At 39.3% G+C, this 144,179-nt stretch overlaps 1 protein-coding gene across 1 annotated transcript; it reads left to right on the top strand.

The window, feature by feature from the left end:
• The first annotated feature begins 72,924 nt into the window (after nt 1-72,924).
• Nucleotides 72,925-134,010, top strand: QRFPR (pyroglutamylated RFamide peptide receptor). The gene is made up of 6 exons (XM_063108860.1): nt 72,925-73,264; nt 124,304-124,462; nt 127,287-127,348; nt 131,032-131,267; nt 132,783-132,880; nt 133,610-134,010. The coding sequence occupies exons 1-6, from the start codon at nt 72,925-72,927 to the stop codon at nt 134,008-134,010; spliced, it is 1,296 nt and encodes a 431-aa protein (XP_062964930.1).
• Nucleotides 134,011-144,179: the final 10,169 nt, after the last annotated feature.

The following is a 144,179-nucleotide window of genomic DNA, read 5'->3' as shown; positions in this document are numbered from 1 at the left end:
CTTTAAACATTTAAGCATGTATATTGCTTTTTATTCTTTGGCTGATAATTCCAATGTCTAAAATCTTGAGTAGGGCAATAAGATTCTAATTCTATAGGTTGTTGTTTCTGATGTTTTTTGCTCATGGTGCTTGTTCTTCTCATGCATTTGTAATTTGGGGTTACGGACACATATTTTCTTCTCTTTTATCTATGTAAGAATCTTGAAAATGTTGAGGTATGTTCCTTTAGATTGGGTATGTTTTTACTTCTACCAGTACCCTCAGGCACTACCAACCCGGGACTACACTTAAAGTTAATTTCTCATCTTAGGGGTTTTTTGACACATAGATTGTAAATTTAAAGACTGCTATTAGGTGAGAACAGAGCTCTGTTTATTACTTCTCAGGGGAGTTTTTTTTCCCTACAGTATTTAAAATATTTTTACCCTAAGTTCAGGCCCAAGCAGATACTTTTCCTGAGAAATGCCCTTTGACACAGGAAACAGCTTGAAGTAATCTTCACTGTCCAAATATGCAATAATGTGGGCATCAAAATAAATGACAATAGTAAAGGATTATAGCCCATTTAATTTAAGAATTCAAAAATCCATGCTAATATTAATTGACTACTAATTAATAAATGGGGGAAAATGGAAATCCTTTCTTTATAGTAGACACCCAATTTTTAAATATAGAAAAAATAATAGAATTAGAAAATCACCATTTGGCAGCTATAAAAATAATAATTAATTCTGACAAGTCTCACTAATGAATTTTAAAATTAGTGGGTGAAAATTTGAATAGAAAAAGAATATTTACATAGTTTCAAAGTATCTCTGCATAAAAAACATATTAATTTCAAATGAAAAAGTAGTAACTATACAATAAAAGTTAACATCACAATAATGTGAAAAATTAATATCATGTGCCTTCTGATATGATGCACTGAAGAGAACCTAACATTGCTTCTCTGTTATTCCCGACTGAAAATGCATTAACTGAATCAAATCATGAGGAAACATCAGACAAATCTAAACTGAGGAAATGCTACACTAGAGACCTGTATGTACTGTTCAAAAATGTCAATGTCATAATGTTCCAAATTTTAAAAGACTGAAGAGACAACTGTATGAAATACAAGATCTAGAATTTCTATATAGTACAATATTGGGACAAATGATTAAACATTAATGAGGTCTGTGGTTTAGAGAGGAGTATTGCAACACTATTAATTTCCTGATTTTTATATTCGTACTCTGGGTAATAAGAGAACATCCTGTCCTTGTTTACATACTAAAAGTACTTTAGAAAAAAAGGAGGATCATATCTATAACATACACATAGCATGAAAATGCACTGGAAAAAATTATACATTCACATAAACTGAAAATGCAAATGTGGTAAAATGTTAACTTTTAGGGAATCTGGATACAGAGAAAATGAGAATTTTTTGTATTATTCTTGCAACTTTTCTGTTTGAAATTATTTCAAAATATTAAAAGCTACTAGAAAAAAATGCCCATATACCAAGGGACAGACATTTTTCTAGTTGACACTTTTACTTCTCCAAGACCTTCATGGGTACTTCAAGGTCCTGGATTTATGCAGGGGCTGAATTCTAACTTCCTACCTTGTGTGGACCAAAGGCTTTATTTCTCCCTCATAGCCATTAAAACTCATGTTAGATTGATTATGAAGTGTGGTAGGCAGAATAAGACCCCCAAAGGTGTTCACATCCTAATCCCTGGAAACTGTGAATATGTTACATATATGGAAAAGAGAAATTAACATTGCAGATGGAATTTAAATTGCTAGTGAGCTCATCTTAAAGTAGGAAATCATCCTGGGTTGTCTGGGTGAGCCCAATGTGACCACAAGGGTCCTTAAAAGTGGAAGAGGGAGGCAGAAAATGGGAGAGTCAGAAAGAAATGTGACGAGAGAAAGAGGGTCAGAGGGTTTCTGGCTTTGAAGATGGAGGAAGGGAACTAAAAGACAGGGAATGCAGGCAGCCTCTAAAAGCTGGAAGAAAGAAAACAGATTTCCCACCCGAAAGACTCTAGATAGGACACAACTCTTATGATACTTTAATTTTAGCTCAGTGAGACCCATGTTTAATCTCTGATTGACAAAAATGTACAATAATAGATTAGTGTTGTTTTAAATCTGTTTATTGTAATTTATTATAGCAGCAATAGAAAACTAATGTATGAGGGTTTGCAAATGCTGAAGAGTAGCTCCCTACCTGCTATGGGTTAAATGTGTCCCGCTAAAGTTCATATTTTGGAATCTTGACACCCATTGTAACAGTATTAAAAGAGTGGGAAATACAATTATGATATTTGAAAGATGGGTCCTTTAAGGGGTGATTAGATTGTGAGGATGCACCCTCTGGAATGAATGGATACATTTGTGGAGTAATGGGCATGGTTCTGATGGCTTTATAAGGATAGCAAGTGAGAGGTTAGTGCTCTTTTGCTCAGTCCATTCTTGCCATGCGACACTCTGAGTTGCCTCAGATAAAGGCCTTCACTAGATGTGTTCCCTGGACTTTGGACTTCCCAGCCTCCAAAACTGTAAGAAATAAATTTCGTTTTTAAAAATAAATTACCCAATTTCAGGTATTCTGCTGTAAGCAACAGAAATGGACTAATACACTCCTTTTCATTTTTTTCTGTTCCTGTGGTCTTCATTTCTATCTCTTGGTGTTTGTTTTATCCAATTTAGAAATTTTTAGTGTATAGGAATTATAGTGGAAGGTCTTTTAAAATATATATCTAGTCCTTATTGCAAGAAATAGAATTTCCTCTAAGTGAACAGCTTTTAAAGTCTTTTTTCCTTTTGAGATAATTTTAGACTTACAGAAGAGTTGAAAAACTAGTAGAGAAAGTTTCTGTTTATTTTTTACCCAGTTCTTCCTGATGTTAATACTTTACATAACCACAGTACAATTGTCTACACTAAGAAATGAATATTGGTGACTCCATTTTTGATGTTTCACACTGACAACTTTCTTTTCTTTTTTTAATTTTAATTTTTTTTCATTGTACATGTTTATGGGACAGTTCGTTATTTCAATACATGTATATATTGTATAATGATCTATCAGAATGGTTAGTATATCTATCACTTAAACATTTATTATTTATTTTTGGTTATAGCATTCAAGATCCTCTTTTCTGACTATTTTGAAATGTACAATACAATATTATCAGCTATTGTTACTCTAGGGCACCAGAACTTATTCCTCCTATCTAACTGTAACTTTGTAACTTTGTACTGGTATACCAACCTTTCCCTGGTTCCCCCTCTCCCCTCCCTTTCCCTGCCTCTGGTAACCACTGTTCTACTCTCTATTTCTCTCTTTTTTTCCTCTCTTTTAAATTTATTTTTCTTAATTGACGCATAATGATTGTATACATTTATGGAGTACAATATGATATTTGGGTACATTCATACTGTGTTCAGAGACCATATCAGGGTATTTAGCTTAGTATGTCCATCACCTCAACTTTTGTCACTTCTTTGTGTTAGGAACATTCAACATCATCTTGACTAGCTGTTCAAAGATACACAGTACTTTGTTGTTAACTACAGTTTCCCCATAGTACCACAGAATAATAGATCCCATTCTTCCTATCTCTGTAATATTTTGTGTCCACTGACTCCCCGTCCCTTCCTTCCCCTTCCCCCCACCGGTCTCTAGTAACCACTATTCTACTCTCTACTTCTATGAGATCAACGTGTTTAGCTTCCACATATGAGTGAGAATATGCGGTATTTCTTTCTGTGTGTCTGGCTCATTTCACCTACCATAGTTTTCTACAAGCTCATCCATGCTGCTGCAAATGGCAGAATTTCATTTTTTTAGGGCTGAGTAGGATTCTATTGTGCATATAGACTACATTTTCTTTATCCAGTCATCCAGTAGGACATTTAAGTTGATTCCAAATTTTGGCTATTGTGAATCTGAGCCATGATAAACATGGTAGTGCAGGTATCCCTTTGACTTATTTATTTCTATTCCTTCGGATATATACCCGGTTGTGGGATTGCTGAATTATATGGTAGTTATATTTGTAGTTATTGAGAAATCTTTGTATCGTTTTCCACCACGGCTGTACTATGTGAATGTAACTTACATTACCCCAACAATGTATAGGAGTTCTCCCTTCTCTGCATTCTCACCAGCATTTGTTATTTTCTGTCTTTTTGATAAATACCATTCTAACCAGAGTGAGATGAGATCTCATCGAGATCTCATCGTGGCATTGATTTGCATTTCTCTGATGATTAGTGATGTTGAGCATTTTTTCTGATGGTTAACAGTGTTGGCCATTTGTATATCTTCTTTTGAAAAATGTCTATTCAAGTTTCTTTGCTCATTTTTAAATTGGATTTTTTGTTTTTGCTATTAAGTTGTTTGACTTCTTTGTATATCCTGGATATTAATCTCTTGTCAGATGCATAGTTTGCAAATATTTTCTCCCATTCTGCAGGTCATCTTTATCACTCTGTTGATTTTCTCCTTTTTAGTTTGATATAATCCCATTTGTTAAGTTTTGCTTTTGTTCCCTGTGCTTCTGATGTATTATTCACAAAGTCTTTGCCCAGAACTATGGCCCGAAGTATTTCCCCTATGTTTTCTTCTTTCAAGTCCATGCTTCCCTCTCTCCCTCTTGCTCAACATCTGGGAAAACCTATCAGAAAGTCTGAGTACTCCTTCCTTAGGAGGAGATGAGAAGTTTAAATTGCGTGTAAGCCCCATAAGTCCCAGCTCCTGTGAGGGAATCCTCATTCCAGTCCCATCCCTAATCACAATAAAGCCAAAGCAATTTGCCCCTTCCTTTGCTCAAGCCATTTCAGGCCAGCTTGGGAGCCTGCTCTGCTCCCCCAAGAGGGCCTCTCTCTGTGAGTAACAAACCTTTTCTTACCCTCTTGGTGTGTGTGGCATCATCAGTCTCAATATGGAGGCAGATTGTGCCCTCTATGTGTAACATACAAAACAATTGGTATGATACTATTACACAAGAGACTTTATTTGGATTTCATAAATTTTTCTCTACATAGTGTCCTTTTTCTCTTTCAAGATTTAATCCAGCATTCTCCATTACATTTAATTGTCATGTCTTAGTTTTCTCCAATCTGTGACATGTAAATCTTTCATTGTCTTTTATGACCTAGGCAGTTTTATTATGTAGAATGTCTCTCCATTTGGGTTTGATGTTTTCTACTGATTAGATTGAGGTTATGCATTATTAGGAAGACTACCATAAAGGTGAAATACCTTTCTCATTGCATTATGTCAGGCATTTGATGACTTCGACATGTCTTATTACTGATAATGCTCTCTTGCTCTCTCAGTATCTTAGTTTAATGTTGCTTATAACAGAATATCTGAAACTGGGTAATTTATAAAGAAACAATTTATTTCTTACAGTTTTAGAGGCTGGTAAGTCCAAGGGTGAGGGAGCACATCTGGTGAGGGCCTTCTACTTGGCAGGGACTCTGTGCCAAGTCCCAAGACAGCATAGTACATCACATAGCAAGAAGGCAAGAGCATGCTAATGTGCTCTCTTCTTCTTATAAAGCCACCACTCTACTCCTGTGATAACCCATTAATCCATTAACCTATTAATCCATGAATGGATTAATCCATTTTTGAGGGCGTGGCCCTCACGATCCAAGCACATCTTAAAGGCCCCACCTTTTAAAAACCATATTCGAATTAAGCTTCAACATGAACTTTGGAGGGAACAAACATTTAATCCGTATCACTTGGTTATGGTGATTTCTGCCAATTTTCTCTAGTATGAAGCTACTACTTTCCCCCTTATAATTAATATATATTTGTGCAAGAGATTCTTTGAGATTATATAAATATTTTCTATCTCCATAAATTTTAATGCACTAATTTTAGCATCCCTGAGTGGATCTTGCCTGTGGTAATTTTTTGGTGGTGTTCTAATAGTGATTATCTATTCCCTTCATTTCTTCTACATGTATTATTTGGAATTCTCTGTAAGGAAGATTTGTGTCTTTGCTCCCCTTCTGTTTATTTATTCATTCAGTTATTTGCTTATGTAAATATGACTTATGAATACTTATTTTATTTTCTAGGTTATAATCCAAATCTTTAATTTCATTGTTCAAGTTGTAAGTACACTACTCTTTAGAATGCACTTGTAAAATTTAATTTCTACTTGTTCTCTATTTCCCTGTCTTCTGGACCCCTTGGATGGGTTATAATTTTCTTTTTAGGCTCATTGGGACTTAAAGAAAAATAATTATGTATATAGTGGTTATTTTGCATTAATAATTCTGAGCTTTTACTTAATCTAAATAATTTTACTATCTTTGTACTCATTTTTATATTGGTATAGTCCCAGATTACTATTAATATTTAAAACAAAAAAATACAAGGTTAGGGACTCTGTATGGAAAGGTAAGATGTATTAAAACTAAAATAGTTACATAAATACATTTTAATGTCAGATTCTAACCAAGATGCTGAATTAGTAGAACTGCTGACTCTGTCCTATCCCCATGATCAACACAGGAGGACTATGAAGGAAAACACTAGGAAGCAGAGAAAACTACAAGCAGCTCCTGGGTGACCAGCCTGGAGATTGAACTAGTTGTGGTGGGGGATAGGAGGCAGGGAGGCAGGGCTGGAAAAGCAGAAAACAGGAAAAGAATTGTTCTGTTCTTGTATCCTGCCTTTTCTGTGGAACCAGTAGTACCTACTTTCATACCTGCAATGGATCACACTCTGGTCCAAGTGTTCTTGGAATAAAATCAGGACACAACAAAACTTTGCTTGAGAAGAGCCTAGAAATACAATTGTAGGCTAATCAACTTGGTGCTGTCACTTCCTCCCTAAACCTCCAAAACTGACAATATAAAATCTAATGAATCTCCTCCTCAAAGGGTGAAGTATTGACCTAAAGAATTGTTTTGTGGAATGAGAGGTAATTGGCTGTAGTTTTCCGGTGGCCAAGGCTTTCCACCCTACAGCTCATTCACATCACCCCATCCCCAAACATGCACATTCTGAGCTCATTAGGTTTGACAAAGACTGAGGTTTGGCTTCCCCATACACATTGCCTGACAGAGTAGCCCATTCTCCCAGGGGAAAATGAATTTAAAGGCCAAAATTATAAGACCTTTGAGAAGCAAAACAATTTCAAAACAAAAATGACATACTAGATTTCAAATTCTACCAGAAGCAGAAATATTAACACAGGTGGACCAAGAGTTTAAAATTAGACTAAAAAACATGCTAGAAGAGAGATAAAGGGACATACCAGTAATATAAAAGAAGAACAAATAAAAAATAAAAAATCAAGCACAAATATTAGGTATAAAAATACAATATTTGAAGTAAAAGACATTATAGATAGAACTAGATAACAGTAGATCATAGATAAGACTAGACAGCAGAATGGATATAGTTAAGGAACAAATTAACAAAGTGGAAGATCAGATTGAAGAAATTTCTCTAAAGGAGAGGACAAAGTAAAAGAAATTTTTAAAAAATCTAGAAATACTAATATCTGTGTAATAGGATCCTAGCAAAAGGGAGAAATAAAATTGGAGAGGAAGTACTATTTGAAGAAATAGTGGAGAAAAATTTTCTGGAATCAAAAAAAAAAAATGAAGACCCTCTCAGATTGAAGAGATAATTGACAAAAATGATAAGGGAAAAGACACACCTAGACAAATTGTACTAAAATTTGAAAACATCAAAGACAGAAAAAATTCTAAAAGCTGATAGAGAAAGAGCATATTGCTTAAAAAGGAAGAAGAATCAAATTTCTGTTAGACTTCCAACAACAACACTGGAAGCAAGAGGACAATGGTTTCTTGCCCAAGAATTAAAGGAGAAGAAATCTGAAGTAGTACGGCACATCCAGCCAAACTGTCACAGCATAATAGAAATAGTCTCAGGCATAGAAAGCATCAGAAGCTTTACCACCCCAAGGTACATTAGCGTGCTCTTGCCCTCTCACTTTGTGACATCCTGCATTACTGCTCTTCTCCTTACAGGGCCATAGTAAGGTTTCAGTCCCTCTCATTCTATGAAGTTAGTCCTGTAGCCTGTTACGACAGCCTATTGAGAATGGAAGTGACATGCATCACTTGTCGACAAAAATATTTCATTCTCTGTGTGAGACACTGCCGTTTTCTTTTTCCTGACTCAGAAAATGATAAACCATGTGTTGAAGCTTGGTCAGCCTGGGAACCTGAGTGTCTATGATGAGCAAAGGCCCTTCACCTGCCCACCACTGGCAAAACTTGATGGCAGCAAATAAATGTTACATGCAAAAATGAGGTTTGGAATTGGTTGTTACTGCATTGTAACCAAACCTCTACTGACAGGTACGAAGATGTCTGGGTCTGGAACATTTTTGCCCATTTATTTCTATTCCTAAAGGGGTGATCTGAGAAGAGTAATTGGGAGATCTTGCTAGATCCTCTGCCTAGTTTCCTTATTCGGAGACTGCCTGGTGGTGTGTTGGGCTAAATCTAGTGCAACTCTTTAGATGCCTTTCCTGGGAGTATGTGAGTTCTCCCTGAACCAAGGAGTGCCAATGGACTTCTGCCCTTAATGACTAAAGAGCAAAAGAAGTTGAGGAAACAACTAGAAACAGGAGGGCACTGGGTGCTTTGTTTATGAGCTGGGACAGGTCTTTGAACAAGTTCCTTCAAAGAGCTGTGGGGCAGTGCCCTCTAGAGGGGATGATGATAGAAAAGCAGGGAACTGGGCTCCTATTTTCAGACTGAGGAGGTACCAAACACAGTACAGGAGCATTCTTGGTTGCTGTTGGCCAGATACATGCTGGAAAGTATTATCACCAGGAGATTTTGCTGACGGTGAGATTTCTTGATGCTAAAAGCAATTGTTTGGAAGTATTACTGGAGACATCCAGTTGGAGCCTGTTTCTCAAACTTTCATGTGCAGATGAATCACCTGAGGATCTTGTTAAAACTCAGACTCATTCAGTCCATCTGGGCATGGAGCAGAGCAAGAATAAACACTTCTAACCAGCTCCCAAGTAATGCCAAGGCTGCTGGTCCTTGGACCGCATTTTGAGAGAGAGAGCGCCGAATCCTAACCACTAGACTACCAGGGAACTTTGGACCACATTTTGAATAGCAAGGAGCTAGTGTAATTGCTCTCAACAATGGCTGCACATTAGGATCAGCTGAAGAGCTTTGAGAATGTTGGTTGGTGCCTGGATGCCATTCCTACGTATCTTCATTTAAACGGGCTGAGAATGACCCAGCACCAGGGTCTTTAGGCAATTCTAATTTGCAGCCAAGGTTAAAAAACAGTGAGCTAAAGCCTGGAGCTCCTCCCAATGAGCACAGCATCAAGGACATAGCCAGACATCAGCTCCCTGCTTCGTCATCCATAGGTGAAGGTAGAGATTTCTAGCACTTTAGAAATAATAGTAAGAATTATAATTAGAGATAACATTTCCTGAGCACTTCTGTTGGGAAAATATAGGAAAATGGTCAGGGCTCCTCAGATGTTCAGAATCTTGTCCGAGCATTTGATGTAAATATGCACGTGCACCTGGGTGTTCCTTGGTTATTGTCTAATGTAATTGTGCATGTGCACCCAGGTGTCCTGGGTTATGGACTTTAGTACAAAGGACAAGTGGCTCTGCTCCCAGGATGCCACTGGGGGGCCACAAGGAGGCCACTACTGCTGCTGGAAGCTGTTATTGCCAGTGTCCCTGGGATGCTCCAAGAGGCCACCGCATCTGTAAGCTGCTGGACCTGTAAGCTGGTGCTGCCATTGCTGAGGACTGAGCTCATGTTGTCTGCCAACAGCTCCCGGGATCTTTCCCAGTTACCTAGCATGGACCTGTGTGTGAGGGGTCTAGTGACCCAGTATGTACAATAGGCTTGAGGGGCCTGTCAGCCCTAGCCCTGACAACACAAATGGAAACTTAGCATGACTAAAATAAGGAAACATTTTGGCTTTAGTTATGAACTGCTTTAACAATAGCTCTAACCAGACAATTAGCGTAACTATTAGCGTAACCCGACAATTAGGATAGTTGTGTGGCTTTCCAACTTCTATAAGCCAATAACTCTACAAATTACATTAATTCTCCCATGTAATTGTTACAAAATATTATAGAGTAGGTACCATTACTATCCTTATATGTAGATGAAGAAATTGGGGTTTAGACAGACTAAGTAATTTGCCCAAAGTCATGTAACAATTAAGTTAATAACGTGGAGATAATGACAGGCAATCTACCGTCAGAGCCCAAATACTGCTCAGTACTTTGCAGTGAAGAAAATGGATAATCATTTTCTCCAGGAACCTCCATGGAAACAAGCCTAAAAGCTCTGGATAGGAACTGAAATACTCTATAGAGAAACTAGATGCCAACCACGCCATCATGGGAAAGAATGAGAAATCTCATACACTGAGCATCTCTTAGGACCCACATGTCTCTCTTGTGGAATATGTGTGTTTAGCTTCCCTCCAGGCCCTTCCACCCCTGTCTAGCCACCTCTTTCCAGTTGGTGTTTCCAGAGTATCTGTTTCTAGTCATTTGGGGAAAAGAAGATTTGCTTTTAATAAGCACCCGAGTGAGAACAGGCTGCAGCTGCTTCTCTGGGGTCAACTTGATTCTTCCAATCTCAGGCAACTGCTCACTTTATAGCTTCTCCCTGCCTAGAACTTCTGAAGTTGTTGAAGCTGCTGTGGGTGCCAGGAGGGGACAGTATGGGTTGGGTGCACCACCCTGCTTAAACAGGCACAATGCCCACTGCCCAACACAGGGCTGGCACAGGAAACAGACTTTGCCAAATAAGTACTGAAGAATGACTAGAAGAAATTACAACAGAGGGCAAAATAACCTAACATTTGATGTTAAATATGATTGTTTCTCAGAAGCCAAGAGAAAGGAAAAGGTAAGCCCTTCTGGGATGTCCTCTCATAGGAATATCCATTTCTTGGTCTTAGTATCTTCCTCTTTTGTGTCTCTTCAGAAAGATAATCCCCTCTTCATTTGCACAGAATAAATCCTCAGCTAACTGCAGGAAAACCTTATCGTCCTACTCTAGAATACTTTTCCTAGAATGCACTTCCTCTCTTCTTACTCCTGGCCAGGAGTAAGAAGACTCAATAATCTATGGCAGCCCATTTCCCGGAGGATTCCGTTTCTATTCTGAAAACACATGGGGTAAGTGGGGTGGGCCTTCAGTGGTCAGGTGCACCCTCCTGAGGACTTTGCTGGAGGGATTTTTTTTTTTTTAAACACCACAAATTTATTATCTTCCAGCTCTGTAGGTTAGAAGTTTAACACATCTCACCCGGCTAAAATCAAGGTGTAGGCAGAATCTGCACTCCTCTCTGGTGCCCCCAGGGGGAATCTGGTTCCCTTGCCTTTTCCAACTTTTTAAGAAACCATCAGCATTCTTTGTCTTGTGGCCACCTTCCTGCATCTTCAAAGTCTGCAAAGGCAGGTTTGGGTCATTATCACACATCTCTGATTCTTTGTCATCATATCTTTTTCTGACCACAGCCACAAAGGTTCTCTGCCTTTAAGGACTTATTTGATTAGATTGGGCCCACCAGATAATCCAGGATAATTTTCCCATTTTAAGGCCTCAACTAAACCCTTAATCAGGTGTTCCAAGTCCCTTTGGCCAAGTAAGTTGGCCATATTCAGTTTCCAAGGATTGGAGCACAGGTGTCTTTGGAGGACCCATTATTCTGACTACCACAGTTTTCTTGGCAGTTGTGTTCACTGAGCAGTACATATATATTGACTTCTTTTAATCTGAAAAAAATCATATTTTAAAATTTTTAATCAAGAAACTAACAGACATTAAATGCAGAAAATCTTTTTTTTCCTTTTTATCGAAACATAGTTGATTGTACATATCTGGGGGTACAGAGCTGAATATCAATACCTGCATACAATATGTGATGCTTAAATCAGGATAATTTGTATATTCAATATTATGCAATGTAATTGTTTTTTGTGTCCCTTTACCAATTCCTCCCTTACCCCACTTCCTCTTTCCCACTTCTGATAATCTCAGTTCTGTTCTCTCCTTTTGAAAATTCAACATATTATTTTGATTGTTGTATCTTTCTTTCATTTTTTATTTGTTTTTTTTTTTTAGCTCCCATGAGTGAGCACATATGGTATTTGTGTTTCTGTGCCTAGCTTATTTCACTTAACATAATTTTCTCTAAGTTCATCCATGTTGCTGCAAATGGCACTATTTTATTCTTTTTTATGGCAGAATAGTATTCCATCATGTAAACATACCACATTTTCCTTATCCACTCATCTGACAATGGACATTTAAGTTGGTTCCAACTCTCGGCTATTGTAAATAGAGCTGCGATTAACATGGGAATGCAGGTATCTCTTCAACATGATGATTTCCATTCCTTTGGGTATATACCCAGCAGTGGGATTGCTGGATTGTATGGCAGTTCTATCTGTAGTTGTTTGAGGAAATTCCATACTGTTTTCCTTATGGATGCACAAATTTACAGTCCTATTAACAGTGTAAGAGGGTGTTCCTTTCTCCATATCCTCACCAGCATTTGTATTCTGTCTTTTTTGATAATAGCCAGTCTAACTGGGGTGAGATAATATCTCAACATTGTTTTGATTTGCATTTCCATGATGCTTAGTGATGCTGAGCATTTTTTCAGATTTCTGTTGCTCATTTGTAAATCTTCTTTTGAGAAATGCCTATTCAGCTCCTTTGCCTATTTTTTAATCTGGTTGTTTTTTTCCTGTTAAGTTGTTTGAATTCCTTGTATATTCTGGATATTAATCCTTTGTCAGATGCTAATTTGCAATTGTTTTCTCCCATTCTGTAGGCTGTCTTTTTGCCCTGTTAATTGTTTCTTTCACTGTGCAGCAGCTTTTTAGTTTGATGTGATCCCATTTGTTTATTTTTCCTTTTGTTGCCTGTGCTTTGGGGTCATATTCATAAAGTCTTTGCCCAGTCCTGCTTCATGAAGCTTCATGAAGTGTTTCCCCTATGTTTTCTTTCAGGAGTTTTATAGTTTCAGGTCTTAAATTTAAGTCTTTAATACATTTTGAGTTGATTTTAGTGTATGGCAAAAGGTATGGGTCTAGTTTCATTCTTCTACTTATAGATGTCCAGTTTTCCTTGCACCATTTATTGAAGAGACAGTCTTTTCTCCAATGTATGTTCTTGGTGCCTTTGTCAAAGATCACCTGGCTGTAAGTATGTGGGTTGATTTCTGGGTTATCTATTCTATTCCATTGGTCTGAGTGTCTCTTTTTATGCCAGTACCATGCTGTTTGGGTTACTATAGCTATGAAGTATAATTTGAAGTCAGGTAGTATTAGGCTTCCAGCTTTATTTATTTATTTATTTATTGCTCAGGATTGCTTTGGCTATTCAGAGTCTTTTATTGTTCCATGTGAATGTTAGGGTTGTTTTTCTGTTTCTGTGAAGAATGTCATTGATATTTTGATGGAGACTGCATTGAATCTGTAGATCACTTTGGGTAGTATGGTCATTTTCATGATGTTAATTCTTCCAATCAAAGAGTATGAAATGTCTTTCCATCTTTTTGTGTCTTCCTTAATTTTTTCAACAGTCATTTGTAATTTTCATTGTAGAGATCTTTCATCTTCTTGGTTAAATTGATTCCTAAGTATTTTATGTTTTTGGCAACTATTGTTAATGGGCTAGCTTTCTTGCATTCTCTATCTGCTAGGTCATTGTTGGAGTATAAAAATGCTACTGATTTTTGCATGTTGATTTTATCCTGCAACTTTACTGAAATTGTTTATCAACTGTAAGAGTTTTTCTGTAGAGTCTTTAGGCTTTTCTGTATAGAGGATCATGTCATCTTTGATGACAGGTACAGTTATACTTTGTCTTTTCTAGTCTGGATGCCCTTTATTTCTTTCTCTTGCCTGACTGCTCTGGCTAGTACTTCCAATACTAGTTGAAATAGGAGTGGTGAGAGTGGGCGTCCTTGTCTTGTTCCTGTTCTCAGGATGACATTGGTGGTGGGTTTGCCATATATGGCTTTTATTGTGCCAAGAGTAATGAAATAAGAAGTTGGTTTTTTGAAAAGATAAACAAAATAGACAAACCATTGGCTAGGCTAACTAAAAAAATAAGAGAGAAGACCAAAATAATAAAAATTAGAAATGAAAAAGGAGACATTACAACCAATACCACGGAAATACATAGAATCGTTAGAGACTATTATAAACAACTATACAGCAGCAAATTTGAAAACCTGTAGGAAATGGATAAATTTCTGGACACATACAAACTACCAAGACTGAACCAAGAAGACACAGAAAATCTGAACCAAACCAACAACAAGCAATGTGATCGAAGCAGTAATCAGCAGTCTCCCAATAAAGAAAAGCCCAGGACTATGGATGGCTTTACTGCTGAATTCTACCAAGCCTTTAAAGAAGAATTAATACTAATTCTCTAAAAACTGTTTCAAAAAATTGAAACAGAGGCCGTGCTGGAGGGATTTGACCTTGTGTTGCTGCCTTCTTCTGCAGCCTTCCAAATTCACTCCTCATCTCCTGTGGTAGCATCCTTGCACCATGTCCATCTTTCCTTTCCCCTGTCCCTCTCTTTCACACACAAGGACAAGCCCTGACCTCTCAAGGAAAAACAATACATAAGAGAGATAGTGTAAACAAAGCAAGACAAAGGAAAGCGCTTTCCTTCTGGACTCTCCTACCTGCTAATTACCTACTAGTAGTAACATAGATGTAAAGACTTCACTACCCAAATAAGGAAAGCCTTGTCCACAAAATGATGCAGAGTGGTTTCAATTCCTCCTTTTTCTCACCCTCTCCCTGCCTCCTCTTTGGGGTATGATAAGCAAGGCCTATTTCAGAACTTCACCAAGAGTCTCCTTTTCTGAGAAGATGCTGCCCTTCCTGAGAGGACCAAGCAATGCTATATGATATTTTATATTATAATGTTGCTTTTCTTTCTAGCACACTGGCTTCAAAGGTACAGCTTGGGGAAGGAAGACAGGTTCAAACTATCTCCATACTACCCTTCTTGGAATAGACTACACATTAATTTTACCATGAGCCTAAGAGGCTGCTTGATTAAAAGTAGAAGGCTTTAGTATCAGAGAGACAAGGGTTGAAGCTTCCATCCATTACTTACTAGCTCTAGGGCCTTGAATAACTTATTTAACCTTTCCATTTTCTTATCTATAAGGGTTTTTATACTATTACTTCATTAGATGTGAGGCCTAAATGAGATACACATATATCATGGCATGTACTTGACAAACATAAATAATATTGTCCTTCCTTGTCCCTGCTAATATATGGGATATTTTTAAATGTTTATTTTGGGGAGATGCATATGTAGAATTTTTTGTTTGTTTTCTTATAACCTCACTTGATTTCATATTAGGACATTGCTATACAATTTGCTGTAATTATCCTATTTAATCCTCACAACAACCCTGGAATTGTTACTATTATAATCCTCATTTCACAGATAAGAAAACCAAGGTTAAAATGACATGCCCCAAGTTATTCAGATGGTATGGGATTCTGCACATAGAACCTGGTTACAGGAATGTGAAGCACTAGGCAAGTAACAGCAAAATGGAAAGTTATAAAAGATTGTGGAAGGAAAACAATAGTCCTTTTAATCATGGGCTCTTTAAGGCTAGAAGCTGTATAATTATGATAAACCTTCCTTAATTAGGCCAAAGCAATATCTCTGTGTGTGCTCTTGAATTTTAACATCTGGGATTCATCATACACTGTCTGAGAAAAGAACAGGAAAATGTGACTTTGTAGGAAAACTTGAACACGTAGGAGCAAAGGGAAACTTTCCCTCTCCCTGAATGTTTGAGTCTGATGAAATAAACTGACAATAGATTAACACACAAAAAAGGCATATTTATTATGTGCACAGAAGAATCACAGGACAGCGATTATCCAATAATCAAATGATGTTCAGAATCTTACATGCTCTTTTCTATAAAGGAGAGGGAGATGGGGGAATGTAGGCAATTTTGAGGAGTAGTAAATGATTTTTTAGGAGAGTTGAGTGAACCCAAAGAACAGACAATAGTTTGTAAATGATTCTCTTTGGAAACTGAATGGTACCAAAGAACAGCCAGAGTCAGTGACAAAGTCTGTCTAGGTGCTAGTTGGGTGTCTCTCGCAGCCTTCTTTCCTGCAATATGAGTTTAATCTGCTCTAGTTAATGAGATTTCAGAGAGGGGATCGAAGGCAATCGTGTTCCTTCTGGAGAAGCTTCAGATAAGGGAACTTCACAAAGAGTTTCATCCTGTGCTGGGGAGAGAAACAGGAGAAGGTCAGAAACACCTTGGTTCTGAGGCTGCTTCTAAGACCTTTTAATTTCCTTTAGTTTGGAGTGCTCAGCCCTCCCATAACCAGGCACAACACCAGTACCTCACGGCCTCACCAGGGTCCTGAGGCATCAAGCTGGGGACTGGACGCCCCTCCCACCACCAGTGCCAAGGAGCATGCCAAAAACATCACCGCCATGTGGGTGACCCACCACAGCCACCACAGTAACCACAGCTGCTGCAAAAGTGGCTAGATGTCACAACCACTATGTAGATGGTCCACCAGCCACTGGAGTGCATTGACACAAGCAGAGTCACCAGCAGAGACCAAAGAAAAGAAGAGGATGTCTCTCCACAAAGCCCATTCCAGAATGACAGAAGCATCTGCTCTATGATAATATTGGGGGACCTGAACACACCTCTCAGCATTGGACAGATCATCTAGGCAACAAATCAACAGAGTAACCATTACTCTTTCAGAAGGAGAGAAGAAATCTACAGTAAATAGAGAGGGGAGGGGGAGGGCGAGGGGGATGGGGAGAGATTGGACAAGGGGCATAAAGAATAAATACAATTTGTAACAATATACATATTAGTAACATTGATTTGATCAACATATGTCAACATTGAACCTCCAAAATATGTATAATCAATTATGATTCAATAAAAATTAAAAAAAGAAAAACCCAAAGTGCTCAGCATGCCAAGATGCCATACAGTGGGGTATCATTTTCTGAACCCCAACAAATGGAACTAAAGTTACAGGATATAGAAGGGTTTTTAGATAGGGTATGAAATATTTTGTACAGATATGTGAAATATTCCCTCTTAAGCTATATTTAGCTTTTATTAATATCTGAAATTTTAATATCAGATTTTTATTTCTAAAGAAACAAAATCTGACTCGTTTTAAATTCTCTTAAGAAAATCTAGTTCATGCCAAGTACCCATCATGTCCAGGGTGGCTCCTTCCCAGACTCCTTGCAGAGCACTTGCCTGATAATGGTTTTCCATGGATGGGATGAATCTAGTCATCTGGTCAAGCAAGGCCAGAAAAACCTCCTCAAGTCATTGTAAGAGAGAGCAATTATTTTAAGTGCTGCCTCTGCTGGGTTATCCAAGACTGGCATTTCAGAACTGATTCCTCACAAATGCTATTTAAAGAGCCATAATGTACACTCGCTGAGCATTTATCTTTTCTCCATGGTCCTCTTTCTTCATGTGCCTACCTGAGAGAAATGTCTGTTTTGTAAAGAGAAAGATTTAGCTCACAGTTTAATAGTAAGCCTTTTTGTTTTCAGTGAGGTTCCCTTTAATTTCTCTCTGCAACATGAATTTAGAAATAGATATCTCTCGGCAGACACACATTAAAGGACATAAGTTATGGTGGGATCATCATCCTCTTATGGAACCATCCAGCACTTCCACACAGTTTATCTGATCTATAAGGCTGTAACACAAAAAGGTTTGCTTTCATTTGTTCCTACAATTGAGCTTTGGAAAAAATCATTAATTAAGTTATGCAGAACAGAGATATGCCTCACTAATCTTTCTGTTTTCTGTCTGTGAAATGGGGAGAGTAGATGGTGTTTGCCTAATTTCTATAGATATTACATTATTAGGGAATGTATAAATTTCCTATTGCTGCTCTAACAATTTACCACACACTTAGTGGCTTGGAACAACACAGGTTTGTTATCTTACAGTTCTGGAGGTCAGAAGTTTGAAATGAGGCTAAAATCAAGGATGTCAGCAAATCTGCACTATTCCTGGAGGATAATCTGGATGGAAATCCATTTTCTGACCTTTTCCAGCTACTAGAGGAAGGCCACATTCCCTTGGCTTGTGTCCCCTTTCCTCCATTGTCAAGGCCAGCAGAGTGCAAGGCATCCTCAAAACTGTATTTCTGACCTCTGCTTTCTGTTGTTGCATATCCTTCTCTGACTCAGACCCTCCTGCCTCCCTCTTATAAAGAAGCTGTGATTACACTGGGCCCACTGAAGTAATCCAGTATCCTCTCCTGTCTCAAGGTTCTTAATCTCGTCACCTCTGTAAAGTTTCTTTTGCCATGTAAGGTAACATTCACAACCTTCAGAGATTAGGATGTGGACATCTTTGGAGGGGCCGTTATTCTTCCTACCACAGAGAGGTACTGAATACACGTCTGCAACATTAAGTTATGCACTCACATAAATACAAGTACGTCCATGCAAATTATCCCAATTTGTGACGGGCTCGGTGGCAGCAGGGGATGCTCATAGCACAGCTATTTTATAGCCCACATCGTTCCAGTAAGGACAGATTCTAGAGACCACTTTGAGGAATGGGTTTTCTTAAAGGGTCAGTAAAGGCAACACAAGAGAGATGCCCCTGCCCAGGGCTTAGAAAATGTCACGTGGGACTTGGTGACCCACCAAGTATGTCCCAAAAGTCAAGAGACTGCATTTCATGGGTGGCACACACTGTGTTTTGTTACAGTTCAGAAGCTCCCTGATGTTTGAAGGTTTTCCCCTGCTGTCTGACTTGCCAGCAAAGTTGCTCAGTAGATGAATGATCTTTCAACTCACTGAATGCTTTCCACTCACTAAAGAGTCTGCGCCTTTTGACTTTAAGACATGGTAGAATTTTAAAGATCTTCTAATTCACCTGTGGTGTATGATAGGTGAATAAACAGACACAAAGATTAGCTAACCTGCCCAAAGTCATGCAGGTAGAATCTGAGTTCTAAACAGACACTGGCCTGACTCCTATTCCAGTGCTCTGCCTTCTAGGCCGTGTTACCTCTGGCTTTGTTTGCAGATGCTGTTGGACAAGCAAATGAAATGGCAGGTGGTTAAATTTGCAAGTAAGAGTGTTACCAAAACCCCACAGGTCCATTTGCTCCTGCTCAGTAACCAATAATTGAGAGACAAGTGTTGGTGTAAGGAAAGGCAGCCTTTAATCAGGAAGCCAGCAGCCTGGGGAAATGGTGGACTCATGTCTCAAAGACCGTCTCCGTTTATCCCAGACTTGCCAAAGGGTTTTATAGGGACAAGAGGTAGGAGGGCTGATTCATGGTGATCTAAGCAGGGACATGCAGGCATAATCATAAAATTGCAGATAAACATCAAAGAACTTCCCGGGTGGGAGCTGATTCATGGTGACCATCCTGCATGAAGTCAAGTCATGGATTCGGTTCCTGTTAACCTCAGAAAGATCTAGTTAGTAAGCTGGTGAAGAATGGCCACCTGGGTTAATCATTTCTTCTATAATTATCCTGTGTACAGTGTGAGCAAAAGTCATTATGTTCTAGCAATCATGTGACCAAGAATCATTGTATTCTAATGTCCTACTGCTAGCTATGAAGTTCAGGTTACAAGAGTAAGAAAAAAAAAACTTTTTAATTTAGAAGTTCAACAAAACAGAGTCACTTCTGTTTGGCCTGGTACAAGAGCTTTACTCTCATACTAAAAGTGCTAGTTTCTGAACTGCAGGAGTACCTCTGTTTTATTTAGAATTGGTAAAGTAATATTTTGAACTAAAAGGAACATGATATTTTCACATGTAAATTTATATTCCACAAGTCTGACAAATAAAAATTAACGTGTAAAGAAAATTATTATATCTACTGTAGTTGGTAAAATTGTCATTGTTCTCTGTTGCTTCTTTTAACCCTAATTTTTTTACTGTTTTTTTTTTTCTTTTGATAAAATTTTTTCTGCCTTTGGGTTAAATAAAATCCAACCTTTTCTGATTTGGAAGGAAAACTGGCAGTATTCTATTGTTTATCAAGAAAAATCATAAATTCTTCAATATTCCTCTCACAAAAGGGACCTGAGATTATTTTAAGTGCTTTATCTTTATATAATGAGCATGTCCCCAGGCTTCTTCAAATGGTGGTTACAAATGAGGCTTCATTAACATTCCAGACCTGAATTTCCTTGGGTCATTAGCCCACATATGCTGCCCAGACTCCCTTTCATCCTGGAGGCCACCTGTGTCTCCTCAGCCTTTTTCAAGGGTGAGTGTCGTTTGTGCTGGCACCACGTCTGAGCTGGCTCCTCCACCATACTCACCTCACTGATGCCTGCTGACCTGTTTTCCTCAAAGCAGAAGTGAGAAGACACCCCCCCCCAATTCAATTCTATCCCATATTTTATTTAGTTAGTCCCCAAAGCAGTACTTGGTTATTCTAAATGTGATTTTTATCCCCCCCCCCCAACTAGAAGTCTGTTAGCTTCTGCTGTTTCTTTAGCATGTTCCCTCTTGTGCTGTGGGGTTGAGGAATTGAAATGATCAGTGTAGGTCTTTCCTGCATGCATATAATTAATTAATATGGATAGATATGTGGGGGATGGGGTGGCGAGTGGGGAAGGGGACTCTCAGTTGGTCAGACTCAGCTGGGCCCCCTTTTCTTTACTGAGATAAGTATCACCTGCTATTTTATCATAATGAGTGATTTCTAAGTGGCAGGAATAAACTGCTTCCCCAACAGGTCCCTATTCTTATTAATTTAATTTAAAACTATTATTATTATTAACTTCACTTTTATCAGTGATTGTCAGAAGTAGAAAAATCCTGTTAATAAAAATAGGAAACATTAAATCTAGTTGCAAATACTGTTTTAATATAATGGCAATCCAAGACAAAAACTACTCAATAAATTGTAATTAAAAACACTGTTTTCATTTGCCCAGGTTACCATCAATTTCCTCTTTTAATGCCTCTGTAACATGTTATAAAACAGGAGGTAGGTTGGGGGAAGGGAGGTTGCAGATTGGTGTGAATATAGTTTAGTAATTGGGAAGGTAAGGTATATGTAAGTTGTTTTAAACACACACACAGGTCTGGGAGTCAAGGAAATCTGCTCAGTAAGAGTGACTTTTAAGTGGAAACCTGACAGTAGAATAGGAGTTAGTCTGGCAAAGCCAAAGGCTTGTTCCAAGAGGAAAAAAGAGACCTGAGGTAAGAGAGAGCAAAATGAACCCAAAATCCTGAAGAGTGCAGTTTAAGAGTGCTGTGATGGATATGGCAAACTGTCACTCAGTAGCCATCCCATATTCCATCCTGTTTTGCAGAAAATAGAAAGTTAGAAACTACATTTTCTCCTTGGAAGCTGCGGTTGGAGGTACAATTTCCCAAAGCAGATGTATTTCTGCAAGATTTGGAAGATGAAGTGGAGCCTGTGCTCCTGCACGTGCTGCTACTGAGCATATTATGGATGGTTGGGGAGTCTAGGTTTGGTGACAGTATCCTGAACATGCTGTTTCCTGATCACGGGAGCTACCCGATTATGGCAGTGGAGAAAGTTGTAAATATCAGCTACAACTTGTGAACAGTTGCAGAAATAAGGTCTTGGTAGCTGCTCAAATGTTTTATCATGTATTCATATACACTGAAGGATTTATAGAAGGCATGTATTTTGTATATGTTTTCCCTTGGTCCCCTTTGTTCCTTCCTTTTTAATACATGGTGCGTTTGTGATTGCCAAGTTTATAATTTTGTCTGTAGATACAGGATGTCAAAATAGTACTGTGACTGTTCTAGAAAAGGATTGTTACCCCAGGATAAATGCAATGACTGATGGGACTTTGGGTCTCCCCTTTGTGAGAAAAGATGAGGTTATGTCTATGCGTATGAAGCATAAGTCTAGCATTGTAGGTTGGTACATGTTGTTGTTGCTGGTGATGTTTACTTGTGGGTAGAAGGATGTGCCTGGGTGTTAAGTAGCCAAGGGGTATAGGTGTATGTCATTGTAGTTTTGTTTGTCATCCTTACTTCAGAGGCTGGAACACCAAAACTACATTTCCCAAAGTCTCGTAGCTAAGATTCAGGATATGAATTGGGTTCTACTAATCAGATGCCCCTATGTAAGATTTGGAACGTAGAAGTGAAATGAGGGCAATTCTGCTGCTGCATGTGTTTTAAGTACCGTATGAAGGTAGTATCTTTCCCTCTGGAGCAGCTTCTACATCAAATGTCATTTTTATTGTTATCTTCCTGACTGTGGCAATGGGGCTTGGTTCTGGAGTCAGCAGATGGTACCTTCACAATTTGACAAATGTCTTCCAAATTGTAAGGGACAGTATCTCTTTTATGTCTTTGAAGATATTCCTGAAAGCTCAACCTTATAGTTCTGTAATTAGGTAAGTTCTATAAATAGGTAATTTAATACTCAGCTCTAAATCTCTTCCTGCCTGTGCTAGCTAGAGAAAATTCTGTTTTCTGCAACAAATCCTGACTGACTAAAGTACCTAAGACAAACACTCAGGGGAAACTATTTGTGATGCATGGTAAGAGCAGAGAACTCCACCAAAGTGAAATGGAGTGAGTAGAAAGGTAAAAAGAAAAAAAAAATAGTGTAACGGCATGGAAGGTTTTGGGAAAGAAATTAGAAGCACCTTCAAAATAGGCTACATCATGGAAGATAAAGGAAAAAGATAAACCGTCCCTCTTATCACTGTTGTCAGAAGGAGCAAACTGAGGGCATAAAGGGTTTTGTTTTGTTTTCCCAATGCTTGAAGTATTTCTAGTGATTATATAGTGAGAAGTGGCCAGAGATCAACACCACAGAAATCTGAGTAAAGCTGTTAGTCCCCCTTTCTCTCAAGCACGGGTACACACATATATATTCACACCATTCTCTCTCCACATACACACTGCCTGTCAGCTGATTCTGAAACTGAAGTGGTTTGAATTGTGTCCCCCAAGTTATATGTATTAGAAGCTTAATTCCCTGTAACTGTTGAGAGTGGGAAATCCTATTATGGTAATTGAAAGGTGGAGCCTTGAAAATGTGATTAAATTCTGAAGACCATGACCTAATGAATGGATTAATGATGGTGGTTGTGGGCATAGTTTTGAGGGTTTTAAAAGGAGAGCACATGAGAATCAGTCTCTGTCTCTCTGCCTGCTTCTGCCTTCTTGCAATGTGATAACCCTGGGTCACTGCGACCACCAACAAGGCCTTCACCAGATGTGTTCCTTGGACTTTGGACTTACCAACCTGTGGAATATACTATAAAGCAAATGTACCTCACAGGGCCTGGTTTTCCAAAGCCTTGCAGTTTCAAATATTGACCTTGCAGAGGACTGGAAATTTTCCTCAGGCTATAAGTCTCTGGTGTATGATAAAGATTTGTGGCACAGTAGGTTGCTGGCTCAAGGACAGACTAGTTACTGATTGTTATGTAAAGATACTGAGAAATTGCTGTAAGAAGGAATGTTTGCTAAAATCAAGCTTTTGTTGATAGCCTTACTGGAATATCATCTGGCTTGTTTCAGTGACAGTTATCAGCCTATATTGTTAAACTATAACTCCACCTATGTCCCTTCCTGTAACTTTCTGGTCTGGAAAATAAATGCAGGAAAAGAACCCCAATTCGGGGTTAATTTCCCAAGGAAGGGTTGGCTCTCTCTGGAGCATTCCCAGGGAAGTTAACCACTTTGGGGCTTCTCACTGCTCAGACGAGATGGGCTTTGAGTAATCCTTTGCATCTCTGTCACCCAGGGGAAGTGGGGTAACAAATCTGTGGGGGGTGAAGCAACACAAAGCAACACTAGCCTCCAAAACTGTAAGCAATAAATTTTGTTTTCTTTATAAATTACTCCCCACAGGTATTTCTGTTACAAGCTACACAAATGGACTAACACAGAAACCCATCCAACCAACCCTATTTGGACCTCAATGCCAGCCCTGTAATTTGGTCTTTTTTATTTCTTTCAGGAAATCTAATGTCATTTTATTTCTAGAGCTTTCCTTCTAATCTACTCTACTGACTCTTGAAACTTCCTCACTCTACGACTATTGACTTCTTTACGGTTAACACTGTTTCGGTTATATGTAGTTTCTTGTCCCTATGAGCTTATCATTCTAAAATATGACACCAACATGCCTTTGTAAGACATTGTAGGAATTGCTCGGAGGACTAGGTCCTTTGCATAGGCTAAAATTTTCAGTTAGGAGCATTGTAGTACCAGCTCTTATTTGCCAGTGCTAAGAAGGGAGCAAGTCCAAGGCAGAGGGAAAAGAGCTGTGTTCTTCAGTAGCTGTCCCTGGGGTGCTGCTTTCAGTCACTTAGCCTGAACTCTGTCCTTCACCTGAATGCTTTTAAATAGTCTGAACCTAATTATAATTCCTTACCTGAAAATAGAAAATTCCCTTCTGTATGTGCCCTCTTGCCTGTGTGGCTCTCTAGGACTTTCCAAAATGCCTTCTGGTGTATTTTCTCATTTTATCCTGAGAAAAAAGGGAAAGAGGCAGGGGAGAGTTCTTAATCCTCATTTTAAACATTAGAAAGCCTCAGTTTTGAAGAACTGAATGACCTGTAGTGGGTCACATAGCTGGGTAAGGGCTCAACGTTGGCAAAATCCTGCTCTCCTCTAACTCCTGGCCTGGCCCTTTTTCATCTTCATTAGTGTTTTCCAAACTTATTTTACCATGTCTGGCTACCACCTGTAAATATTTTTGAATATTTTTAATTGACTTACTTTTTTACCCCAATTCATTTATCAAATGGGGAACTTTATATCATTATCATAGATGGAAAAATAGTACCTCTTTCCAAATGGAAGGTAACTGACTCTAAGTACTCAAAACAAAGCAATATTATGAAATTCTAGCTAAATAAGTTGTCCTTAGGTTGCCAGCCAAAGATTATGAATCCTCAGCCTACTTTATCATTGTAAAAAAGAAAATTTAGCAGATATAGAGATATTAAAAATAAGCTATCATGAACCCGAGACATTTTCTGTGATAATGTTAAACAGATTGAAAGAGAGTTAAAAAGAATAAAAGATCAAAATCACTATGTGAATAAATATTTTTAGGCTAAGCATGTCTGTGGACTCCCATATTATCCCATCTACCCCAAAAGGTAGATATTTTCCAAAAACTCTTTGGGAAATACCACTGTGTTCTATTTACTCACAAATCTCTTAAATTGTGTTTTCCTAGTGAATTTAAGTCCCAAGTGTGGACTTCGAACATTGTCTTCCTTCTTCCCCATGAGATTGTGCTACCACCGGGGACTTGGAACCCAATACTGTCTTCTGGCTCCTTGCCTGCCCTGCTTGTATCTTTTCATGTTTCTATACAACTGCAAAAATGGCTCTGATAACAGAAATTTTGACACAAGTATCTAAATAGGCATAAATCGAGATTTCTTCATGGACACTTTCTAATTATCTAGCGTATTTTTCAGCTGCTAGAGGAAACCAAGCAACACAACATGGTTAGGCATAAATAGGATATTCTTTTCAGAAGAATGGATCCTCTTTTTTAAAAAAATGCTATTTTAGAAAACAGATTTTGTAGCAATTAGCCGGTACGTTTAGTAAGGAAAAAATTAAGTCTTTGGAGTAAGCTAAAGAAACTGCTTGGATATCCTCTCAGTAGAATCCTGGAGCTTCTGGGAGATTCTCTGATTTGAGATGGGAATTTGTCCCTATCATTACCTTTGAGCTGTTTTATAATTCTCTAAGTTGTAGATAGCTAATAGCAATGCAAATAATTCTTGTCTACAGATGTTCAAACAAATTTTGTCTGGTGGAAAAAGCCACTTAGATTTATCTCAACATTCCCTTATTCCATATAAATAATTCTTTGATTTCTCCTTTGAATAGGCTGCAACATTGATCTGAGTCTCTCATTAATTAATGAGTTAAGCAAAATGTTTATTTTATATCTGTATGAGAATCGTGATTTCATTATTCTTTTTTAAAATTTCTCTTTTAACTCTCCAGTATGGCAATTTGAAATCAAAGTTTAATTTTTTAAAAGACTTACTGGTATGGGTATTTTTCCATCTTAAGCTGCAATAATTTGAAGATACATCTGCTAATATTTACTTAATACCACTGTAATTATTGCTGTGATTCACACACACACACACACACACACACACACACAAACCCGCTTTGACCTGTTAAGTAACAGAAAAGGAGAATGATTATAATTATTATAATAGTTTATCTAATTGTGGTTTTCTTGAATATAACAGATGAGGTGATTCCATGTAACTGTCTTTGGCTGTTGGTATTTTATACATAGAATGCCTACCCAGAGCAAACTATGTTCAAAGGTGTCTCATGAGATGATGATTAGTAGTGAAGAGCCCCTAAGGTGACTTGTGAAGTCATGAAGTTCAACCTTCACGCATCACGTTTTTATGCAGCATTGGCTGATTACCTCCTTCTAGCTGCAAGCAGAACCCTTTTTTTCCCCTTCTTTTGAAGCTACTTCTCCCAGGCTATCTGCCTAAGAAATGTGAAAATTAGGAAGAGTTTGGGCTTTTAAGATATGTGGGCTTGATTCAAATTCCTGCTATGTCACTGGTGATGTGACCGGTAAGCTAATGTATATCTTAACTTCCAGTCTCCTCACCTTTGACAAGGAGATAACAACCCTCAGAAGATGGTGGCATCGGGCAATGCTTAAATGGTGCTGAGCTCAACTCATGTGTGTTGCCCCCTCTTCTCTTCACCTATGTTGTTTACAGTTGTATCTTGGAGGAGCACAGAACCAAGTACAGTAGACATGGCTTTGTACATGCAAACCTCTATGGAAATTCTTGTGAACACTACAATTTGAAAATCTGACTTGCATTGGAACAACAAACAAAAGGCAAGTCTATATGTAGGTTTGTGATGTGTTGAGTCACATTGCCTGATCAGTGACCACAAAGACGATGAGTTAGAACTACATATCAAGGCCTCTCCACTCCCAATACTAGTGGAAGGGGCTGAACAGGATCTCAGTTTCTCTCAGGTCTCCAGATGCTGTCAGGTGTGAGGTGGTATCTCATTGTGATTTTCATTTGCATTTCTCTGATGTGATTCCTTATGCTGAGCATTTCTTCAAATACCTGTTGGTCCTATGTGTATCTTCTTTTGAGAAATGTCTATTCACTCCTTTGCCCTTTTTAAAATTGGGTTATTTGTTTTCTTGCTAGTGAACTCTTTGAGTTCCTCATGTACATTCCTCTTATCAGATGTATGGTTTGCAAGTATTTTCTCCCATTCCATAGGTTTTCTCTTCAATCTGTTGTTTTCTTTGCTGTGAAGCAGCTTTTAGTTTGATGTAATCCCATTTCTCTATTTGTGCTTTTGTTGCTTATGCTTTTGGAGTCATATTCAAAAATCATTGCCCACACAGATGTTGTAGAGCTGTTCCCCTATGTTTTCTTCTAACAGTATTACACTTTCAGGTCTTACATTTAAGTCTTTTATCCATTTTTTAATAAACTTTATTTTTACAGCAGTTTTAGGTTTACAGAGTAATTGTATAGAAAGTACAGATAGTTCTCATAACACTCCCCCACCCACACACACAATTTCTCCTATCGTTAACATCTTACATTAGTGTGGTACATTTGTCACAATTAGGAACCAATACTGATAATAATTCAAATTTACATTAGGTTTCCCTCTTTGTGTTGTACAGTTTTATGGGTTTTACCAAATGCATAATGTCATGTATTCGTCATTATAGTATCATATGGAAGTCTCAATACCCTAAAAATCCTCTGTGCTCCACCTACTAAACCCTCTCCCTCCCCCACACTACCTCAAACATTTGTGTGTGTGTGTGTGTGTTGAGAACATTCAAAATCTAAAAGCTATCTGAAAGTATACAATAAATTGTTGTTAATTATAGTCACCCTACAGTGCTATAAAACAATCCATTTTGAGCTGATTTTTGTATATGGTATAAGTGTCTAATTTCATTCTTATACATGTGGATATTCAGTTTGTCTAACACCATTTATTGAAGAGACTGTCCTTTCTGCATTGTGTGGTCTTGGCACCTTTGCTAGAAATCCATTGACAGTAAATGTGTGGACTTGTTTCTGGGCTCTCTATTCTGTTCCATGGATCTATCTATGTGTCTGTTTTTACACTAGTATCATGTTTTTATGTGTCTGTTTTTACACTAGTATCATGTTTTTATTACTCTTCTCAGGACTGCCTTTTATGTTAGTAAATAGTAAGACAAAACACAAGAAATAAAATGAAAAGAGGTATAGACCCCAGATGAGTAATGAGCTGCTAGTTGGACAGAAGTTTTTGTTTTGTTTTTGAGGCAAAAATATTGAAAACATTCTAAGTTTATTATTAATCTTAACACTTTCTTTATGGAACACATTCTAAACACCTTCCCAGATCAGATGGAGAGAGGAATGGAAATACATATTTATTGCTGTTCTTAGTATAAAAAATGAACTAAGCTGAGTGAAAGATTGCTCTGAAAATGTTCTTATTCTGACTTTTTTCCACATCTTTAAGGAATGCATAGCAATGAATCACACAAAAAAGTGAGTTTGACACCAAAGTGTATAAAACTGGATTAATAATGTGCCAGCTCTTCCCCTTTGGTCTTTAGTCTCAATAGAAATTAATTTTTCCTGCAGTAATTCAGGGAAAGGGAATTTTGATTGACTTCATTTTGGTATTATATTCTTGGATTCTCAAACATACTGAACTGTTAATCAGAATTTTATCAAATCTGAGTCCCCTCCATAAGAAAGTTTGAGAGTGTGGAATCACAGCAGTTACGTTCTTCCCGCTGACCAGAAGAAAGTATTTAATTTCAGATTGCTCTCTTCATATTCCCCACAGCTCCAAGAAAATTGAGACTGCAGTGGAACCCCTCACTAATAAGTCTTTAAGGGATGAGACTTATCAAAAAAAAAGTTTTTTAAAAAACAGTTCAACTCCAAATTAATACATCATTTGAAGAAAAGTTGTACAATGCACAGTCTTGAATGGTCAAGTTCCTGTGTAGGTTCTAACAGCCGCTCCCAGCTGAAGGTTCCTGAGTTTGAACAAAGTTGTAAATTTCAGATTTTATCTTCTACTTGTACATTTTCTTCTTTGTTTCATATGCAAAAAAAAAAAAAAACATTGCATTTTTTATTTTTCCTATTTTTCTGTGGTAAAATAGGGACGATTCTAATATTCATGCAAATACTGACCTTTATTTCCCTTTTATGCCCTAATTTCTAATTCTGTACAATCTCTGTTGGACATCTATAAGCAGGAAGAAAGATACTTAGTGAGGCAGGTGAGATTAACTGGATTGCATTTGTACTGTTAAATATTAATTCCCGGGAGCTAAAGGGAGTGAAGATGTCTGTTTCCTTTGGGGTTTGAAATTAGGAGCAGTCTTCTGGGAGTTCCTTTTTCTAGATCTTCTCCCGGCCTCTTTCCCACTTCACTCTGGGCAGGAAAGGCAGTGGGGTGAGGGGAAAACAGATTTGAGCCACACAGACCTGGGCTTGAGGCTACACTCTTCTACTTTATAGCGGGGTTATGAGACTTAGTTTTCTCCTCTGAAAAAAAACAAACAACACTTTCTGGCTTGGGACAGAGGGAATGTACTTAAAGCTTTTGACACATTATAGACACTCAATAAATGGCAGGTGTTATTATTGCACATAGTATAGACACTCCTCCCCATACCCATGTTCTTAACATAACTGTCTTTCCACCCCAAGATTGTCAACTCATAGTGTCTGTTTCCTAAAATGCCTGTTGTTAATTCAGTTAGTATTTAATGCAATTTTCCTGAACCCCTAGAATGTATGCTTTATATGTTGTATAATTTAGTAGTATTTCACCAACAGTAATAAAATTTCTTATCCATAAGTGTATCTTTGGGGTTATCTTTTTAATTAACAGAGGCATGAGGATACCTACCATCCTTAAACATCTGCTGATTATTTGAGTTCAGTAAACAATAAATACACTTTGTTGCCCTGAGCCAGATGATGATGAAGTTTCTTTTGAGAAGAGAAATGAGAAGAGGTTCTTCTTATCCCTTTCTAGTTTGTAGATCTGGAAGAAACATTTTAAAAACACATTTTTTTTCAAACATGGAAATGGAAGCCCAGGGATCTCAGTTGCCTTCCCTTATAAAACTAGTTAGTGGCAGATCCCTGCAGGTGAACTGACTCTTAATTTGGTCCCAGACTAGGATTTCCTCTGCGCCATATCCTTGCTTTCTGATCACAGACATGTCCTGTCCACTGCAGGTGGATCTTTTCTGTTGCTTTGCCCCCCACGGATTTGTCACCCCGCTTCCCCTGGGTGACAGAGCCACAAAGGATTACTCAAAGCCCATCTCTTCTGAGCAGTGAGAAGCCCCAAAGTGGTTAATCTCCTGGAACCCTCAAGAGTGAGGCATTCCTTCCATTTGTGAAATTAACCATGAATTGGGGTTCTCTTCCTGCATTTATTTTCCAGCCCAGGAAGTTGCAGGAAGAGACATAGGTGAGGTTATCATTTTAACAAGCTTAACAATAGAAGCCAGTAACATTCAGTAAAAACAAGTCAGACAACATTCCATTAGGTAATTAAGTGATCCACCAACAAAAGCTTGATCTTAGCAAACATTCTCTTCTTACAGCAATTTCCCAGTATCTTTACATATCAATCAGTAACCTGTCTGTCTGTGAGCCAGCAACCTTTTGTGTTACAACTCTTTATCTCACAACAGAGACTCAATAGTTTGGGGAAAATTTCCTGTTTTCTGTAAGGTCAATATTTGAAAATGCAAGGCTTTGGAAAACCAGGCCCTGTGAAGTACATTTGATTTACACATACTCTACACTTTTCCCCTGTTTAGTTGCTGGAAGAACATTCCAAAGTGTAATCTAGAGAACAAGTTGAGGGTAGGATCCAGTCCATCTTTGACCCCAATCTTTGTTATATGTGCCAAAATTCTGCAGAGGTATCCTTATGCTCTGAGAATCAGAGATTAATTTTTCTAATCTGGGAAACCAAATAACTCATCAGTGTCCTTTTGCTCCTTCACAGCTGTTTATTCTGCCTTCTTTCATCCATGACTGCCTTAATTGTCCTAACCAAATATGTGTATATGTGAGTACTTTTGAGTGTGAGAATGCTCTTCTTTTCTTCTGGTAACCATGGATGGCTTTACTTGCTTTATTTTGATTTTTATTAGTGGGCTACCAGATCTAAACTGTGCTCACTTTTTTGCCTGCAAATTCTCCAGAGAAAGCGCCACTGTTTCTTAGAGCAAATGAACCTGTGGCATGTTTTCTCTTTTTCTAGGCATAAAAGGTTATAATGCACTGTAAATTTGACATCTAGCATAAGAAATAAAATCTCTATAGTCTACAAAAATAGCAAGTGCAATGAAAGAAACATAATACTAAGTGGTGGAAGACCCAGGTTCTAATCTTATTTTTTCTGTGTAACATCTGAGTTTTAATCATAAAACAAGGTGACTGGACTTGAAAAGTTATTCTTAAATTTGTTCAGATAGTAGAGTTTCTGGAAGTCAGTGTAATTTTGTGGAAAACTGATTAACTTCATCAAACTAATGGATAATAAATTTACAAACATGAAAGACTAGGTAGGTTATATAATAATAATCAATCGCAGCCACTAAAAGTAATTTATCTATTCAGTTAGTCATAGGATAAAACTTAGTAGTAGATGAACTGACAGCATGACCAAAAGTTTACTTTAAAAAAAGATTAATGAAAGCTTAAAATTGAGAATATTTTATCCTCAGTGAATTTTTTCTTTACATTGAAGGAAATGCCAGTGTCCAACATTAGATTTAAACCTTTTTGTCCAATGTGCTGAAAACTGAGATTCAAAAGAAGCACCACTTAAGAACCTCTGGACCTCATCTCCTAGCTCTAAAATGTCTATCTCTATTGCTTCTTGTTCAAACATTACTTGTTCTGATTCTACTTGCTTTTCAGGTTGCAGATACTGGGAAGGTATTTTATAACTTTCTGTGAACACTAACTCAAAGCTTTGAATGGGATAACCATTCAAAGTGGAAATTCAGGTAGAAATTATGCTCTGAACCAGAGGATCTGGAACACAGTGATATCTCACAGTGCTGCTGAAATGTCTCCATGGAAATACCCCTTTCTACAGAGGGGCCTGGGCATTTTGAGGCCCATCACAAGTGCATGATATCTTTGAAATCTGGGTCCTATCTTTAAAATTTATTTTAAAACTTCCTATAAAAATATTAAATTACTTACCAGAAAAAAAAGCCCTACAGATGGAACTGTGTTGTAGGAGACTGTTCCGCTCCACGGGAGACAGGCTACTCTTTGGGGGTCGAGGGTGCACATGCTCAGATTTGCCTGTCTCATCCTGGCTTAGAAACTCTTTTTAGCTACATAGCATAGCATAGCAGACCCACTGTGAAAACACCACTATGAGGCCAGAGAGTCTTAATTTGAGTATAATAACTGGTAGCCTTCTTACAAACTAACTGCTGTGTGTGGGGAAAATTAAAAATAAGGCTTTGCTAAATGTCACGTTCTGTGTCCACATTAAACATCAGGCTCCTAGCTTGCATACATGTGTTGATTCAGTTCCTAAGTGACTCATTACGTAACCTTGGGATCAGATCACTGCCTTTGATGAGCATTAAAAGAAAAACTGATTTTTTTTTTTTTTTAAACAGACAGGAGTTTCTCTTTTTATAATGCCTGAATCCTGGGTGAAAAGAAACTGATAAAAGACATGAAAGGGAAGAGGTAGGCTAAAAAAAAAAAGGTTAAAAAGTGTCCTCTTTTTCAAGGTAGTATTTTTAAAGCAACTCAAGTCATTACTGAACTATATTAAGCCTCTTTAAAACATTGCTGAAATATTCAGATAATTTAAATGACAAATATGCCGCTATTTTAAATTAGATAATTACCTTAGGTTGTGTCCTTTTACTTTCAGTGTACAGATCAACACCAAATGTTGAAGACATATTGTGTTATTTACAAAAAAATAAGAGGAAATAAAGGGGAATTGCCTATTTATCTGTTTTGTTAAGTTCAAAGTTAAATTAATAGACACAAAGAAAAGTACATCCTAGATTAGTATGTCTCCATTGCCACCACCAAACCCCTTGCCTCTCTGACCTCTTATGGGAACCATTTTCCTTTATTCATTTAAGAAATATTTTAAAATTTTTTTAGCATATTCATTGTTAGAAATCATACTTTATTCTTTATGACCCTTACCCAATCTCTCTCCTTCCCCCTGCCCCTTCCCCTTTTCTTCTCTTTTCCCCTCCCCCTCTAATAACCACGGATTTGTTCTCTCCATCTGATAGATTAACTGTTCCTCTGTTGGTTTGTTGCCTAGATGATCTGTCCAGTACTGAGACAGGTGTGATCAAGTCCTCCCTATTATCACATATCAGATGTTTCTTCTATTACCTATTTCTATGGAGTGTGCTTTGTCGGGAGAGGACCTTTTTTTTTTTTTTGTCTCCACTGGTGCCTCTCCTTACGCCAATGAAGTTGAGAGTGTGGCGTGCCATCTGTACAGTGGTTGTGACTGCTGCTATAGAGACTAGTCACTTTTGCAGCAGCCATGACAACTGCAGTGACTAGAGAGGACTACCCATGTGAAAGTCATGTTTTTGGTGTGCTCTTTACCTAGTTGTGGCTGGGTTCAGCTTCTCCCAACTCCATGCCTCATTCTAAGATGTTGCTGCAGAGCAGTTGGGAGGGGGAAGGAGATGGGAAGGGGGAGGGGAAACCGGGTGGGAAGCAGGGAAGGCAGGGGGAGCATGATCAAGGCCCATGGCACCCCCATTCTGGCCGAGTAGACCAGGGGGCTTCAAGTGGTGGCTCGGTCATCGTTGAACTGGTTGTAAATGTCAAAAGGGCATGGCTGAGGCCCTCAGCCCTCCCCTGTCCCTGACTTGGGAGCCCAGGGGACTTTTAGTCCTTCTAGGTTTTATAGGTGTTGTTTGGTGGTATTAGACCTTTACTAGGTAATATCAAACTTTGTCTCTGATATGTGGGTATTTTGTTTTTTCTTTCAGTTCTGTGTTGAATTATTTGTTATTCCCACCACCTAAACTCTGGACTGGAGCTAATTTGTTGTCCTTTGCTTACTCCTAAAATGGGGGAACTAGCACTTGAGTCCTATATTTGAGCTAAGCATTAAATTGCTTCATTGCTGCTCATTCTCTGGGAAGGCTTTTTGTGCAGATCAGGTTTTAGTGGTTGACCTTATGTGTACTTCTGGGTCTTGTGAGTTCTGGTACACCTGGGTTGTGGGGAAACACTCTCTGGTCTGGGCCTGAATCTCTTCAGCAAACTGCACCCCCTGCAGTTCTATATTACTGATTAGTCTCCACTGAGGGGTCCTGCACTGATTGGAGGACAGATCAGCTGTCCTTGCTATGCCCCAGTATTCTCCAGGTAGGCCTGTCTCCCCCACCACCTGCACTCCACACACTTCCTATGTGATGGGCCATGTGCTGGTCCCTTGCAATGACTCACTGGCCCCTGAGTGGTTCCTTTTTTAGTTGTTGTGGCTCCTTGCTCCTATTTGGATCCACGGGAACCCTGGTAGTGATCTTACTGGCCTGGGGGGCAAGACCTGCTTCTCCCCCGCCACCTCCATGCAACTTCATACAAAATACACAGCTGCAGCTTTTGCCAGCTCTTTCTCTGAGTACTCAACAGCTCCAGCCTTAAAGTGACCAGGGCTCAAAATGGTGGGAGTGATCCTTTTTCTCATTGTGGCTTCTCCTGTCTTCATGAACTCAGTAGGTCTCTCCTCCTCTTCCCCTGAGCTTAGCAGCCCCAGCTTTGCAGTCATTGCTTTAATAGTTGTAAATCAGTTGATTTGTGGGAGTGATGCTGGGGACCATCTATTCCACCATCTTGACCAGAAACCATAGTATTTTTGAAATACCTATGATCCTTCCTAGACTTCTGTAGGTGCTGGGAAAACAGAAGTGAAGAGACAAAGCCCCAGCCTTCAAGAAAGAGAAATACGGGGTGTGGGAAACTGGACATAAAATGCCAGATAGTGACTAGTGCTAGACCAGTAAGCAGTATAAATCTATTGACAGTGATCAGATCCAGCTATTTAAGAAGAGTGGTCAGAGAGGGCCTCTTGAAGACATGCTATTTGAGCAGCAACCTGAAAACAGTAGGGGAGAGATCATAGTGGAGATCTGGGGGAAGAATATTCCTGGCTCCAGGGGAACACACTTGGTGTAGTCAAGGAAGAGCAATAAACCACTGTGGCTAAGGCAGAGTGACTAAGCAAGAAGGGGGTAAGAGATAAGCTCAGAGAGCTGGGCAAGGGCCAGACCATGCAGGGCCTTGGAGGCATTTTGTGAGGATTTGGATTTTAAGTATCGTGGAAAAGTATTGGAGAAATTTGAGGAGGGAAGAAATGTAATCCTGTTTACATTGTAAAAGACCACTCTGGTTGCTATGTAGAGAGAACTGATTGTGGAGAAGCAGAAGCAGGGAGACCATAAATATGTATGCAGGAGATGATGATGGCTTAAATGAAACTGGAAGCTGTGAAGATTGTGGTAAATGGTTGGACTTGGAATATATTTGAAAGTAGAGTCCACAGATGGTTTGTGCCGGGGGTTGAATGGTGGTCCCTAAAAAAGATGTCTGCATCTTTCCTCACCTCTGGAACCTGTGAATGTTGACCTTATTTGGAAAAAGGATCCTTGAAAAATATAATTAAGTTAAAGACCTCTAGATGAGATCATCCTGGATTATTCAGATGGGTCCTATATCCAGTGATGCCTCCTTATAAGAGACAGAAGAGGAAAACACACATAGGAGAGAAGGGCATGTGAAGATAGAGGCAGAGGTTGGAGTTCTGCCCAGAGTCACCAGAAGCTGGAAGAGGTGAGGAAACACGGCCTTTGGAGGGTGTGCAGCCCTGTCAGCAACTTCATTTTAGACTTCTGGCCTCCAGAACTGTGAGACAATAAGTGGCTACTGTTTTAAGCCATGAATTTTGTGCTAATTTGTTACAGCAGCCCTAGAAAACAGGCTAATAAACTGGATATGGTATAGAGAGGACTCTGTTGCTCAGAAGAGAGGCCAGGATCAGAGATGTACATTTGGTAGTTGTCTATGTATAATTACGTTTAAAGCCATGGCTCTGAATACAATCAGTAGGGAAATCAGTGTAGATAGAGGAGAGAATGGAAGAGGTGCCTATCCCTGGAGCACAATATCAAGAGGTCAAAAAAAGAAGAGGTGCTCACAAAAGTGTGGTAGAAGCAGCTTCAAGTTAGGTGGAAGGAGAACCAAGGAAAAGAGTCATGTCACTTTATGCTAAAAGAAATGCGTATCAGGGAGAGAGGATCAGCTTTATCAAATACTGCCAAAAGGGCCGACACCGTGGCGCACTTGGGAGAGTGCAGCGCTGGGAGCGTAGCGATGCTCCCGCCGCGGGTCCGGATCCTATTATAGGAATGGCCGGTGCACTCACTGGCTGAGCGCAGTGCAGATGACACCAAGCCAAAGGGTTGCAGTCCCCTTACTGGTCACAAAATAGACAAAAAAAAAAAAAAAATACTGCCAAAAGATCAAGTGAGACGAGGACTGAGACTCAACCATTGGATTTGCTGAGGTGGGGCTGTTTATAATCTTGAAGATGTTTTCAGCAGAGATTCAGAAAAGAATGTTAAGAGACTCCCCAAAGTCACTCAGCAAAGAGTTGCTGGTCTCACATGGACAGGAAACTAAATACTGTCCGATTTTGTAGGTTCCATTCTACTCATGTTATGCAGCATTAAAAGGGGTGTACTCAGGTGGAATTGGGATAAGAGCTACTTATCCGGTTTATTCATACAATAGTAATCATCATGATTATAGCTATCATTTATTGAATGTTTACTATGTGCTAGGCTCTCTGTTGAATGATATAAAAATACATGTCATCTTATCCTTCCATCAACTTTGATAAGTAGGCTTTTATTCTCATTTTACAAACGAGAAAATGAAATCATCTTTAATGCTCTATAATAGTTAAAACCTCAAACATACCAGGATCCCATATCCAAATTCTGAGGCATTTTGCATTACTTTTGGGTTAGGGAATTGTAACAACACCCCTTGTTGGAAAGATAGAGATGCATTCTTTACTTTTCTTCTATTTCTACTTGGGGTTTCCGTAACCTCACAGCAAAACTATCGAAGGCCATGGTGCGCCTGAAATATTTACTGCACTACTTGGCAGGTGATACAACTGACAAGATGCCAAAACCCACAAGGAGAAAATACTGTTATTGAGTAATTAGTATTTACCAGGCATTGTACTAAATGTTTTATGTGCATGAATTAATATAACCAATGCTCAATGGGGCTCAGAGTATTTAAGTGATTTCACAAAGGACTCATTTAATAAAAGGCAAAACTAAGTTTGACTCTACGTTGATTCTATTTGAATCTGGTTCTAGTTCTAAAACCCATCCCCCTTTATTTTAAACTACATCTTAAATATCCTACACATTGGGATGTTGTTACCATGAAACTAGGGGACTGAACTGGAGAAGACCTGTCAGGTATCTGGTCTTAACCTACTTTTCTAGCTTTTTATTTATGTTCCTTTATAAGTTCCCTGTGTTTTAGTTACATGCCTTAGGTTTTTCTGACTTAAAATTTTGCTCATCATTCCTTTTGCCTTAATTCTATCTATCCTTGAAGGACCAGTTTCAATGCTAACTCCTCCAAGTAGTCTTCCTTGACTTCTCCTAGTGCTGCTCTCCCTTAACAGTCTAATTCCCTGATAGAAATGATCCCTAGGTGCCTTGTATTGGGATTCTATGTCCATATTTCTAAAAACTTCTTGTATATTCTTTACAGGTGAAAGCTATGTGTAGTCTTACTTTAACGGACACCTCTCTTATGGGGTTAACCAGAACCCAATACCTAGGCAAGAGAAAAAAGAACATGTTATCTTTAAAATCCACTGATGAGATGTTCAGTTGCCACCTGGAGGACTTTAATAGGGAAAAAAATATTTCCAGACTGACTTAGTACTATTTAATTGAGATGTGCACTGCATTTTCATCTTTGGAATAAAAAAATTAGTTCGGTTTGAAAAATTCTTAACCTTGGATAAAGCTTGCTAATAATTTTTATGCATAAAAGGATTTGAAAATTAAAAACGTATATAGTATTTGTTAATACCTACTAAATATTATATGCTTCTCAATTTTAATCTTGGAAAAAACGAAGTTTTTAAAAGTTTACATGGGTATTAAAATGCTTTTAAGACCATGTTCTTTTTTAGGAAGCTCATCCTGGCAAATAACAGCAAATAGCAGCCTTTTCCAGGAATATGCCTAGAAGACATCTTTTCCCTGGCATTGCCATGCTAGTGACTGACCAAGACTTGGAAAGCATTTTGTGTTAAAAGATTGAGTGAGATAATACTCATATGTCAATATACTGAACAAAAACCTAGACAACTTTCAGTGAAAATCTCTCCAGCTCTTTATTTTAATTTTCTCCTATTTCCTTTAATTAAATAAATTATCTGAGAATCACACCATTGCCTTCCCTGGTTCTGAGGCTTCTGGACTTGGACTGAGCCATGCTATTGGCATCCAGTTTGCAGACAGCCTATCGTGAGACTTAGCATTCAGAACTGCATGAGCCAATTTCCCTCTCATCTGTCTACATATCCTATTTGTTCTGTCTCTCTGCAGAACTCTAATACAGACACTAAGAACACCTGCAAAATAACCAGAATAGCAGGAATAAATTTGCTATAAAAGAAATTAAGATATCTCCATTTTCCTCATATTTTCCCTGGTGAGTTCTTTTTTTTTTTTTTTTTTTATTAAAAATGAATTCAAAAGCCCGATAATTTTGTGGGCGAGTGTGTGTATTTGTGTGCATGCATGTGTCCACACAAAGGTGTTCTAAGTGTGTAAACCTGGCCATGCCTTGTCCAGACATCAAAAGACTTGGATTTTTCTACCGATGATTTGCTTTTATCTTTGAGATCATTGGCCTGAACCCAGAAAAATTCAAAGACCGACATCTTGGTGAGGGCAAAACAGAAAAAATTCTGGCTTGTCTTCTCTGGCTGAGTAAAATTGAGGGTGTTGTGGGATACAGCTTCAATCTGCTGGAACTACTTGTGTGTTTAGCAAGCTTGAAGAATGGTCAAGTTAATTTTTCAAATTAAATTTAATTGTATTCTTAAATATTTGTAATTATACGCACCAGTTTGTTATGAAAAAAATTCAGACTTTATATAAAATTATCTAGTTTAAAATGAAAGCTTTTTTTCATTGCCTCCTCCTCATTGCTGCTTCTGAGCAGCAATCACTAAGGTTTCTACCTATGTAAGGCAATTAGATTTAGAATAGAGTTTTTAAATGTAGTACATTAAAATTTAAACAAAAACATACTGCAGCCATACACTGAGAAAAGAAGTGTTTAAAAATTCCCAAATTAAGTTGGTATCTTGTAAGTACAAAAGTAACTTTAAAAGCAAATATATGGGGCCTGCCTGTGGCTCACTCGGGAGAGTGTGGTGCAGATAACACCAAGGTCATGGGTTCGGATCCCATATTGGGATGGCGGTTGGCTCAGTGGGCGAGTGTGGTGCTGACAACACCAAGTCAAGAGTTAAGATCCCCTTACCGGTCATCTTTAAAAAAAGAAGGAAAGAAAGAAAAAAAAGCAAATATATCCATTAATATAGAAAGAAACCAGCATCTGCACTGAGAATGCAAATAGTGACGGATGAAATTAAGAGTAGCACTTTAGACTTTGGATTAAGGCCCATTTTTACTAACTTCCATTATTCCATTTATTAAAAAAATGCCATTATTAGCAAGTCGCTCTCTGGATCGTAGTTTCATATTTTAAATAACGGTAGCTAGAATTTGTAGGGGCACTGTACAAAGACTTTATACGTAATAACTCTATAGCCTATGAATTAGATACTATTACAATCTCAGTTTGTAATGAGGAGAGGGACAGAGAGATAAAACAACCCACTCAAATTCCACAGCAAACAAATGATAGCTAAGATTTGAACCCAGACAATCTGACTTCATACGCTTAATGACATGCATGAAAAGGTAGAAAATGCTTGACTGCCTCCTTACAGAGTAGATATGAAGACAAGAATAAAAGTGTATATAAAAGCAATTCAAACACTATAACGTACTATAGAAGATACTGTGTTAGGCATATACAGAAGCTAGAAATGTCAATAAATGTTGAAGAGGGAGGCAATCTTTGACTACTGTGCTCCAGAATACCCTTGGAGAATCAAGACATATTTCATAAATTAAATTGATGGATGTGTATTTTGATTAAATACATTTATTTGTATAAAGCCAAGAAGCTAATAACTTCATACATTTCTGCAGTATAATTTTAAATATTTATATTTGATAACAGTAGCCACTTTGTAAAATTAAGTAAAATACAGGTATAAAATTAGGATAAAAACATGCTATAGTTCAAGTATTTTCCACTGTATTATTTTAGCCCACACAAACTATTATCTAAGGAATAGAAACTTGCTTATCAAATTTAGAAGCAAGGCAATGAGCATAATACAAAAAATGATATTTTGCACGTTCCTGTTGTACTTCCAGGGTGCAGGAGCCCAGTGATTATCACCACACACAAGAAAAACAAACAATAGATAATGATCTAAAAGGTAAATTGTGTCTGCAAAATAAAGCTAAATCATATTTTTAACTTTAACATTTACTTGTACACTTTTGTGGGGTAGACTGTGTTGTTTCAATACATGCATATACTGCACAGTGATTTACTTAGGGTAAATAGCATAGTTTTGTACCCGTTAGACCACCACTTCTCCCACACCCACCCCCTGGCCTCTGGTAACCATTATTCTATTCTCTACTTCTATGAGAATATGAGAATCACTTTTTAAAAAAAATTCCACATATAAATTACAAATGAGATCTTGTGGTATTTGTCTTTCTGTGCCCAACTTCACTTAACAGTTCGCTCCATGTTGCTGCAAATGGTAGAATATCATGTCTTTTTATAGCTGAATAGTATTCCACACATACATACATATATACACACCACAGGTTTTTATCCATTCATCTGTTGATGGGCATTTAGATTGATTTCCATCTCTTGGTTATCTCTCACTGTACACAAAAATCAATTCAAAATGGATTAAAGACCTAAATTTAAGATCCAAAACTACAAAGCTACTAGAAGAAAATGTAGGAGAAATGCTGCGCAGAATGGGAGTGGGCAGCACTATTTTGAATAAGACTGCAAAGGCAGAGGCAACTAAAGCAAAAATATGCAAATGGGACTAAATCAAACTAAGAAGCTTCTGCACAGCAAGGGACACCATCAAAGTGAACAGACAACCTACAGAATGGAGGAAAGTGTTTGCAAACTACACATTAGACAAGGGGCTAATATCCAGAATACATAAGGAACTCGAACAACTCAAAAACATAAAACAAACTCAACAGCAAAAAACCACCAAAAACAAACAAAACAATTAAAAGATGGGCAAAGAACCTGAACAGATATTTCTCAAAAGAAGACATACAAATGGCCAACAAGCACATGAAAAAAAAAAATGCTCAAAATCACTAATCATTAAGAAAGTGCAAATTAAAACCACAATAAGATATCATCTCACTTGAGTTAGAATGGCTGTTACTAAAAAGACAAAATAACAAATGCTGGCAAGGATGTGGAGAAAAGGGAACCCTCTATGTTGTTGGTGGGAATGGAAATTGGTACAGCCACTGTGGAAAACAGCATGAAAGTTCCTCAGAGAACTAAAAATAGAAAATAAATTTTAATGGGATGGGATAGGCAATCTAAGGACCACAGCCTCTAGTAGCCCTGATTTCACAAGCTTTTGGTCCACTTTTGGATAAACTCAGTAGACTGATTGGCACTGGCATCCTCAAAGCCACCCAAAGCATTTATTTACTTCTCAAACTCATCACAAAGAAATGATTAAGTTTTGATCATCACACATTGTATATGTGTATTGATATTCAACTCTGGGCCCCACTAATATGTATAATCAACGCATTTCAACAAAAACAATCTCAAATTCGAGAATTAACTTCCTGATTTTTAAAAAATAAAATAAGAAATTTCGAGCTGCTTTCTCTCATATAAGCTCCATCTTAACACAAATCTACCCTGCAAACCTACCTGGGAAGAGAAGAGCAAATTGAGAGAAAGAAGATCCAGTATGAGGCACTAGGGCTCTGGGCCAACTTCTCTGGAAAGGTCTCTAGAAATCCTAGGGATCTAAACAGGGCCCTAGAAAACTGTGACTCAGATTCTTATAACACTTCACACATTAGAAAGAATGAGAACTTTAAAACACAAGTGGGAGGCTGTTAACTGCTTATGTCACCCGGAATGCACGGTGCTATCATGAATTCCTTTCCTACTTCTCCAGGCAGCTGTAGCCAGAGGAGCTGGTTACAGTCATCCTTCTGCAATCATGAGCCTCAGCCATTTTCTAAGAGATGTTGTGAGCACTGTCTTGGCACTAAACCTATTGAGAGAGTCACTGACCCATCAAAGACAAGCCGTGTAACCAGAGCACTTTGGCTGCAGAATGTCGCTGAGTGGCACCATAAAATTTTAGACCCCAAGCCGCAGATCCAGGTGAATTTGGGATTCAGCTTCTGAGTGATAAAGAAACACTGCCCCCCTAGGACTGTATGGTCCTAGCCAGCATTTCTTCTCTTCAGGTTTTTTGTTTTTTTTGTTTTTTTTTTTTTGGGCGGTGGTGGACACTGGGTAAGACCCATAATTGAAAGAGCTATCTCTGCCCTGAACATTGTCAACCCCAGAAAACTCAGAGGCATAGGCTTCTGCGATTTCATGGCTAACCTGTGTCTCTTCCCAGAACATAAAAAAGCTAAACCTTAAACACAAAATCTGGAAAAGCAAACTAACAAACCAACCAGCTAGCCAAAGAAGTGCAAATACTGGATATAGTTTTCAGGATGAATAGATAAATCTCATGTGCTATTTGGTATTCTAGAAATCTGAGGGAGTTTAGTCTATTTCCTGATATGAGAGAGTAATAGCAAATGATGCCCTCAAGTTCTTAAACTGCATCACTGTCTTCCTGGATATTCCCTGAGTGGTTATGATAACAGTCCTCACTTAAGTAGAAATAATCCTGGCAAAATGTTCTTCTGAAGGAAGCACTGCTTATTTTTTTCTCTGCTTCTCAATGCCAGAGTTGGGACTTTAACTTTTGGATGGGGTGTCCCTGGTTCAGGTGTCTATACATAAGTCAGAAGGGAATGTCTAGCTTGAGATTTCATAAAGATTTACTTATTTAAGAAGCATTTCAGGGCGAGCCCGTGGCGCACTTGGTAGAGTGCTGCGCTGGCAGCGTGGCGACGCTCCCGCCGCGGGTTCGGATCCTATATAGGACTGACCGGTGCACTCACTGGCTGAGTGCCGGTCACGAAAAAAAACAAAACAAACAAACAAAAAAAACGACAAAAAAAAAAAAAGAATTGTAAGAAGCATTTCTATAGCAGTGTGAAAGCATTCTCCTAGATGATTTACATTTATGAACTGTTTAATCCTCATCACAGCTTTCTGAGGGAAGGCACTTTAATGGTCTCTACATTCTTTGGTTTTTGATTTTTTGGCAGCTGGCCGGTATGGGGATCCAAACCCTTGACTTTGGTGTTAGTCGTACTGTGTTCTAACCAACTGAGCTAACTGGTCAGCCCTATGGTCTCTACAGATGAAGAAACTGTGCCCAAGCCTCCCCAGTGGGTACCTGGCTGAACCAGGATTCAAACCTGGGGCGTCTGAGTCAGTCATGCTGTGTTGACTATGCTGTGCTGCCTCTCCAAGGACTTGCTGAGATTCACTGTGCATATAATCTGATTTAATCATATACATGTGTAGGGAAAGTAAAATATAAATGGTCAGGGTCCCTTGAAGGATATGGAATCTTGCCAAGCATTTGATGTAAATATGCATGTGCACCCAGGTGTTTCTTGGTTTTTGTCTAATGTAATTGCATGTGCACCCAGGTGTCTTGAGTTATTGGACTTAAGTATAATGGATGAATGGATCCGATCCACAGGGCTCTCAGGATGCTCTGGGAGGCTACTGGGGTGGCTGCTGCTAACTACCTGAGCTTGCATCTGAATAAAGCCTATTAATTTTTTACCCATGGCTCCCAGGACCTTTTCTTATTACCTAGTTCATGGACCTGCAGATGAGGGGTTTGTGACTGTCAAACTAGGGCTCACAACCCCCTCAAGCCTGTTGTACAGATTGGGTCACAAACCCTTCCCATTTAGGTCCCCGAGCTAGGTAATAGGAAAAGATCCTGAAAGCCATGGGTAAAAAATAGGCTTTATTCAGAGCTAAGAGCACTTGCCCTAATGGACTCCTGGAGCATCCCAAAAGCAGGCAGGCAGTGTGTATCAGAGCCGTTAGTCCTTTATACCTAAGTCACCTTTATACCCAGGACACCTGGGTTCCCATACGCAATTACATTAAATAACCAAGGAACACCTGGGTGCATGTGGCTATTTACATCAAATTCTCAGCAAGATTCTGAACATCCGAGGGGCCCTGACCATTTTCCTTCACTTTCCCAGCACTGGCTATCATGGTTGTTACTTTATGTATAGGACAACCAATGTATGGGGTATGGCCATCAGTGACCCAATGGATATTGATGGGGCATTTTGCAGCACTACGTCTCTCATGCTACCTGTAAAACAGTCATCGTCTGGGCCACAAGTGTTCACATTAGGAATGGACTGCAGCATCCCCAGCTCCTGAATTATTTGAACCAACTCAGCATATGTTTGCCACTTACTCACTATTTTGGGCAGTTCTCAAGCATTTGCCCACATGGTTCAGGCAGCTGCATTCACCAAGTCCATTAAGGAGTGATTCCACAGCCTTTGTGCATATCTATGGCTATTCTGTAGCTGCTTTCTCAGGGACGGGTACATGGTAATGGAGACAAATTTCTCCATCTCCTCACCAGAGCATATCACACTATCCACCCCTAGGCCCAATAACCATAGCAGCCAATAACCATCAGGCTCCCCCTGTTTCTGCTGGAATTATGTCCCCAAGTCAACTATTTCAACCTGGGTATACGGGACATAGGTAGTGAATTGGGTTACCTGTGGATTGCCCACCAGTTGTCCACCTGGTCCCATAAGCTGTTCGTACTTCATTTTCTGATGCACAATAGGTCATGCCTGGAGATGCAGTTTCCAACTCACCCCTGGGTTTGTCATCTTCCCTGGTGAGAAGAGATGACCCATCACTGCACGTCATCCTCCAGGACAAGTATCCGTGCTTCCAACAAATCTGCTTTCTGCTGCAAATCTCAATTGGCTTGCAGTATAGTGAGCAATAACCAGACTCCAGTCAGCAGGAAAGTGGTCACCAGATACCACATACTCAAGGATAGCCACATTTCCTCCCCCTCCCAAGGGGCTTTCTGTTGCAAGTCTCAAGGCCACACTGCTCCATGGAGTACCTGGTCTATGCTGGCTTGTATTATAATTAGCAGCAACCAGATCCCAGTCAACAGGAAAGTGGCCACCGGGCACTACATACTCAAGAAGAGCCACATTTCCTCCTCCTTCCAAGGGGCTATTGGCTCCCGTACCTGCTTAGAATCCTACTGCCGAGTACGCCAATTGTCAAGCTAGGGCTAGGGCTCACAGACCCCTGAAGCCCATTGTACAGACTGGGTCACAAATCCTTCACATGCAGGTCCACGAGCTAGATAATAAGAAAAGATCCTGAGAGCCGTGAGTAAAAAATTAATAGGCTTTATTCAGAGCTAAAAGCAGCCACCCTAACGGCCTCCTGGAGTGTCTTGAGAAGCAGGCAGGTGGCATGTATCAGAGCCGTTAGTCCTTTATACTTAAGTCCATAACCCAGGACACCTGGGTTCCCGTATGCAATTACATTAAATAACCAAGGAACACCTGGGTGCATGTGGCTATTTACAGCAAATGCTCGGCAAGTTTCTGAATATCTGAGGGGCCCTGACCATTTTCCTATATTTTCCCAACAGTGACCCAGTCTGTACAACAGGGTTGGTAGGGTCTGTGAGCCCTAGCCCTTGCAATACAACATGATATAGAGAAGGTTATACAGTGGTGTGAATCGCCTCTACCTCCCCGCTACAGAACTAGTGATAGCCTTTAACCAGCATGGCTAAAGGAGTCTTCCCTCTCAGTGCCTGTTGCTTGCAATGGTTACCTCTCACTTCAGAGTTCCTAATACGAATGATAAAGGTCTCTGCCTTTGCTTATTGTTCCAAATTCTGTCTTTAAAGCAACATCCAATGAATTTCTTCAGAAAAGGTTGCTTCCTTCCCAAACACCGCATAATATTCTGGCTGCCTGTCTTGCTTACTAACCTCAGGAATACCACAGCTCGCTGACTGTCTAATCAGAACACCTGTGTCTGCGTGGTATTTCGTGGCTGTGATCTCTTTGCAGTCATCACATTCTGCTGTACTAATTGGAAAAGCAGTCCACCCTCCCTTTGGCCAAAAGAACTTTTTGCTGCTCAGACTCTGAATTGAAAACATTTCCCATTCCATGACCCTGTGGCATTTTCTGGAAAATGTAGCATCAGTAACTACTTTTGTAGAAGCACCTCAAAAGTGGCCATGAAGGGGAGTTTCTGTTTTTACCAGTAATGTGTACACTACACTATCATGGAATATCCATAATTACATGTAACCCTCAGCATAAGCCAACCCAGAGGAATAATAAAGGCTTACGATCTTTGCATGACCACACACATACTGTCAAGCTACATGACTACGCCAGTTGTTGGGGCTGAGGCAATAGCTACGTTAATTGTATGGCTAGGCATTTCACAACTAAAGCCAAATGTTACATTATTTAAGTTATACTAAAGTTTCCGTTTGTATTGTTGGGGCTAGGGCTCAACCCTTTCAAACCCATTGTACAAACCATACAGACCTTAGTCACAAACCCTTCACGTGCAGGTCCATGCTAGGTAATTGGGAAGGATACCAGGAGCCATTGACAGATGACATGAGCTCAGTTCTCAGCAAAAGCAGCAGCAGCAGCAGAAGTAGCATTGGCGATGGCCTCTCAGAGCATCCTGGGGGCACTGGCAATAACAACAGCAACAGCCTCCAGCAGCAGTAGTGGCCTCCCTGTGGCGCCCTCCTCCCACCAGGGGGCATCCCGGGGGGGGGGGGGCGCTGCGGATCAGAGCCACTCATTCTTTATACTTAAGTCCATAACCCAGGACACCTGGGTGCCCACATGCTTCTACATCAGACAATAACCAAGGAAACCCTGGGTGCACGTGCATATTTACATCAAATGCTCAGCAAGATTCTAAACATCTGAGAGGCCCTGACTGTTTTCCTATATTTTCCCAACACATTCCATTCTTAGAAGAGTAGATTTTATCCTTGTGGTTCCCTTGACAAGCATCTGCTCAAGTGATCCCTCGCTCCACTGATTTTTCAGTTATTTATAGATTTGCACTATTTTATGGTCATTGTCATAGTATGAGAATCCATAAAACAAGCATTATGGATTCAACACTATCACTTCCCAAATTTGGACCACAAACCTGATTCTTTCTAGCTGATTCTATATCTGCAGTTTGATTAGCTGTCATTAGGGGATAAATTAGACTCATTTATGACTTTATTATAAAAACTATTTAATTCAAAAAGTTTTATTATAGCAAGGGAGTCATTATTAAATTAGTGGTTCTCAAACTTGACTACCCACTGGAGTTATCTGGGTAGCTTTCAATATATGATGCCTACAATGTATCCAAATTAGTTATATTAATATATTGGAGAGTGGGATAAAGATATCATACTCATTAATGCTAATATTAATTCCAATGTGGAGCTGAATCTGGGAACTACTGATTTACAGGAATATTCTTAAATTGATAATATTTAATAAGACATAATAATAGGAAACATGTTCTATTGTTCCATACTGCCTGGTACATAGCAAGAATACGAGTATAACAATTGTTTCCTATTATTCTAAGTCTTTATCTGCATTTTATAAGCATTGTATAAAGAAAAACTAATTGAATTCTGTGACCCTGTGATACTATTGTTATCTCCATGTTATAGTTGATGAAAATAAGGGACAGAAATTAAGTAACTTGTCTAAAGTTGTCCACTTTATAAGTGACAGTCATGATTTTTGCTCTGTCAGTTTGGCTCAACCTCTATATTATTCTGCCTATTAAATTTTTATATTTCTAAATCAAGTGACTGTAGCAGCAGCATCAGCAGGCATTCATAGAGTGCTTGTTATGAATGAGGCACACTTTAAAGTGCTTTACGTACAGAAATACATTGATTTATATGAAACTTCCTGAATAAATGCCAGCTCTTATCAGTAACTGCTAGACCTAATTCTGTTTATCTGCTCTCGGTGTAAACCGCCTTTCCCCTCACCTGCAGTCCCACTGTCATGGAACTGGAAATTGCTCTGTAGTAGTGCTCCTCTTCATTGGAGCATTCCTCCTTTCTGCTAACTGCCTTCCCAACATTCTTGACTTACCTCCCTCCAGCTTTCTTACCATCCAACAAAGTACTCATGGGCCCTCAAGACTCAGGAAGAACACCTACCTTCCTCTGGTGTTCAGAAGGAGGCAGAGAGGGGGCTCTCCTCGCTTTAGGCTCTGAGAAGGGGGACCTCTGATAGCCCCCTTCTACTTGGAATCTGTTTCCACTCTGCCTTGTAATGACCAGTGGGGCTCCCTGACATGAGTCCCCCTTTGGGCCCTGAGCTGGAGTCACTTAACTGCAGCTGGGGCCAACCGAGCCCAGCTGCGGGCCCTGGAACCATTCCTTCATGAGTGGCATCAGAGTCACTGAGTGTAAAGTCGATATGTCCTCATATGTAGTCATTGATCACAGTCTGACCGTTAGCCCACTCTCAAATACTCTGTGGACTTATTTCTGTGGCCACACTCTATATCTTAGTTTTAACAACCATGTCTGTTTTTCTTTTCTCCACACTTATCTTCACATTCAAGACTCTGATACAATCCCCAACCTGAGCGGATGGTCCTGTCCTACTCCCTTAAGCCCTGCTGGGATCTGTCATCCAAGCCCCTAGTTCCTGCTCGCAGCCTGGACTAGCCACCTGCCACCAGATCTCCCTGATACCCATCGCCAGGCCACACTGATTCCAACCTCTCTGGATGTTTTTCACTCTATTGCTTACTGCTGAGGCTTATCTCAGTGACCCCTACCCTGGGGCTCTGTCATGTTTCTGGTTACTGGTCATCTCTAGCCTGACCCATCCCAAGTGCTAATGGAGCCTGAGATTTGACAGCCTTCTTTCCACTGGAGCTTGGGTTTGTGATAGATTATTTATATCCACATGGAATTTTGTTTTTACTGAGTGATGTCACAGCTTTTAGCCATTCTCCCCTATGTCAGGATGACTGGCATGGACTGCTCCTTTATTAAAGGGGCCAGGTTCTTTCTAATAAAAACATTTAAAAACCACAATCAGAACAAATCTGTACACAGGTGCACAATATTTCTTACGGCATCATTGGGCATCATTCCTTGCCATGCACCTGTCGGGAAAATGAGATGGATAAATGGTCAGGGTCCCTCAGATGTTTAGAATCTTGCCAACCATTTGATGTAAATATGCACATGCACCCAGGTTTTCCTTGGTTATTGTCTAATGTAATTGCTCATGTGCACCCCGGTGTTCTTTGGTTATCTGAGCCTACCCCGGCGTTCTTGGGTTATTGGACTTAAGTATAAAGGAAGAGTGGCTCTGATCCACAGTGCTCCCCTCCCCGTGATGCCCCAGGGGGACCACAGGGAGGCCACTACTGATGCTGGAGGCTGTTGCAACAAGCTGTTACTGCCAGGGCCCAGGCACGCTCAGGAAGGCCATGGCTGCTGCTGCTGGAAGCTGCTGGAAGTTGCTGCTGCTGCTGAGGAAGCTGAGGACTAAGCTTGCTTTGGAATGAACCTGTCAACTCTGTCAACGGCTTTTGGGATCTTTTCCAATTACCTAGCTCACAACCTGCATGTGGGGGGTCTGGTGACCCAGGCTGGCAGGTGAGGGGTCTGTGACCCAGTCTGTACAGTGCATTTGAAGGGTCTGAGTCCTAGCCAGACAGCACTCCACACTGCTCACCCATTTCCACATTTGCTGGCCAGGCTCCACCCCAGCTCATCCCTCCCTTTACCCTACATGCTCCTCCTCACAGCCCTTATCTGTCAAGTTCAATAGCCCTTTGTCAAACATTCTTCAGGCTGTGGCTGCACATTAGAGGCATCTGAATCACCTTTAATTAAATCAGAATCTCTCCAGGTGGGGCCTGGTCTTTTGTGATGTAAAGAGTTCTCCAGGTGATTCTATTGTGTAACCAAGCCTGAGAATTTTTGACTTAGGCAAATTTAGGTCTTGGTCCTCTTATATGAAGGCAAAAAGGCTCCAGTCAAGATTAGGGTTATCATTTTATTCCTAACACATAACATAGCATGAGGCATATCTTGAAAACAATGTACGTTTGATAAATGAAAAAATGGATATTCTGAAATGTATTTTTGAATTTTTCCTAAGTCTGAATACTTACAACCAAAACAAAGAAACTAAAAATTTTGTAGGTACCACCCAGAAATAAACTGATCTTAATCTTTTATTGTCTCTATATTTACTATGCATACATATTCTTGCATATTAAGTTAAATCGTATTTTATTCACTTAGCAATATATTGTGTGAAATCTTAATCTTTTTAATACATAACTTAGGAAAGTCAGCTGAACAATAGAGAGGTTAAAATTTAAATATAAAAGTCCTCTAAAAGTACCCTATGATCTTTCTAACATTCAGCTATAATATCACTTTTATGCTTTATTAGTGAATCCTTAAATAATACAGTCGTTCCCCCTTATCCGTGGGGGATATGTTTCAAGACCCTCAAAGGACACCTGAAATCAGGGATAGTATGGAACCCAATGGCATCCTTTGGAACACATTTCTGCTCACGTTTTCCACCCTCAAATTTAATGCCTTTTCTATCTTAACTAAGTACCTACCCCAAACTGTAGTCGTAACATTTGCAATTTGAGATGCAATAGCAAAACTAGCACAAATTTCTTTTTCCTTCTTTACAATTTCAGAGACAGATTCATTCTTACCATATCTCTTAGCAGCCTCAGCTTATGATTTTTTTCATTCCTTATTTAGTAGAGAACTTTCACCTTTTCACTTGAAGGAAAGAGTTGCCAACTTCTCTTTGTCATATCTGAATCACCAGCATCACTCCTCTTGCACTTTGGGGCCACTATTAAGTAAATAAGGGTGACTTCAACACAAGCACTGTGACACCATGACAGTCAATCTGATAACCAAGATGCTAAGTAACTAATGGCTGTGGCAACGCTGGATAATGGGAGGATTAAAGTAGCAGGCAGGACTGAGCCAGTGAAAGAGTTCTGTTACACAACTCAGAACAACATGCAAATTAGAACTTACTGTTTTTTTCCAGAATTTTCCATTTAATATTTTCAGACTGAGGTTGATCTTGGGTAACTGAAACCTCAGAAAGCAAAACTGTGGATAGGGAGTACTACTGTTTTTGTGTTTGAAAGAATGAAACTTAGGCACTGTGAAATAAAGTTACTCTGCAGTGACTATATATGTGGCCAAAAAAAATGAAAACATTTCCTCAGGGTTTTGAGTCTTAAACTCAAGCATTCTATTCCTTTACACCTGTAATTGATTTGTGATTTTGACAGAAGAACTCAGTAGCTAATGTTTATCAACTACTTTTTGTTAGGCACTGTGCTAGGCATTTTACATAAATTATTTTGTTTACTGCTTGACACACATCCATTATGTAGATATTATAATCCCCAGTTTAGAGTCGAGCAGACAAGCTTAGAAGTTGTAAAGCTACACGACTACGCCAATCATAGGGTTGGAGGCAATAGTTAGGCTAACTAGAGGGTTAGGCATTTTATAACTAAAGCCAAAATGTTTCATGATTTTAGTTATACTAAGTTTCCATTTGCATTGTCGGGGCTAGGGCTCAGACTCTTGAAATGCACTGTGCAGACTGGGTCATAGACCCCTCACACACAGGTCTACGCTAGGTAATTGGGAAAGATCCCGGGAACAACTGGCAGACGACAGGAGGTCAGCCCTCAGCAGCAGCAGCAGTATACAGCAGCTTTCAGCAGCAGTGTCCGTGACCTCTGGGGCCTTGGCAGCAACAGCCTCCAGCAGCAGTAGCGGCCTCCCCATGACACCCCCTGTGGGCAACCTGAGGGAGTGGGGACCCTGTGGATCAGAGCCACTCATCCTTTATACTTAAGTCCATAACCCAGGACACCTGGGTACATGCGCAGTTACATTAGACAATAACCAAGGAACACCTGGGCACATGTGCATATTTCCATCAAATGCTCAGCAAGATTCTGAACACCTGAGGGGCCCTGGCCATTTTCCTTCACTTTCCCTAACAGAAGTTAAGAAAATCATTTGAGTTCTGCAGTTAATGTGACAGAGCTGGGATTAATGGGTTAACAGGTATCCCCTGGCCAGGAGCGTTCTGCTGTTAGTATAGCTATATTAAAAAAAAAAAAAAAAGCAATTTTGGCAAAACTTGTTCTTATTCAAAACCTGTGCTAATAATCTATCTCCTTTTCTTAAGTCACTCTAGAATTCTACTGGATCTGGCCTCAAAATCACAGTTTCATAGTTCCCATCTCTCTTCTTGGGGAAATGGGAAATTAACCCACATCTAATACTCACTGTTTTTCTTAGACTTCTGATTTTCAGAAGATTTTTGGTGGTGGATTTCAATCACGTTGGTTAAATTATTTTTATGCTTTACATTTAAACAATCTGTTGCTGACCTTCATGCAAAGTCAAAGGGATTCACTTGAACCGTAGAACAGCACAGCTGAACCCCTTAACTTTCTTAACAAATACACTCCCTGGTGGACACGCCCTGCCCAGAGCACACAGATCTCTTTTCAGTCAACAACAGAGACTACTTACCTCATTTATCTCAATTTATATTCACTTTCTAGACAGCTCCCATCCAAAGTCTGACAAAGACAATTAATATTCAAGGCTGGTAGTTTATGAGACATGAATGGTTATACATTGGCTAAGATTTCTCCTATTGGGTCAAATTACCAGAAGGCAGCATACCTGAGTTATATTATTCTGGCTTTCTGTAGAAGTTACTTCACAGAACTATGACTTGAATGATGCCATCAGCTTGCATTAAGTTTGCTATTAGGAATGGCTATTTGCTGAATGTCCACTGCTATCGAAGACATCATCCATTATGTATTTCACAGTTTCTTATGTAAAGATAAATGTGGTAAATTCCTTCTAGTGGTCAGTGCTAGAAAAAAGTTGGTTTCTTCTGATGTGCCAATGTGCTTCCTTTCTATCTTAGGTAATGAGGACTACAGTACTCCATATTTTTCCTTTGGCCCTGGCTCCCTGGCTGTAAGAAGCTGATGGCTAATGCCACAGGAAGCACTCTGGGTTCCTGAGCTGGGGCATTGGGGTGCCAAAGGCCTTGGCCATGCCCCCCTGACATCTGCAACCAGCCCAGCAATGACTACCGAGCTGCCACCAGAAACACTCTTGGCTCCTGAGCCAGGGCAGTTGGGGGCCAAGGGCTTTAGCCACATCCCCCTGACATCTGCAACCAGCCCAGCAATGACCGAGCTGCCATTGTGAGTCCCCTGGTCTCCCCTGCAGGAATGAGAGGGGTGCCACGGGCCTCAACTACACCCCCTCCTTCCTCCTTCTTCCACCCTATTTCCTTCCCCCTTCCTCTGTCCCCCTCCCACCCAACTGCTCTGAAATAAAGCAGAATGTAAAAAATCTTAGAATGTAAAAAAATAATGTTATAAACTAATTTTAAAAAAGAAAAAGAAGCTGATGGCTAGGTCTTCTACTCAGTTGCTGTAGCTTCCCATAATCTAGGTTTGCTGATGAAATTATCTGCTTAGATTTTCTCATGACCAACCTCTTGTTGGCTTCCCTTCCCTCTCCTTTTTAATTTTTTTTGTCCTAATAGTTTTAAACTTTCTTGGTTGGTAGTAAAGATAGTATAAGCTTAAGGGTCTGACTTCCTGGAATTTTAAAAAACAAACTCAGTTTTTAGCTGTGTGACCTTGAACAAGTTTCATAACATTCTCTATGCTTCACATTTTCACCTATCAGATGAGGGTAATAAAAACACCTACCTCATATGGTTGTTATGAAAATTAAATAAAACAATGCAGATAAAGCATGGTTCAAGAGATTATTTGTGCATTTTTTTCCTTTTTTAAAATTGTGGTAAGACACACATAATATAAATTTACCATCTCAATCACTTTTAGGTGTTAAGTACTATATACATTCACATTGTTATGCAGCCAATCTCCAGAACCCTTTATACTGCAAAACAGAAATTCTATACTCATTAAACAACACCTCTTCATTCCTCTGTCCTCCCAGCTTCTGGCAACCACCATTCTGTTTCTATGATTTTTGACTACACTAGGCACTTCACATAAGTGGAATCATACATATTTGTCTTTTTGTGGCTGGCTTATTTCACTTAGCATTATGTCCTCAAGGTTAATCCATGTTGTAGCATGTGTCACAATTTCCTTCCTTTTTAAGGCTGAATTTTTTTTTATGGTATGAATATACCACTTTTTATTTATCCATTCATCTATTAATGGACACTTGGATTGCTTCTACCTCTTGGCTGTTATGAACAGCAATAAACATGGGTGTACAAATGTCTCTTTTAGGCTCTGCTTTCAATTCTTTTGGATATATACCCAGAAGTGGAATTGCTGAATTATATGGTAATTCTATTTTTAGTTTTTTGAGGAAACTCCATACTGTTTTTCATAATGGTGGTAACGATTCACATTCCCATCAACAGTGTTTATTTACCAGGGCTCCCTTTTCTCCATGTCCTTGCCAATAGTTGTTATCTTTTGGTTTTTTGATAATTGCCATCCTAACAGGTGTGAGGTGATATCTCACTGTGGTTTTGATTTGCATTTCTCTAATGATTAGTAATGTTGAGCATCTTTTAATGTGCTTGTTGGTCATTTGCATGTCTTCTTTATAGAAATGTCTATTCAAGTCTTTTGACTATATTTTAATTGAATTTGTTGTTGTTGCTGCTGAGATGTAGAAGCTCTTTATATATTCTGGATATTAACCCCTTATCAGGTACATGATTTGCAAATATGAGGGTACTTCAAAAAGTTCATGGAAAAATAGAATGAAATAGAATGAATCTTTTCATGAACTTTTTGAAGTACCTTCGTATTTCCTACCATTGTATAGATTGCCTTTCTACTCCGTTGATTGTGTCCTGTTATGCACAGAAATTTTTCATTTCGATGTAGTCCAGTTTATCTATTTTTACTTTTCTTACCTGTACTATTGTAGTCATATCCAAGAAATTTTTGCCATACTTAATGTCATGAAATTTTCCCCTATGTTTTCTTCTAAGAGTTTTATAGATTTAGCTCTGATGTTTAGATCTTTGATCCATTTGGGGTTAATTTTTGTACACATGTAAGGTAAGGGTCTGATTTCATTATTTTGCATATGAATATCCAGTTTTCCTGGCACCGTTTGTTGAAAATACTATCCTTTCCCATTGCATGGTCTTGGCTCCCTTGTCAAAAATCATCTCATCATATATGCAAGGGTTTTATTTCTGAGCTCCCTAGTCTATTTTATTGGTCTATATGTCTCTATGCCAGCACCACATTGTTTTGATACTGTAGTTCTGTAATAGTGAGATTAGGAAATGTGAGATCTCCAACTTTGTTCATTTTCAAGAGTGTTTTCTGGCTACTAGGGTCCCTTGAAATTTCATATGAATTTTAGGATGGATTTTTGTATTCCTGCAAAAAATGCCACTGGGATTTTGATAGAGATGGCATGAAATCTGTAGATCACTTTGAGTAGTATCATTATGTTTACAATATTAAGTCTTCTGATCCATGAACATGGGATTTTCCCCATTTATTTGTGTCTTTATTTTTTTAGTAACATTTTGTAGTTTTCAGCATACAGGTCTTTTGCCTGCTAGGTAAAGCATGAGAGTACTTCAAAAAGTTTATGGAAATACTTATATCAACTCTTTAATTCTATTTTTCCACAAACTTTTTGAAGTGCCCTAATAAAATCCTAAGTATTTTATTCTTTTTGATGCTGTTGTAAATGAAATTGTTTTCTTAATTTCCATTTCAGATTGTTCCTTGTTAATATGTAAAAATGCAACTGATTTTTGTGTGTTGATTTTGTATCCTACACCTTTGCTAAATTTGTTTATTAGGTCTAAGTTTTTTGTTTTGTTTTGTTTTTTCTTTTTGTGCAATCTTTAAAGCATAAGTTACCTCTAATTCTCTTATGGTAATTAATATGGATATGAAAATATCCAATATGTATAATTACATTATTTTCTTCTCTCCCTCTCATTTGCTGGAAGCACTTTTCACAAAAACCAGTTTTTTTCTGGACCTTCATGAAATCACTATTCTTAGAAGTATTTGCATTTGTGTGTGTGTGTGTGTGTGTGTGTGTATACTCCTATCCTTATAGTGTACTGTGGCTGCTGCTGTTGCTTTTTTCCTCCTCATTGTGATACTCTACTACTATGCTGTCAGAAATTTAAATTTTAGAGCTCCTCAGCCCTCTTTAGCCATCTCACTTCCATTTTAGGAACTCTAGCCAAGAAATCATAGGGTGTTTTCTAAACATCATTAACTTGTTTCAAGAAGCTTAGAGTCGTTATCTGATAATATGTAGCACGTCCTACCCCATTTCGCACTCAAGCTGACAACAACACTCTTATCAAGCTTTCTGTTGCTCCCACCTCACCATCAGCTCTCTCCTCATTGGTCAGAATTAAGAACAGAAAACCAGCTCTCCCAGACACTTTTTCCTTCTGAGTGACAAAATTCTCAGCAAGGTGAGGAAAGCATTTACCATGTGCTATGCTTTTAGACAACTTATACCTTCAGCTGATGTCTAGTTAATCCCCTATCTCTGATAATTTTTTAATCTTTTCTAAGGATGGTTTGATTATTATGCAATCTGACCGGCAAATTAAACACTAGAATGTTCCCATAAAATTACCACTTGCCTCTCCTTTTGCATTCATCAAAATACTTTCTCTCATGTTCCTACACTTAAGGGTGGAGAGCTCTTTGGTAATTCTCCTTCACCCTATTAACTTGTTTCTTTTGGAAAAGAGATCCTCTGTCACTGTTGTCTTCTAATCATGAGTATTGGCAACAAAAATCAGAAGCCAATCCTGCCGTCCCAGCTTTATATCTCCCAGCACTCCCTGTCTCTAGCATAATCATTTCACCTAGTGCCTTTGGGGAGGCTGCTCTCTCAGTGTGGAATAAGTGGCCTTCCTCTTTACCTCTCCATCTAGGCTCAATTCACACTCCACTTTCTCAACACATTTGTGGATCTGTCTTTGAATTTCCAAAACATATCTTCTGTGTGTATGGATATGGCACTTACCACCTTGCTTTGGGCTATGCATATTTGTGTCCATCTGGCCTGACCAACAAGATCAGGGATTAGCAAACTTTTTCTACAAAAAGTCAGATAGTAAATATTTTCTGCTTTGAGGGCCATACAATCTCTGTCACAAATATGCAACTATGCCATTACAGCATGAAAGCAACCACAAATAATATGTAAATGAATGAGCATGGTGTGTTTCAAGAAAACTTTTTTTTATAGACACTGAAATTTGAATTTCATACAATTTCCATGTGTCACAAAATGTATTCTCCTTATGGTTATTTTTCAATGATTTGAAAATGTGAAAACCATTCCTTGCTCATGGGCTGTACTAAAATGGGTAGTAGACCATATTTGGCCAGGCTATAGTTGTCTGTCCCCTGAACTCGACCATGAGCTTCCCAGAGCTGTGTTGTATGCCCTCAGGGGCAAGCTATGCTCCCTGCACGTTGAGAGCTATCTTTTAAGGGCAGAGGATGGGTTTGTTTTTTCACCATACTACACTCAAGTATAAGCACAATGCCTGGCATAGAGTGGACATCCAAAAAAGTTATTGAATAGAGAAATAAATGTTTATTTATTAAGTTTTCTAAAAATAAGCAGGGACCTGAAGAAATATTACTAAGAGTTTCTGGGGAGAGACAAAAAGGTCAGGAGTACTGTAAGCATCTTGTGAGATCAGCCTTGGGTTGCCTTTTTTTTTCCCCACAGATACTTATAGTATGGCTTTATTATATACTAAATTTTCCAGGAATACAGCTAAAATGCTCATTAAGGGAAGAATATATATTGTCTTGTTTGGAACTTTACCAAAATTTTGTCTCTGACAGCCATGCCACTCATTCTATTTGAACCACCAGTATAAACTACCTACCTGTACTAGTTTGCATTTGTAGTTGTTGCATTTACAGTGATTCTTATTTCAACATTAGACATATTAATAAAAAATTATATCCAATATTTATTTGAATATTTATCTATCTTCTCAAATCCTACTTATTTATATATTTTTTCTTTTTTAATTTATTGAAACATAGTTGATTGTACATGTCTGTGGGGTACGATGTTGAATATCCATACCTGTGTGCAATAGGTGATACTCAAATCACGATAATTAGTATACTCAACATTACACAATGTATTCATTTTTTGTGGCTCTTTACCAATTTCTTGCTAACCCCTCTCCCCCTTCCCACCTCTGGTAAACTGTTTTGTTCTCTCCTTTTGAAAGTTCAACAAATTATTGTGGTTGTTGGATCTTTCTTTCTTTCTTTTTTTTAGTTCCCACTTATGATGAGGGCATGAGGTGTTTCTCTTCCTGTACTTGGCTTATTTCATGCAACATAATTTTCTCTATGTTCATCCATGGTGCTGTGAATGGCATAATTTCATTATTTTATGGAAGAGTAGTATGGCTTTGCATATACATACCACATTTTCCTTATCTAGTTGTCCATTGATGGACATTTAGGTTGGTTCCAATTCTTGGCTGTTGTAAATAGAGCTGTGATAAACATGGGAATGCAGGTATCCCTTTGACATGATGATTTCCATTCCTTTGAGTATATACCCAATAGCAGGGTTCCTGGATCATATGGCAGTTCTATCTGTTGTTATTTGAGGAACCTCCATACTGTTTTCCATAATGGCTGCACCTATTTACAGTCCCACCAACAGTGTAGGAGGGTTCACCTTTCTCCACGTCCTCATCAGCATCTGTTATTCTCTGTCTTTTTGATAATAGCCAATTTAATTGTGATAACATGATATCTCAGTGTGGATTTGATTTGCATTTCCCTGATGCTTAGTGATGCTGAGCATTTTTTCATGTGTCTGCTGGCCATTTGTTTATCTTCCTTTGAGAAATGGCTATTCAGCTCCTTTGTGCAATTTTTAATCAGGTTGTTTACTTACTGTTGGGTTGTTTGGGTTCCTTGTTTATTCTGGATATTAATTCTTTGTCACATGCGTAGTTTACAAATATTTTCTCCCATTCTGTAAGTTATCTTTTCATTCTGTTGTTTCTTTTGCTGTGCAAAAGCTTTTCAGTTAGATATAATCCCATTTGTTTATTTATTCCTTTGTTGTCTATGCTTTTGGGCTCTTATGCATAAACTTTTTGCCTTGTGCTACTTCCTGAAGTGTTTCCCTGTGTTTTCTTTTAGGAGTTTTATAGTTTCAGTTCTTTTACGTAAGTCTTCAATCCATTTTGAGTTGATTTTGGTATATGGCAAGAGGTATAAGCACATTTTTATTCTTTTACATATGGATGTCCAGTTTTCCTAACACCATTTATTGAAGAGGCAGTCTTTTCCCCAATGTATGTTCTTGTTGCCAATGTCAAAAGATCAATTGGCTGTAAGTATGTGGGTTGATTTCCAGCTTCTCTATTCTGTTTCATTGGTCTGAGTATCTCTTTTCATGCCAGTACCATGTTGTTTGGGTTACTATAGCTTTGTAGTATAATTTAAAGTCAGGTAGTGTTACTCCTTGGACTTTATTATTATCTTTTTTCAGTCAAGATTGTTTTGGCTTTTCAGGGTCTTTTGTTGTTCCATATAAATGATAGGATTGTTTTTCTATGTCTGTGAAGAATGTCATTGTTATTTTGAGGGGGATTGCATTGAATCTGTAGACTGCTTTGAATAGTATTGACATTTTCACAGTGTTAATTCTTTCAATCCCAGAGCATGGAATGCCTTTCCAACTTTTTGTGTCCTCTTTAATTACTTTCAGTAGTGTTTTGTAATTCTCATTGTAGCAATCTTTTACCTCCTTGGTTAAATTTATTCCTAGGTATTTTATTTTCTTGGTGACTATCATAAATGGGCTTGCTTTCTTGATTTCTTTTTCTGCTATTTCATTATTGGAGTATAAAAATGCTACTGATTTTTGTGTGTTAACTATGTATCCTGCAACATTACTGAAATTATTGATCAGCTGTAAGAGTTTTTGGTAGTCTTTAGGTTTTTCTACATGTAGGATCATGTCATCTACGAACAGGGACAGTTTGACTTTGTCTTTTCCAGTCTGAATGCTCTTTATTTCTTTCTCTTGCCTGATTGCTCTGGCTAGTATTTCCAATACTAGTTGAAATAGGAGTGGTGAGAGTGGGCATCCTTGTCTTGTTCCTGTTCTCAGGATGACATTGGTGGTGGGTTTGCCATATATGGCTTTTATTGTTCCAAGATACTTTCTTTCTATACCTAATTTGCTGAGAGCCTTCATCATGAAGGGATGTTGAATTTTGTTAAATGCTTTTTCTGCATCTATTGAGATGATCACATGATTTTTGTCCTTGATTTTGTTGATGTGGTGTATCACATTTATTGACTTGCTTATTTTGAATGTTCCTTGCATCCCTGGGATAAATCCTACTTGATCGTGGTGTATAATTTTTTTGATGTGTTGCTGTATTCTGTTTAATATTCTGTCTAATATTTTCTTGAGGATTTTTGAGTCTTTTTTCATCAGAGATATTGGCTTGTAGTTTTCTTCTTTTGTTGTATCTTTGTGTGGCTTGGGTGTTGGGGTGATGCTGGCTTCATAGAATGAGTTTGGGAGAATGGTCTCTGTTTCACTTTTTTGGATTAGTTTGTAGAGAATTGGTATTAATTTTTCCTTAAATGTTTGATAGAAAAATATATATATATATAGCTTACCTAATGGTTTGTCTATTTTGTTTATCTTCTCAAAAAATCCACATTTTGTTTCATTGACCTTTTGTATCATTTATTGGATCTCTATTTCATTTAGCTTTGCTCTGATCTTAATTGTTTCTTTTTGTCTACTAATTCTGAGATTGGTATTTGTTTTCCTGTTTCTTTGAGGGGTAGCACTAGTTGTTTATTTGAAATCTTTCTGTACTATTGATGTAAACATTGATTGCAATAAACTTCTGTTTACTGCTTTTGCAGTATCCCACAGGTTTTGGTATAATGTGTCTTTATTTTCATTAGTTTCTAGAAATATTTTGATTTCATATTTTTTATTTCACTATTTTTATTTTTATTATAATGATAAAATACAATTAAAATAATGTACATGATTCATTGTATACTTTTTAAAAATTTCTTGTTTTTCCCAAGAAGGACCCATAGGTCATTCAGGAGCATGTTGTTTAATTTCCATGTATTTGCATAGTTTCCAGAGTTTCACTTGTTAATGATTTCTAGTTTTAATCTGCTGTGGTCTAAAAAGATACTTGATATGATTTCAATTTTTTAAAAATTTGCTGAGACTTGATTTGTGAGCAAACATGTGGTCTATCCTGGAGAATATTCCATGTGCTGATGGGGAGAATGTATATTCTGTAGTTGTTGGATGAAATTTTCTGTAGATATCTGCCAGGCCCAATTGGTATAAAGTGGAGTTTAAATCCTGTGTTTCTCAGTTGGTTTGTTGCCTAGATGATCTGTCCATTGCTAATAGTTCAGCTACACAACTGTTATTGTATTGTGGTCTATCTCTTTCTTTAGGTCTAATAGTGTTTGCTTTATATATCTGGGTGCTCCAGTGTTGGGTGCATATATTTCTATGATTGTTATGTTTTTTGCTAGATAGATCCCTTTATCATTACATAATGTCCTCCATTGTCTCTTTTTATGGTTTTTGGTTTCAGGTCTATTTTATCTAAGAATAGCTACTCCTGCTCATTTTTGGTTTCCATTTGCATGGTGTATGTTTTTCCATTCCTTGATTGTGTGATAGGTGAGGTGAGTCTCTTGAAGACAGCCTGTAGTTGGATCTCGTTTTTTTAATCAGGCAGTCTGTGTTTTTTGAGCAGGGAATCAAACCATTTATGTTTGGGGTTGTTACTGAAAGGTATTGCCTTATTCCTAGCATTTTACCAATTTTTGATTGGATAGTTTAAATATCTTTTGTTCCTTTCTTCCCCTTTTATTGTTTTTCTTCAGTGTTTGTTGGTTTTTTTGAGGTGGAAAGATATTGTTTTGTTCTCTTTATCATTTGCATTTTTATTCTACCAGTGTGCTTTATTCTTTCATGTGTATTCATAGTAGTGATTATCGTTTCTCAGATTTTAGATGCAGGACTCCTTTGAGGATTTCTTGCAGGGCTGGTCGTGTGGTGGTGAACTCTTGCAGTTTTTGTTTGTCTGGGAAATACACTATTTCTCCCTCATTTTTGTAGGAGAGCCTTGCTGGATATAGTATTCTTGGCTGGCAGTTTTTTTATTTTTGTATTTTGAATACATTATCCCATTCTCTTCTGGTCCATAGAATTTCTGTTGAGAAGTCTGCTATTAGTCTGATGGGTACTGCTTTATAGGTGACTTGATGCTTTTCTTTTGCTGTTTTTAAGATTCTCTCTTTGTCTTTGAGCTTGGGCAGTTTGACTATAATGTGTCTCGGAGAGAACCTTTCTGCATTGAATCTTTTGGAAATCTTTGAGCTTACTGGAACTGAAGGCCATGTCTCTCTACCTGAGAAGTTTTCCTTTAATATTCCTTTGAGTATATTTTCAATGCCTTTTCCTTTCTCCTCCCTTCTGGAATACCCATGATTTAGATGTTTGTGCGCTTAAGGTTTTCTGCTAGCTCTCTTAGATTTAATTCTTTTTTTCTTAATTCTTTTTTTTTTCTTTGTCGGCCTCAGGTTTTTCAAAAAGACTGTGTTCGAGATCAGAAATTCTTTTTTCTGCTTGCTCTAACCTGTTGCTTAAGCTCTCAGTTGTGTTTTTTATTTTGTTGAATGAATCCTTCAGTGTCAGGAGTTCTGCTACCTTCTTTTTAAAGGTATTATTCTCTTTGTAAATTTCCTTCTTCATATCCTGGATACTTTTTCTCACTTTATTGTGTTGTCTAACTGAATCTTCTCATATCTCATTGAGTTTTCTTAAGATTGTTTCTTGGAATTTTTGTTTGTTTTTGGTTTTTGTTTCCTTTGGGGTTTTTTTGCTTTGTTTTGTTTTAATTTTTTCCTTGAACCTCAATATTCACTTCATTATTATTCTTTTTTTTCTATATTTATCATCACACAATGTAATCATTTGTTGTGGTCCTTTACTTTTCAGTCATTTCAAGGGTTTCCTGCTTTGTGGGGTCAGTACTTGAGAATGACTTCATTCCTTTGGTGGTGTCTGTCATATTTTCTTGGTATTTTCATATTTGTAGTATCTCTACATTGATGTCTGGTCATCTGGGAGAGTATTTGCTTCTTCTATTACTCTTGAGTGGGCTTTGAGGATTCCTCCGTGATGTGTTTTATAATGACAGTTGAGTAGGGTGTTTTAGTATTGGTTCAGGGTAGATGCAGTAGTGTAGTCTCCTTGTGGTTACTTTGGCCATATTCAGTACTGATGTTGTGTGTGAGTGCCTCTGTAGCCTATGCACTGGGGCATTTAGTGATTCCTTGCTGAGGTTAGTGACACTGTGTTGGTTCATTGAGGATGTGGGCCAACTCTTGAGTTCTTGGGAGAAGTTCCCAGGTGTCCTGTTGCTCTTTGGCTGGGGTAGGTGTCCCTGGGTGGGCTTGTTGCCACCCTGGCTGATGTCCTGTGACCCTGATGGGTATATTTGGGTATACTAGACCTCCTCAGTTTGAATGGGTGACCCTGGATGGAATTTCTCTTTCCTCTCTTTTCCTCTTTCCTACAAGTAGAGGTTCCTCCTGAGTCCTTGCTTCCCCAGGTTGGGGGATGGGTTTTTTGATGATTGGGGATTTTCTGTCTTACTCTATTTGGGTATCCTGGGTTTCTGCACTCTTGGATGGCTTGTATGTGTCTCTCCCCAGATCAAGGCAGTTGCATGGGCTGCACATATACCTCCTATCCCCATGTGCACTACTGCATGTGGCAGCATAATTCCCTCCCATGGTTTGGGCCACTGGGTCACAGGTCTGTGCTCATTTACCTCTTTCCCTGGGCTCAGCTGTTGACTCTCCTTGTGTCAAGGAAGTCGAGTGGTCAGCAGGCTGCCTGTGTGGTGGCCATGGATGCTACTGTAGTGGTGAGCCAACTTTGTAGCAGCAGTGGCTGTAGTGGTTGGTGTCTTGGCTTGCCTTAGTAGGGGTATTTTCATTGAGGATAGAATTTTGGGTGGATGGGTGAGATGCAGTGGGTTGAGAGATTGAGAAGGTGAGGGTCAAAGAGGTGTGGAGAAGTAGTGGAAATGAGGGCTATACAATATCAACAGAGGGAAGAAGACCAAAGGGAGTTTGAAACTTTAAGGAAAATCTCACTTTTTCTATTCTTAGCTCCAATCAAACCTTAATTCAAATCATGCATTATTTCAACAAATGATTCTCATACTCTGGCTCCACAGGGCTTTTCAAACATAACAGGGAGCCACGAAGAGAGCTAATTTTTTGCTTCTCACACCTCTCTGATTCCATAATATTTCTTTACCTGCTTTGAAGAGTGCTGAGTAGACCCAGAGCTAATGCCTCCAGATCAGTACTACTGCTGTCTGCAGTCATATATGTTTACATAGCACAAGGGATTGAATATGGTGATAGCAGACTTGTTCTGGCCTCTAAGAAAGCTCTGAGATTTCTTCTCTAGATCACACAGGGCTGGGACCAATGTGGAGCTATGCTGCTGGCCTTCCTTGCTCCCAACACCAAGGGCCAGGGAGAGGCAGGGCACATCTTCCATTACTGTGACTCCTGCATCATTTAAGAGCTACCCTTTTTGACCCAAACAGTCAGCCCGCTCCCCAGAGAATTGAGTTCACAGATGTTGGCCACTGTTCCTACAAGGGAATATGGTTGGGCTGCAACTATTGAGAAATCTCCTTCCCTTAAGCTTCCCTCAATAGTTACAATATTATCCTTCACTTAGTGTTGCTTTTTTTCGGAATGTCAGACATTTTTCTTATAGTAGCATGACAATGTTGCGTTCTTTTAAAAAAATTTTATAACAACATTCCAAGATGAGAAATCTGTTTTATAGTAACAAATACGTGGGTAGATGCCAGTAATAGATTTAGATAACTCCTGCATTTTCAATTCCAGGGGCAGGTGAGCAGGTGGATTTCTAAATATTTATATTCTCTTTTTATATTGCTCAGTTTTTATATTATCTTGAAAGTTAATGAGGGAGAACAAGGCTATAGGATTCATGTCAATTAAGGAAAGAATTGGAGCTAAATTACAAAAATGTAGATGTCTTAGTTTGCTCAGGCTGCCAAAACAAAATGCCATAGACGGTATGGCTTAAACAACAGACATTTATTTTCTCACACTCCTGGAGGCTAGAAATACAAGCTTAAAGTTCCGGCTGATTTGGTTTCTGGTGAAGGTCTCTTCCTGGCTTGTAGATGGCTGCCTTCTTCTTATGTCCTCACATAGCCTTTCCTTGGTATATGCATAGGGAAGAGAGAGAGAGAGAGAGAGAGAGAGAGAGAGAGAGAGAGAGAGAGAGAGAGAGATTGCTTTCTCTTCTTATAAGGCCAGTAGTCATATTGCATTAGGTCCCCACACTTATAACTTTACTTAAGCTTAATCATCTTCTAAAGACCCTATCTCCAAATATAGTCCCATGAGATTAGGGCTTTAACACATGAACTTGGGGGGGAGGGTGGTGTGGGGAGGGTGCAATTTGGTCAAAGCAATATTTGTACATTTTAATATGTACATTATTATTTGAATGTAAAAGATTGGAAGGCAGTGATGATGGTGGTGGGGGGGTGCATATGATGAGTCATTTTCCATGAAGTTTCATTACTTCTTTCTCAGTGTCTGGAAAAATCACCTAGAATTGAAAAAAGGGCAATATAAATTATAAAAAATATATATAAACTTCCACCCCTACCTGCCAGTAATGCAGCATACCTTCCATCCAATGCAGCAGAGGGCAGCAAATTAAGAAGAATTAGATCCAGAGCCTCATAACCTAAGGCCTCAAGTTTCCAGTTTTAATAGAAAAATAACTTACTATACCAATAACCAGCAACATTTCAACAAAAATCTAAAAAGATGATTCATCAATACGAACACCAAGATGACAGATGTTAGGATTATTTGACAAGGATTTTAAAGCAGCCATCATAAAAATGTTTTAACAAGCAATTATAGACACATTTTAGATAAGTAACAAAATAGAAAGTATCAGCAAAGAAACAGAAGATATAACAAAGAACCAATCAAAGAATTTTAACTAAAAAATACAGTAAAAAATAATACAAAACTCAATAGATGGGCTCAACATCTGAATGGAGTGGACAGAGGAAAGAATTGGTGAACTTTAATACATAAATATAGAAATTACTCAGTGAATTACAACACTCAGAAGTTACAACAGGGAGAAAATAGACCTTGCCTCCCCCAAAATGAACAGTCTCAGGGACCAATGGGACTATTAGAAAAGATCTATCCTTCATGTCATCTGTGCCCCAGAAGAAGAGGAGAAAGAAGGCAGGGTTGAAAAAGTGTGTGAGGAAATAAAAGCTGAAAACTCCCCAAATTTGGTAAAAGACATAAATCTATGAATTCAAGAAGCTCAGGAAACCCAAAATAGAATAAGCCCAAAGAAATCAACCTCAAAATGAAGGAAGTGAGCTGAGACGCTGGGTACCATTCAAGCTTTATTAAAGGAAAAGAATCTGCCAGGCTGCATTGAAAGTGGGTGGGGAGAGGGGAGTAGCCCAGGGCTGCCCTGAAAATGGAGGGCAGCAGAAACAATGGGATTGCCAGAGTTTATATTAGCTGTTGGGTGCGAAATGTATGGTGCGGGGGGAGGGACCATTGTTCAATGCAACTGGGTGGAGAACTGCGCCAATGCAGAAGCTGGAAAGTTGTTTCTGTTTAAGTCAGGAGGCTTCTCCTAAAGGGAAGGGGGGAGGAGCTCGGTGCTGGAGTGAAAGATGAGGCTGGCGGCTATTTTGTGCTTATCGTGTGCACAATGGTGCCAGTCACGTCCAAAATCTATCACAAAACACATAGCAAAATCACAGCAAAACTTCCCAAAACTAAAGACAAAGAAAAAGTTTTGAAAACAGCAAGAGAGAAGTGACAGCTTACCTCTAGAGACAAACTATTTGAATGACCGTGGATTTTGCCTCAGGAACCATGGAAGACAGAAGGAAGTATTAAAGTCTTTTTCAAATGCTGAAAAAAGAAAGAAAAAGAAAACCACAAAAAACCTGTCAACCCAGAATTTTATATCCAGTGAAAATATCCTTCAGGGATAAAGGGGAAATTAAGACATTACCAGATAAAATAAAATTAAGATACACTATGGCCAGTAACCCTAAAACAAATGGCAAAAGGATGTCCTCTAAACAGAAAGGAAATAATAATAAAAGGAATCATCAGAAAGTAAGATCAATAAAGAACATAAAGAAGGAAGATCTTGGAACATCAAGAGGGAAGAAAGAACAACAGAAAAAGTAAGAATATGGGTAAATGCAGTAGATTTTCCTTTTCCTCTTAAGTGTCCAAAATTATTTTTTTACACTTGAAGCTAAAATTATAACTGACTAATGTGGTTCTAAATGTATATAGAGACATAAAAGGAGGTAGGGTCCCTGGACTTGAGTCAAACTGGTAAATGTTGACCCCAGTAGACTATGATGAATTAATGTGTATATAATGTAATAAGTAGAGCAGTCATCAAAAACACTACACATAAATCTAAATGGATTGCTAAAAAAATGTTCATGTAACTCACAGGAAGGTGGGAGAAAGGAATCAGAGAAACTAATAACAGAGAGAACACACAGAAAACAAACCAAACCAAAACAAAAAAAATAGAAGACTTGAATCCTCACATATAAATATTACATTAAATGTTAATGGTATAACAGTAGTGTGTTGAACTTGCAGAGGGAGAGAACATTCCTTGGCCTACTAAGTGGAGTTGAGGGTCAAGGAGAAGGGAGAGGGAGGTTGGGGATAATTGGGTGGAGGACACAGGGTACAAATGCAATTTGTGGTAATGGGCATGCTGCCAGTATGAATCTAGCCCTCACATCATGGGCACGAGAGGTGACAATCAGCTTTGTATCTCATGAATATTCATAACCAATAAAAAATTAAATTAAATTTAAAAATAAATAAATAAAAGTGAATATTAATAGTCTAAATATACCAATTAAAATGCAGAAATTGGCAGAGTGGTTTAAAAACAAACAAGTCAGCCGACCCTGTGGCGCACTCGGGAGAGTGTGGCGCTGGGAGTGCAGAGGCGCTCCCGCCGCGGGTTCGGATCCTATATAGGGATGGCCGGTGCGCTCACTGGCTGAGTGCGGTGCAGGCGATACCACACCAAGGGTTGCGATCCCCTTACCAGTCACAAAGAAAAAAAAACAAAAAAAACAAGTCATGATCCAAAGATATGCTGTCTATAAGAACTTCACTTGAAATATAATGATATAAATAGGCTGAAAGTTTAAGAAGGATGGACAAAGACATACCTTTCAAACATCAATTAAAAGAAAGCAGAAGTGGTCATACTACTATGAAATAAAGTAAACTTCAGAGAAAAGAAAATTATTTGGGACAGAAGGACATTATATAATGATAAGAATCAATGAACCAAGAATACATATTAGCCCTACATGTGTGTTCACCAAGCAAAAGAGCTATAATATCTGTGGAGCAAAAACTGAAAGAACTGAAAGGAGAAATAGAAAAATCCAGAATTATAGTTGGAGACTTCAATACTCCTCTCACAACAATTAATAGAATAAGTAGGAAAAATCAACAAGGATACAGACGAACTCAACCACACCCTCAATTGGTTAAGGAAATAATCAGTGTTTATAGAACACGCCACCCAACAGCAGGAGAATACACATTCTTTTCAAATGCCCTTGTAGCATATTCCAAAATGGATCATGTCCTTGTCCATAAAACAAACCTCAAAAAATTTAAAAGAATTTTGTAATCATACAGAGTATGTTCTCTGACCACAATGGAGTCAGACTAGAAAACAGAAAGATAACAGAAAGATCTTCAAACGCTTGGAAACTGATAACACATTTCTAAATAATCCATGGGTCAAAGAAGAAATCTGCAATGAAATTAAAAAAACACATTGAACTGAAAGAAAATGTAAATACAACGTATAAAAACATGCAGGACACAGGTAAAGCAGTATTGAGAGAGAAATTTCTGGAACTAAAGGCTTACGTTAGAAAAAAGGAAATGTCTCAAGTCAATAATTTAATCTCCCACCTCAAGAAACTAGAAAAAGAGCAGCAAAATAAACTGAAAACAAATAGAAGGAAGAAAACAAGGATAAGAGCAAAATATCAATGAAACTGAAAAGAAAAAAACAATAGAGAAAATCAATGAAGCTAAGAACTAGTCCTTTGTAAATAGCAATAAGACTGCCAAACCTCTAACCAGATTGATATGAGAGAGAGAGAAGGCAAAAATCACCAAATTAGTAATATAACAGGGGATACCACTATGAACCCTGCAGACATCAAAAGGATAATAAAAGAATACTATTAACAATTCTACACATATAAATTTGATGACTTAAATGAAATTTATAAGTTCCTTGAAAACACAACTCACCCAATATGAAATAGTTTGAACATCCCTATGCTATTACCAAAATTAAAATCATAATTAAAAAAACTTTTTAGTTTTTTAGAAATCTCCAGATTCCAATGACTTCATTAGAGATTCTACCAAACTTTTAAAGAATAGTTAACACCAATTCTATACAACACCTCTCAATTCATTTTATGAAGCTATTATTACCTGGATACCAAAGCCAGGAAAAAAAAAAAAAAAAAAAGCACAAACACAAAAAATTACAGAACAGTATCTCTCATCGATATAGACATGGAAATCCTTAGAAATCATAGCTAATGGAATTCAACAGTATATAAAAAGAATTATGCACCATGACCAAATGGAGTTTATTTGAGATATTCAAGGCTGATTCGATATTCAAAAGTTAACCGTCATATTAACAGACTGAAGAAGAAAAATCATGTGATTTTATTAATTGATGCTGAGAAAACATTTGACAGAATTCAACCCCATTGATAAACCTCTCAACACTTAAATAGAGAGGAACTTCCCCCGGTATCTGCAACTGACATCATACTTACTGGTTAAAGAGGACTGAATGCTTCCTCCTAATATTGGGGACAAGACAAAGATGTCCATTCTCATCACTGCCATTTGACATGGAACTGGATTCTCTAATTGTTGCAATAAGGCAAAGAGTGAAAATAAAAGGCATATAGATCAGAAAGGAAGAAATAATACTGCCCCTCTTCTCAGATGACATGATTGTCCATGGAGAAAATCCCAAGAAATCTACAAAAAAAGAGAAAAGCTCCTAAAATTAAGTGACTTCATCAACATTGTAGGATTCAAGATCAACCTATAAAACAAATTCATTTCTGTATACTAGTAATGAACACATGGAACCAAAAATTAGAAATACAGTACCATGTACAAGTGCTCCCAAAAATGTAATACTTAGGTGCAAAGCTAACAAAATATGTAAGGACTTATATTCTGAAAACTGCAAAATGCCTTTAAAAGTAATCAAAGAATATCTAAACATATGGAGAGACATATTCTGCTCATGGATTGGAAAAGTCAACATCATTAAGAAGTCAGTTCCTGTCAAATTTCAACCAAGGTTTTTTGTAGATGTAGACAACCTAATTGTAAAATTTATATGAATAGGCACAGGCTCTAAAATAGGTAAAATAATTTTGAAAAATAAGATACAGTAGGAGAAATCACTCTACTTGATTTCAAGACTTATTGTATAGCTATAGTAATCAAGACGGTGAAGGACGGACAGACACAGATCAGTAGAACAGAACAGAGAGCTCAAAATGTAAAACGTAAAACAGTGCTTTGAGAAGAAACATAACAGAAAATTTTGAGATGTAGGGTTTGATGAAGAGTTGTTAGACTGAACACCAAAAGCATAATCAGTTAAAGAAAAAAAAGAGAGAGATAAATATGACTTTTTCAAAAAATAAAAACTTTGTTCTGTGAAAGAGCCTAAGATGATAATAAATAACAAGCTATAGGCTGGAAAAAAATATTTGCAAACCACTTACTTCCTATAATAGGTGAGTGGTTAAATAAACTGCGCTACATCCTCGGCAATAAAAAAGAAACAGCTGCTAATACAGGGAACAACATGGATAAAGGACATTATGCTGGTGAAAAAGAAATCAGTATCAAAAGGTTACATATGATATGATTCTGTTTATATAACTTTCTGACAAAAGTACAGGGAAGGATTAGCGACCAGGGGTTAGAGATGATGGAGGGAAAGGCTGGGTGTGACTATAAAGGGAAATCTTTATAGTGTTAGAAGAGTTTTGTGTCTTGACTTTGGTGGTGGGTACAGGAAACTACTCTTGTGATAAAATGCACAGACACATTGTAAAATGACACGCACACACAGTACCTATATCACATTCCTGATTTTGTGTTGTATAATAGTTAAGTAACGTAATCAACGGGAGAGTGCGGGCGCTGGTAGCGCCGAGGCCACGGGTTCGGATCCTATATAGGGATGGCTGGTGCGCTCACTGGCTGAGCGCGGTGTGGGCGACACCAAGCCAAGGGTTAAGATCCCCTTACCAGTTATCTTTATAAAAAACAAACAAACAAACAAACAAACAACAACAACAACAAAAGTACACGGGACGTCTCTGCTCTATCTTTGCAACTTCCTATGTGCTATAATCATTTTTTAAAAGTACAGACGATAATTTAAAATAAATCCTATTTTGCCTTGTGCAGCTGTGGCCCACGTTACTTCGCAAGAGGAGAAACCGTGAGACTGGTCAACCCTCATACCCCAATTTTAAAAGAAGGGCGCTGGGCGGCAGGAGGACGGGGAGCTGGGAGAGGCCCCCGCTCGCGCTCTGAGAGTGCGGGGAGGCGGTGTCCGCGCCGCCGACGCGGGGAGGTGAGTGGCGCGTCGCCGAGCTCAGCCCCACCCCCGCCGCTCCCGAAGCGGGCGCGGCGCCTGCAACGCCTGGCCGGAGGGCCGGGGAGCGAGAGGCGCGGGGACCCTCGCGTGGCGCTCGGGCATTCCGGACGGTCGCCTTAGAGAAGAGCCTGCGAAGAACTTTCTCTGAACCGCGAACATTTTTGGTCAGGGACGTGGAGTTTCCAGTGCTTTGGCTTCCCGCCTCTTTTTCGTGGGTCGTCCCGGCGCCGCTTTTCTTCCTTCTGACGAGCCTCCCGGGGGCACCCGGAGGCCCTCCCGCGCCCCTGAGCCTGAGCGGAGGAAGGGGGCGGCCGCCGGCGCTCCGGGGGCGCACGGCATGCAGGCGCTCAACGTCACCCCGGAGCGGCTCTCCCGGCTGCTGCGGGCCCACAACCTGACGCGGGAGCAGTTCATCGCGCTGTACGGGCTGCGGCCGCTCGTCTACACCCCGGAGCTGCCTGGGCGCGCCAAGCTGGCCTTCGTGCTCACCTGCGTGCTCATCTTCGCCCTGGCGCTCTTTGGCAACGCGGTAGTGGTCTACGTGGTGACCCGCAGCAAGGCCATGCGCACCGTCACCAACATCTTCATCTGCTCGTTGGCGCTCAGTGACCTGCTCATCACCTTCTTCTGCATCCCGGTCACGACGCTCCAGAACATCTCCGACAAGTGGCTGGGGGGTAAGAGAGTCCGCGTCCCGCTCCTTTTGTTCCTTTTCTCGCAATCCCCCAGCCTTCCAGGGGATTCTCCCCCCGCGCCCCGGCCACCCCCCGCCCCGACTTTCCTGTATTTCTCTCTCTCTGTCAAATGAAGCCGGGTCCTTTCTTAGAACTTCCTCACATGCGCTCACTTGGAGATAAGTTTTCTGCAGCTCTGATTTGGTCCGGAGTTTCCTCTTTGTCACTAGGAGACGTAGGTTGGGGGAAGGTTTAGGAAAGGTCCAGGACGGTGAGGGCTGGGGAATTGCACCTCTCTCCACTTATTTCAGCCCTCTTTTCTGTAATTGCCAGTTTTTTCTTTTTCTTTTTCTTTTCTTTTCTTTCTTTCTTTTTCTTTCTTTTTTTTTTTGTAAAAGTAAGATAAAACTTATTTAAAATAAAAAAAAAACCCCAAAGTTAAAAAAATCTCATCTCCTCATTGCCCCAACCTCTAGGCTGGCTTCCCAGTCGCTTGTGTGGCTTCCAGACAGATTCTTGTATGTATAAACATACGTATGAGTATGGACTTGAAAACTTGTAAAAACATATACAATACATGTGCAAAAAATCATCTTGGACTAGTCCTACTTTTTTAAAAATTAAAAAAAGAGTTAACAGAGTCTCACAGGAAGAAGGAACACAGAAAACGTATTCCCTCCTGACACAGAAGGAGAGGTGAAATTCTCCTTCCTTAGAATGGGAGCAGAAGTGGCAGAGAAGCCATCTGTAGTCACTGAGCTAGGAGCAGTGTGTGGAGGACAGAAAAAAAAATAGACACTGTACTTCCTCAAATAATCCAGTCTTCCCAGAGAGACACAACGAGAGAGTGTTCTGTTGTAATCCCAGAAGCAGCAGTGCACTGCCTGTGGTGCACCTTGGGGAGGAGGTACTGTTTGCACCCTCATTTTTATGGTGGGTGTTTGTCTTAAGGCCACATCAAAATTCTAGGAAAATGGTTGGAAATGTGAGAGAAATGGGTCATTATGCCTTCAGGTTCTGCCATTTCCACCCTTTTGCCAATTCGTTTTAAACTCATGGAAGGTGTTTCTTTTATCCCATCATCACCAATTTGAGATATTCAGTTTATTTCCCTAACATTGCTTTTCTCCATTAACTTTCACAGAGTTTGTTAGTTGTTCAGGATCTAAAATCTTTGATTCTCATCTCTTCCAAAATGTAAATATTTCCAAAAAAGCATTAAACATTGAGTACATAGCATTGACTTGAAAGTGACAAACCATGTGGAAAGTTGTAAGTTGATTTATAGATTAGATGAAGTAATTGTATTTGGGCATGTTAAAGTTGCCCAGTGCACTAACTTCATAAAATTAATGGGAAAACTTTAGATCATCATACAGAACATGTTTTTTTGAAAGAAAGGCACAAGAGTTTTCATTTCTAAATGTCTGTGAAGGCACACCTGTGAAACATATTTTTACTGCTGGATAATATAGCTCCATTTGTAAAGCGGAACATAATAAAGCAATGTGGGATCTTATACCAGAAATCAAAAGACCTGGATTACTCTGGTACATGTTAATTCAACATGTCTGGGCCTATTTTTTCAACAAAATATTAAGGATTAGATAAGTTTGAAAGTGGAACGGGGCAGATCTCTAGCCCCCAGCCATATTGGAGAATAATGCCCAGAGAAGGCCACACAGTGGATCTGCCCTGCTGAGGGCTTAGTTGGGCACTGCCATGGTTTTTGTCAAGCTTTCTGTTTTCCTAGATTCCTACTTCATGGGGGACATTTCACTTTAGCTTCTAAACACTAAGAAAGGTAATACATTGCTCATGTATTTTATAGGGTTAATGTGAAAATAAAGTGTGTTAGTAAAAGTGCTTTGAAAAAAATTGATCATGTTGTGGAAGTATAAGATATTAATTCTATTAAAAGGTGTTTAATTGCAGGTTGCCTATGTTTATTTGGGACCAGATCTATAGAATAAATAACATTCTTAATAAATCAAGTAAACAACACCAAAATTGAAGTTTGGAGGGAAAAGAGAACTTGTAAAGGGGCTGGAGATAGATATGGAAAGAGAATTAAACTGTACATCATAGGATAGGATCATAATTGCAAAATTCTCTTGATAAATTAACAAAAGAGGGTTCAAGAGAATGTATTCTAAGAGCAGAAAATTAATTCATAATTTATTATTTTACATAACTGTTGAAGATCTACTTTATGGCAAAGAATTCTACCTTGGGAATACAAAAGTGAAGAAAGCTCATCTACGCCCTTGTGGGCCTCAGAGAACAGTAGATGCCCTCAAATGAGCAAAAATAGGACTTGACAGAAGAGGATCCACTCTGCTGTAGGAGCATGGAAGAGTCAGGAAGGCCTTCTCAAGGAGGTGATGTTTAAGTTTTGAAGAATAAGTTTGGCTGTTTCCAACAGGGAAGGATGTATTCTAGGAACAGGGGTCAATCCAGAGTTTGGAGGAAAGAAAGGTGATGGTGTGTTCCAAGGATATTGTGTAAGGCATTTCAAGATATACAGTTTATATGTGGGGAGTGGTGGGAAATGAGACAGAAAGGTGAGTTAGTGTAACTGAGGAGGAAAATACATTAAAAGTTATGTGAAAACCTAAAATATGAGTACCCCTCAACTTCCTTCAAGGGTGAGGTAGGAGACACAGACAAAGCAATGAAGATCAGCAGGAGGCAACAGTGACAACAGGAGGGCTCACCTCCTCCAACGCGGGCAGGATGGCAGCACGCAGGGGTATGTGCCCAGTGTGGTCAATCTTCTTCTGTCGTTGTTGTTTTTGCTTTTTTGTTTTCCCCCCCAGAGAAGCTGGGAATACGGATTTTTATGATGTTGGCATCTAACTCAAATTTAAAAAGTAAATACAATTGGGTAAAAGAAAACATCTCCCTGGGCTTGGTCACAAATAATTCGTGGACTTTCAGTGTGTGACTCTCTAGAAATCCTCTCTCTGAAACATTGCTGACAGTGGTAGCGTTGGGAATCACTGTTTTTTCTTCTCTTAGTACACTCATCTCCCGTGCTAGTGACCAGCATTACCTACTGAATCAGAACTTGCCTTTTAACAAGATGATTCATATGCACATTAAAATTTGATAAGAACTACTTTAAGTGATGGTCTTAGACTACTTAGAGAATTTCCTGAAGGGCTTTTAAAAATTGTCTGTGCCAGCCCAGTTCAGACTAGTTATACTTGGTGGTCAAGATGGCGGTGGCTTCGGCGGTTGGCGCAGAGTAGCTGAGGTAGAAAAGGCGGCCACTGGGCCTTAGGCAGCCGGGAAACTTGTGGACCTTCCTCTTGCTGTCTCTTAAGGGAGAACCGCTGCTGGTGGCCGGTTGTGGGGGCTGACCGCCACTTTGCCCTTGGCAGGAGAGGCTGCCTCATTTACAGGCAACAGCTGTGAAGTGTGGAGCAGGAAAAGAACTGTTTCTTAGATGCAAAAGCGAGTCTCTAAACAGGGAACACGGCGCCAGGGCTGCCGTGGATGCAGACAGGATCCCGGAGGCCGGGGCCGCGCTGAAGGCGGCCAGCTGCCCTATTCATGATTCGAGGTTTCAGGCCAGCATAAAAGAAGGTTCCTGGGAGTGCCCGAGCCACACCGCGGGACTGAGCGAGCAGCACAAGGCGGCAGGAGCTGAGAACAGGGAAGGCGACAAACCAGACGCAGAGAGGGAGCGCCTGACCTGGCACAGCCCTGTGAGTGACCCCCGACCCGGCCCTGCTCAGGGGGCTGATGCCGGCCCGGCTCAGCCAAGCCTGTCCTCCTCGCCCGGCTGGGCTCCTCACTGGGCCTTCCCACTTGCTAGCCCCGGCGCAGGGCTTCCCGGGGCCTGCAGGCTGGCCTCCCCTCCCACTCCCTCCGAGGTTCTCTGGCGGGGCTGGTGGCGTGGGGTGTCCCCAGCCAGTCGGGAGGGCAAGGAAGTATGGGCGGGGCCGACTGTCACTCCACCGCACCCTGGGCTCCAGCCCGTGGTAAACTTCCTGTTACTGGGAGGCAGATACCATCTCTGCGACCACCAGTTCGGAAAAACGCCTAATCAATTTCTGGTTAGGAATAGTGTGGTTGGAGAGTTCCCAAGTCCGCTTGAACCTGCTGGAGAGCTGACTGCAGGCGGGCACCAGACTTGGTCCACGCTGGGGGGGTGGGGGGGGGGATACAAAGGTGAACCGTGTGCTGCGGGCTCCTCCCCCAAGGAGCTCACACTCTGGTGTGGGAGATAAGACAAGTACACAAATAACTGCGATACCAGGAGGAAGGTGATAAGTCCCAAGAAAGAGCTACACAGTGCTACAAAGGCACCAAGAGCGACTGGTCGTCTGTGCCTAGCAGAAACCTGGTAGACTTCCTGGGCGAGGCGGTGCCGAGCAGAGTCTTGAAGGCCCGGCTGATAGACGAGGGTTGCAGAAGACACGTCCCAGCCCAGCCCAGTGTGCACAGAGTGGGGAGATGTCTGGCTAGGGAGGCGGAGACTCGACAGAAACCACACACCCTGTGGGGTCGCCACGGCACGATCCAACAGCCCGGGCCAGAGTGCACAGAACAGGGAGAAGTCCTGCACGGGAAGCAGAAGCTCAGCAGAGATCGCACACCCTGTGGTACGTGATCCAGCAGCCCAGCAGAGTCCAAGATGACCAGAGAGGTGGCTCCCCAGAGAGGCCCAAGACCCGAGGCAACCATACACACAAGACACTAGAGGCCAACTGAGCAGTCACGGAGGTAGCCATACCAAATTGGCAACCACAGCAACATCTTAGTTAGTCAAAAGTCTCAAACCGGTGGACTGTGAAACCCCCTGCCACAATGAATAAACATAAAAAAAAAGATACCAAAAATACAAAAAATCAAGAAAGTACACCACCAAAAGTTAATAAATCTCAAACTCTAGATCCGATAGAACAAGAAGCCCTTGAAATGACTGACAAGGAATTTCGAGTGATAATTCTAAGGAAACTGAATGAGATACAACAAAACTCAGCTAGACATCATGATGAAATGAGGAAAAGTATACAGGACCTGAAAGAGGAAATGTACAAGGAAATCAATGTCCTGAAAAAAAACGTAGCAGAACTTGCTGAACTGAAGAAATTATTCAGCGAAATAAAAAACACAACGGAGAGTTTAACCAGCAGGCTTGTCGAAGTTGAAGAGAGAACCTCTGAACTTGAAGATGGTCTGTTTGAAATAACACAAGCAGACAAAAAGAAAGAAAAAAGAATCAAGGACATTGAAGAAAATCTAAGCGAGATATCAGACAACCTTAAGCACTCAAATATCCGAGTCATGGGTATTCCAGAAAGGGAGGAAAATGGAGATTCCATTGAAAACATATTCAACAAAATAGTGGCAGAAAACTTCCCAGGTATAGGAAAAATCACAGATCTTCAGATCCAGGAAGCTCAATGATCTCCAAACGTATTCAACCCAAAAAGGCCTTCTCCAAGACATGTCATAGTCAAATTGGCAAAACTCAGAGACAAAGAGAGAATCTTAAAAGCTGCAAGAGAGAAGCGTCAAATCACCTATAAGGGAGCCCCAATCAGGCTAACATCAGACTTTTCATCACAAACCCTAAAAGCTAGAAAGGAATGGGATGATATATTCAAAATACTAAAAGACAACGATTGCCACCCAAGAATACTCTACCCTGCAAGGCTATCCTTCCGAAATGAAGGGCAAATAGTATATTTCTCAGACAAACCAAAACTGTGGGAGTTCACTACCACAGGACTACCCTTACAAGAAATCCTCAAGGGAGTACTGGGTTTGGTTCCTGAAAAATAACTACCACTGCCATAAAAACGCAAGAAAAATCAAAACCCACTAGTATAATAAAAATGGCATTCATGAAGAGAAAACAATCAATCAAAAATGCTATCTACAACCTAAGGAACCAACAAACACAGAAAATAAACAGTAAATCAGAAAGCAAGGAACAAAAGACACCTAAGACAACCAAAGAATAATCAATAAAACGCTAGGAATAAATCAACACCTTTCAATAACAACTCTTAATGTAAAAGGTTTAAATTCCCCAATCAAAAGACACAGACTGGCTGACTGGATCAAAAAGGAGGACCCAACTATATGCTGCCTACAAGAGACCCACCTCACCCATAAAGATTCACATAGACTAAAAGTAAAAGGATGGAAAAAGATTTACCATTCAAACAGAAAAGAAAAACGAGCTGGAGTAGCTATTCTTATATCTGATAAAATAGACTTTAAACTAAAAACCATAAAAAGAGACAATGAGGGACACTACTTAATGATAAAAGGACTGATGCATCAAGAAGACCTAACAATCATAAATATGTATGCACCCAATGTTGGAGCAGCCAGATTTATAAAACAAACTCTATTAGACCTAAAGAAGGAAACAGACACTAATACCATAATAGCAGGGGACCTGAACACCCCACTGTCAATACTGGACAGATCATCTAGGCAAAGAATCAGTAGAGAAACACAAGATCTAAACAAGACTCTAGACCAATTGGAATTGGCAGATATCTACAGAACATTCCATCCAACAACCTCAGAATATTCATTCTTCTCATCAGCACATGGATCATTCTCCAGGATAGATCACATATTAGGTCACAAATCAAGTCTCAATAAATTCAAAAAAAATGGAATTATCCCATGTATCTTCTCAGACCACAATGGATTAAGACTAGAAATTAATAACAAACGAAACTCTGGAAACTATACAAACACATGGAAATTAAACAGCATTCTACTTAATGACATATGGGTCCAAGAAGAAATCAAGCAGGAAATCAAAAAATTTATTGAAACTAATGAAAATAATGATACATCATACCAAAACCTGTGGGATACTGCAAAAGCAGTAATAAGGGTGAAATTTATTGCATTAAATGCTCACCTCAGAAGAATGGAAAGATGGCAAGTGAACAACCTAACACTTCACGTTAAAGAACTAGAAAAACAAGAACAATCGAAACCTAAAGTTAGCAGACGGAAAGAAATCATTAAGATCAGAGCAGAACTGAATGAATTTGAAACCAAAAAAAAATACAAAAGATCAATGAAACAAAAAGTTAGTTTTTTGAAAAGATAAGTAAAATTGACAAACCATTAGCATGGCTAACAAAAAAAAGAAGAGAGAAGATTCAAATAACAAAAATTAGAAATGAAAAAGGCAATATTACAACTGATTCATCTGAAATACAAGGAATCATTCGAGACTACTATAAACAACTATATGCCAAAAAGTTTGAAAATCTGGAGGAAATGGATAAATTTCTGGACACACACAACCTCCCAAAACTGAGCCATGAAGACGTAGAATATTTGAACAGACCAATAACAATAAAGGAGATTGAAGCTGTTATCAGAAAGCTCCCAACAAAGAAAAGCCCAGGACCAGATGGATTCACAGCAGAATTTTACCAAACATTCAAAGAGGAATTGTCACCGATTCTTTACAAACTATTCCAAAAGATTGAAACAGATGCAAATCTCCCGAACTCTTTCTATGAAGCAAACATCACCCTGATACCAAAACCAGGTAAAGATATAACCAAAAAAGAAAACTACAGGCCGATATCCTTGATGAATATAGATGCAAAAATCCTCACTAAAATACTAGCAAACAGAATACAGCAACACATACATAAAATTATTCACCACGATAAAGTGGGATTCATCCCAGGGATGCAAGGTTGGGTCAACATACGCAAATCAATAAATGTGATATACCATATTAATAAAGTCAAACACAAGGACCATATGATCATCTCTATAGGTGCTGAAAAAACATTTGATAAAGTTCAGCACTCATTCATGACAAAGACCCTCTATAAGTTAGGTATAGAGGGAAAGTATCTCAACATAATTAAAGCCATATATGACAGACCCACTGCCTATATCATCCTGAATGGGGAAAAGCTGAAAGCTTTTCCTTTAAGAACAGGAACTAGACAAGGATGCCCACTCTCACCACTCCTATTCAACATAGTGTTCGAAGTACTAGCCAGAGCAATCAGAGAAGAGAAGGAAATAAAGGGCATCCAGATTGGAAAAGATGAAGTCAAACTGTCCCTGTTTGCAGATGACATGATCCTATATATCGAACAGCCTAAAACCTCTACAAAAAAAACTCTTGGAATTGATAAATGATTTCAGCACAGTAGCAGGATACAAAATCAACACACAAAAATCAGTAGCATTTCTTTTCTCCAATAGTGAACATGCAGAAGGAGAAATCAAGAAAGCCTGCCCATTTACAATAGCCACCAAAAAAATAAAATACTTAGGAATTGAGTTAACCAAGGATGTGAAAAATCTCTATAATGAGAACTACAAACCACTGCTGAGAGAAATTAGAGAGGATACAAGAAGATGGAAAGATATCCCATGCTCTTGGATTGGAAGAATCAACATAGTGAAAATGTCCATACTACCCAAAGTGATATACAAATTCAATGCAATCCCCATCAAAATTCCAAAGACATTTTTCTCAGAAATGGAATGAACTATCCAGACATTTATATGGAATAATAAAAGACCATGGATTTCCAAAGCAATGCTGAGCAAAAAAAATAAAGCTGGAGGCATAACACTACCTGACTTTAAGCTATGCTACAAAGCTATAATAACCCAAACAGTATGGTACTGGCATAAAAACAGACACACTGATCAATGGAATAGAATAGAGAATCCAGAAATCAACCCACACACTTACTGCCATCTGATCTTTGACAAAGGCACCAAACCTATTCACTGGGGAAGGGACTGCCTCTTCAGCAAGTGGTGCTGGGATAACTGGATATCGATATGCAGGAGAATGAAACTAGATCCATACCTCTCACCGTATACTAAAATCAACTCAAAATGGATTAAGGATTTAAATATACACCCTGAGACAATAAAACTTCTTAAAGAAAACATAGGGGAAACACTTCAGGAAATAGGACTGGGCACAGACTTCATGAATACGACCCCAAAAGCACGGGCAACCAAAGGAAAAATAAACAAATGGGATTATATCAAACTAAAAAGCTTCTGCACAGCAAAAGAAACAATTAAAAGAGTTAAAAGACAACCAACAGAGTGGGAGAAAATATTTGCAAAATATACATCTGACAAAGGATTAATATCCAGAATATATAAGGAACTCAAACAACTTTACAAGAAGAAAACAAGCAACCCAATTAAAAAATGGGCAAAAGAGCTAAGTAGGCATTTCTCTAAGGAAGATATACAAATGGCCAACAGACATATGAAAAAATGCTCAACATCACTCAGCATCCGGGAAATGCAAATCAAAACCACATTGAGATACCATCTAACCCCAGTTAGGATGGCTAAAATCCAAAAGACTATGAACGATAAATGCTGGCGAGGCTGCGGAGAAAAAGGAACTCTCATACATTGTTGGTGGGACTGCAAAATGGTGCAGCCTCTATGGAAAATGGTATGGAGGTTCCTTAAACAATTGCAAATAGATCTACCATACGACCCAGCCATCCCACTGTTGGCAATATACCCAGAGGAATGGAAATCATCAAGTCGAAGGTATACCTGTTCCCCAATGTTCATCGCAGCACTCTTTACTATAGCCAAGAGTTGGAACCAGCCCAAATGCCCATCATCAGATGAGTGGATACGGAAAATGTGGTACATCTACACAATGGAATACTACTCAGCTATAAAAACGAATGAAATACTGCCATTTGCAACAACATGGATGGACCTTGAGAGAATTATATTAAGTGAAACAAGTCAGGCACAGAAAGAGAAATACCACATGTTCTCACTTATTGGAGGGAGCTAAAAATTAATATATAAATTCACACACACACATACACACATACACACACAAACCGGGGGGCGGGGAGGAAGAAGATATAACAACCACAATTATTTGAAGTTGATACAACAAACAAACAGAAAGGACATTGTTGGGGGGAGGGGGGGGGAGGGAGAAGGGAGGGAGGTTTTGGTGATGGGGAGCATTAATCAGTTACAATGTATATCGACAAAATAAAATTTAAAAAAAAAATAAAAAAAAAAAATAAAAAAATAAAAAAATAAAAAAAAAAAAAAAAAAAAAAACGAATAAAATACTGCCATTTGCAACAACATGGATGGACCTTGAGAGAATTATATTAAGTGAAACAGGTCAGGCACAGAAAGAGAAATACCACATGTTCTCACTTATTGGTGGGAGCTAAAAATTAATATATAAATTCACACACACACACACACACACACACAGACACACACACACACAAAATCCGGGGGTGGGGTGTGGGGAAGAAGATATAACAACCATAATTACTTGAAGTTGACACGACAAGCAAACAGAGGGGACATCGGTGGGGAGAGGGGGGAGGGAGGAGGGAGGGAGGTTTTGGTGAAGGGCAACAATATATATCGACAAAAAAAAAAAAAAAAATTAGAACTCACAAAAAAATAAAATAAAATAAACCGACTAGTTATACTTGATCCTTAGGAGCGAGCCTACAGCTGTGTCCATTGCACAACTCTACCCAGGCCCTTGTTCAGGAACTTCATGTTGTTGGCTTGAAATTGGTCTTGGTGGGAGTATTTACTATGAAATTGGCGGTTACCTGTAAAACAAACAAAAATCAAACAGTTGTTTTCCAGCACACCACTGAGAAAAGAAATTGAATTTCCTTTTGTACACTGATGATCAATGACAGGAGAGACAAAGTATATCCATAAACATCTAGTTAATTTAAACAAATTACACTGAAGTCAGAAGAGATACAACTGCTCTGCAGCATCCGAGTGTTGCCTAGCATGGAGGCACACAAATGTACAATCCCTTTTATAGACCTTACATTGCCACCCCCTTAGCAGCTGTCTTTGATCCACCAGCTGACTCACTGTCACACCACTTCCCAGGACTTCTTCCCACGTGGAGTGCAGGAGTGGGGATTCTCCGCCCCTGAGTACTATAGACAGCCTAGGCTTGAGACTTTTCCTTTGTCACTAATCTGACGATGAGGTGGTGTTGCCACAGCAGTTAGGAGTCAGGCCTGGGAAGTGTCTCTGTTCTCCCCTCTAATCTGTTTGGTCAGACTCCAGCAATGAATTTGTCCACTGCCCTTTTGGGGCCACCAAATTTACCTATCCTTTTCTGCAGCCTGGTCTTCCTCATTTTGACTCTTTCTTCCTCCTCTTTTTATCTCTTTCTTCACAATCTCTGAATGCTCCTCCCAATTCAGTCAATGTATTCTGTTTCTTCCAGGTAAACTCGGAACAATTGATTTTGTTTCAACCGATGCTCCAGAGCACTGCTGTCTTCTCTAGGTTTCCAAAAACTTTTCTTTTCCTTCTTTCTTTGTTTCCTTTATGCTTCTTTATGTATGTACTTTCTTTATGTATATACCTCTTTCTTTATGCTCTGCCTTTTGGTGGTTCTCACACTTCCTCTTATTTTGCAAGTGAGTGTCCACTGAAGCCTAGTATGCAAAGTCTTTTCTTTCATCGTTTCTGCATAGAGGCTGTAGTCAGGACTCTTATTTCTTTGCTGATGATTCTGAAATCAGCATCTAATCATTATCTTAAGCTATGGTCTCTCACCTGACTGAAAAACTAGACATCTACACATGGATATCTTATCAGCATCCAACTTTCTCTTACCGTATCTTGTCCCTCTGCCCAGGGTCTCAGCTAGTATTAATGGTACTATCAATCATTTGTATATTCAGAAATTCCCTGGTTTGTGCTGGAATAGTGGAGGTGTTGAGAAAGCTGTATCTTTGTGGAATAGACAGTTTTCAGTTAGAGGAAGAAGGGGAAGGAGCTATTAAAAGAGAGATGGAGAATGCCTGGGATTTTGCAGATGTCAGGGTTCCAGAGTACACAATGCAAGTGTTGTGGAAATGGGGGGCTTGAATCAGGTTGGGGGATGTTCAGAGCCTGACAAATTTGAGTCTAGGGTAAGGGGTGGTCTAGGAGAGAATGAGACTCATGTTGACAGGGGTAAATGAAAACTTATGGCATAGGGGGATTGATACTGACAACTTCTCAGAAGGAGGTAGGAGATCAGTTCTCATTCTAGCCTCTTTTATGACTCTAAGCATTAATAAGATGAGATGGGGAGTGTGTGGGAGGGTGTGAAGTAGTGGCCTTGTGGGGAGTGTGTGGGAAGGTGTGAAATAGTTGCACAGAGCCCTTTTTCATCCTGCTATGGGAGCAGGAACAGCTGGGGCGGCAGGGTGGAGATATGGTCTCCCCAGGTGCACACAGAGCTCTGTGGCTCTCCCTGAAATCCTGCCTTGGGCAGTGAGAATAATTTTCTAGTGGTAGCTGGAAAATTGACTACAAGCAATTCCAAAAAGGAGTTCCAAAAATATCCTAAGTAATGGTGCATCGTCGGGAGGAGTACACGTTTGTGAACATTTACTACATTTGCAGAGTACTCTCTTGGATATGAAAATGTAGAAAATTAATTTCCTCAGCAGCTGTTAGGATCATTTCCCTTAGAACAGTGGTTCTCAATCTTGACAACACACAGGAATCTCCTGTTTTTAAACACACAGATTCCTGGTTTCCACCCCTAGAGAGTATGATTTAATTGGTCTGAATGTGATAACTGTTATGGAGCTTTCAAAAGTTCGCCAAATTAGAAAAGATTGTAATTTGCAGCTGAGGTTGAGAACCACTGATGTAGCATAAATGTTGACAGCACCAAGACTTGGGCTATTATGAAGGCTAAAAAAAATAATGGATATAAAGTTTTTAAATAGCATAGTGCCTACTGAGTGTGCCAGCTCAATATAGCTACTATATTTAAAAAATAACAACAGAGTCAGAATGCTTGGAAAATGAAGAAGTAGATTGTATAAAATGAAATCCAACAAGGAACTCTGCAGCTGTTCTTCCATTGTATGCAACCTATTCCATCTTTGCTAAAGCCCTTAACCTTATAAGAGTCTTTTAAGGTGAATTTGTAAAGGAGTCAAAAATGGTAAAGAGGTTGTGATATAAGACATTGTATTAGTCCGTTTCTGTTGCTTATAACAAAATACCTGGAACTGGGTATTTTATAAAGAAAACAAAATTTATTGTTTACAGTCAAAGGCTGGGAAGTCCAAAGTGCAGGGAACACATCTGCTGAGGGTCATCTTTGGTGCTGATGCAGGTTATCACATTGTGAGAAAGGCAGGAGCAGAGACAGAGAGATGGCTTCTCATGGGCTCTCCTTTTATCACCCTCAGAACCACACCCCTGACTGCCATTATTAATCCATTCACTATGACATGCTCCTACAATCTAGGACCCCTTCAAGGTCCCACCTTTCAATCACCGTAATAGGATTTCCCACCCTCAACAGAGGGCGATATGACCCTCAAGAGAGGGTGATAGCAACAGCAATGGGATTTATATAAAATATTCTCTTTACTTAGGACAACAGCAGTTGACAGTTAAGATTATGACAGGAAAGGATTTAACAATGAGAAAGTTTGGAAAATTTCATTGTGCACTTAGGAGGCATTAAAAGAATACCCTTTTTAATTTGCTTTTCTAGAACGTAGCTCAGGATGTTCTTTGACCAGTGATTGGTTCATTAGGATTCTTGTTTGCAAGTAGAGAAACCCAACTTAAACTTCCTTAACAAAAAGAGGAATATTCTGCCTCATGGAACTGAAAAGTCCAGGGTTAGGGCTGGCTTCAGGCACAGCTGGATTTATGTCCTCCAACAATGACTCATACTCCCTCTCTGTGCCAGCTTTGTTTCCCTGTATATTGTGGTTTCATACTTTTGCCAGGTGGTGTGAAAGATGACTCCAAGAGGTATAGGCTTACATTTTCTTTCATACTACCTGTCAAACCCAAGTGTCAATCGATGGATAAATGCATAAACAAAATGTGGTATAGACACACAGTGGAATATTACTGAGCCATAATGAAGGAATAAAGTTCTGATACTTATTACAACATGAATGAAACTTGAAAACACTATGCTAAGTGAAATAAGCCAAATACAAAGAAACAAATATTGTATGAATCCTCTTATATGAACTATCGAGAATAGGCAAATTCATAGAGAAAGAGAAGATTAGAGGTTAACAGGGGCTAGGGTGAGGGGGAGATGGGGAGTCATTGCTTAATGCTTTAGTTTCTGTTTGGGGTTATAAAAAAGTTTTGCAAACAGGTAGTGGCAATGGTTGCATGACATTGTGAATATAATTAATGCCACTGAGTTGTACACCTAAAAATGGCTAAAATCGCAAATTTTCTGTTATATTTTACCACAGTAAAAAAATTAAAAAACGAGAACTAAAACCTCTCAGAAGGTGAGAGAGTATACTTCCTGGTAGCTGCAGAAAATTCTGGGAGGATTCCAGACAGTTTGACCTCGCTCTCTTACCCATAGAACCAATCATATGCCCCAAGCTATGGAATACTCTGCCCAGGCCTTATAGTCATGTGCCCCATGATGGTGGGTGTGCCCCATGATGGGGGTAGGGAGGGCTGGGTGACTCCTACCCAAATGCCTGGAGATAGCTCCAAGAGAAAGGGGCAAAACACCTGTGGAGTCGTTGCAAGGCAGTTTCTTATTCCTGTCTCATGGGAGACTGATCATGTCTAATCCGTCTTCCCGGTCTGGCTTCAGTTGAGTGCAGGACTTCCCACCTTGCTCCCACTTAAGGTACAGCTACAGGCATTTGTGTAAGTCTGTAAAATTGCTTGGCTGTAGTCTAAAGGTGGTTCCTCCCCAGCAAAGTTACCTGTTGCCCATGCTATTGGTCATCTTGCCCTTCGGGTTTAGTGTCCTTCTAGAGGACCACGTGCACAGGGAGCTGACATTGTGTTGATCTTGATTTTGTTTGTGTGAGCAATAAACTTTTTTAATCCATTGGTACTCACTGTCTCCTTACTGACTCAATCTTTGGAGGTGTGACAAGCCAAGCTAACAACTGCAGTAGTGACACTTGTGGTCCTTTGAGCCACCAAGCTCCTTGGGAATGCTTGACTGCTTGACAGGAAGTGCTTCCAGTTGAAGGCATGCAGGACAGACAGACACGTTTAATAGAGGTGGCCACAAATGTCTACTAGACTGAGATCACCTAATGGGGACTGTAAGCTCCCTGTCCTGTATTATTTCTTTGACATCCTCTCACAGAGCCTAAGCCCTGCATAAGGTTTCTGGGGATCAATCTACACTAGAGTTTTGAAAACTCTTCCTGTCTACCTCTCCTGGTGTGGGATGGGATGGGGTGCTGGCATCTCCCTCTGCTGTTCCCATCACTTTTATATACTCCATGGTGGACCAACTTCCATCCTGCCAGTTTCCTCTAGAGCTGGAGATATGCTTTCTCCTCTGCTAAGGAATTATTGAAAGGTCAATGAATGGAATTGGGAAACTCCATCTTGGCAGTTCTCTCTTAGTCCGTGCCTCCAAGAAAGATTCATCAGAAGCTGTATTTCTTGTTTCCTTTCCTGTATTAAAACTAAGGATTCCCAACGATTAATTCTGAAGTACTCACGTAAGTGCTTACTGTTTTTATCAGACTTTGAAAAGCTAAATTTGTTTTTCCTGTGGCTGGGCTTCTGAGAAATACATTTCCTGTCATACCAGAGATATTGTAGACAATTAACGCTAATAGAAATTTTAAAAGACAGTGTGTTCTCACATCCTGGGAGAAATAGAAGGGATAGACAGTTCAGTTCAGTGAAAATGAACATGTACTTGTGGAGTCAAATAGTCTTGGGTTCTAATCCTGTTCTACCATTTATTAGTTACTGTATTAACTGGGTTCTAAATTACATTGCCTGGCATTAAATTTGCTGCCATTAGGAGACCAAGCAGATAAGTTATAAAGTAATATTTGATGCTGCCCCATAGTGGTTGATGCAACAGCAGAAAATATGACAAAGATGTAAGTTCTACATCATGCCGTATTTTAACAAAAATATTAATGTATATCCAGTTCTTATTGTCGGGTCCGCCGCCGGCCGACCCGAACAGCCCTTAGCCTCGTTCCTTTCAGTGGGCAAGCAAACGGCCCGGGATTCCTCTTTCCCTCCTGTCCCCTTTGGAAGGAGACGGGGGAAGAGAGCCATGAAGAGAGGTGAGCACACCGCCGGCCCCCCAAAAACAGTCTGGTTAAAGGACACTCAGATGCGGTGGGGGTTCTGTCGAGCAGTTCCATTTATTATCACACAAGTACTTGCTTTTATAGGCAGATGGGGAGGGGAGGTTTTAACATAATCCTATCAGCTTAAAGGTCAAGGGCATGCATCCTGTCTCAATGCCTAGCTATTGCAACCACACAGTGTTCACAAGCGCAGAAGCACGTATTTGGCCAATAAGGGCTAAGGCAAGGTTCCCGCAGACACCCCCACCCTACTTCCTCCCGGTGCCGTCTTAGGCTGCCACATTAATACGCCCTTGTGGGCCCATAATGGCACCACTTGTAATGTCACTTAAGGTGGTGTTAGTTTTTAAAGCCTGACACTTATGATTCCCCTTTTTATTTCAGCATGAAGCATACAGAATTTACAAATTTTCATCTATAAAAACTCATGTGAAAATCTGCTTCAATGCGTGTATGAAAAGACCAACTTTATTTTAAAACATTTTTTTGTGTGTGGAATTGAGGTGCATTTAGTATTTGCAGATGTTATAGGTTGGGAAACATAGTGTTTGACTTTAGGACAATTATTTAATTTCTCTTTGCTATAGTTTCCTCATGTATAAGTTTGGGAAAACTTAATACTCACAGAGTTGCTGTGAGAATGAATGAACCCATGTGTAAAAAGGACCTGGTACTTAGGGGTACCCAGTGGAAGGACGCTTTAATGGTTGTTTACAGCTTCAAAGTATTGCTATTTAAAATGTTAGGTACATTTGTGTGTAGAATAGATTTATATCTAACAAGGATGATAAAGTTAAAAAAAACTGTCATTGTACTACTAGTAATATTTCAAATACATTTAATATGTATTTATACAAAATAACTGTAATAATCAAGTCCATTTGTACTTCATTTGTTAAGATGTTGAACAATTTACTGAAAATAAATACTTCTATACTGAAACTATGAGGATCCAAACTAATCATTTGTGCTCAGAAAACAGAAAAGAGTGCTTCTTTCATTTATTTCTAAAGTGGTAATACATCCCTAGAGGAGGATAAAGTGGTGGTTAAAAAAAAATTGTTGGGACTGATACTTATTTTGTGGTTCTTTGCAAGACTCATGTGTCTTTCCAGGCTTCGCCAAACTACAGGCACATTGTAGCTACACCAGTATTCATGCAAAGCTGTCCCACTGGCTTGTGCCCCTGTCTTGTAATCTAGGACACGTTCTCTCAACCCCTTTGTGCCAAACTCCCCATCCCATGCCAACTGAACCTCCCTTGGTTATGAGCATGTGCAGCCAGTTATCTTGTGGACATTCTTGTTATCTAGTTTATGGCTGAAAAGGTGCATGAGGGCACCTCAATTTGGCTACCAGGATCGGGGCCCCTATGAAACAATAACATCAGTTCTATGATTGTTGTCTTTTGACTTTCCCATGATGCTGGCACAGTTTTGCTGGGATCTGGGCAATCCTGGGCATTAGAGTCTTGCTCTGCATTTTAAAGAAGTGGGAATACTGAAATGAATACCAAATTCTTAACATAGAGCTTACTATGTGCCAGGTATATTATTATCTTCATTTTACAGATGAGAAAATGAAGGCTCAAAGGGAAGGTGTTAGTGTATCCGTATCTATTCTGCATAACAAGCCACTCACAATGAAAGGGATTAAGAAAATCATTGTTCATTATTCTGCAGGTCAGCAGTTTCAGCTTGGCTCAGCTGGATGGTTCTTATGCTAGTCTCACTGGGGCCATCTATGAGATTACATTGATCTAGTGACCTGACAGGGACTCATTGTTTTATATGACCTCAGCAAGGGACAAGTCTTCTTTGTCCCATGTGGTTTCCTTCTTCAGCAGAAAAGCCAAGAATTCTTTACATGGAGGCACAACATTCCAAGAGAGCAAGAGCAGAAGCTTCAAAATCTCTCAAGACCTAGGGAAGTTGCACAAATGTCACTTCTGTGATAGAGCAAGTCACATCACTGACCCGGATTCAAAGAATGGGGAGACAGATTCCTCCACCTGATGTGAGAAGTGGCAAAGTCACATTGTAAAGGTCTTGCAGACAGTGATGGGAGGAATTTGTAGCTTTTTTTTTTTCTTTTAAGCAATCTATCGCATTAGGTAAATTGCCCAAGATCACATAGCTAGGAAGTGCTTGTGCCGGGATTTGAACTCAACCAGTTTGCTTCAGTGTTGGGGTTTTTAACCACTGTGGTTACACTTGACATTCGAAAAAATTTCTCTTTCTGCAGGATTTATGCTCCATCACCTGCTTCTGCCCCATTCATACAGTGTTGCCTATAGCAGTTCTGCCTCTCAACCTCAGATACTAGTTTTGGGACCTGGAAGACAAATTTCCATAAAGAATATTTGCCATGATCTTTTTTCTCAGAATCTTAGTCCATTTGCTGCTGCTATAATGAATACTACAGACTGGGTAATTTATAAAGAAAGATGTATTTGGCTTGTGGTTCTGGAGGCTGGGAAGTCCAAGAACATGGCACCGGTGCCATGTGAGGGTCTTCTTGCTGCATCATCCCTTGGTGAGGGCAGGCGAGAATGCAAGACACCGAACAAGTGGGGACCGAACTTATATTTTTATCAAGAGTCCACTCCCAAGATAACTGACTCATTTCCATGATAAGAGCAGTATATTCATAAGGGCTGAGCCCTTATGGCCTAATCACCTTTTAAAGGCCCCACCTCTGAATACTGTTACAATGGCAATTAAATTTCAACATGAGTTTTGGAGGAGACATTCAAACCATAGCACTCAGAAACTGTCATGAAAATGGACTCCTGTCAATTTATTTTTAGTGGCCCTGCCCATGGCCCTGCCCATGAGTCCACTAACACTTGCACACACCTAACGCACATGGATATTCATAGATGCCTATAGTGACTCAGGTATAGAAGTAGCTATTGGGCTATTCTTCATTTGAAACCATACACACACACACACACACACACACACACACACACACACACACACACACACACACACACACACACACACACACACACACAACAATATCTACAAACAATAAAGGATTTGTTTTTATGAGGAGGAATTTTATTGGATTAAAATCTAATCTAAGTGTGAATATAAACCTCATCCAAGCAGTGATTTCCTCAGTGGATTCTGAGGAAGAAACCCTGGTGATACATTTTAAAAGAACAGTTTGACTTTCTTTAACAGCAGAGTGACAGTGTCTTGGAAAAAAGCATTGGCCTAGTGCTTAAAACTAATTAAGTAAGGATAATGAAATAAAACAAATATCTGGGCAAGATTTAGATTCTGTTAAAATTTTATATTCCCTATAAATAGAATCATTAGGTATAAAATATGTCTTCACACTGTGTTTGCAAGATACTAAAACAGTTAATTCACTGAACACATTATTCAAATTAGATTTTCAGTAGTGAGAACATAACATGTCTGAATTTTATGACTTTGAAGACATGATTCATTTGCTTATCTATTTTTGGTTTCCTTTGCTAGAATATAAGCTCCATAAGGTCAAAGATCTGTCTGTTTTGTTTATCCAGCACTTAATGCTCAGCATATAGAAAGGTCTCAATAGCACATGCGAGATTCTCAAAAACTTTTTGAATGAATTAATGGATATCATCTTATTTGTCATTGTACTAATTTTAGAGACTTTTTAGAACTTGGCTGTATTTATTTTTATGATGTGCATAAGAATGAGATATACTTATCTTTTGTAAATATTGTATTTTTTGCTTTTTTGATTGAGAAGAACAAAGATTCAATTTACCTCAAATAATTGGAGTTATGGAAAGGCTATTTGTAGCAATAACGGAGAAGGAGATCTCTTGAATTTAAGGACAGTAACAAGTGGGTCTCACGGAAACTGAAGTTGGACCCAAAGCAGCAGCTCTATGAACTTAGCATGAAGAATTTGTCAATCTCCGGGGCTTGGCTGTGAACGCTACTTTGCTCCTATCCAGCAGTGAGCAAAATCTTGCTTATTAAATCTGATCACTTTTTACTACTTTAGTGTTTAATCTTGTGTTTATTTCTATCTTTCTACTGTTTCATGTCTTCTGCCTTTCCCTTTGCTCTTGGTAGGCTGAATAAATCCTAATGCTCCAGGTGGCCCAGGCTAGGTAGTCTCAATTTTAAAACAACCCAACAAAACATAGTTCAGTGACCAACGTTAATGTAAAATAATTCTGATCTTTAATTATATATTCCAAAGAAAATTTAAAAGGTTTCAATTAATTGCTTGCAAAAATATTTCTTAAACCTTTCTCTCCCATTCCATTCGAGTCTTTTCTGTTACACTCAGTAGCATCCCACAAAACTCTTTCTTACTTTGCAAGGCTCATGAGGCCACCCCAAACTGTAGGCACAATGTGGCCACACCAGTATTAATACAAAGCTGTCCCATTGATTAGTGCCTCTGTCTTGTAATGCAGGACCTCAAGGACCTGCAGCTCCTTTGTGCCAAACTCCCCATCCCACCCCAACTGAACCTCCCTTGATTATGAACAAGTTCAGACAGTTTTCTTTTGGACTTTCTTGCTGTCTAGTTCCTTCCTTCTACTCCATTGCAGGCTTTTCTCTTTTTTCCTTCAACATTCTCTCTATTCCTGTTCTCTCTCTGTCTTATTCATGAGAATATCCCGTCCTGATATTAACACCACTTATTCTACACTGTAAAGCTACACGACTACGCCAGTTATCAGGTTGAGGCAATAGCTACGCTAATTGTATGGTTAGGCATTTCATAACTAAAGCCAAAATGTTTTATTATTTTAGTTATACTAAGTTTCCATTTGTATTGTCAGGGCTAGGACTCAAACCCTTCAAACCCATTTTACAGATTGGGTCACCAGACCCCTCAGAGGCAGGTCCACGCTAAGTAATTGCGTAAGATCCTGGGAGCCCTTGGCAGACAACACGAGCTCAGTCCTCAGTAGCAGCAGCAGCAGCAGTGGCATCCGGGGCATCTGAGGGGCACTGGGAGCAACAGCTTGCAGCAACAGCCTCCAGCAGGAGGAGCAGCCTCCCTGTGGCCCCCCTAGGGTCATCCCATGGTTGGGTAGTGCCGTGGATCAGAGCCACTCATCCTTTATACTTAAGTCCATAACTTGGGACACCTGGGTGCACATGTGCAATTACATTAGACAATAATTAAGGAACACCTGCATGCACGTGCGTATTTACATCAAATGCTTGGCAAGATTCTGAACATCTGAGGGGCCCTGACCGTTTTCCTATGTTTTCCCAACACACACAATCTGGTTGATTAAATGACCAGTAGAGGGAAATATCCAGCAAGCATTTCCCTTAGTTAAATAGTAAAGGTTAGAAGAGAGAAAGTAGGGGCCAGCCCGTGGCTCACTTGGGAAACTGTGGTGCTGATAGCACCAAGGCCAAGGGTTTGGATCCCTATATAAGGATGGCCAGTTAGCTCACTTGGGAGAGCGTGGTGCTGACAACATTAAGTCAATGGTTAAGATCCCCTTACTGGTCATCTTTAAAAAAAAAAAAAAAAAGAAAGAAAGAAAGAAAAAGCAAAAAGAAAGTAGCTAGGAAAACCCACACATTAATAAATTTTATTTGGGTTATATTTATTTGTCTTTAGGTTTTCTACTTTCTCATAATCCCTGTAGTCCCTACTCTTGCTCATGGATTTTCTATACTCATATATCCTTTTGGATTCATTTCTCACTGTACTCTTTTCCTATTTCCTTGTTCTTAGTCCAAAGAGAAGGAATCCAATTGGCCTAGGTTTGGAGTCCAATATGGCCCATTCAGAAAAGGACTAGGGGGAGGGTCATGTTTATGTGACACACATAGGGCCTCTCTGTTAGCAGGGTTGGTGAGAAAGGGCAGTGCCTTAGGCTAGTATGATTGATGTGTGAAGTATGATATAATTTTGGCTCCTTCTTTAAGAAATCCCTGGAGGCTGCAAAATGTACTAGGCTTGCATGGAATCCAGAGAGATTAATTGACTAATTTGTTTCTTTTAAATTCATCTATGAAATTCTCAAGTTTTTGGAAGAACAGTTCTTTGTGATATGTTTACAAATCTATTTTAATAACAATAATAGGCATGGCATTTCAGGTAAGTATGGCTAGCTATCTAAATTGGATTTGCTTTTATCCTTGACAGACTTTATTTTAAATGGTCTTTCTTGTAGTATCTAGATTGATTTTTTTGCATGTGGATGTCCCGTTGTTCCAGCACCATTTGTTGAAAAGACCATCTTTGCTCCATTGTATTACCTTTGTTTCTTTGTAGACATCATTTGACTATATTTATGTGATTTCTGGGCTTTCTATTCTATTCTATTGATTTATTGGTCTATTCTTTTCCCAATACCACATTGTCTTGATTACTCCAGGCATATAATAAGTCTTAAAGCGGGGTAGTATCAATCTTCCAACTTTGTTCTTTTCCTTCAATAGTGTGTTGACTACCCTGGGTCTGTTGCCTTTGCATATAAACTTTAGAATCAGTTTGTTGATATCCACAAGATAACTTGTGGGAATTTTGTCTTTCTTGTGGTGAACATACCACAGAAAGACTTTCTCTGTAGCCCAGTAGCTCTTTACATGTCTCCCGCCTTTTTTCCCTCTTCCTGGATGAGGGCATATTGCAAAAATACTTTTAAAAAAGAGAGAACTGAAAAATAACATCCACATTTTTCTGTTACTATCTGAAAATATTTATCCACAGATGTTACTTTTTTAAACTTATCTATTCTGAAAAATAGGGCAGGAATGGGGGCTGTGGTTAAAGAATGCAAGTAAGAGAAGAGAAATCAGCTCCTGCCTCCTGAGCATTACATCTGCCTTCATAGGTCAGGGATGTTGTATTAGACCCTCTCCAGTTCTGGATAGAGGTCATGCAGGGTAGGAACTATTGCACAGTGTATCTGAGTCTACATAATTAAAGACATAGTAATTCATATTTTTGATTTACAGATGTTACTGACAGATGGGAAGCTGACTATATCAGAATAGGATTTGATTATTTTTTATTAAAAACCTTAAGGAAATCTCTAACAGAGAAATTATTTAAGTGAGAGGCTTATGAGCCATAATTGTATACTGAGCTATATGGGCTCTGCAGGGCTTTTATACATCTTTTCAACATGTTTCAGCTCCAGGTAGTGGCTATCTATGTAGAGAACTGAAGACAACTGCAATTATTGGGGTTTTTTTGTTGTTGTTGTTTGTTTTTTTAAGTTTCTGATATAAAGAGGTAAATAAAAATGGTTGCTTCACTGATAACTGGAAGATGTCTTATTTTGGAACAAACAATACTGGTTCCTCGTAATTGGAAAAGGGGACAGGAGATCAGTGTGGGAGGCAAAGGAAGAAGGACATTAAGGAAAGGAGAGGTGTCAAGCTAGGGCTTACAGACCCTTCAAACCTCTTGTGCACAGACTGGGTCTCAAACCCCTCACATGCAGGCCACAAGCTAGGTAATAGGAAAAAGATCCTGGGAGTCGTAGGTAAAAATTAATAGGCTTTATTCAGATGCAAGCTCAGGTAGCTAGCAGCAGTCGCCCTAGTGGCTCCTGCAGCATTCTGAGGGCACCGTGAATCAGAGCCCTGTGTCCTTTATACTTTGCAAATCGGATGTGCAATTACATCAGATGATAATCAAGGAACACCTGGGTGCACGTGCGCATATTTATATTAAATGGGCTAGGTCATGCATGGCAAGATTCCCAACCTCTGAGGGATCCTGACCATTTATCCATTTCATTTTCCTTACAGGAGGTCACGTAGCTCCTTTGATAAAATAGTTCTGCCTCCAGCACAACATGCTATTAGGTCAAGTGTCCTTGTACCAATTTGTGGCCCAGTTTCCTTGGTGACAAACATATTTGAATCCAGGAAATAACATTTCATAGGTACAAAATAGAAAGTCTTCAATCTTTTGTGCACTTTTCTTGCTATTTAAGGTCTGGCCCGTGGACCAGTAGCAGCATCACCTGGAACCTTGTTAGAACTGTGGTCTCAGGCTCCATCCCAGAACTACTCGATCAGAATCTGTATTTTAACAAAATTCCTTGAGTGGTCTATATGCACAATAAGGTTTGAGACCTGCTGGTCTATAATATATCATCACCGTGTTCCGCTTTTGCTTCTGACGAACATGGGATAGATTATTGTGGCCAATGATAATAGGCCACACTGAGGACTTTTCATTAGCATGTCGACTGTGGCTAATATTTCTCTCTGATTATCTGTTATACCGTGGAGGCAGTTGCTACAGTCACCAGGAGTTTATACAATTAAAGTTTATTTTTCCACATCATCATTATACCGGTGTTGGTGAAGAATTTAATACACAATCACCTACACTTATCTACGTGATTTGTTGATGACCAAAATCCAGCTGATCCAAATTCAATAGGTGAAAATTTCCTCAAAGTAAATAAAGTCTTTGTGAAACTACTTACCCTGGTTTTCAGAAATCACAATCTTCCCTAATTGTAATTAGCAAAATTAAATGCTTTTTCTCCTTTCTGTAGCCTGTGTCTGGATTTTCAGAGTAAAATCTAAGGGATATTATTGTCAGAGTATTTTCTTCTGAGTAGATTTTTATATAATTTTTTTCATTTATTTATTCATTCTCTTACTCATTCAACTAATATTTATTGAATGCCTAATATATTCTAGGCACTATGTTGAAATCAGGATACAAGGATGAACAGCACACAGTGTATGTTGTGTAAAGTTCTTGAGGAGAGACAGCACGTTTCCTGGAAAATGCAAATAGTTCTGCATGCCTGGAGTTTGTCATTCAAGGGTGAGTGATGAGAAAAAGCTGGAGAGAAAAGAAAGATCATGAAGAGCCTTCGAGTGCCATGTTAAGGAGTTTAAACTTCATTTTGGAGCAGAGGCAACGCTACTCTGAGGCATTGAATTTCAAACCAGGAGATGCAACCTATTAATGAGTCATGAAGTCATTTGGGGAGTCAGAATTAGCAGTTTAAAAAAATTGAAATACTTTGGAATAGAAAACATCAAAGAACATTTTTATAGTAAAACTTTTGGATACACATGTACATGGTCTTGGTCAAAACCACTACTGTTGAGAGTGTTGGGAAAATATAGGAAAAATGGCCAGGGCCCCTCAGATGTTCAGAATCTTGCTGAGTATTTGATGTAAATAGGCACGTACGCTCAGGTGTTCCTTGGTTATTGTCTATTGTAATGGTGCATGTGCACCCAGGCCTCCTGGGAAATGGACTTAAGTATGAGTGGCTCTGATCCACAGCGCCTCCCATCCCCGGGATGCCCCCCCATAGGGGGACATGGGGAGGCCACTACTGCTGGAGGCTACTTTACATAAGAGGAATCAAGCTACACCAAATACAGTTGGCCGTAAGCAAATTAAACCCATCAGAACTCAGCAGTGCTATGATCATGGTCCGCTGCCATAGAGTGACAATATTTGTTTTAGACAACTCTCAGAATTGGGTTACAAAACTAGAAGAATTGATGTTGCAATTTATAAGGAACACAACTAATTGAAAAATTAATTTACCCATGGGTAGTTCGTCGGGCTGGGTCACAGACCCCAATACCCAGTTGTAAAGCTAGGCAACTATGCCAATTATAAGGTAAGGCAAATCATAACTAAAACCGAAATGTTTTATTGTTTTAGTTATACTAAGTTTCCATTTATATTGTCAGAGTTAGGGCTCAGACCCTTCAAACCCATTGTACAGACTGGGTCACCAGACCCCTCACACGCAGGTCCATGCCAGTAGTTGAAAAAGGTCCTGGGAGCTGTCGGCAGACAACACGAGCTCAGTCAACAGCAGCAGCTTACAGCAGCCTCCAGCAGCAGTGGTGGCGGTCTCTGGGAGGGTCTCGGGGACACTGGCAGCAATAGCTGGCAGTAACAGTTTCTAGCAGTAGTGACCTCCCCATAGCCCCCCGGGGATAGGAAATGCCATGGATCAGAGCCGCTCATCCTTTATACTTAAGTCCTTAACCTAAGACACCTGGGTGCACATGCACAATTACATTAGACAATAACCAAGGAACACCTGGGTGCACGTACATATTTACATCAAATGCTTGGCAAGATTTTGAACATCTGAGAGGCCTTTTACCATTTTCCTATATTTTCCCAACACCAGTCTTGGGCAGGCCATGAGTCAGGTAAGTGAAAGAAAAACCGAGTAGCTGTGGGCAAATTAGACATACTTTATTTCAGACTCGAGCTCCGCCGCCAGCAGTCCGAAGCCGTTGTCTTATATACCAATCTACACAATAGTGGCACCGAGCCAAGGGGTACACGGGCACACATGCACACTAGCATTACTCTTACATAACTTGTTTACCACGAATATGCTGAATCATACCCGGTTGGATATGAGGTAAGAGGGCCGGACTAAACTAACTCCATTTTCCTCACACCCCACCTGTTCAGGGTCTCTCGCTGTACAATCTACACATCTCTGTTCTTTCATGACATTCCCTTGGCGAAGATAGATGACCCATAGACCACAACAGCAATATAGTCTACAACAGCACGTTACCAAATCACAGGCACTTCCCCCAAGCACAGCTAACGCCCATCTCCAGGTGGAGGCTATATTTGTCCACCATTCCTGGAGAGGATCTCCAGTCATTTTTTTGTACAGCATGAATCTCATTAGTTAATTACTATAAAGCTTGAGTATCATTGTAATGGTAATTAGGGATGTATGTACAACATTCCATTCCAAGGAGGGCACATACCCCGCCCTGGGACATTGTCAACATGTCCAGGGCCATGCGGTTTTGCAACACTACCTTTTTCATTTGATAAAGTTCCTTATCTAAGAGGGTTAAGGCATGATGGGTTTGGTTCAGGGCTCTAGCAACATGATCAGCTAAAGCAGTTATTTGCCATTTAGACATTAAAGCTGCTCCTTGTGGGGAAAACAAAGCCAATGCACTGGGGGTGCATTTCACTCTATCTCTAGCTTTAACAGAGTCCCATTTTTAGAGACACGGTCCAGTGTTATATACACTGAGGCTGGTAAATAAGGAGTGCCCCAGGCATATCTCCTTGTCTAGTTATGTGGAAGATATGGCCATCCATGCGTCCCACATACCCATAACATTCCCTGTGGTACTGGTATCACTATTCCCTTGCGTCTCCTATATGTCGTCTCAGATACGACTACTGTTTGACATTGGGGAATAGGAGTCCAACCCACAACTTCTGCACCCCCAGTACTTCACACCTATCAGCCAGACCCTGGAACTCTACCCTGTCAGCTGTTAACCAAGAAAACCCATCCCAAATACTGTAACCGTCTCAGGGCTTGCTGACATTGAGGTGGGTCTTTACTTCATTCACAATGTGTTGTGTTTTCCACAACACATTCCAGCTGCTGGTACATGAAAAGTTCAGCAGGAACCAAATCCAGTTAGTGGTTCTCATTGGAACGATTTTCCACGGGAATCCTGCAGCCACGCTGGTGGGGAATTTGGTATACACTCCGCAAGCAGAGACATTGGCCACACGTGCATATGTGTGGGCCCAGTCAGCTATGGCGCTCGCAGCTATAACACTATGGGCAGAAAGACAAAAGAGTTATTGGCACCAAGAGGGAAAGCTCTCGCCCCTCTAACAAAATGCATTCCAGTTTACTGTCTTGAGAAAGAATAGTTGCAGGCACAGGAGCCTTGCCTGGTTTGTGATACCGCACCTTGTCAGCTAATACTGTGGGACTGGTAGGTTCTATGTGTAACAGTATAGGGGAACTCATAATCAGCCACAAGGACAAAACAAATGTACCCTTCAGAATGGAATGTTTCTCTGTTCCAGGCCATGTTACCTTTACTCAGGGATGCCAAGTACTTGTTACCCAAGGGGAAATCTGTCAATCTTCCTCTAATCCTCTCCCCCAAGGTCTAAGTAAGCCCACCCAATGTACATGTGGGGCTTCTATCTTCCATGGCCAATCCCATTGTACTGTCTGCCCCTGTTGCAAACAGGTAGGGGCTGGCAAGAGAATGTTTCCATTCTTAGCATATCCAGGTTTCAGAAGTTCATCTTTGGTGGTGACCTGCAATTGAATAGGTGCTGCAGCTCTATGCAGCAGAGCCTCCACTGGAGAGGGCCGGCCCTTGCGGGGTCTCTCATTCAAGATCCTGACTGTTGGCCACAACTGCCATGTCCACCCCTTCAGGGATGGGGGTTGGGTAGTCAGCTGCAGTCCCTTTTTCAAAAGACCATTGTACCGTTCAATCATTCCCACTGCCGGGAGGTGATATGGCACATGTAGTTTCTACTGAATAGACAACTGAGAAGCCCACTTCTGCACTTCATGTCTGGTAAAGTGGGCTCCATTATCAATCTCTTTGACCAGGGGTCAACCGTACACAGCCATAAGGCTATTCAGCGCCTTAACAGTGCTTGCCTGGTCTGGGGCCTTACAGGGACATATAAACAGAAGTCCTGTAGCTGTATCAACAGCTGTGAAAATGTGCCAGAAATTCTCTGATGTGGGAAGCAGTCCCACAAAATCTACTTGCCATTGGGTTAGGGGCACCCTTCTCCAACTTATCTGCCCATTGATATGTGGCACCCATCAGAGGTGTGGTCTCTCTTGAGCACATACTGGACAAACGCGACATGCAGTTACCACATCTTCCCATTTTATAGGTAGGGCTAACCTTTGAGCTGCCATCCACATGATTTTGCTGCCAGCATGGTGCATCTATTGGTTGGTGTAACCACTGGGCTATATCAGTTGCTGGAGCTCTCTCCAGCCATCTTACCTTAGCCAGTGCATCAGCTTCATCATTGCCTGGACTGACTAAGGGAAAATGTCCTGTGACATGGAAAAGAGTTACTTCCCGTTCCTGTCCTAATTCCCATAATTCCTGTCATATGGCTTGTCCCTACAGGGATTGGTGACCTACCAGCTACTGCTGATACTCCCAAGTAGAGATCCAAAGGGTCAGACCCTTGAATATAGCCCAGCTGTCAGTACAGATGGTTAATGGCCCAGGCTCATTTTTTATCACCATCCATACTGCTCTTAGTCCAGCCTACTGGCCACTTTGTGCTATACCATTCTCATACCACAAGCTGGACAGCAACAGCCACCCATGCTGCTGAGGGTCCCATGCTGGAGCCATCTGTATACCAAGCCTGCTCCATAATAGCTCCTTCTCATGGAAAGGTGTGGTCTCCACCTCCATGGGTAAGGGTTGTGTCAAAGTTTCCTCCACAACCTCTACTGGTGCTAACACATTTTGCAATTCATTTGACAAAGGACTTGTAGACATAGTACTTCTTTGTTCTATATATGCTCCCCATTTAGACAGAGTGGGAGTCTGAGCTACATCAATTTTGAGAGTAATTGTCCACGTACATAGCCAACCTAGAATGGGGTATGTTGTCCTTACTAGGACCTTAGCAGTTCCTGTGATAGCTTCAATGGCCATCAGGGCAGAACACACAGCTGCTAATTGTTTCTCTTTCAGAGAGTAATGCACCTCAGTGCCCTTCCAGAGCTGAGACCAGAATCCTAGAGGCGTTCAGAATCAGTCTTGTCTCTGCCAGAGACCCCATCTTGACCCTTCCCGGGTAATATGTACATCTAATTCAAAAGGCTTAGTGGGGCTGGCCAGTTGCAAAGCTTGCGCTTGCTGTACTGCCCTCTTTTAAGCACAGAAAGCCCATTCCACTTCCTCAGACCAATCCCAAGGAGTTCCCTTTTTTGTCAGTGCATACAGTGGATGTGCCATTTGGGCCATATGGGGTACAAAAGCTCTCTAGTATCCCAACAGTCCCAAATACATTTGTAGCTGCACCACCATTGTGGGCCGAAGATATGCCTGTATTTTATCAACTATGGCTCCTGGAATAACCTGTGTCTTACCTGACCAAAGAACTCCCAAGAATTTGACAGACAGCCCGGGTCCTTGTACTTTGGTCATATTCATGGCCCACCCACATTGTTCCAAGTGGCCTAATAGCGTCAGAGCTACCTTGGTTAAATCTACAAGAGAATCAGAGGTTAATAACACATTATCAATATAATGAAACATTGTGATTGTTTTGGGCCTAGTCCACTTGGCTCGGTCTCCAGCTACAAGACTGTGACAAATACTTGGGCTATGTAAATAGCCTTTCAGTAACACTGGAAATGTCCACTGCCTTCCTTCCAAGCGAAGGCAAATTGATCCAGGCTATCAGCCAAAATCAGAATGGAGAAGAAAGCATCTGCAAGGTCCAAAACATTATAAGTTCCTAGCTGAATCATCACCTGATCCATTAAATCATGAACCGAAGGCACAGCAGCATGCCAAAGAGGCACTACTTTATTCATGTAGTAGATTGAATTATGTCCCCCCAAAACTCCCTGAAGCTTGAATTGTGTCCCTAAGTTTTATGTATTAGAAACTTAGCCCCCACTGTGACTATGAAGAGGGTGGGAAATCCTATTTACAGTAATTGAAAGGTGGAGCCCTGAGGAGGTGATTAGATTGTAGGACCATGCAGTAGTGAATGGACTAAAAGTGGTGGTCTGGGGTGTGGTTCTGAGGGCTTTGAGAGAAGAGGAGAGTCTGTCTTTCTCTCTCTCTGCTCTCTCTGCTTCCACCATCTTGCAATGTGAGACCCCTGTGTTGCTGTCACCACCACCAGATGGACTTTAGGCTTCCCAGCCTCAGAAACTGTAAGCAATAAATTTCATCTTCTTTATAAATTACCCAGTTCCATGTATTTTGTTATAAGCAACAAAAATGGACTAATACAGAAAATTGGTATTGAGGGTGGGGTATTGCTTATAACAGATACTTGAAAATGTGAAAACGGCTTTGGAACTGGGTGTTAGGCAAAGGTTAAAGGAGTTTGAAGGACTGAGAAGAAGACAAAGATATGAGGCAATGTTTAGAATGTCTTAGAGACTGATTACATGGTGGCAAGCAGAATGCTTATGGAAATATGGACTGTAAAGACCCTTGTAATGAGGTCTCAGATAGAAATAAGAAGGAGTTTATCAGAAACTGGGGCAAAGATCACCCTTGCTGTGAACTGGCAAGGAATTTGGCTGCATTGTGTCCATGCCCCAGGAATTTGTTGAAGTTAGAACTTAGGAGTTGTGAACCAGAGTACTTGGTGGAAAAAATCTCTAAGCAGCAAAGCATTAAGGAAGCTGCATGGCTACTTGCAAGAGCCTACTCTGAGTTATGGCAGCAAAGGCATAACATAAAGCCAGAATTTAAAAGGGAAGCAGAGCATAAAATTTAGAAAATTTGCAGCCTGGCCATGTGGTAGAGAAGCAGAGAGCATGCAATGGTGCAGCCCAGCGACCATTAGCTAAGAAGATTAGTGCAAAAGGAAAGGATTATCGAGAAGGAGAAAAGGTCCCTGAAGGCATTACAGAAGCCTCTGGGACCAATCCTTTCATTTAAGGCCAAAAGACCTAGGGAAACAAAATGATCTTGGGGAACAGGCCCGAGGCACCCTCCATGGGCTCACTGCCCAGAGCCACCTTGAGAAGCTGCTTCCAATACCAGTACCCCAGCTGCTTTGGCTGCTCCAGCCATGGCTAAATTGGTCCCAGGTGTGGCTGGACCCACAGCTTTGGAGAATACAAGCTGGAAGCCTTGGCAGCATCCAAGTAGTGTTAGGTCTGCAGGCTTGCAGAATGCCAGAGCTGTGGAGGCTTGGGAGCCTCCACCCAGATTTCAAAGGATGTATGGAAAAGTCTGAGGGCCAAGGAAGAGATCTGTAGCAAGGGTGGAGTCACTGCAGACAACCTTCACTACAGCAATGCCAAGTGGAAATGTGGGATCAAGGTTGCGGCAGAGAAACCCCATCAGCGCCATGTCTAGTGGAGCCATGAGAGTGGGACCACCATGGAGACCCCGATCTGTGGAGCTACCAGTGTGCAACACCAGCCTGTGAGAGCTAGAGCATCACCTGAGACCAGGAAAGCCATAGGAGCAGAGCTGCCAGAGGACTTGGGGACCCAACCCCCATACCAGCATGCAGAGGGGAACAAACGTGGAATCAAGGTACCTGATTCACCAGCCTTGAGATTTAATGCCTGCCTTGCTGGGTTTTGGACTTGTTTGGGACATGTTACACCTTTCTTTCGGCCTATTTCTCCCTTTTGGAATCTGAATATGTACCCTATGTTTGTCCCATCATTGTATCTTGGAAGAAGATAACTTATATTGATTTCACACATGGGACTTTGAACTTTGGACTCTTGAGTAGAATCAAGTTAAAACTTCAGAGATGAAATGAACGTATTTGCATGTGAAAAGGAAATGAGTTTGGGGGGCGGCCAGGGGCAGAATGTAGTGGATCGAATTATGCCACCCCAAAACTCCATGAAGCTTGAATTGTGTCCCTAAGTTTTAAGTATTAGAAACTTAACCCACCCTGTGACTATGAAGAGGGTGGGAAATCCTATTACGGTAATTGAAAGGTGGAGCCTTGAGGAGTTGATTAGATTGTAGGACCATGCTGTAGGGAATGGATTAAAAATGGTGATCAGGGGTGTGGTTCTGAGGGCTTTGAGAGAAGAGGAGAGTCTGTCTTTCTCTCTGCTCTCTCTGCTTCCACCATCTTGCAATGTGAGACCTCTGGGTCACTGTTGCCACCACCAGATGGACTTTGGACTTCCCAGCCTCAGAAACTGTAAGCAATAAATTTCATTTTCTTTATAAATTACCCAGTTCCATGTATTTTGTTATAAGCAACAAAAACAGACTAATAAAATTCAGTTCTCGGTAATCTAGTCATTCTCCATGTACCATCAGGTTTTTTCACTGGCCACACAGGGGCATTAAATGCACTATGTGCAGGGTGGATAATGCCAACCTTCTCTAGCTCCAAGATAGTGACACCTATCTCCTCCCAGCAGGCTGTACTGTTTCACATTAACCACATGCCTAGGCTTAGGTAACACCTGTGGTTCATGCTTTACATGTCCCCATAGCATGGGCTTTACTATGTGAATCCACAGCCAGAATTCCCCAACAGTCGTTCACAAGCACAAACCATACAGTACATCCATACCCAAAATGTATTCAGCTACAGGAGATACACGCACAGTATATACACAAGGGAGCAATCGTCCAATGCTCAGCTGCGGAGACACAGCTTTGACTTTAATGGTCTGTCCTCCATAACCATCAACATTCACTGTGGCCCCTGGAAACTTCTCTGGGTTGCCATGTATCAGGCTACACTCTGCACTGGTATCCGCCAATGCTAGCACATGCTGTACATTTGCCTCAGACCAGTGAATTGCCAGTTCAACGTGGGGCCTCCAGTCCTCATCTGTCCCTGGGAGGCGAGTGCCTCGCCTGATCCTTAGCTGAATGAAAACAATCCTTCTGCCTCTGCAGAAGTAGGCATCAAGTCCTTCAAATGCACTGGGCATACCTGGCCTTGAGCCTCTTGGAGTAGTTTGGTGTTGCGCTATTCAGGGCATAATTGTTGCCACAAGGCAAACAGGACTGCATTAGGTTGTCAGTCAGTTTTCCCTCTATTAACTCCTGATGAAAGCAAGTCAAACCACATCTGCCTGCAGCTAGTTTTATTCAGTTCCTGCGGGGCCCTGTTCTAGGCATTTCTCGGTGCTTTCACCTTCACAGCCTTCCAGACCCCTTTTGTTTGTCTCCTTCCCTCTCCTTTGCCCAGACTGGCCATCATAGCTGTTACTTCATGTATAGGGCACCCAACATATGGGGCCAATATAGCCACCAGTGACCCATAGGATGTCGATGGAGCATTTTGTAGCACCACATCCCTCATGCCACGTGTAAAGCATTCGTTATCCAGGTGGTGGATGTTCACATTTTACATGGACTGTTGCATCCCTAGCTCCCAAATCACCTGGACCAGCTCAGTATATGTCTACTATTTACTCACAGTTTTGGGTAGTTCTCTGGTGTTCATCCACACAGTCTGGACAGCTGCATTCACCCATTCCATCAAGGAGTGGTTTTCTTGCCCCTGGGCATATCTGCAGCTATTCTGTAACCACAGCTGCAGGGTCAGATGCATGGTGATTGATGCCAGATTTTCCATTTCCTCATCAGAGCACATCACACCATCCATCCTTAGGTCCCACAGCTGCAAAAGCCAGGCAGCTAGGGGTTCACCCCGTTTCTGCTGGAACTGTTTCCCTAAGTCCACCGACTCAGCTTGAGTATAGGGTAAATAAGTAGTGAATTGGGTCACTTGTGGATTGCCCACCAGTTGCCCACCTAGTCCCATGGGCTGTCATGCTTTAGTTTCTACTAAATTACTGGTCATGCCCAGAGGCATATGGTCTCCTCCATGGGGACGTACTCACCCTCAGGCTTGTTATCGTTCCTGGCGTCAGCTGTAGGAGCGCCCTGTTTGTTGCTACACTTCAACCTCCAGAGCATGTACTTGCATCTCCAGCAGCTCTGTCTCCTGCGTCGACTCTCATAGTTGTGCCACATCATGGAGGGCCTGATCCATGTTGGCCTGCAACACTGTAAGCATCAGCCAGCCCATCCGACCAGCCACTTTCTGGGACTCTTCATTCTTTATTGTGGGGCTCAGAACCTGAAGGGCTTTCTCAATACTCACAGGGGACCCGTCCGCTTGGTCCCATGTTTCCAGTGGAGCCCACGTCCACAGGAACGTGGCCACCGGGTACCACATGCTCAAAGGTGGCCACACATCCTCCCCCTCCCAAAGGGCCTATGGCATTCTTACCTGCTTGATCCTGCCGGCTACACCAATTGTCAGGCTGGGGCACAGACCCCAGTACCCAGTCTTGCGTAGGCCGTGAGTCAGGTAAGTGAAAGAAAAACTGAGTAGCTGTGGGCAAAGTAGACATACTTTATTTCAGACTCGAGCTCCACCACCAGTGGTCCAAAGCCATTGTCTTATAAACTACAGTGGCACCGAGCCAAGGGGTACGTGGGTGCACATGCACACTAACACTACTCTTACGTAACTCGTTTACCACGGATGTGCTGAATCATACCCTGCTGGATATGAGGTGAGAGGGCCTGACTAAATTAACTCCATTTTCCTCACAGTAGTTGCTAATAAAAATAAGTTTTTATCCATCTTGGAATGTCTGTGTGTCAGTAAGACTATGACAAAGGCAAACTGTTCAGGTTAGATTATGCCAAAAGATATAAGTGGTGATTGAGTGGAAAAATGGCTATATCTTATATATGATTTTTGCCTTGAGCCTCACAGCTCTCTGACTGCTTTTATAACTTTAGTAAACACAGAACTCAGTTATTGGGAAAAAAAGGTGCCGTGTACTTATTCTGGATAGTATACTTTGAATTTTTGGACTGTGTTAAGTGCAGAGATTACTAATTAGTAATAGAGGAGCCCTGCTACTCAAAGAAATTTTAGAAAAATGTTACCCCAGCAACATTTGAAAAAAATGGTGTTTAGAAAACAGGTCAGGAAAGAAGCGGGGACATGTGAGAGATACAGAGAAGGAAAGTGGTGAGAATCAGCCATCTCCCGAGTGTAAACAGACAGCTAGAGAAGACAGTTGTGTTAATTTGCCAAGTAGTGAAGTAATTTAAAAGAAATTACATTGATGTTTCCAACCCACTGAAACACCTTGAATGCTTACTTCTTTTGTAAGACCTGTTCTCCACTCTAGTTACAGAAAACCTGTGCTTTGGGGGCTATTTTTCGTAGTGGGTAAGAGCACAGACTCTGGAACCAGGCTGTTTGGCTCTATTACTTACTGGACATACGTTGACCTTGGACAAGTCACTTTATCCTTCATTTCTTTCTATGGATGGAGATAACACCACCTATCTTTTAGTGTTGCTATGAGTATTTTGTGAGTTTTGGCATTAACATTTACTAGAACAGTATCTAGCATATGGTAAATGTTCAATAAGTGTTACCAGAGTGGAAGTTAGTCTTTTAACTTAGAACATCGTCATCAGTGTGCTCAGCCATGACCAAAGGCCCTTCTGACAACTATAAGGCATAAACAGTGACAAGAGAAGGAGAGAGCAGGGAAGTGCAGAGAGAGAATTTCATGCTTTTGTAGAACTCCAGGAGTTAATGAGAGCAGTGCAAGGAAAGAGATGAAAGATGAGTCATCTACAAAACAGAAACTCTGTTCACAACCAGTCTGTCAAGGAATAAAGTGATTCAGATACAAAGAACAGAAAAGGAGAAAAGATAACAAAAAAAGTCGTGAGTAAAAAACATATCAGTTGACATTCTTTTTAGTTATCATTTATTTGAACATTATTAGGTATCTAGTGGTATGCTTGAGCAAATTTGCACCAGCTTATGAGACCTGATTGTGTACATCTCTTCTCAATTCCACTTTCACTGATAGCAAATATTGGTAGTTTGAAATTGGCCACGGTGGGAAATTGGCCAAGGTGGGAAATTGGCCATGGTGGGAAATTGGCCCTGCAAATTGGTAAACACTAAAAATTAGGGCTTTTTTTTTTTTTTTTTTTAACTTGGAGAACTGGTTGTTAACATTTATTAGCACACCACTGCAGGTACCCTTGTAATGTAATGTAGACAATAAGCAATAGACAACATTCTAGGTATTACCCTTGCCATCCAAAAGACCCACCAGGGCACTGCAGCAAAAGAGAGACTTATTGGCGGTAACAGTTTGCAAACCAGGAAAACACAGCAGCCCCCGGGGAGAAACTGAAAGGGCATGCTGGGATGAACAAAGAAAAGGAGTTGTCTTACGTAGCAAAAGTTGTCTTACGTAGCAAAAGTTCTCACCTAACTTCTCAACCAAGATCTCCTTGAGGTCCTCTTATGCAGATGTAGGACACAGACTTGTTCAACTTGGATTGGCTGGTTATAGGGCATATTCATTGGTCAATTCTGAAGGCTGAAATTAGCATTTGAGCCCAGAAAGGAGGAGCCAGAATTGGAGATTGAGCGAACCAAGAGTGACATGTCTGTTTTTTGTTCAGATAAAGACTTTTGGTCTGATATGTTAATTACAATGTTTTTAGCTAAGCAGCTCCACTTAACTGGCACTGTTAGTAGGGTATGGGAATGAACGTGACTTTTGGGCAATAGAGAGATTTCAGGAAGTTGCCACACCTACCAAATCGTGAGCCCTGGGCTCGCACTTTGTTTTTGTTTTTCCTCAACTTCAGAGGGCCCATCTCAGCTTCTGGTCAAAAGGGGGTGATTATTTTGATTTTCACATCACACTCCCCAGCATTGCTTTAATGCATATTTTTCTTTCATCATCTCTCAGTCAACTTTAATACAGCCTTTTACTTTTTTTTTTTAAGTGTTTTGATTCATTTACCATTGTATTTAAGCAGATTGCTTGGAATACTACTTAGTAATTATATGTTTATTCATAGCATATTGTTTACTGTCTGCTCTCCTTCCAGGAAGAAGAGCAGGGAGTGTGTATGCTTTGCATAACCTGTATTCAAAGAGCCTAGGGTAGTGTATGACCCACAGACGAGTGAATGACCAAATGAATGAGTGAGAAGATAGAATATAAAATGAAAAATCAGTGTGACAGACTAAGAATATGCCCACCCCGCAATCCCCATCCCCCAAAACCTTATTCCCCTGCAGTTGGAATCATTGTTAGAAAGGTAGACCCTGAAGTGAGGTCTCTCTTTCAAATCCATTTTTCAGCCCAGTGGTTCTCCAACTTTGCCCCATGTTAGAATCAACTGGAAACTTTTAAAAACCCTAAGGCTCCAGGCATACCCCATAAATCAGAATCTCTCAGAATGGGATCTAGACATTAATTTCTTTTAAAGCTCACCAGGTGATTCCGACACATAGCTAAGTTTCAGAACCAGCACTTTCTAGGGCCTGGAATCTGGGACTAGGTCTTGGAATTCCCAGTGCACATATTTCCCTGTTCAGAAGGGAGTCTGAATATCCACCTAAGGAACTGCTGGAAATGTTAAGTGATGGTGACTGTTTCCATCAGTAGATATGGACTTACTGGAAGTCCTTGTTGGGGCTTAAATTTTTAAAAAATCTCATTTCACATTATCTCTCTTGCAAGTTGACTTAACTATGTATGGCCCTTTATTTTTCCATATGCATTGAAAAATAACTTTGCCAGTTTACTAAAAAAGTCCTCGTAGGATTTTGATTGGTATTGTATTAAATTTAAAAATGGGCATGTAACCAATTCTGGCCTTCTCTTTCTCCTTCCCCCGCACCCCCACTTTCTTACTCATTCTTGTTTTCATGCACTTTCTTAGGATAGCAGGTTTATAGCATTAAAGTAATAATACACTATCATTATCAATCTGGGCAGTGATCCTCTCTTTATTGTGTGTGTGTGTGTATATATATATATATTTAAAATCCCCATTCCTTGTTTCATTACTGTCCCTCTGTATAGGCAGCTACAATAGTGTGTTTGATATATATCCTTTAATTTGTTTGTGTCCTTGATATACAGGTTGTGTAGCTATGCATTGCTATTTTGCTTAGTGCAGTTTATAACATCTATCCATGTTGCTGTGTTTATTTAAAATGTTTATTTTTAATAGATAATTTGTCTATTTAAAGTCCACCTTTGTCAGCTTCCTGAAAATATCCTCCTGGGATTTTGATTGGTATTGCATTAAATTTAAAAATGGGCATGCAACCAATTGTGGCCATGGAATCTGAGGTTTTCCTTACTGTTATGAAGGGTTTGAGAAAAAGTACAAACTGTACTTTCTTTCCCCCTTTAGTTTTTTGAATGTTGTTTAAGACGCAATGCTTGGAGATACCTGCAGTCATCTTACTTTCACATAGTGACAATCTTAAGAACAAAATCACAAGGACAAATTAACCAAATGGAGAGAACCCGGATCTGTAGTGACGTCATTCAGCTGTGGAATTTACCATCCCTTTACTACCCTACCTCTGGAATTCTTTGTATGTTAAATAATACATTTCCCTTCTTGTTTAAACTAGATGAATTTAATTTGTTTTTTGTTTGCAGTCCAAAACATCCTAAATAATGTATACAGCAAATAAATATAAACAAATTAAAAATTATGTATTTCAATAGCCAGAGAAACATTTTTTGCCTACATATATTTTTAGCAAAATAAGAAACCTTTTAGTGTTTATATATTATATATTGTTTGTTTACTGTTTGATTTCAGTTAGTTTTTTGCTGCCATTCTTTTATTTAGCCATTCTATTTTTGATATTGGTTCAATACTAACTTGGAGTTATTATACATTTGGTGAACAACTGAGTACATAAATTGCACAAGTATTCATAACATTTTATTAAGCATTTCTGAGGAAGGTCACTTTATAATGCACTTTGTTGCCTGATGACCTTCACATTCAAGAAATTCTTTCTAATGCCGTATCTGACCTTCTCTATTTCTTTCCTAGTATATGAAAAAGTTCTCTCCAGTATTACTTCTCAATGAGTTATCGTGACATTCTGAACATCCCGTATTTCTGATTTCTTTTTTATTGTCCCAATGTTTAACCTGGGTTCATTTTATTCTATTATTTGAAAGTCTAATTTGTCATTAATGGAGAGTAGAAAAGCAACTCAGTTACTTTTCTAAAATAATATTTGTAGTTATTAGAAGAATGAAAATTAGAAGAAAAATATGGAGTAGACATGCTCTTCCTCTGGTGAACTTGTTTTCTGGCACAAATACATACACAGATGGTTCTTGTATTAAAGGCAGCACTCTGAAAGAGAGCTGCAGAATTAGTATGAGCTGTGGCTCCACAAGGTAAAAACCTCAAGGTTGAGATTTGTGAGGCCACAGGGTGGAGGCCCAATTATTCTAAATCAGAGATTTTCAGGGAACAATTTCCAAACGATATACACAGATAGGCCAGCTGACTTTTCTATTGCCCCATTCTTAAATATGTAGGGATGACCAAGGATTGTCAGACAGTTGAAGAAAGTTTTCAGAATAAAACAGAACAGGACAAAAAAACTAATAAGTGAAACCTGGAAGGAATGTTTTATTTGTAGTAGAGAACTTAGAAATAAACTCTCATTAGTATTTTTCTATTACAGATGTATTCTGAAGAACATCTCCTCATTTGATGTTTTCCCAGTGAAATCCCTATTGGCTTTTAAGTCCCAAACTTCTACAATGAATGTATCATTCAACACAACAATTTCTTAGCTGATTATAAGAAACATTTCTGTCCCTAAACTTAATAAAACATTCTAAACAAAAAGACACATAGCAAAAATCTCGAGTTATATACCAAATGTAGTTGGTAGAACATCAAAATCACAATTAGTGTTCACGAAGGGATGTGTGTACCAAATGTTGATGATACTAGGAGAAGCATCACATCATTTTACTTATTGTGAAAGAAGACTGGTTTTGAGAAGTAGAAAGGATGTTGAAGTATTCTCTAAATGCCATGCTGAGAAATCAACAAGTATTGAACTTGTTCAGAACATCAGTCTGAAAAACTTAATTACAGTGATAATCTGGAAGCATTCAATCAAACCACTGAACACCACTTGCTGAACATAATTTGTGGGCTAAATAGATAAAATAATAAAACCTAATCCTTGAACTTGGTGGACTATGATTGCCTAATGTTTCTTATAGCACCTTGCAAAGGTGCTATAAACTTGAGGATGGTAAGTAAATCTCTTGTAGTTTTTCATCCTGAAATGACAACTACCTCCCCTAAAGATCCGTTCAGAAGTCTTTACCTTAGCATGAAAATGATGAAGAATCTTTGCCAGTTTCTGAGTTTCTGAAATTGTCTTTTGCCATTCAGCTTACTCATGACATCATCTTCCCCAACCAATGCAATGACTACATTTTAGCCCTTCTCCCCTTTCAGCTTTCTTCAAGCTTCCAGTATGCTCTTTTCTTCATGAATAACAGGCCATCCCAGGAAATTGCCTTGTTTTTATTGCAAATTTTACCTACATTTTTCTAACATATATATTAATTTCTGTATGCTGGTGGCTATGCCTTGTGGAAACATAATATGTTGCACCATGGAAATTGTGCATGTTGCTGATACAGAGCAGCATGCATACAAATCATTTGATAACTTTTGCAATAGGGGGGCAATATTTTAAACATTTTATATATTAAATTATGGCTTTCCTGTGTGTTTTAGTCCGTTTTGTGTTGCTATAACAGAATTACCTGAGACTAGGTAATTTATAAAGAAGAGAGGTTTATTTGGCTTACGATTCTGGGACAGCTGCATCTGGCACGGGCCTCAGGCTGCTTCTACTCATGGTGGAAAGTGGCAGGGAGCCAGCGGGTACAAGCAGATCACATGGCGAGAGGAAGCAAGAGAGAGAGAAGCAAGAGAGAGAGAGAAGGTGCCAGGATCTTTTTAAGCAACAAGCTCTCATGGGAACTAATAGAACGAGAACTCACTCATTAATCCCCCCTGCCCCAGGGAGAGCATTAATCCATTCATGAGGGATCTGCCCCTATGACTCAATCAGTTTCCAACACTGCCACATTGGAGATCAAATTTCTACATGAGTTTTGGAGGGGACAACGCATCCAAACTCCAAACACTGTGTTTTAGTTACACCTAAGAAAATCTTTTAGGAATTTAATTTTCCCATCATTTTAAATAGGGGGAAATAGGCTACCAGTGTACATTTTCAAATAGAATGTCTCATTTTCAGGAATGGCTTAGTGATATTAAGTAGGAGATGTCTATATTTAAGAAAATACTGACTTCATAAATCAAGAGCATGCTTCTGTGAAAAGAAACATTTTGAGAGCAAGAAAAAGCTCTTGAAAGTAAAAATATGATTGCTAAGATTATATGTAAATTAGAAGGGTTACAAGGCAAAGACAAGAAAATCTCCATAATGTGGAGCAAATAGACAAAGAAAATTTATAAAACAAAAAAAATATATATAAACAAGAGGTATAAACAAACGAGAATCAATTCAGGAATTCCAACATCTGACTAATAGGAGTTCCACAAGAAATGTACAAAGAAAAGCACAGAGATAAAGCAATGAGAGGCTCCAAATTTAAAAGACACACACAGAGCTGATGGAAAAGAGTAAAAATAACATATACTTCAACACATCCCCATAACATTTCAGAATTTGAATTACAAAGAGATCAATAAAAGCTTCCAAATGGCAAATCAGGATATTTATAAGGGAACAAAAATCAGACTGACAGTATAGACACATTTGCACCATCTGTTGCTAAAAGTCAATAAAGCAAGGTCTTCAACATCCTAAAGGAAGATGATATTGATTTTAAGTCAAACTATAGACATTTTCAGATATGTAAGAACTTGAAGTGCTTACTTACTCATTATTTTGAAGAAGTTACTTGAAAAAGATTGATACAAAAAAATAAGAAGCCATGAAGTTAAAGAAACTGGAGAAGGGATCCATTAAAAATGATTTTAAAGATGACAGTTTTAGAACAGCCATTGAAAACAGAACAAAACACAAACTGCAGTTACCAAAATAGGAAGTCTGGTCTTCTAGGAGAAGTCTTAAAGAACAAATACTGGATTTCATTTCAAACAGTACATATATGTTATGTTAAAAGTTGAGATGTATAGTAAAGGTGATGATGATGATGATGATGGTGATGATGATAGTAGTAAGAGTAGCTAACACTGATGAATGCATTTTTATGTAGTACCAGGCACTGTCCTAAATACATTACACTTACTATTTCATGTAATTCTCCAAGAGTCCTATGAGGCAAGTACTGTTATTGTCATCTATATTTTATACATAAAACCCAAGACAGCAGTGAGGTAGGGTACTTTGCCTTCGGTCACATGTTTAACAAGTAAGTGGACCCATAATCCAAACCCAAACAGCCCAGTGCCAGAGCTCATACTCTGAACTGGTATACTGTGGTTCAGAAGGCACATGTTTCATCTCCCAACTAGAATAAAGAAATGCAGTACAAAACTCTAGAAAAAATTAAATATATAAACAAAAAATACTTACAAAAAAAGTCACGCCCCATGTAGAAAGCAAATTAAAATATGGTATACTTTAGAGCAATAAGTAAATTCACGAGGATCTTGACTATACAGCCACTGAAAGGGATATCTATTTAGATCATACGCATTGGATTTGTAGGTAATGTTGAGTCATGATAATGAAAATGCTGTTTATAATAAAGTTTTAATCTTTTATAGTTAAAATGTAGGACAAGTGAAGAAGAATTAAGGTGGTTATGGAACAGAATGAGAAGATATCAGTACTGACAGAGTAAATGTAAATGTATAAGTAAAAAGTTTGGAGGAAGAAAAGAAGTAGAAAAGGAGGAGATAGGTATGGAGGTGAGATATTGTCACCTTACAATATGGGAGACAAGATAAACTGTTGGAAGTTGATAGGCTAATGAATAGAGGGTTAGTATATTACTTTAAATGTCAATGGTAAAGGAAACTACATGCAAGAATTTAAGAAATACATCCCCTAAAACCTTTGCAAAGAAGTTATTAAAGAGAGTGTTATAAGAAAGTTAGAAGCTGTGAGAGAAGCAAGGACAGAGGTGATAAAAGTAAATCAAAAGCTCCTCTGTCCTAGAAGGAAGTCAACATATATCATCTAAAATCAGTAAGTCAAGAAAAAGCAATACAAGTCTATTTACTTAAAGATGTGAGGGAACCCAGCAGAAGAATTAAAAATAAGTAGGTATTGGGGAGTGGGCAGAGATTCTTTTCCATTGTAGCCCTTCTGATTTTGGACCATATGCTCATAATTCTTTTATGAAAAATATTTTTAAAAGGAAGAAATAAATTGAATTTGTAACTAAAAAGCTCCCAAGAAAGAAATCTCCAGACCCAGGTGATTTCACTGGAGAATTCTACCAAAGATTTAAAAAAGCATTAACACCAATTTTACAAAAACTCTTCCAGAAAATAGAATAGGAAGGAACACTTCTCAATTTATTTTAGGACTTTATCACCCTGACACTTAAACCAGCCAAGGACAGTACCATAAAAAGAAAACTGCAGACCAATATCTCTCATGAACTCAGACACAAAAATTCTCAATATATTAGTGGACAGAATCCAATAATGTATGAAAAGGATTATATGTCATGACTAAGCAGGATTTATCCCAGGTATGCAAGACTGGCTCAACATCCAAAAATCAAGGTGATGTATTATATCAACAAGCTAAAGAAGATAAATTATATGATTATATCAATTGACACAGGAAAAATATTTGACAAGTTTCAACACTTATTCATGAGAAAAATACGTAGCAAGTTAGTAAGAGAGAGGAACTTCCTTAACTTTATAAGAGCATCGCAAAAAAAACCTACAGTTAACATCATATTTAATGGTGAAAGACTGGATGACTTTTTTCTAAGACTGAGAACAAAGCAAGGATGTCTGCTCTCACCACCCTTATGCAACACTTATGCTCCCACTAAGGGGGGCAAGGACAATAAATAAAAGACATGCAGATTGAAAAGGAAGAAATAAAACTATCTCTATTTGCAGATGGCATTATATGTTATGTAGAAAATACCACAGAATCTACAAAAAAAACCCCTAAAAGTAATAAGTGAGTTCATCAAGGTCACAGGATACAAGATCTTTTTTTTTTTTTTCTTTCTTTCTTTTTTTTTTATTAAAGATGACCGGTAAGGGGATCTCAACCCTTGGTTTGGTGTTGTCAGTACCATGCTCAGCCAGTGAGCAAACCGGCCATCCCTATATAGGATCCGAACCCGTGGCCTTGGTGTTATCAGCACCGCACTCTACCAAGTGAGCCACGGGCTGGCCTGATACAAGATAAACATACAAAATTAAATACATTCTCATATATTAACAAGTACCATGCAGAAACTGAAATGAAAAACACAGTACTACTTACTATTACTCCAAAGAAAATGAAATATTTAGATGTATGCTTTACAAAACATGTATAGGTTCTGTATGCCTAAAATTACAAAATGCTGATGGAAGAAATCAAAGAGTACATAAATAAATGGAGAGACACTGTTTGTGGATTGGAAGATTCGATATATTAAAAATGTCAATTCTCCTAAAATTGGTCTATAAATTTAATGTAATTACTACCAAAATCTCAGAAACAATTTTTGTAGATATAGACAAGCTTATTCTAAAATTTATATGCATGGACACAGGCCATAGATTAACTAAAACAATCTTGACAAAGAAGATGGAAATGGGAGGAATCATTCTATCCTAATAGTTAAGCTTACTCCGTAGGTAAAATAATCAAGACAATGTGGTATTGGCAGAAGGATAGTCAAAGATCAATGGAACAGAATATAGGACCCCAAATTAGATCTATGCAAATATGCTCAACTGGTTTTTGACAAATGTGTGATTCAATGAAAGATGGTTCAAGAAATGGTGCTAGAATGATTGGACATTCATAGGCCAAAACAAACAAACAAAAAGCAAAAAACCTTAAACTAAATCTCACATCTTACACAAAATGTTATTCAAAATGGACCATGTAGACTTAAATGTAAATACAACACCATGAAGCTTTTAGAAAAAAATATGAGAAAATCTTCAGGGTTAGGCACAGAGATCTTTAGAGATCTTAACTGTCACTAAAAAAGCACAATGCATAGAAGAACAAATTGATAAATTGGGCCCCATCAAAATTAAACACTTTTGATCTGTGAAAGCCCCTGTGAAGAGATGAAAATACTAGCTACAGATTGGGAGAAAATATTTATAAAGCACATATCCGACAAAGGACTAGTACCTAGAATATACAAAGAACACTTAAAACTCAACAGTAAAAAGACAATCTAATGAGAAAATGGACAAAAGACATGAAGAGACATTTCATCAAAGGGGATATAAATATGGCAAATAAGCACATGAGATTTTCAGCACTATTCACCATCAGAGAAATCCAAATCAAAATCACTATGAGAGATCACTATACAGCTATCAGAATAGCAAAAATAAAAAATAGGGACAACACCAAATGCTGGTGAGGATGTAAAGAAACTGGATTAATTATGCTTTGCCAGCAAGAGTGTAAAATCATACAACCACTCTGAAAATTAGTTTGGCAGTTTCTTCTAAAACTGAACATACAATTACTATAGAACTCAGAAATTACATTCTTGGGCATATATCCCCCCAAAATGACAATTGTGTTCACACCAAAACCTGTACATGAATATTCATAATTCTTTTATTTGTATCAGTCAAAAACTAAAATCTGCCCAGATGTCCTTCAGTGGATGAATGGTTAAGCAAACTGGGACATATATACCATGGAACACTACTCAGCAATTCAAAGGAACAAACTATTGATAAATGTAACAACTTCCAGTCTCCAGGGAATTATGCTGAATGAAAAAAGTCAATCCCAATGACTTCATTTATATAACAGTTTTGAAACGAGAACATTTTAGAAATGGAGGATGAATATTAATACTATCCAAATTGTTTTCAATTTTTAAGAATTATGTTTAAAAATAATCAGATTGTGTTTCTTTCTGAATTATTGAGACCTGCTCTATGTGTGACAGGGGGTGGGGGATAGGAGAGTGGACACCATTCTCATCAAAAGCAAAAGGTTCATGTTTTGGAAAATAAAGTTGTATAAATAAGCTAAGGTTAGAAATGGAAGGCAGTAGATACTAAACCAAAACATTTGCTCCTAATCCAGTAGGCAAAAGAAAACTTTTGTAGTTTCTTATGCAGAAGTCACACATAACAGAAATGGAAGAGAAAATGGAGGCAGACTGCAATCGTAGGATTTGAGACTGTCTTACCTTAGAATGAACAGTACACACAGAATGAGCATAGCCCATAGTTTGCTACATTTTAGGGACTCTACCTTCCAGAGATAAAGGTAACAAAAGAGAAGTTCTTTGCTACCTTTTTAAGAACTTATTTTAGAAATATCCATTCCAGGCAGGCTTTGTGAAATACAGCTCTGATATAAAAATCAGAAAATCCTATAAGGAAAAAAAAGAAAAGGACATCCCAATAAAACAATGCCCTATACAGGACATTTAGGATTATCCCAGTTGAAAATTTCCATTTATGGGAAGAAATATCACAAAGGACACATTCTTGCAAAATAGCTTAGACCCATATAATTCACACAGGGAAGACTAAGGTGTGGAGTGAGCTGACCTAAGAGCTACCGGAGAGATTACCAAAACAAGGAGCTAAAAAAGAAAGGGAGGGTTGATGATAGAAGCTCAAGAAAGGGCAGAGAAAACCCAAAATTCTTCAAGGTCTTTTTGCTTCAGTTTTCTAGATCTTGCAAAATGATCTCCCAATTTAAAAAAGGCAAAGATGGTTAGGATGAAAACAAGAATCCAAGATAAGTGAGTAGATAGCAAAAGAGCATCTACCTATTTTTAAAAGAACTCACATCTACATCCTAGATAAATTACTTGCCAAAGCATAGAAGAAACTTGGAAATGTGATTAAGGAAACATTGCCAGTAATTTCTTTAAAAGTTGGTTGGAGAAATGTCAGAAGTAATGAGTTGGGCGAATGCTGTCTGAATTTATTAAAAGGGTAAGATGACAAATTATAGAACTACAGCTTGGTGCAAAACTCTCAAGTGAGTTGTTAAACAGATGATTTTTGAGCATGTAGACAAGAAAAGTGCTGTGTAGCATGGGTACATTAAGATAAGTGAGGGTGATGAAATGGAAAGAACTAGAGTCAGACGACCTGGACTCATGCCTCATTCTGTCAATAAACAGCTCTGTGGACATGAGTGTATCATTTAACTCCTTTGAACTTCAGCATCTTTTTCTGGAAAACGGGTATTAAACTAGATATCTTTTCATGGTCAGCTTAGCCACAAAGAACATGTCAGCCCCAAGTGTAGCAAATTTACCTCAGTTCTTTTAATTGGGCTGCCCAATGATAAAGGAGCTGCCATTTATTAAAGGGCACATCCTGTTCTGGTGCTTATGTCATTTTATGAAACACATTCGTCCCATGACAGGTGAGTATTGTTAATCCCTTTTTATAAATGACGAAATTGAAGCTCAGAGTGGTTAACTGATAGATCAGATGAGTCAGGATCAGAGTATATCCTGATATCAGAGAATTGACAAATTGCCCCCTCCTATCATGATGGACAAAATTAATATATTTAGGATGGATAGCATTATAATGAGATAACAATACAGTGAATACTGCCATAAAAATTCTTATTTGTTTGGATAGTTATACTAAAATACATTAATAATGAACCCATGTTCATTTCATGAAAAGTTTCTTCTGGTGTTCCTTTAATCTTGGACTGTCCAACATTTTTATAAACAATTTGGTTCAAAGAATAGAAAAAATTCTGATCACATTTGCAGGAAAAGAAAAAAAAAAAACCTAGGAGAAATATTCAGATTAATAATTTATTCACATATTCATTTATTCACGTATCACATCCAAAACAGGATTTGAAGGAAGCTAATTCATTCATAGTATAAGAATTCAAACACAGTGAAATTTATTAGCCTTGAAAGTATATTTCTGCACTTGGCATCTAAACTATTTTTCTAAACAAGGAAGGGCCTTAACTTTGAACAGGGCTGGGATTTGGAAAACTGGAACAAGGAATGGGAGTGAGTGAGATTGGCTCTTGGGTTGCCATTTGGAGATCTCAAAAAGGACTGAAAGGGGAATATCTAGAGTAGTATCTAAATACTTTTCCTTTTAGTCATAGAATAGGAAGTAAGGGAATCCTGAGCTGACAGAAATTTCTATTAAATTAATCCTGTTTCAAGTTGATTTCAAGTTCAACGGAAGCCAACCATTTGAAAAGTCTAGCACAGAAAGCTGATGTCAACTTTCAGTTCTACTCACAGAAGACGGTGTTCAGACCTGGAGAGGCAATATAGTCCCACAGTTCCTGCCTCGGCCAGACCACAGCCTGAGCATGGTGGGTTCCCTTCTACACGGTTCGTGGTCAATAGCGAGTTCCCTTCTGCATGGACCTTTTTGAAAGATCTGAGAAGCATATCACAGGAACAGCTGAAGCAACTAGAAAAGGAGTAACATGAGAGCTTCTTTCAAATAATAGGGAGCTTCTATTTGGAAAAGATAGTTGGTTCTGAGACTCCCTGAAAGCAAAACTAGAAGTGAGTGGAATTGAAAAGCACGTTTTCCAATTAGAGTCTCTCCAAAATTGAATGGGATGCCTTTAGAGATTAGAACCTCCTAGTCACTCCTTGTCTTTAACAATAAATATTTGTTGAGAACCGTGTGCCTGGGAACATATTAGTGAAGAAAATAGACAAAAATCCTTGCTTTTGGAATGTTTGTATTCTAGTGGGGGTGGGGAGACTTTCAAAAAATGATGAAAAAAACTAATTAGTAAAATATACATATGAGATATATAGTGTGTGTGTGTATATATATATCAGTAGGTTAAAAGATGAAAGAGTTATGGAAAAATAACAGAGTAGGAGAGGTGGATAATGAGAGGAGGCAGAAAGGGAATGGGACAGGCTGCAATTACAAATATGGCTGTTAGAGTAGGTCAGCCAGATTGATAAGGTGACTGTATTAGTCAGGGTTTCCAGAGAAACAGAACCAATAGGCTATATAGAGATATATAGGAGGAGATTTATTATCAGGGATTGACTCACATGATTTAGGAGGCAGAGAAGTCCCACCGTGTGCTGTCTGAAAGCTGGTGGTGCAGTTCCAGTCCACACCTGAAGGCCTGAGAACGAGGAGTGCTGACGTTCAAGGGCAGGAGAAGATGGATGTTCCAGCTTAAGCAGGGAGCAAACTCGCCCTTTCTTTGCCTTTTTGTTCTATTCAGGCCCAACAGACTGGATGATGCCAACCCACATTGGTAAAGGAGAACTCCCTTAATCAGTGTACCAATTCAAATTCTAATGTCTTCCAGAAACACCCTCACAGACACACCCAGGAATGATGTTCTATCAGCTACCTAAGTATCCCTTAGCCCAGCCAACTTAACACACAAAATTAACCGTCACAGTGACATTTGAGCAAAGACTTCAGTGAGGGTCATGAGGGAGTTATTTTAAGAAACAGCATTCCAAGGAGAAGGAAAAGCCATGCAAAGGCCTACTGTGAGGAGAGTGCGGGAGCAAGGCGGCCTCCCCTGCAGGCATTTAAGCAGAGCATGGCAGAGAATTTGTGAGAGAGGTTGAGGAGAGAATTTCTGCTTTTGGTGTGAGCTTGGACTACATGACTGCTGAGGTCTCTTCCAGCTTTTTATATTTCCTGAGTTTATGATTCTCTGATAGTTGAGAATAATTAATTTAGTAGCAGTGAGCAGGATGGATTCAAGAGCAGAGACGCCAGACCAGGGCTTACAAATCCAAATGGTTAAGGGGCCAGACAAATAGCATAAACATTTAAAAATGCTGGCAAAGTATTCACATATTTTAAAAATATTATGTAAACTAAATGTAGTATGTTTGCAAGTCAAATCTTACCCAGCAACCACAAATTGGAGACCTTGGCATTAGGGAAAGTAAAATCATTTGAAAGTGTAATGGTTTAATCCATATATAAAGTCTTGGATAGGGAGTCAAAGGAAAATAAAAGATGAAAGAAAACATCTGGAAGTCTTTGATGAGAATTATTATTTTGTTGTGATTTGACAGGGAACCAAAAGGGAAGAAAGAATCAATGATTACTCTGTAGTGTAGACTTCGGGAGACCAGTTCACTCTGACTTTTCTCTTCCCCATGCAAAAGTTGCATTGATTTTTTTCTACCTATTATCAATGGCTGATATTGATTTGTCCTCTCATTGTCTTATTATAAATAATTTCATAGTATTTAGGGACTTGGAATTCAGTTAGTGGGAGAAAACATAAGCCAATATAACCTTTCTTGATTATTTTGTGTCTGTAATGAAATTATAATCAAGAAACTTTTAAACAAAGGCTCAGAATTAACTACATGTGACAACTACAAAGAGTCCGGTAAAACTTTTATTCTTTTTTATGTATATCTTGTCCTATTTCCTTGCTGCAGGTGCCTTCATTTGCAAGATGGTGCCATTTGTCCAGTCTACTGCTATTGTGACAGAAATTCTCACTATGACCTGCATTGCTGTGGAAAGGCACCAGGGACTTGTGCATCCTTTTAAAATGAAGTGGCAATACACTAACCGAAGGGCTTTCACAATGCTAGGTGAGGCCGCTGGATGTGTCAGTGGCAGTGCTAATGTCATTCTTCATTACAGAACAAAGAAACCCATGTTTATAAACTAGAAAAATAGCTTCTTGTCTAACTTGTCGGCATTGGGGTGTAATTTGAGGGTTTCGGTCCTCTCTCTGTTTGCTTCTACCCTGACCCCATCTCTTCCTCAGGCCCACTGCAGCACTGAAAATCTATCATTTTGGATATATTTCTTCAGTTTAAGTTCAACTTCTAAGCATGACATTCAGCTAATGTAAGATAACGCATCAGTGGCATTGCCACATTGACATTTGTTAGATCAGTAAACTGTCATCTTGATAGAAGAAGGCTCTAAGCTAAGATAACAAAGGCAGGTAGGTTTTGACAGGGGACAGGAAATGTAGTTTTAGAAAAGTGGAGAACAGGTATGCTGCCCTGAGGCAGCCCTGGGGTTGAGTACACAGTAGTGAAAGATCACAGGGTGCGTGGAAACACTGGGTACTGAGTGTTTGACAAAGACAAATTCCACCCACTGCATAATTTGCTTTAGGTATTCCTGGATCTTCAGCTTGCTGAAACTCTTCCTGATTCAGCAAGTTATAATGAACACATACCTCATAATAAATGGTAAATTTGAAGCAATGTCCTAAAGACTAGCACAGTAAAATGGGAGAATTTCTCTATTCAGTAATTGTAATTGAGCTATTTAAAACCTTAATGTGCTTCACAGTGATTTGAATTCATTACAGATAAATAATCAGAGGCATACTAAGCAACTAATGTTAGAAAGCAATTTTTACTAATATCTTACTTGAGAAAAATGAGCTAACTTTTATTTCTGCTGTAAGAATTAAGCCAGGATTGTGGAATTACAGAAAGAACCCCTGAAGATTTTGCAATATTAAATTCAGTTTAAATTTATTGAAATGAATAGATAAATCAATAGGGGAAAATTTGTTAGTTTTAGTTAGTTATTTTCAAATTTGTGTCACACCTTCCCTACAAAGAATTCAAAGATCTTTGGACTTTTAATAATTGACGTCCTTCTAACATCATAACATCTGAAAACAGCACGTGGGTATGGAAAGAGGATAAGGAAGAGAAGTTATTAAAAATGAAGGAGAGATGGAGGTAGTATTAACATCTGAAAGCATAGTTGATAAAAGGCAGTCAAGGCAGTTCCTACTCAGAAGAGTCATAGGAGACAAGAAGGTTTTAAGATCGAGTAGACTCATATCCCACTGGGGGGCTTTCACGCACTGTTGCCTGACATCTCCTGTAGCTCTGTTGCACTGTGAACCAGCCTTGTCTGTCATTGATTGTCCATCATACCCCGTAACTCCTTCCAGCTCAGACTGCCTAGCCCCCAGGCTCCAGCCAGGGAGACCCTAGGCTTTCTTGCTGAGAAGTGGTCACCCATTGTATCAGTAATATTCATCTAAGCCTAGCCTTTCTATCCCTGAATGGTCGGGAAACCCAGGAGGGTTGACAATAAGCTACATCAGTTAGACTAAATTTCTGCAGAATTTATACTAAAGATTGGAAAAATGAATGGACATAAGACAACCATATGTGATTAGAATAGAATAGATGTGTATGGTGATGTGGAGAGAGACAGACAGACAGACAGGTAGACAGATAGACTTGAGCCCTAGAACTATCTTGGATCACTGGATCATGATGACTTTTTATAATCAGAGCCTGTTCATGTGTTTCTTTATGATAAATCCAAAATATGGCTTAACTGAGTCTCAGTTCCTTAAACTGAGACTAAAGCAATATACTTTTTTCCTTAATGGTTCACCCAATATAGAAAGAACAGGCAGAGTTTCAACTGGGAAATCATTCCTAAAATCAAAGTTGGGTCCCTTGGTCTTGTCCTCTCCCTAGTCTGCTAAGATCCATAGTTTGAGATGGTCCTTGGTAGTTAATCTCTGTTTTTCTTCACTAAGGACACACCATTAAGGCAATTCCTCTCAACAGACTTGTAAAGAATGGAGAATTTGGAAAGAGCACCCTGGTTTCTGAAGTTATAGGAGTTTGTGCTTATGATAAATGTATTTTCAGTTTTAGAAGAAATGATAGAGGGTGGTCATGTTTAAAAGTTATTCATCCATTCAGCAAACATGGATCAGCCCCTACTGAGGGTCAGGCATTTTCCTTGAAATCTTATTTGAGGAAACAAAGATGGCATTGTCCCCAACCTTGAGACGTTCAGAAGTCGAGAAGAAATGAGTAAGGGCGACAAAGGTGCTGCAGCAGAGGACACCTGGAAACGACAAGGACTCAGTGGTCGGCTTATTGTGAAGTGCTGGTGGCCTTCAAAGCTTCCCTAGAGAAGGTGACTTTTGAGTCAAGTCCTGGAAAATGAGTCCACAGGTAGACAGTGGGGACAGGGTGGCAGATCCAGGATAAAGGCATGAAGGCACGGGCAGCACAATGCACTCTGGGGAATGGGGACTGAAACCATCCCGTGAGCTCCTCAGCAAAGGACGAGGATGTGAGGGCCGTGGGCTGAAATGAAAGAGAGAGAGAGGCAGGTGAAATTGTAGAGAACCTCTTGGGCCATGCTAAGGAGTGTAGGTTTCATCTGCTAGGCAACGGAGCACTATTAAAGAGTTTTAAACATAGAAAACTTGTCTCAGGAGGATATTCCAGCAGCTGTGTTGAGGCTGGTGAGAATGGAAGTGAGGACCTGTGAGGAGACACTTGCTCTGCTCTAAGGCAGAGGTGACAGGGCACCCTGAATTTAGGGAGACTTGATGACTGGAGAATTTACACATGGAAGTATTTTACTTAACGGAATCGTATTCTAATGATTCTAACATTTTTACAGGTGTGGTCTGGCTTGTGGCAGTCATCGTAGGATCACCCATGTGGCATGTGCAGCAGCTTGAGGTACATTTGGGGCTGGGATTAATAATCACATTTTTGAAATATTTTCCCACTCTTAATTTAATTGGTTTTCTTCCTTCAAGAGCATTGCAGCAAATTTATATGACCTCAGTTATTTCACTGGAGGTCTTTCAAGTTGAATAAAATAATTTGTTTTAAGATTTTTTCCCTCTTTTATCTAGCTCTTCTTGACATTATATTGTTAAGACTTTAATGCTTAAAATAGAATTTTTTAAAAGCACCAAGGTCACTTTCTACATTTTCCTGCAAGCTGAGCATGCTTTTTGTGTTGGTCCCTAATGTCTTGTTACATTTTAAGGGTTTGAGGGTTGCTCTAGATTTTTCTTCTAAGTCACATAAAAAATTTGTAATAGATTGTCTACTTATCAGTTGATTCTCCTATTCATCAACAAATTGAAATTCAAATTGGAAACATGTCAGGGGACCATCTTATCCAACCTCTCTCCTTTCTTCACACCTTTGTCAGACAGGCCTAGCCCTGTGTGAGGGTTCACAGTGAGCTCTGTGTTGGTTTTAGGTGGCCCACCCTGTTCATTGGGGCGTACTTTAACATGTCTTGCATAGGTGGTCTAACACTCTTCAAAGACAGTGGTTCACATACCCCCTGAGATAATTTTTTAAACAACATATCCCTTTGTACCTTTTTAAATAGAGATAGGCAAATGTAAAATTTTACTGGGCAGGCTATGTCCATCGGCAAGAATATCAAATGAGCCCTAAGGTAAGAGTACATTTAAAGAGTAGCCTGGTTTGCTCAATTCCATAGGTGAGAGCAGAAAGCAACTTTATTCTATCCCTTGCTGCCTATGAAAACACCATCAAAGAATTTCCCAGTCCTCATGATGAAATGTCATGGGTGAAACCTTAAATAGATCCTATAACTCTTCTAGTCATCTTGAAAATAAAATTTCCCAGCCAGTTTCAGTCACAAGGACAGTGTTAGTTCTGTTATTAATATGTCCAGTCCAGTGCCACAATCACATAAAAATCCACACTCTCTATCAGTTTAAAACTTCTCCCTTCCCCCAGCTTGAATCATTTGGGAGCCTAGAAATGTGACTGGGGTTATGGTCACTTGTTCTATTTCGTGGACTCATGTTTCTCTTTCTGCTCTCACCCCCCTTCAATTGGCCACTGCTCCCTCCTCAGGAGCTGATACTGGGGAGAGGAGGGGACAGATGTCCTGTGGAATTGGTGCCCTCTAGTTATGGCCGTTGCCCATGACTGACTCTACTCCAGTGGTTTCTAAAAGACAACGCCACTGAGGCTTCCAACTGCTGCTGCACTCTCCAGCCAGCTGCTCATGAAGACCTCGCAGCCTCCACACTCAGCTTACCCAGCTAGCTCCTTCCTGCTGAAACTGCCCTTCTCTCCAGCAGGAAATTCGTGCAGCTGGAGCCCTTTTATAAATGACCCAATCCACTTCCCAAGCATGAGGTCCATTTCTGGTCGAGGGAAAACAAACAGATTTATCCGTTTTTAAAAAATAAAATTATTTTGTCATGTACTCTAGATATATTTTAAATACATAACTCACTTCGGTTGTAGAAAATGCATATAATCTGATTGACAAAGACAGTTCTCACTGTCAAACAGATCAGCCAAATCAGATTTGCTTCTTGTCAGGAAAAAGTCTGATTTCATTTTTCAAGGCAAATAAATGTATGAATATGCATCCCGTAGCCACCACCTCACTCCTGAATTCTACTAGAGAGCCGGTGAGCTTGCAGGGCACTACGATTCTCAGGTCGGTGATACTGAGCACCAGCGTCTTTGGCATTTCTCACCGATGCCCTCTTCACTTTGCTCTCTCTCTCCAGAGTGAAATACTTGACAATTTTCAGGGGATGAAAGGAACAAGGTGGTCAAATTACAATTGTCATCACTTCCTCCCCCTCACTGTATGAAAAATATGAATTCACAGCATCTCAACACCTGTCAAAATGCTTTTTTTTTCCTAATGCCAGGCTTTGACCTGAACAGAAATACTTTTAAGGCAGAGAAAAGCACAAAGCCCTACCATGAATATATGATGCCTTGACCAAGGTGGCTTCACTGACACCAGTAATTTGAATTGTCTGTTTCTCTGGTGCCCCATGGTAAGATTTGGATTGGGTGAGAGATGTGAGTTTTCTAAGTTGGGAGAAGGGTGAGATGAAAGAGGAGGTGGGATTGTAGACCCAGCATGGCACCTCCACCTCAGGAGCTTAATTGAGCAGTGGAAATTTAGAGAAGTGTATATTTGGAAATAGAAGATCTAAAATTGGTTTTCATAAAACCATCTGAGCATGCCCTTAGAAAGTCTTGGCTTGTCCTTAGGGCTACGTGAACCCATTTGGAGACTACCAGTCTAGCATGTGCTTTACGATATGTCAATACATGGCCCCCATGGTCATTGATCCTCATAGGCTCTGCCTATATGGAGTCAGAAGGAATTTTATTTTTACATTCTTTTCCCAGGGAGTTTGGATCTTGAAATTATTTTTCAATACGTGTTATTATTCTTACTTGTATTTATATATAATGACTAGATCAGAACGTGAATTTTCTTTTCCTTGGCAAGTAAACAAAACGCTTCTTTTCCCCAACTCATTTGAGGTTAAAGATTGGTGATAACATTTGCTGGGAGTACACACCGAAATATATCTAAGACCTATGTATTCATCTGGAAAGCTCCAGAGTGACTAAAATGACAATAGTTTTGATAAATTCTCTAATTTTTATTTCTGTTACCCCTAGAAGTGACTTTTGAATATACTTTAAAATATACATAGTTTAGTTTGTCCTTGAAATAAGCCCTTTTAAGCGCTTTCTATTATTATTAATATTGTTATTAATATTTTGAACTCATAAAAGATGAGTCTGTCAGAAATACTATGAATAAATCAGCAAAGTGATAAGTCAAAAATAGAATAAATCAGCAAACAAATACAATCTGAATATTTGTGGATTAGTAACAGTTTGGATCTCAATTTCTCATTCATCTCAGAATTTATTTATTTTTTATTTTTATTTGTTTGACACCTGGCTGGTATGGGGATCTGAACCCATGACCTTGGAGTTACAACATTGTGCTCTAACCAGCCGATCTAATCATCCAGCCCTCATCTTAGAATTTAAAAGCTACCAGTTACCTTTTTATTATCTTTCTAAGCAAACTTATCATTGCAATGTGAAAGAACAGTAGCAAAATTTGGGCTTTCAGTACTTTTCAAATGTAAGAAGTCTGATGCCTTGTCAAGGTCTGTCTCTTCAACAACCAGAGTAACAAAATAATTTATCATTAAACTAGTTGGCATGCAATGCGAAATATTTTTAAATATACACTTTGGTAATTGTAGTGCTCTTTTAGCAAGTTGAAACTTGTGACTAGTGGAAATAAAAGTTGAGAGTGATTAAAAAAAGAAAGGAAACAGGCTATGGACCTCAGTTCCATTTAAAATCGAAAAAAGAAATATAAAACTTAAGAACTTAAACAGTTAAGTTGAAAAGCCACACTTCACAACAAAAGAACAATTAATATTGTATCTCATGTGAAATATGTACCAGTGGCAAATTTGAAAGGGCTTAAAAAATGCTGCATTACAATAATATGTACCTGACTGCTTTCTGTTCTTTCAATGCTGACTACTGGTTCTTTTAACCGAATTATTCTTATTATAAAGATTAAGTATGACTTCCTATATGAAAAAGAACATGTTTGCTGCTTGGAAGAGTGGACCAGCCCCGCGCACCAGAAGATCTACAGCACCTTCATCCTCGTCTTCCTCTTCCTCCTGCCTCTCATGGTGATGCTGGTCCTGTACAGTAAAATTGGTTACGAACTTTGGATAAAGAAGAGAGTGGGGGATGGTTCTGTGCTTCGAACTATTCACGGAAAAGAAATGTCCAAAATAGCCAGGTCTGCTTAAGGAAATATTCACCTCTGTTTAAGATATTTTTAATTAGTTGTACTGAAAGGGACATTTGCCAGAATCTCAGAACCTCTAGTAATTTAATCAAAGCATCATTTGTAATTCACATTTAAGGCTTGGGCTTACTTTAAACTCTTTAGGTTTAAATGTGGCAGAAATGAAGAACAAGATCACAGCTCCCAAATAAAAGAAGTTACAGCTAGAGATAAAAACTTACTTGGAATTTAGAATGTGGTTACATTTTTATCTATATGTAAGTATGACATGGCAGGAAGGGCTATCAGCTTGTGGGAGGACCCTGTGGTCCTGTGGTCACACTCTTCCTACTGTCACTTACCAGCCACAACATATAGATCAGTCTCATTCTCAAGGCTCCAGTTTTCCTCACATGTACAAGGGACCATAATGACATCATCCTTCCTCCTCCCACCCAACGGTCATGCCAGATAAAATACATGAGATCATATTATGAAAATCCTCTGGAAACCAGAGCATGCTATTTGTTTTAAATCATTATCATCGACATGTTTTATTTTTACCCAAGGGCTTTGTTTTCTGATCTTATTCATTAATAGCAAGTTTAAAACACAATTTACTGCTATGGTACTTGTAGTCCATATGATTTATTTTATAATCTACAGCGAACGACTATTAAAACAAAAACAAAACCCTATATGGAGAAGTCTAGCGAGTTGGTGGGATTTTATCATTTCTTCAAGTGTGCAGTGACCTCTAGTGCCCAGTTTATGTAAAGAAATCCTCCCTTTCCAGTGTACAGAGGCCACCGACTGTTCAGCACTGTGGCCTTCCTGCTCAATTAGCTCTCCCACTTCCTGGGAACACAGAGCTACCAGGCTGAAATAAGAGATAATGAGTATGAATTTTATAAACTTAAAGCGCCATGCAAATGTGTAGGTCTCTTGAGGTTGTAAATCTCCTTTACGGAAGTAATGGAGAAAATTAGTTTGAATCTATGGTTAATCACATTATTTAGCTATATAATAAAGCATTGCATTTTAATTCTATCCTTGAGGCTCCCCATATTTCATAAATATTTATATTTTACTATCACAGGAATGATGTTCAATATAGAATACGAGCTTAGTCACTGAAGTTAGACTGCCTAAATTCAAGTCCAAAATACATTTCTTACTAGTCATCTGACTTTGCACATTACTTAACCTTCTCTGTGCCTCAGTTTCTGCATTTGTCAAATGGCTTGTTGGGAACATTAATGACATAATCCATGCCAAGCAGTTTGCAGAGTGCCAGACCCATAGTGAGCAAACATCATAAGGATATTTATGATATGAGAAATTTAAGGACGAGGGTAGTATCAATAGGAAAAGATGCTAATCAGCCTATAACCCACCTACCATGAACTCATTTGAAAAACTGTGGTTGAGTGGGCAAGGCTCAAACTTTATTTACTAGATTTGCTAACAATTTGACACATTTACCAAGAAGAAGTTAACCAGTACAATGTTTCCTTGTGGATCTAGGAAGAAGAAGCGAGCTGTCATTATGATGGTGACAGTGGTGGCTCTCTTTGCTGTGTGCTGGGCACCTTTCCATGTCTTTCATATGATGATTGAATACAGTGAGTGCTTGTCATTCTCATTTGACAGTCGTTTTACAATGGACAATGAATCATTAAAATTTGCTGCTATTCACTTGGGTAATCAAACATTCAATACACTTCTTGCATGTTTTTAAGATCACCAGATCATTATGTGGTAGGTAATTATGTATGACTATGATTAAATCTTTAATAATTACAGAAGATAAAGAAAAGTTTTTGAGATTCTTCTCCCATGTTACTCCTTCTGTTCTCCCTGAGCTATTTAAACATTGGGAGAGGCGTGACATCATATGAGTGTTCCCTATTTAGAACCCTCACTTGAACCACATGAATTTAATAATACCTAGGATTTCAGTCAGACCCTCAGTATATTCTCCCTGGTAACCCAGGACATAACATGGTTCTCAGTATGATTTTATTTTGTAATTCCAATGAACATTTGAAGGTTAATTGTTGCTTCCAGTTAACATGAAACTTGGAGTCATCAAATTGAAAAGCTATGGACCCCCTTAATAATATGTGCTGGACACAAGCCTATGCTTTTAAGCCTAGATTCACTAAGAATGAAGACTCATCACAAAGGTTATTTTTATTCAGAGATCAGGTGTCTCTCCCAAAATGGTCTTGAGAAATTTTCACACATTTAACTTCTTGTACAAATATAAGTCTTTGGCAAAGACAGATGATAAACCATTGTTTTATTCTCATTAAAACAAATATGCATTCTGAAGTATTACTTTATTTCAGGTAATATTGAAAAGGAATATGATGATGTCACAATCAAGATGATTTTTGCTATAGTGCAAATAATTGGATTTTCCAACTCCATCTGTAATCCCATTGTCTATGCATTTATGAATGAAAACTTCAAAAAAAATGTTTTGTCTGCAGTTTGTTATTGCATAGTACGAGAAGCCCTATCTTCAGCACAAAGGCATGGAAATTCAGGAATTACGATGATGGAGAAGAAAGCAAAGTTTTCCAGAAGAGAGAACCCAGTAGAGGAGACCAAAGGAGAAGCATTCAGTGATGGCAACATTGAAGTCAAACTGTGTGAACAGCCAGAGGAGAAAAAAAATCTCAAACTACACTTTGCCCTCTTTACTTCTGAACCTTCTGGGAATTGTGCTGTAGACAGTGGGCATTAATTGTAACAGCAGATTGTAATCTGAAGAAAAAATTATTTTGAACAAAGTTGAAAGCCTGTTTTAATTCTTAAAATGATGACAAGAAGGAAACATCATTTTTCCATTCAAATGATATGAAAATACAGTTTTGAAAAACTAGTAAACCGTCCTTGTAGATTATTAAAGTGGATTTTTAAAAATCTGTGCAGAAATCAAAGTTGTTATCTAGCAGCTTTTCCCCAGGCAGTCAGTGTAATGTGACTTTCTATGTGTTGCTAAATTGGATGAGAAAATACCTTTAAAACTGTATCTTTTTCCTTGAATATTTAAGTTCATGGTGGAACATTATAATGTAATTTTTAGTGAACTGTTGAAGTATCACTGATGTTACAGTCTCTTGAAAATGAGGTCTGTGCCATAATCACAAAGTCAAAGATGAGAAGTGGCCTAGTGACAGGTGAATGAGGCTTACAGGCAGATGCCTATATTTAGCTTCTTATAGCCCTACCAGTCACTGTTGATGTGATGACTAGCGAGTCAATCTTTTCAAACTTCCATTTTCCTCTCCTTCTCTGAGTCACTGAGAGAACAAAATGAAACGTGAGCAGTACAGCACTTGGTACTCTAAAGCACCCTCAAGTCCTGTAGCATTTTCCTGGCTCCTCAAGTTTCAGGCCTCTCCTTTCTGTTCCCTTTTCCTGTCTGAGACTTTCCCCAACCCTGCCCAACTTTCCCCTCATGCCTCTTTTGTAACTGGTTTCTCTAATCAAAAGAAGAAAGTTTAAGGAGACTTTGATTGATTGTTATACATTTAGACCCATCTAGCTATCTCAAATATTTACACTTTTAAGTCCCTTTTTTTCACTAGTGGGATAAAGACTTTTTCTTGTAAAAAGGGATTTTTTGTGTAGTTACGAGATGAGGGAGTGAACCAACTGCAAGCCTGTGACATTTTACTGTTCCCAAGGCTGACCCCCAAGAGCTGGGTCAGGAAGAACAAAAGAGCTTGCCCGTATTCCTTACATCAATCTTCCTTAGATTCAATCCCTCTCTCTTCAATCTTTTCTCTGACTCCCAAATGTCCTGGCTCCAGAGGCCACCGTCACGGCACCCTGTCTCTTCCCCTTCAGTATCTGAGATTCCCAAAGTCCCGTTACAGCTTCATGGCCAAAATGTTTCTGCCTCCAGTTTGTCAGGTCTTATTTTTCCGGCTAGATAATACAAAGAGAAGCTCAAGAACTCTCAGGATATTTTACTGGTAAAGCTTTAAGATTTGGGAACCCAAGAACTCAGGCTGCTGAGACCTTCAAGGTACAGACATTTAATTTTATACGTGTCAATGAAGCATGCATAAGAAAGACAAAGACGAAACAGTATGTGGTATTAGGAAAAATTTTCAATACGACACAGGAAAGTTAACAAAGTGAAGAGAGAGGGACTAATTATTTGGTTTGTATTGAAGTGGACTAATTATGGGTTATTTATGTAAACTCTCTACCTGTTATGCCTAGTTACCCTGTAGCAAAACAATGATTGTCATTAAAAATCGAACCATTAAAAACTAATCAGATTCAATGATTTTGGTTATCCTTACTTAATTGGTAAATATTCACGCGACTCATTCTAAATTGGGTGTACACGTGTTCCAAATATGGCGTAAAAAAATAAATAAATCAAAACTGTTATTGATCATTTAATTATTAAGGTAACAGTATATATATTTTTTAGTTCCTAAAGAGTGCAAAGCCTGACCTAAAAACATTTAGATAATACTTAAATATTTATTGTAAAATTTCCAGATATCCCGTCAAAGTTTTATTTTTTTTAAATTATGCTCACATTGCATTAATGCTGTTTTAGAAACAGAAGTAGTTATAGCACATTTTTTTTTTGTCCTTTAAACATACAATCTCTTTGTTATAAAAGTTCAGAAGAGAAATATGGCCCAATCTGTAACTGAGAATGTCCTACTATTAGCCAAAGAACCTCTGAGTCCCACACTTGAGTCCAGACAATGATGTGACACAGCTTGTGAGTCCATAGAGAGTTCACCTTGGATTTGCAAAAGGAACTCTGATTACTGCCTTTCTTTCTCTTGTCCCTGACTTCATAACTCTTTGAGTCTTTTAACTCCTTTGTATTCTACTCAGGCATTTAATTTTTTTGGCCTTTCTTCTCTGCCACTGGCTATTTGTTTTATTCCATATGGTTTTCCTTTGTCTGGTGCTTGGAGTGAGAATTGGAAAGGTTTCTTTGGATCCAAGAAGTAGGGTTGGGGAGGGAAATCTAGTCTTTCATTTATTAGCATTTGGGTAAAACATCTATGAAAGTAGTAAAAAGGTATGTTTCATTTCTCAGACCTCTAAGCCTTTTATTTCTTTATGGATCATTATGCCAAAAGCTCTGTATCTTTTCCCCACTCTACAAAGAGTAGACTTCTCTTACCATAGTTTGATATGAGTCAGGACAACAGGGTTATACATACTAATTTGATTAAAGACTAATTACTAGTTCCAAAACCATTTTGAACAGAAGAACCCAGTTGCAAGACCTATACTACCTGTTTTAGTCCATTTTTGTGTTGCTATAACAGAATACTTCAGATTGGGTCATTTATAAAGAACAGAGGTTTATTTGGCTTACAATTCTAGGACACCTGCATCTGGTGCAGGCCTCAGGCTGCTTCTACTCATGGAGGAAAGCGGCAGGCAGCCGGCGGGTATGAGCAGATCACATGGTAAGAAGAAGTAAGAGAGAGAGAGGGGAGGTGCCAGGGTCTTTTAAACAACCAGTTCTCACAGAACTAACAGAGTGAGAACTCACACACTACCCCTCCCCCACAATGGATTAATGGAGCATTAATCCATTCATGAGAAATCTGCCCCAATGACTCAAACAGTTTCCAACACTGCTACATTGGGAATCAGATTTTCACATGAGTATTGGAGAGGACAACACATCCAAACGCTTATCACTACCTTACTTGAAGGATTATTATGAATTACAATAATCAAGAGAATGTGGCATTGGCCTAAGGATATATATTTAACTAAATGCAAAAGAACAGAGATATCCGAAGTAGATGTACAAATATGTAGTCAACTTATTTTGGCCAAAGTGGCAACATAATCAATGGGGAAAGGAGAACCTTTCAAACAAGAGATTCTGGAACAATTGGATATCCAAGTATCAAAAATAGGACCTTGATTCTTACACTACACAGACAAATTAATTCATAATGCATAAGAGCTAAACCTATAACACTTCTAGAATGAAACATAGAAGAAAATCCCTGAATGTTGGATTAGGCAAAGATTTCATAGGACACTAAATGCATGACACATAAAAAAAAATTGTTAAAATTAACTTCTTAAAAATTGATAACTTCTGTTATTTCAATGATACTACCACTAAAATAAAAAGACAAGCCACAGATTATAAGAAAATATGTGAAAAACATATCTAGTAAAGAACACATATCCATACTAAGCACCGTGATATGATCATTGCACACATCATGAATATACCTAATCATATTGTACTCCATAAATAAATACAATTATCATGGATCAACTAAGAAAAGTAAATTAAAAAGAAAAAAGAGAAATAGAGAGTAGAATAGTGATTACCAGAGGCAGGGAAAGTGGGGGAGGGGGCCAAGAAAAGGTTGGTAGACTGGTACAAAGTTACAAAGCTACAGTTAGAGAGGAAGAATAAGTTCTGGTGTCCTAGTGTAGCAATAGCTCATAATGTCATATATTTCAAGATAGCCAGAAAAGAGGATCCTGAATGTTATAACCACAAAATAATGATAAATGTTTAGGTGACAGATATGCTAACTATTCTGATTGGATCACTACACAATATATGCATGTATTGAAACAACAATTGTACCCCATTAACATGTACAGAGAAAAAAATAAAATGAAAATGAAAGAATAAAGAGAACACATCCATTATTTATGACGAACTCTTACAACTCAATAATAAGATTGGCAAATTATTTGAACAAACACTTCACCTGAAAAGATGCACTAATCTCTAATAAGCATACGAAAAGCTGTTCAACATCAGTAGTCATCAGAGATATGCAAAACAAAACAACAATAATATGCCACTACACAGCCACTAGAATAATTAGAAATAGAAAGTGTTGCAAAGATGTCAAGCAACTGGAATTCTCATACATGGCTGGTGGAATATAACATGACACAACCACTTTTGGAAAAAAATTGCTGATAAATAAATTGTACACTTATTCCACAACCCAGAAATTCTACTCCTGGATATTTTCCCAAGAGGAATTAAAACATACATTCATACAAGCACTTGTGTGTGAATGTTTATAGCAGCTTAATATGTAATAACTAAAAACTGGAAACAACCTATAAACATTTATACCTATAAACGTGCAACCTATAAACGTTTAAACCTATAAACTTGCTATAAACATTTGTCAACTGCTGAACGGATAACAAATTGTGGTAAAGCTATCCAACTGAATATGACTCAACAATAGAGAAGAATTAACTACTGATATATGAAACAACAAGATCAATTTCAAAAGTATTATGCTAAGTGAAAGAAGCCAAACATAAAAGACTATATATTCTATGATTCCATTTACGTGAAATACCAGAGATGACAAAATAACGGGGATAGAAAGCAGCAGGTGGATGTAGGGGTGAGTTATGTTTATGAAATTGAATGCAAGGGGTATGAGAGATTTTCTTGGATAGTAGAAATGTGCTATATCCTGATTCTGGTAATGGTTACTTGATGCATTTGTCAAAATTCATTGAATTGTATACTTTAGAAGGATGAATTTATTGTGTGCAAATTATGCTTTCATTTTTAAAAGTACATAAGGGAATTTCATATTGCAATGCAAAAAATGTCAGCTCCTCATACTGATTCCTTGATCTGAAAAGTAAGATCTACGATAGAAGGAAAAGCCTAGTGGAGGCCTTTGAAACTGCTTGACTATCACCACCACCAGCCAAGAGAGTAAATAAAAAACAGTATTTCTTCTCAGAGTGAACAACAGAGATCAGTTCTGCTCTCAAAGATTTAGATGTTGCAGCATATATCCATCATATCCCCATTTTATTCATTAATCTGACCCCTGTGAAACTTGGATGGATCATAATGAATGACAGTAGACTACTAAAAACTTGAGCAGTACCTCCAAGTGCTGTGCTGTGCTGGATGTGGTATCTTTACTGGAGCAGATGACCACAGCTTCTGGATTATTGTATGCAGCTATCAATCAGGCAAATACATTGTTTTTAATGCCTATTAAAAAGGAGAATCAGCTGTAGTTTACTTTCACATGGGACAGACAACACTATAGACTCTACTGTCTTAACCAAGATTATGTTTGTTTTCCTGTTTCTTCACAGCGTAGTCCAAAGGGTCATAAACTTGCTGTATATTTCACAAAAAATCATATTGGTCCACTATATGTATAACGTTATATTACATAGATTTGATAAGCAAAAAACCCAGCAAGAACTCTTTACTTTGGTGGGAAATAACAAAGATAAAACAAAGATTTAGAGGCTGCCACATTGATGAAATTTTTTAGGAGTCTTATATTCTGGAAAATAGCAGGACATATATTTCAAAGTAAATTATAGATATTTGTACGCCTACTTACCACTAACAAAGAAGTACAATGCTTGGAAGGCCTCTTTGGGTGTTCGAGGCATTATATCCTGCTTTAGGGAATACTGTTTTGACCCTTTTATTGGAGAAATGGTAGGCTGCTAGATTTGAGAGTGTCCCAGCGCTAGAAAGGTCTCTGAAGCAGATTTAGGCTGAAATAAAAGCAGTCCTGTCATTTGGACTATATGACCCATAAAATCCAGTAGTACTAGGATAAATAGTACTACTATACAGACTTAGATAAAGATGTCGTGTGGAGTCTCTGATAGGTGTCATTTAAAGAGGTGCAGCATATACCCCTGGATTTCTGAAGCAAACCCTCACTATCTGCAACAGAAAACTATAAGCCATCAAAATGTAGCACCTGACATGCTACTGGGCCCTGGTGGAGACCAAGTGACTTACCACCCAGTGACCATGTGGGCAAAACATCTTATGAGTTGGGTACTGTCGTACCCAGCAAGTTATAAGGTTGGACAATCTCAGACATAATTCATAATAAAATGGGAGTTGTACATCCAGGATCACCTAGGGCAGATCCAGAGGGCACAGATAAGCTGCACAAACAGGTGGCTCATACCTCCACTCCTGCACCTGTGATTTCACGTTGGCTTGAATTATCGGTTACTGAGAGAGGTGTGTTGAAGTCTTCCACTGCAGTTTGTATTTGTCTAGTTCCCCTTTGACACATGCCAGCTTTTGCTGATGTGTTAAGCTACTTCGTCAGGTACATGCACATGTAGGATTCTTTTATATTCCTTTGTGATTGGCCATTTTATCATTACAAGTTGTTCCTTTTTATCTTTTAACAATGGGGAAGTTTTAGAAGGCAAAAATGCATTATCAAAAGAACTTCTCTAAATATATGTAATAAATTATTACAAATTATGTGCACTGTTGTTTGTAATAGAGACAATAATTCAAAAATGGGAAAAAAATTCCTGCCAATAGACGAATAGCCAAATAAGAGATGTTACATCTGTGTGATCTGTATTTTCGAACAATGTTTATTGCCATGTGTGACAGGTGAAGACATGCTAGTGAAATGTGAAAACTACACATTCAGGATGTTCCTCCTAATGCTTCATCTGACCTTATCCACTCCCATCCCTCTCTTTATCATTCCATAAAGAGTTACTTTTACATCTGTAGCTTACCAAAGTAGGCTTATGATTTTCTGCTTTATTGTCCTAAAGGTTCTGCTGGAGCCATTTAACTTCAGTATCTGTGAGACTAGCAGGCTCTTAAACACAGTGTTGAGAGGTTATTGCTAGTAGAAGTGAGTAAAAAAGCAGTTCAACTACTTTTCAAATGTTGTATTTTTAAGTTTTATGGTAGTACAGGAGTCTTTGACATGTGAAAAATAAATAGACTCATCCATTAAAAAGTGCAGACTGACATTATTTTATTCTCATTCACTTATTCAACAAATATTTTTGGAACTCCTGCTATGCATCAGACCTAGACTCCTATTTCCATTTCAAGATCAAGAAAATCCTGTCTACTCTGAACCAGATAAGATTGAAAAGGGTTGGTTAGCAAATGAGAGAATAGGGGAAAGAAAGTCATAAAAATAAGGTGAATCCATCAGCTTTAAGAATAGACATAGCTTTACTGGCTTAGATTTCAGACCCTTTCTTCTCTTGTTCACCAAAATTTTTGTTTTCCATAACTGAGATTATGATTTATCTAAAAAAGAAAAAATAATATAAAATGACATAAAAATGAGCTTCATTGAATCATTAGAATTATGAACTATGAACATTGTTCTGGCTCCAGTGGTTTCTGATCACTGTGCCAGAATCATTGGATACTGCTATGTTTACAAAACTGTGTTAATTCAGGAAAACTTACATATAAAGATGCTACTTTTTAAATTAATTTTTAATGAACTGGCAAAGGTGATTTTTTAAAAAGGGATTTTAAGGAAAAGGAATACCTGAGAAACCCCCAGTTATATCTCTTCTTTGTAAGGATTAGGCATTTCAAGTGTAATAGATTGTTCTATAAACCCCAGCCAGCCTGAGTGGGTTCAAAAATAATTAAAGAATAATTTCTTATTCAAGATTGCAGGCTGTGTAAACATACTGATTTCTGTTCCTTCCTGAGATCCTACCAGAATGATAATAAAAGAAAACAGATGTAAAAACCCACAACCAATAATGAAAAAGAAAGGGTCATTACAGTGAATGAGAATTTTCAATAATTTTTTTGATAAAAACTTGATCTTGATTAAGAACATTGCAATCACACACACACACGCACACGCACACGCACACGCACACGCACACGCACACACACACACACACACACACTCTCTCTCTCTCTCTCTCTCTCTCTCTCTCTCTCTCTCTCTCTCACAAAACCAGAGGCAATCACAGGCTAGAATATGCCCAGGGTAGACCATAGCAGGTGAAGCGAATTATGCTCCTCAGCAGAACCCTAGAGAGACTGGGGATCTTTTAGATGATGCCTGCATTGGAGAGCATTGGAGAGAGAGATGGGTGAAAATGGGAGAATTAATTGATGATATGTCTGTGAGCAGTGAGCCATCCCAGTCTATTTCATCATCCACCATGAACAGGATGGCCATTCAGAAGGCGTTAACCTTCCAGTGTTTAACATCCCCACATTTTCTCTTCAAAGAAATTGGAGGAGGAGTCCAGGGAGAACTACAGCAGTTAGTGTAAATATTGGCAGACACCTCAGTGTTCTGGAATGCTGGAGTGCCCAAGTGTGATGACTGAGTCCACACGAATCACCCTACAAGCAAGCCACTTGTCACCCTCATGTACACAGAGCTCTTGGTCAGCTTCACATTTCTGCATTCTGAAAGGATCACTATACACTTTAGAAAATCTTGAAAAATGAAGGAACAACATTAAAATAAAGAGATTGAAAACTAAATCTAGAGTAACCAGATAATTCAATGTAACAAAGAAAAAGTTAGAAATGAACTTTATTTATTTTTTTCCCTCTCCAAATAAACTGCTTTATTTATTTATATTTTTAAAATTTTTTATTGAATCATAATTGATTATACATATTTTGGGGGTTCAATGTTGGCATATGTTGATCAAATCAATATTACTAGCATATATATTGTTACAAATCGTACTTATTCTTTATGGCCCTTGTCCAATCTCTTCCCATCCCCCTCTCCTTCCCCCCATCTAATTACCATAGATTTCTTCTCTCCTTCTGAAAGAGTAATAGTTACTCTGTTGATTTGTTGCCTAGATGACCTGTCCGATGCTGAGAAGTATGTTCAGGTCCCCCAATATTATTGTGGAGCACATGCTTCTTCTGTCACTCTGGAATGAGCTTTGTGGAGAGAGACATCCTCTTCTTTTCTTTGGTCTATGCTGGTGACTCTCCTAGTGTCAATGCACTCCAGTGGCTGGCAACCCATCTGCACGATGGTTGTGGCATCTAGCTGCTTTTGCGGCAGCTGTGGTTATTGTGGTGGCTGTGGTGGGCTATCCACGTGGAGGTGATATTTTGGGCATGCTCCTTACCTAGCTGGTGGAGGTGATGGCAGTGCACCTGGTTGTGGGAGGGGGTCCAGTCCCAGATCTATACCTGCGGACCCTGGGTGGGCCCCGTGGCACTGGTGGTGTACCTGGTTGTCCCGCCTTGCTGGCTTGGTAGCCCAGGGGACTTCCAGTCCTTCTAGGTGTTATAAGGTGTTCTTTGGTGAAATGAGACATTTACTAGTTAATATCAAACTTTGTCTCTGGTTGTGGGTACTCTGTTTTTTCTTTCAGTTCTGTGTTGGATTATTTGCTGTTCCCACCAGTTAAACTCTGCACTGGAACTAATTTGTTGTCCTTTGCTTACTTCTAAAATGGAGGGACTTCCTGTGGGGACCAGCACTTGAGCTGTGTGGTTGAGCTAAATTGCTGCTTTGCTGTTAATTCCCTGGGGAAGGCTTTTTGTGCAGTTTAGGTCTTAATGACTGACTTTTAGGTACTTCCAGGTTTAGTGAAATCCAGTGCATCTCGGCTGTGTAGAAACACTGGTCTGGGCCTGAGTCTTTTCATCAAACTGCACTCCATGCAATTCTATATTCCTGACCAGTCTCCTCTGAGTGGTCCTGCACTGATTGGGGGGCAGATCAGCTGTCTTTACTGTGCCCCAATGTTCTCCCAGTGGGACCATCTCCCCCACCGCCTGTGCTGGAAACACTTCCTATGGGACAGGCTGTGCACCAGTCCCTTGCAATGACTCACCAACCTCTGAGTGGCTCCTTCTTTTCAGTTGTTGTGCCTCCTCACTCCTATGTGGGTCCATGGGAACCCTATTAGTGTTCTTGCTGGCCTGGGGACCAACAAGGCCCTCTTCTCCCCTGATGCCTCCAAACAACTTCATCCAAAGGGCACAGCTGTGGCTTTTGCCAGCTCCTGCTCCATGTGCTCAGCAGCTCCAGCCTGGACGCAGCCAGAGCTCTAAACAGTCAGATCACTTTTTTCTTTCTCTCATTGTGGCTTCTCCCACCATCATGCACTATGTAGGTCTCTCCT

This window comes from Cynocephalus volans, chromosome 9 (genome assembly GCF_027409185.1).
Source record: "Cynocephalus volans isolate mCynVol1 chromosome 9, mCynVol1.pri, whole genome shotgun sequence".
In the NCBI taxonomy this organism is placed as follows: Eukaryota; Metazoa; Chordata; class Mammalia; order Dermoptera; family Cynocephalidae; genus Cynocephalus; species Cynocephalus volans.
The sequence above is the reverse complement of the archived record's forward strand: the minus strand, read 5'-3'. Positions and strand labels throughout refer to the sequence as shown.

Excerpts from the sequence above, each read along its gene's own strand:
- QRFPR (XM_063108860.1), top strand. The coding sequence starts at position 72,925 with ATGCAGGCGCTCAACGTCACCCCGGAGCGGCTCTCCCGGCTGCTGCGG. Across the intron at positions 124,463-127,286 it reads AAGGGCTTTCACAATGCTAG|GTGTGGTCTGGCTTGTGGCA; the intron begins GTGAGGCCGCTG and ends ACATTTTTACAG. Across the intron at positions 132,881-133,609 it reads TCATATGATGATTGAATACA|GTAATATTGAAAAGGAATAT; the intron begins GTGAGTGCTTGT and ends ACTTTATTTCAG.